The sequence below is a fragment of the Anabrus simplex genome, chromosome 4, assembly GCF_040414725.1.
Source record: "Anabrus simplex isolate iqAnaSimp1 chromosome 4, ASM4041472v1, whole genome shotgun sequence".
Lineage (NCBI taxonomy): Eukaryota > Metazoa > Arthropoda > Insecta > Orthoptera > Tettigoniidae > Anabrus > Anabrus simplex.
The window spans coordinates 222,283,910-222,428,088 of record NC_090268.1 but is presented as its reverse complement, the minus strand read 5'-3'; the positions used below and the strand labels follow the sequence as shown (position 1 = coordinate 222,428,088).

Sequence of the window (144,179 nt, the reverse complement as noted above, 5' to 3'; positions counted from 1 at the left end):
AGGTACAGCCCCAGCATTTGCTTGGTGTGAAAATAGTTGTTGATGTTGATGCTTGTTGTTTAAAGGGGCCTAACATCGAGGTCATCGGCCCCTAATGGCACGAAATGAAATAACGAAAAGTTCAAAAAATCCACTGACCAAAATAAAATAAAAATGCCATGAAGAATGAATGGATGGACATGAACCCAACAAAAAAAAACAGTGGATCAGACTCAAAAAAGGTCGTTAAATAGAGTGTTACTGACCAAGGGACCACTTATAAAGCACAATGATGCTTGATGTCTAAAGGGGTGCAAAATCCACGTCTAAGGCCCCACAGAATGGTACATGTCGCGAGTAAAGTAGAACCATGGTATTTGTCATTTTGGGGTACTAATCAAAAGTAGCGAAGACTCACGGTGTTCCACACAAGATGGTACTACTCACAAGTATTGCACTTCGTACAGGGAACGCAGACCTATGGTGTTTCTCACGCAATGGCGCCATTCATAGCCAACGCAAACCGGTAAGGTTCCTCACCTAGGTGTACTAGTCACGGGCGCCGGTATTCCCGTGGTGTTCCTCGCATAGTGGGTACCAATCACAGGCAACGCTGACCCAAGGTGCCGCTCATATAGCGGTACAACCACTGATCTCTATACCTGGATGGCTGGTAGCTTGGGTAGCAGTAAGCCGAATAGAAGATGACTGGCGCAGTAAGATGGCAGTGAGCGCACGGTGCAGTAGACCACGAGGAGCGCGCTTGCTTTGTTTACGCTTAGTTCGGTGACGCCAGGCCTCTTGATTGTAGTTCCACGAGTGGTCTGTGCTTTGTTATTGCAAAGTAAATAGTAGTGTGATGATGATGATGCTTGTTGTTTTAAGAGGCCTAACTTCGAAGGTCATCGGCCCCTAATGGTACGAAATGAAAGAACAAAAATTACAAAGGCATCCACTGACCAAAATAAAAATAAAAAATGTCATGAAGAATGAATGGATGGACAGGAACCCAACAAAACACAAAACAAACAAACAAAAACAAAAACCAGTGGATCGGATTCAACAGAGAACGAAAATAACATTATTACCGACCAAGGAACCACTCATAAAGCACAATGATGCTTGGTGTCTAAAGGGGGTGCAAAATCCACGTCTAAGGCCCCACAGAATGGTACATGTCGCGAGTAAAATAGAACCATGGTATGTGTCACGTTGGGGTATTAATCAGAAGTAGCGAGGACTCACGGTGTTCCACAAAAGATGGTACTACTCACAAGTATTGTACTTCGTACAGGTAACGCAGACCTATGGTGTTTCGCACACAATGGCGCCACTTACAGCCAACGCAAACCGATGAGTTTCCTCACCTAGGGTTCTAGTCACGGGTGCCGGTCCCAAGGGCCCCGTGGTGTTCCGCACATAGTGAGTACTAATCACAGGCAACGCAGACCCACGGTGTCGCTCATATAGTGGTACAACTCACAGGCTACGCCCAGACCCGCGGTGTTGCCCACATGGGTACAACGCACGGGTACTGGAATCCACCAGGCCAGGCTTTTTACTGCAACGAATCACAAACATATTTCGTACCATGTTAGTGATACTACTCGCAAGTACATGCAACCCATGGTGTTCCCCGCATGATGGTACGAATCAAGAGTAGTTTCATGGTTCTAATTCATTCATCCCTTGGTCGCCCCTTTTAGTCGCCTCGCACGACAGGCAGGGGATACCGTGGGTGTATTATTCGTCAGCCTCCCCCACCCACAGGGGGTGTGTGTTTGGTCCGCGAGAGGTATTTTATTTCCCTCAAGTCCGCCGGCAAGCCGGTTAGGACCCCCCTATCCGCCACCTGGGACGCGCCACGTGGGAGTATCACCTCTCCCCCTGCTACGCCTGCGTAGCAGGTTCGTGGTAAATAGTAGTGTATTTTACGAATTTAGGTTCGTTGCCTTGTAGTATACTTGTGGATTACAAGATTCAATTTAAATATGTATGTGTTTATCTGAGTCCGCCTCTGTGGTGTAGTGGTTAGCGTGATTAGCTGCCACCCCCGGAGGCCCGGGTTCGATTCCCGGCTCTGCCACGAAATTTGAAAAGTGGTATGAGGGCTGGAACGTGGTCCACTCAGCCTCGGGAGGTCAACTGAGTAGAGGTGGGTTCGATTCCCACCTCAGCCATCCTGGAAGTGGTTTTCCGTGGTTTCCCACTTCTCCTCCAGGAGAATGCCGGGATGGTACCTAACATAAGGCCACGGCCGCTTCCTTCCCTCTTCAGCATAGCAGGTGAGGCCGCCTGGGCGAGGTACTGGTCATTCTCCCCAGTTGTATCCCCGATCAAGAGTCTGAAGCTCCAGGACACTGCCCTTGAGGCGGTAGAGGTGGGATCCCTCGCTGTGTCCGAGGGAAAAAGCCGACAGATGATGATGATGATGATGATGTGTTTATCTGAAATATGAATGAAGAAATATTCTACGGGGTATTAACATACCGCAGTGTTCAGCTTATGGATGTACAAACAGAACCGATCAGTAGAAGGAGAAATCATTTCATCGGGGAGTTTTATACTGTACATAAGAATCTTCCTAGGGTAGATTTTTGAGTTTTAGGTTTATTGTATCTTATTTCGCATATTCCGGGAGCAAAATGCCAATTAATTTTTGCAGGTTTCCTTTCTCGAGACCCGAACATCTAAGATCATCGATTAGGAGTATCAGGCGGGAGAATTGGAAGCCTTCTAAAACAGCTGTTCTCTGCTCGGATCACTTAGAGGAAGACTGTTTTGATAGAAATGGACAAACTGTACACCTTAGAAGTGATGTACAGCCAACTGTTTTCAATTTTACTGAATATTAACTGCAAATAAAAATTTACTTATATTTTTTTTATTTCTCGTAATTAAACTGACGGTTTCGATGAAATAATTGACGTGACCTTATAACAATCTTAGAAAATGAAGTCTGGGGGAATTCTAGACCTTATTTACATCAGTAATAATTATGGGTGGGAGAAGGGAAAGTGTGGTGGGTGTTTGGGGCTATCCCATTATACAATTCGTGGTATTTGGGACTCTTTTAACTGGTGTTACATATATCTGATGATGACTATCAATATCGCTTTGCTAGCTGAATTTAATTAAAGAGGTCTGTAATAGTAAATTAAGCTGCAGGTAATGTGATATATTGACAAGTTTTGAATATTTGCTGGTTTTATACACTGACTGACGGAGCAAATGCAACACCAAGAAGGAGTGGTCAGAACTTTATGCCAATTGCAGGGTAGACTGACGTCACTGAGGTATGCTCATGATGTGAAATGCGCCGCTGTGCTGCGCACGTAGCGAACGATAAATGGGACACGGCGTTGGCGAATGGCCCACTTCGTACCGTGATTTCTCAGCCGACAGTCATTGTAGAACGTGTTGTCGTATGCCACAGGACACGTGTATAGCTAAGAATGCCAGGCCGCCGTCAACGGAGGCATTTCCAGCAGACAGACGACTTTACGAGGGGTATGGTGATCGGGCTGAGAAGGGCAGGTTGGTCGCTTCGTCAAATCGCAGCCGATACCCATAGGGATGTGTCCACGGTGCAGCGCCTGTGGCGAAGATGGTTGGCGCAGGGACATGTGGCACGTGCGAGTGGTCCAGGCGCAGCCCGAGTGACGTCAGCACGCGAGGATCGGCGCATCCGCCGCCAAGCGGTGGCAGCCCCGCACGCCACGTCAACCGCCATTCTTCAGCATGTGCAAGACACCCTGGCTGTTCCAATATCGACCAGAACAATTTCCCGTCGATTGGTTGAAGGAGGCCTGCACTCCCGGCGCCCGCTCAGAAGACTACCATTGACTCCACAGCATAGACGTGCACGCCTGGCATGGTGCCGGGCTAGAGCGACTTGGATGAGGGAATGGCGGAACGTCGTGTTCTCCGATGAGTCACGCTTCTGTTCTGTCAGTGATAGTCACCGCAGACGAGTGTGGCGTCGGCGTGGAGAAAGGTCAAATCCGGCAGTAACTGTGGAGCGCCCTACCGCTAGACAACGCGGCATCATGGTTTGGGGCGCTATTGCGTATGATTCCACGTCACCTCTAGTGCGTATTCAAGGCACGTTAAATGCCCACCGCTACGTGCAGCATGTGCTGCGGCCGGTGGCACTCCTGTACCTTCAGGGGCTGCCCAATGCTCTGTTTCAGCAGGATAATGCCCGCCCACACACTGCTCGCATCTCCCAACAGGCTCTACGAGGTGTACAGATGCTTCCGTGGCCAGCGTACTCTCCGGATCTCTCACCAGTCGAACACGTGTGGGATCTCATTGGACGCCGTTTGCAAACTCTGCCCCAGCCTCGTACGGACGACCAACTGTGGCAAATGGTTGACAGAGAATGGAGAACCATCCCTCAGGACACCATCCGCACTCTTATTGACTCTGTACCTCGACGTGTTTCTGCGTGCATCGCCGCTCGCAGTGGTCCTACATCCTACTGAGTCGATGCCGTGCGCATTGTGTAACCTGCATATCGGTTTGAAATAAACATCAATTATTCGTCCGTGCCGTCTCTGTTTTTTTCCCAACTTTCATCCCTTTCGAACCACTCCTTCTTGGTGTTGCATTTGCTCTGTCAGTCAGTGTAAATGTGTACATTTGCTTCACTGATATTTTAATTTGATAATATGCGCGTTATTTCATAGAAACAGGAATTCATTATCAAGCACCGATTATGGTATGTCGAATCTAGGCCTGTATAGTGAGCTACTTTTATAGGTACATCATTTTAAGAATGCATAATTTCGTGGCATACATGTATACAATTTACAGCAATGTTTCCAGAAACTGGTTTTCACTTGTATTGTGTTACCGATCGCTAATTGCATGTATTCAGCACCTAAGTTAATATTTGTCGGCCGTTATTATACACTCATGTTTATTGCTATCCCGGAGATTTAGTGACCTCGGAATGACGTGTCAGTGATCCCAATGTCCTTATGCTTTGAGTGAACATGTCTCTATATTATTAATTATTCCAATGCGCCATTAATTGCGACTTAAAATTGACTATATTATCATTGCTTCCCCATAAGGAGCGCTCCAGGTTGGGTACGCCAACATGGCGAACCGCGCACTCAACTTGGCGTACTTTCTCCTGCAGCGGAGACCTGCCCTCAGCGATCCATGTATAGAGATCAGTGGGTACAACTCACAGGCTACGCCCAGACCCGCGGTGTTGCTCACATGGGTACAACGCACGGGTACTGGAAACCACCAGGCCAGGCTTTTTACTGCTACTAATCACAAACCTATTTCGTACCTAACATAGTTGTACTACTCGCAAGTACAGGCAACCCATGGTGTTCCCCGCGCGATGGTACGAATCAAAAGTAGTTTCATGGTTCTAATTCAATCATCCCTTGGTCGCCCCTTTTAGTCGCCTCTCACGACAGGCAGGGGATACCGTGGGTGGATTATTCGTCTGCGTCCCCCACCCACAGGGGGTAAAGAGAGAGAGAAAAGAAGAAGAAAGAAGAGATCCGTCACTTCGAAAGATGAAGTAACGGACGAAGAAAGGCAAGGGCTACTAACGGCGTGAAAATGAAAGACTCCCTAGGAATCGAATGCTCTAATACCGTCGGGGTCGGAAAAGAACAAGAGTTGACCAAGGGAGGTCGGACAGGAGAGACGAAAGTGAGGGGCCTGGCACAAGTAAGTGGAAGCAACGCCAAGACTCAGCTAAGGGCCCGTGGTCGCCAATCCACACTCCCAAGTTGAGAGCCCCTTGGGCCCCTTTTAGTCGCCTCTTACGACAGGCAGGGGATACCGCGGGTGTATTCTACATGTGCGTCCCCCACCCGCAGGGGGTTGTGTGTTTGGTCCGCGAGAGGTATTTTATTTCCCTCAAGTCCGCCAGCAAGCCGGTTAGGACCCCCCTATCCGCCACCGGGGACGCGCCACGTGGGAGTATCACCTCTCCCCCTGCTACGCCAGCGTAGTAGGTTCGTGGATGTGAAAATGGGAAACCACGGAAAACCATCTTCAGGGCTGCCGACAGTGGGGTTCGAACCCCCCCCCATCTCCCGAATACTTGATACTGGCCGCACTTAAGCGACTGCAGGTATCGAGCTTGGTAGTTTCAATTTTACCACGGTAAAGAACTGAAAGAGGGTTCTAACACCATCACAAACCTTAAGGCCTCTACACACGACACAATCTGCTGGGCCCGATCTGCAGGCTAGTTGGCGCGGTAAATCGGGTGCTGCTCTACACACGACACAATCTGCTGGGCCCGATTTGGAGGCTAGTTGGCGCGGTAAATCGGGTGCTGCTCTACACACGACCCAATGTGCTGGGCCCAATCTGCAGGCAGTTGGCGTGGTAAAAATCGGGTGCTGTTCTCCACATGGCACAATCTGCTGGGCCCGATCTGCAGTAGGCTGGCTCGCTCTGGCCTGGAAACACGCATGATCATGGCTCCTTCATTTTCTAAATTTTAAAAAATAGGAAATGCATTGACTTTGTTGTCATTGAAGTCGATACGAAAGAGAAAATATTGGGCTAAAAGGAAGTTATTACAGAGAAAGAACTTTAGTCATACAAATATTATGAAAGAACCAGAATCATACGATTTTAGAAATTTTCTGCGAATGGATATCGACACTTTCAATGACCTGCTCTACCTGGTGGCGCCTTTAATAAAGAAACAAGACACTATAATGGGGGAAAGTGTGAGTGTTCAAGAAGGATTAATCGTGACTTTTAAGATTTTTAGCTACTTGAGCGAGTTACAGAGATTTGCAATTTAGTGCAGCCGTGTCACCCCAGCTTTTGCCCGGCTCCATGGCTAAATGGTTAGCGTGCTGGCCTTTCGTCACAGGGGTTCGATTTCCGGCAGGGACTGGAATTTTAACCATCATTGGTTAATTTCCCTGGCACGGGGGCTGGGTGTATGTGTTGTGTTCATCATCATTTCATCCTCATCACGACGCGCAGGTTGCCTGCGGGAGTCAAATTAAAAGACCTGCACCTGGCGAGCCGAACCCTTCCTGGGATCTCCCGGCACTAAAAGCCATACGCCATTTCATTTGATTTTACCACAGCTTTTGTGTAAAATCATTCCATAAACATGTTGCGCTATTTTCAATAGTCTGAAGGGATACATAAAAGTAAGTGATTAAAATACATATTTCTTTAATGTAAGAGTATTTATTTCTGAAATTACGTATGAGTAGAAAATACGAGAAGAAACTAACCTAAAATTATAAACTAAATTAATCTGAACTATATTATTGTCTATAGTGAACTACTAATCTAACTGAATCTGCTCACTCCCCTCTGAAACACGTCACACGTGCTAGGTGGAGACGAGGCAACTGATAGCTTATCGGCCGACTTCCGGAGTGTAAGTTGGGAGATTATGTGGTCGGCCCGACCAACCACCCGACAAGAGTTTTGTCGGCCAATCTGGTCCCAACAAACCTAAACACCACCCAATCTGCAGGGACCCTGCAGATCGGGCCCAGCAGATTGGGTCGTGTGTAGCGGCCTTTACGGATATCCTGAAGAAGAAATTCCCGAAATTCATGAGCTTGCAAGTTGCTTCATGAGAAGCCGTTCTTTTATTCGAATGGACGTTTTAAACAAAAGTAAGAGACCGGGTTTCAGTTAATACAATATCGATAAAGAAAGAATAAAGGCAAAGAAATTCCACTGATGCTAGGGATAACTGTGCTTGATATTCTTTTTTTTTTTAATATCAACATTATACTTTGTGTACAACATACCTGTTTTTTTATTAAATGATGATGATGATGATGCTTGGAGTTTAAAGGGGCCTAACATCGAGGTCATCGGCCCCTAATGGCACGAAATGAAATGGCAACAAAAAATCAAAATTATCCACTGACCAAAATAAGAAAAAGGCATGAAGAATGAATTAATGTACATGAAACCGAAAGGAAACCAAAAAACAATAAATACACAAACAAAAACAGTGGATCCAACGCAAAAAGGATAAAAGAAAATAGTATTACTGACCAAGGGACCACATATAAAGCATAATCCTGAATCGAGGATGCTTGATGTCTAAAGGGGTCCAAAATCCATGGCTCAGGCCCCACAGAATGGTACATGTCACAAGTAAAGTAGAACCATGGTATTTGTCATTTTGGGGTACTAATCAAAAGTAGCGAAGACTCACGGTGTTCCACACAAGATGGTACTACTCACAAGTATTGTACTTCGTACAGGTAACGCAGACCTATGTTGTTCCTAACACAATGGCGCCACTCATAGCCAACGCAAACTGATAAGAGTCCTCACCGAGTGTACTAACCACAGGGACTTGCACTATCCCGTGGTGTTCCTCAACATAGTGGGGACCAATCACAGGCAATGCTGACCCATGGCGCCGCTCAGAGCCAACGCAAGAGAAGGCTCCTCACCGAGTGTACTAACCACAGGGACGCGCCATATCCCGTGGTGTTCCTCAACATAGTGGGGATCAATCACAGGCAACGCTGACCCACGGCGCCGCTCATAGCCAACGCAAACCGAGAAGGCTCCTCACCGAGTGTACTAACCACAGGGACTCGCACTATCCCGTGCCGTTCCTCAACATAGTGGGTACCAATCACAGGCAACGCTGACCCACGGTGTCGCTCATACAGTGGTACAATGCACAGGCAACGCCCAGACCCGCGGTGTTGCTCACATGGGTACGACGCACGGGTACTGGGACACCCCCGACCAGGCCATTGATGCTACTAATCACAAACCTATTTCGTACTAACATAGTGGTACTACTCGCAAGTATAGGCAACCCATGGTGTTCCCCACGTGATGGTACGAATCCAAAGAAGTTACATGGTTCTAATTCAACCATCCCTTGGTCTCCCCTTTTAGTCGCCTCTCACGACAGGCAGGGGATACCGTGGGTGTATTATTCGTCTGGGTCCCCCACCCACAGGGGGTAGAGAGAGAGAAAAAAGGAGAAAAAAGAAGGGATCCGTCACTTCGAAAAATGAAGTAACGGACGAAGAAAGGCAAGGGCCACGAAGGGCGTGAAAATGAAAAACTCCCTAGGCCTCCAATGCTCTAATACCGTCGGGGTCGGAAAAGAACAAGAGTTGACCAAGGGAGGTCGGACAGGATAGACGAAAGTGAGGAGCCCGGCACAAGTAAGTGGAAGCAATGCCAGGACTCACCTAAGGGCCCCGTGGTCGGCAATCCACACTCCCAAGTTGAGAGCCCCTTGGGCCCCTGTTAGTCGCCTCTTACGACAGGCAGGGGATACCGCGGGTGTATTCTACATGTGCGTCCCCCACCCGCAGGGGGTAGTGTGTTTGGTCGTCGAGAGGTATTTTATTTCCCTCAAGTCCGCCGGCAAGCCGGTTAGGACCCCCCTATCCGCCACCTGGAACGCGCCACGTGGGTGTATCACCTCTCCCCCTGCTTCGCCAGCGTAGCAGGTTCTTGGCTGTAATAGTGAAGTGAAATGCCTTTTGTGAGATGATGTTAAAATATCAATGAAGTTCTCTTATCTCTAACTTGGCTAAAACAGAATAGCTTACAGCTGTGTATTAGCCTACCTCATACAGAAGACAAGGCGCTGAGGGTTCACGTTCACGTAATCGACGGCCAAGCTTGGTGAGGAGACCTGCGCGTGATCTCTACCTCTTACTCTAACTACCTTGAGTACAAATGCACTGATGTGTTGCGGGATAATTTGTCCAACAGTGTACACATGCTCGGTCTGGATGGGGTCTTCCATTTCCAACAGGATAACGACCCCAAATACACTGCTTTACAAACTCGAGAGTGGTTACTGTCTAATGTCCCCAGACGACTTATTACTCCACCACAGAGCCCCTATTTAAATCCCATCGAGCATTTGTGGGATCATTTTGGAAGAGAAAAGGCCAAGCGCCGCCCGTCTGGTAAAGAACTGAAGAGGGCTCTACAAGATGGATGGTCGGCAACTGCACCTGAAACGACGAGGAAGTTAGTGCATTCAATGCCGAAACGTCTCGAGGCTGTCATTCATGCTAATGGCTTGCATACATGACCCTGAAAGTGAAACGTACTCACGAACACCTACAGTGTTTAGTAGTATACTGTGCCAATACTTGTTTTGCAGTATTAAAGTGGATGTCCTTGTGTAACTACATACCTCCTTCCTGTTATTGTTGTGATGGCAGTGCATTATAGCTTGGTTGTAAATTATACTAAGGGCTACATGTTATTTTCTTTCACTCTTCCTCTATACACATAGGATTTTGGGGAAACATAGGGTGTGCGAATACTTTTTGTAGCAAGTGTACGTGCTGTGGAAAATTAACTAAATTGACTCTCACAATCAGCCTCGCAGATACAGGGCCTGTTAAAGATCAAATATTAACATTAGAAAAAAAAAGAAATATTAGCAATCAGAAAAAACAGAGGGTTTTAAAAATGTGCGAATTTGCTAAAGTATTGGGAGGAGTTCAGGTTGGTGAAATTGATGGCGTTGGTGTTAATGACATTTCCCTCTTTAACTATGCGCCTGACGTCCTGTGATGTGGAGCGATCGTTTTCGCAGTATACTGTGTTCTTTAGAGATAATCGGCATGCGTTTGTGATGGTCAATTTGGAGATGACCTTTGTTGTTCAGTGCAATTCTTACATGGGCTTTTTTAAATAAATACCATATCTACTCAGGAACGTCAAAAATCAATATACCATACTGTACTTTTCCATACATAGACATCGATTTGCCGTAAGGAGCACGTTTGGTAGCACCATATTTTTATTTATTTATTTATTTATTTATTTATTTATCTATTCGATGCGAATACTCCAAAAGAACATTCAAAGTTGCCTCGCCTTGCTATTGTAAATCTTATTTTTATAGATTCCAGTTACACTTGGTTCGGGATACGGCTTCATACAATTTTCAGACACTGGGAGGGCCTCATCACCATTAAAACATATGGCAATGGTTGCTCAAAATTAGGCACCAGAGCTAGTAACCGGATGATGATGATGATGCTTGTTGTTTTAAGGGGCCTAACATCGAAGGTCATCGGCCCCTAATGGTACGAAATGAAAGAACAAAAATTACAAAGGCATCCACTGACCAAAATAAAAATAAAAAATGTCATGAAGAATGAATAGATGGACAGGAACCCAACAAAACACAAAACAAACAAACAAAAACAAAAACCAGTGGATCGGATTCAATAGAGAACAAAAATAACATTATTACCGACCAAGGAACCACTTATAAAGCACAAAGATGCTTGGTGTCTAAAGGGGGTGCAAAATCCACGTCTAAGGCCCCACAGAATGGTACATGTCGCGAGTAAAATAGAACCATGGTATGTGTCATGTTGGGGTATTAATCAGAAGTAGCGAAGACTCACGGTGTTCCACAAAAGATGGTACTACTCACAAGTACTGTACTTCGTACAGGTAACGCAGACCTATGGTGTTTCGCACACAATGGCGCCACTTACAGCCAACGCAAACCGATGAGTTTCCTCACCTAGGGTACTAGTCACGGGTGCCGGTCCCAAGGGCCCCGTGGTGTTCCGCACATAGTGAGTACTAATCACAGGCAACGCAGACCCACGGTGTCGCTCATATAGTGGTACAACTCACAGGCTACGCCCAGACCCTCGGTGTTGCCCACATGGGTACAACGCACGGGTACTGGAATCCACCAGGCCAGGCTTTTACTGCAACGAATCACAAACATATTTCGTACCATGTTAGTGATACTACTCGCAAGTACATGCAACCCATGGTGTTCCCCGCATGATGGTACGAATCAAGAGTAGTTTCATGGTTCTAATTCATTCATCCCTTGGTCGCCCCTTTTAGTCGCCTCGCACGACAGGCAGGGGATACCGTGGGTGTATTATTCGTCAGCCTCCCCCACCCACAGGGGGTGTGTGTTTGGTCCGCGAGAGGTATTTTATTTCCCTCAAGTCCGCCGGCAAGCCGGTTAGGACCCCCCTATCCGCCACCTGGGACGCGCCACGTGGGAGTATCACCTCTCCCCCTGCTACGCCTGCGTAGCAGGTTCGTGGCTAGTAACCGGAATTGTTAAGTTTGTGCATTCAGGTTTTTGCCCAAATCACAATTTTAAAGAACTAATAAAAGAATTTTATCTGCACATTGCTCGGAATTTAAAAAAAAAAGGTGCTTCTCTGACAATCGTGGCCACTTTAAGAAGGAAATGCTTTTTTTTAAAATTTCCCCTCATTTCGTCTATCATGTAAGGTCTCCCATCGGATTGTACGCTACTTTGGACATATAATGCGCCGAGATGGTAGTCTTCAAAAGCTGATTGTTGAGGGCAAAGTCCAGGGAACCAGACAACGAGGACGAGTACCAACGCGATGGATTGACATGGTGAACGCCCCCCTACAGTCTTTTCTCGGAGCAACCACATTGAAAGCTTTGGGTAGGGAAGAATGGCGGAGTATGGTTCATCGGCTAGATGGCTGAATATTATGATAGTCACGACGTCTCAGTCATGAGGCAAAACGAAGAAGAAGAAGAAGTATGTATGTATGTATGTATGTATGTATGTATGTATGTATGTATGTATGTATGTATGTATGTATGTATGTATGCACATCACGAGAAAATGGCTTAACACAATTTAATGAAAATCGGTATTACAGTACAGTCTATACTGAACATAGTGGAACGGACCAGTGGAATACACATGACGACCTCTTTCATAAGCAACACCCAGACCCATAAAGTTCCGCACAGAATGGCACTGCTCCTATATAACGTAGAGCCTCGCAAGGTGGTACTAGTCGCAAGTAACGTCGACCCATGGTGTTCCGCACGTAATGGTACTAATAACTAGTCATCTCATGGTTCTAATGTCATCATCTCTTGGTCGCCCCTTTTAGTCGTCTCTTACGACAGGTAGGGGTTACCGTGGGTTTAGTCTACGTCTGCGTCCCCCACCCACAGGGGATAGAAAGAAAGAGAGAGAGAGAGAGAGAGAAGAAAAAGAAGGGATCCGACACTTCGAAAAATGAAGTAGCAGACAAAGAAAGACAAGGGTCCCGGGTTCGGTTCCCGACCGGGTCGGGGATTTAAATTGAATCTGATTAATTATTCTGGGTGTTTGTGTTTGTCCCACCATTCTCCTCTTCATACAACACACCACACCTGTCCTTTCGCATAGGTTAGCGTCAGGAAGGGCACCCGATCGTAAACGGTGTTAAATCCCATGTCACCCGCGACCCCACAGGTGTGATAAGCGGTAGAAGAAGAAGATCGACAGGAAATCTAGATCGTTAAATATTCACGAAATGAAACTACCAAGTTACACACACATTACAGGCTACATGTGCAGAATTATCTGTCACTCCTGTAATTGAATTGCAACAATTTTTTTAATGTGTAAAAACACAATGGCATACTGTATACCTGTTTTTGTCGCTAGTTTACAATTTTACAAATATGTCAGCTTTTTACCTGTCAATTTGAAAGGTTTATATGGCTGACATATCTACAAAATTGTCATGACTTGGGTTACCAACCCTGAGAAACAAAATTATCGGAAGCCCCCTATGCTAAAAGCGTCCTTAGTTCGGCCCATGGGTAATTTGGAGCACAATGTTTTAAATTCATGAAAAAGAAAGAGTACTGTAAATTCACTAAACAAGGTACTAGAGGGCGGTGAAAGAAATAGGAAACCTCTCTCTCTTTCCTAGCGTTTTTCCTATCAAATGGTTTCGCTATTTGGCTGCATTCTCGCTGTTTGGCCCTGTCTAGGAAACTACTTACGTAGTATTCAAAATGTTATTATTGGGACTACTTCCATTAACTGTTATTTTGTCCGGCATACTCTTTAAGATCCTCAAAACACATTAAGAATAATCGTAATTTAATCTATGAAATGATATGGAACGTGACAAAAAGTTAGGTTTCAGGCATTGCGTCCTTCTCAAGAAAAATATCAAATTCTATATAAGAAAATGTTTTCTTATATACAGTTTAGCTTTGACTGATTACACACTCAAACGATCTCGTTTAATCAGACCATACAATTTATGATACTAAAACCACGCTTAAGAAATGTATTACTGATTGGAATGGCAATATTTTGTCGAACTGTTGTTTATTTTTCTTGGAAATATTTGACCCACTTTTCAACACTTTTAAGCACTCGAACAAGAGACCCATTTATTTGTAAAGAGAAATCTCCTTCAATCTGAAATACAAAATTTATTGCAATTTGCCTTTACAAATACTTTTCTTTGTACATGAAGCAGCCATAAGTTTCCTTTGGCAGCTTATTGTAGAACAATTAAGATACTCGTCTAAGAAGTCTGTACCGGCTAGCGACCGGCCTTGGTTAAAATAGCAGTAATATTTCCGTCTCTCGTTAGAATACCGGCCAGTTGGCAAAAGTTATGACAATTTTGAAAACTTGTAAGCTTTTATGAAAGAGAATATTCAATGCGTAAACTTGTCCGACAACTTCCTGTTATCTGTCGCCTAGGTAATTGTAACTTTTATGAAATGGGACCTGGACTATTCCGTTTTTCACTGGACTGTTGAAAATTCACACTGAAACAGTTTTAATTTCAGCACTCAACGTAACTCCTGGTGGGTTTCAAGCAGCTTTTTAGTGAGTAGTCACATATCACTACTGCCAACATTCATGATTTGTTATTACAGTCGCTGTCGTGGATGGTCGTCCACTAATACAATCGAACAAACCGAAACTTGTGTTTAAATGGGAGATAGAGATGGTGATCAGCTGTGCATAGCAGGGTTACGCTTTCGGAGCAGAGATTAGATTGTACGTTGCAAAATGCTAAATCATAGCAGAACCTAAGACACGTTCAGTCTCCCTTCATTTCTTCACTTGTAGAAAGTAAAGAGTCCTTTTAGTCACAAGCAACAATTCAGTTATGGAGGAAAGGATCCTTACCGTACCTTTATTTATTGCCCGCAATAAAAGAGCAGCCCCTGCCCGTGCCTTATTGCTCTCGGGCGGAATTACAGCGGTCTATGAACAGTATTGCAACTACCGACTAAAACACATCACATCCAGGGTAACAGATGTTCAAATTCCTTCCTATCCACCATACCTGTGGAAAAGTTTGTGAAAAACCTAGATGTCGTCTTGAATGATACATAAAACTGGAATAATCACATAACAAGTGTCTGCCAGAAAGTATACGGATCCCTTCATACCCTAAAGTTCGCCTCCACAGCGTAACGGTGAGTGTTATAAGCTGTTGTCGTCGGGGGGTCTGCGTTCAATTCCCGGTACTGCCAGAAATTTAAGAATGGCGGAAGGGCTGGTATGTGGTTGAAATGAGACTCGCCTCCTTTGGGGTGCGCCTGAGAAGAATCGCACCATCTCGGAATGAGAATACCTGTTTACTTCTTATCCCCTAAAACTTAAAATCGACTATTACACATAGTATGAAAATAACACTTATTCAAACACTCATTTTTGCAATAATTAATTCCTGTGATGATGTACTAACCGACTAACTGACGCAACAATGAAGCTTCAGAAGGCAATTAACTCATGGATAAGACTGATATTTTCTTTGAACTTTGGGCCGCAATCTCCCCTTATTATAAGAAGGTATTCTGGCTGAAAATTTAAAAACTTGTATACTGCGACACTACTATTTCGACGGTTGAACGGATCCACACTTGAATACCTATTCATTTCCTCTTAAATACGTAAACAAAGTGAATGGGAGCAAGTATGGCGTAGAAGAGCTGTCGTTAGCTTAAAATGTAGATAAAAAATAAACACAATCGCTATCATAATACTATCCCATTACTTTGGACAGTTTGTAGATAGCGTATACAGTCTTAAGTAATAATATTCAAATTATGTCAGCATGCACTGTATATTGTGCTTGAGCGCAGTAAGCCCTAACTTCCCCGCATACAAAAGTCATAAAATAAATAAATAAATAAATAAATTAATTAATTAATTAATACATAGATGTATACATTCTGCCTCCTCATTCCAGAATATAAAGAATTGCGAGAGAAACCCATTTCCAAACGAGCCTAGAAACAGAGATCCCGTATGAACTATCCTGTATTATTAGGACATATGGTGATGATAAATTATAATTGCATGTCTATGATTGCCTCTACAACCTATGCATTGTTCATTCTTTCACAGAATGCAATCCCGTGGACCTCCTGCTCCTGAAATATTAGTAGCTGACCACAGTGAAGCAAAAGGAGTGTTGGAAAAAATTCTTGAATATCTCAGCGTTGATTTTTGGAAGAAGGTTGCATACGAAACTAACCTATATTCAATGCAAACCCGGCATTGTTCCGTCAACACAAACTACATTGAAATAATGAATTTTACAGGCATTCAGGTTTTAATGGGTACATTTCATTTTCCCCAGGTCCGTCAATATTGGTCTAAGGATCCTGAAGTGCCATTAATTGCTAACGCCATGCTACGTGATCGGTTTTTCGCACTGCGAAATCTCTTGCATTTTGCTGACAACCTGCAGGATCGAGTGAGGAAACTGATAAATTGTGGAAAGTTCGTGTGTTTCTCAATTAAATTAAGGTGAAGTGTCAGTCCCTACAACAGTCGAATCATATGGCCATTGACGAGCAAATGATTCCACCCTCTGGACGCTGTGCCTTCCGACAATTTGTTCCATCTAAATCGGATGATGATGATGATGCTTATTGTTTTAAGGGGCCTAACATCGAAGGTCATCGGCCCCTAATGGTACGAAATGAGACGAAATGAAATGACAATTTAAAATTCCAAAGTCCTCCACTGACCAGAATTCAAAGCATGAGGACGAAGAATGAATGGATGGACGGATATGAATTTAAAATGATCAGTGGATCTGACCCACAGTACCTCACATGTACAGAAGCTGGCACAAAACAATAGTAGTACTGACCAAGGGACTGCTTCTATAGTACGATGCTGAATCGATTATGCGTATAGTCGAAACGGGTCAAAAATCCAGGTCATCAGCACCTCATAATGGTATTTATCGCTAGGAAAGTAGAATCATGCTGCGTAATATTGCGGTACTAATCAAAAGTAGCGGAGACTCGCGGTATTCCACACAGTATGGTACTATCCACAGGTAGTGTAATGCGCATATGTAACAGAGACCTATAGTGTCTCGCACACTGCGGCGCCACTTACAGGGAACGCAAACCTAAGGCGTTCCTCACATAAGTGGACTAACCACAGGGACTCGTACTATCCCGTGGAAATACTTACATAGTGGGAACGGAGCATAGGTAAGGCAGAACCATGGTGTCGCTCATATAGGGGTACGAATCACAGGTACTGTAGGATCCCCATCCCGATTCACACACTGTCACTACAAATCACAAACCTATTGCGTACCTAACATAGTGGTACTACGCAAGTAAAGGCAACTCATGGTGTTCCCTGCGTGATGGTACTAATTACAAGTAGTTTCATGGTTCTAATTCGATCCTCCCTTGGTCACCCCTTTTAGTCGCCTCTTACAACAGGCAGGGGATACCGTGGGTTTATTCTTCGTCTGCCTCCCCCACCCACAGGGGGGGGGGGGTGTTTGGTCCGCGAGAGGTATTTTATTTCCCTCAAGTCCGCCGGCAAGCCGGTTAGGACCTCCCTATCCGCCACCTCGGACGCGCCACGTGGGAGTATCACCTCTCCCTCTGCTACGCCTGCATAGCAGGTTCGTGGCATCTAAATCTAACCCTCTTGGATTGAAAACGGTTGCTCTTAACGCAAGAGATGGCTTAGTGTTGAACTTTCAAATCTATCACGGAAAACGGACTGTTCCTGGGGAGGACTTGAGAATGTTTGGTCTAGGAGTTAGTATTGTGAGTTTACTAGTAAAATCTGTACCTAATGATGGCAATCATGTCATTTACACACACCGCTTCCTCACAAATGTGAAATGTGCTGAAAGTCTTCTCGAGCATCAGATATATCAGACAGCCACTGTAATGAAAAACAGAGTAGACACTGCTGTGAAGAAACTAAAAGGAGATAAAGTACTTCAAAGAGGTGAGTGGGATGAACTAGTACGAGATGATCGTGAGATGTGCTTAGTGAAATGGAAAGACAACGAGTGTTTTCCTATTGCCAACACGCATTGGTAGTGCGTCAGTTTCTCAGTGCAAACGCTGGTCCAAAGGGGAGAAGAAGAAGGTAAACGTTGACAAGCCGGCACTCGTAAACAGGTACAACACTTGGCCGGTTGCAGAAAGGTCCATCAAATCAGTCCTTGATGGGAGATCGGCTGATTGCCCATAAACTTTAATTTCAGAGCGCGTTGCAGGAAACCTAAATCCCGATCAGGTTTCTCCAATTTACTGATTGAAAATCTGAGGAAAAAATATATCTGGCAACAGCGCAACTAGTGACCACTGCCGTTTTGATTCGTTAAGGAAGGTGTGTAGCAGAGACATCAAAGTGGCAGTGAATCAGAGAACAGCTGATCCAGATCGTGTTTGGAAAAGTGAAAAAGAGCGGGTTTTGAAGCGATTGAATTAGTTTTCGGCTTAAAATGAGTGACATCTCCACTAAGAAAGTGAGAGGGCCGAATTTTTCATTAAATGATAGAGCCCTCTTACTTGCTGTGTGGGCAAAACAAAAAGACACGGCTTGGAAGGAAATTGCTTCTGATTTCAATGAAGCCAGTTGCGAATGTTTCAGGACACCACAGCAGCTGAAAATTGCCTATGAAAATTCTAAAAGAAGAGCAAAGAAATAGGCTGCAGATGATAAGGTAAGTTTTTAAGTTTTATCATGTTGTTGGTTAATTAATTCAAATTTTGAGTGTACAGAAGCTTAATATGCCACAGATAAGTACGTACCAATACTTATTTCAAGGAATTTCATTTGCGATAATTTGTTAAAATCTGAGTTGTTCTGAGTCCAAAACCGGTAGATGATGATGATGATGCTTGTTGTTTAAAGGGGCCTAACATCGAAGGTCATCGGCCCCCAATGGAACGAGTTAAACGATATGAGAGATGATGTTAAAGTTTTAAAAACTTATCCACTGACTAGAGTTTTTTTTAAACAAAAATGGTGATGGAGAAATATGAGGGTGAGATTAAAACAATCAGTGGATCTAATACGCAATGCCTTATTTTCTAATAAAATAAGAGAATATTCAGGAAAACTAAAGAATAAGGCATTGCCTGGTAGTACAGAATTTACGTGAGACGTTAAAATAACACATTAAAATACGCAACACAAACTAAAATGAGGTCAATGGGATAAAAGCGCAAGTGACACAAAACACACTAGGACAAAGGACAGCATCACACACGATAAAACAGTCCACTATCCCTCATAAAGCGGACGACGAGGTCTGCGGACTGCTCGTCATCACGCAAGATAAGGGAGATAGTACTCGGAAGGTTAAGACTACGGCGCAGATCGACCAGGTCCACAGACTCCGTAAGGAGGTGCACCACGGTAAGATGGTCGCCGCAGGTACACACCGGAGGGGGTTCTCCTTTCAAAAGATGCGAGTGAGTCAAGATACCGTGGCCAATCCGAAGACGACATAATACCACGGCTTCCCTCCGGGAAGTCCGAAGGGAAGTCCTCCATACCTTCTTTGTTCCTTTTATCCCTCTCAGCTTATTGGGAAGTGGAATGGCCTGCCACTCCATCTCCCAATGGGACATAACAAGATGTCGCAGCTGGGAGCGAATATCACTTGCTGGAACCTTGAAAGGCAACGGGGGCAGTGTAACTGCCTCCTTGGCAGCCTGATCTACTAACTCGTTTCCCTCTATGCCCATGTGGCTTGGGAGCCACAGAAACGGGATTCTGGTGCCAGCATCCCAACACCCGGCCAGCAGGTCCTGGATCCGCTGCACCAGAGGGTGCCGAGGGAAACAGGTATCTATAGACTGGAGCGAACTCAAGGAGTCAGTACACACAAGAAAGTGGCGGCGCTCATTGTACAGTGCGTACCGCAGAGCCTCACAGATAGCATAGAGCTCTGCTGTGTACACACTACAGGTTGCCGGAAGAGCAAAAAGGAACCTATCATTGTCAACAACGAACGCACAGCTCACCTTCGTATCTGTCCTTGAACCATCCGTGTAGACGACGACTGAACCTGGATAGCGGCCAACAACGGACCGAAAGAGCCTCCGATAAATCGAAGGGTCCGTGTTTTCCTTTGGGCCAGTGTGCAGATCCAGGATTATTTCAGGTCGTCGTACGACCCACGGAGGTACCCCACTCGGTTGTCTGATAAGACAAGGAACCGAAGGTACGTCAAACAATTCGGAACTGCTATCCAAGCGTATCCCAACCGGCCGCGTCACTCGAGGACGAGCAGCGTAGAGCAAACGGTTGCCATTGTTGAACACGCAAGGATAGCTTGGATGAAGTGGCATATGTCGCAAATTTGCAGCATACGTAAGTAGAAGTTGCTGGCGCCTCAGGTGTAAAGGCGGCACACCAGACTCAGCGAGGAGGCTAGCGATGGGGCTTGTTCGAAAAGCTCCCGTCGCCAACCTAACCCCGCTGTGGTGGATACTGTTCAGCTTCGCACGAACGCTTGGTCTTGCGGAGCCATATGCTGCACTGCCGTAGTCTAACCGGGATAAAATGTGTGCCCGATAAAATCGCAGGAGCACCGCGCGGTCAGCCCCCCAAGAAGTGCTGCTAAGAAACTTAAGGATATTAAGCTTCCTAGTGCATTGCACTTTTAACTGCCGCACGTGTGGTTCCCACGATAATTTACTGTCAAAAAGGAGCCCAAGAAATCGGTAGGTGTCAACAACTGGAAGGACGACATTTCCTAAATAAAGCTCCGGATGGGGATGAAGAGTACGTTGACGACAAAAGTGGACAACAGAGGTCTTTGCGGCAGAAAACCGAAAGCCATGTTCGAAGGTCCACTGCTCCACCCTCCTAATAGCTTGTTGTAATTGTCGCTCTGCGACTGCCATATTACGCGAGCTATAGTGCAGAACAAAATCATCCACATATAGCGACGGTATAACTGCTGGACCAGCAGCAGCAACAATACCGTTGATGGCAATCGCGAACAGAGTGACACTAAGGACCGATCCCTGTGGTACTCCATTTTCTTGAACATGGTATTGCGAATATGTCCTCCCTACTCGGACACGGAATAAACGGAAGGACAAGAAATTCGCAATAAACGCCGGCAAGTTACCTCGGAATCTCCACTGATGCAGGACTGAAAGGATACCTTATCGCCATGTGGTGTCATAGGCTTTCTCTAAGTCAAAGAAAACAGCTACCAAGTGCGGAGAAACGCATCCTGGATAGAACTCTCCAGGCGTACCAAGTAGTCAGTGGTAGATCGAGCGGCACGAAATCAACATTGGTACTCGGACATAGCATCGCATAGGAGGCGGGATGTACCATAGAGTTAGTATATTATACACTAGACGTAGCATTGGTGCTGCAGTCGCGTGCGAAGTTGAACGAGCGCGCTGTTTGGCAAAAGCTGTATTGTTTGGCACTGTCACTACTGGAGCTTCCCGATAAATTGAAGTATATACTTCTGTGAAGGAAAATGCCAGTCTCCTGTGCAACTTATGGCTGCATAGAGAGGTTCATAAAAGGCAGTGGCGTATCATTTCACAGGTATGTTTCCTTGAAATTCATTTCCGTGCGTATAAAATAATACTTTGGCCTACTTGGGCTGACTTCGCGACTGATTCCCCTGTCGGCGTGAATGAGTTTCTTTGGATCTTTCCTTGAAGACTGAAATTAAAGTTTTAGGAAATATAAGGGATGACATTTTCCTTTCACTGAATAGCCATGCTTTTGAAAGCAAATATGCAGAAAAATCATGTGCATGATACCGAGCGAGTGGCTGCAGGCCTTAGGTCACGTAGCTGTCAGCTTGAACCCCACTGTCGGCAGCACTGAAGATGGTTTCCAATTTTTACACCTTAATTAAGGCCACAGTCGTTTCCTTCCCACTCTTAGACCTATCTGTGTCGGTGCAACGAAAAGCAAATTGATACAAAAAAGAAAATAAGAAAAGTTGTGCATGATAGCCTGGAACTGTGCTCCGTTTTCAGTTTCGTGTGTATTTATAGTATTAAAAGCTAATGAATATATTTTCTGTATATACAGTTTGTTGCTTTCTCTTCGTATAGTACGTGTACTGTAGCAGTCTCCATTCATACCTTACCAGACTTTAAAATTTAGAGCCTAAATGTGCAATACCGTGTGAACATCTGAGTCCTTTACTTTCGTGAATATTATTCCCTTAAATTGCATATAGGACTACAGGCCTATACAAGCATAATACGTAAATTAATGACCGAGCGAGTTGACAATGCGGTTAGAGCACCGCAGCTGTAAGTTTGCTTTCGAGAAATAGTGGGTTAAAACCCCACTGTCTGCAGCACTGAAGATGGTTTTCCGTGGTTTCCCATTTTCACACCAGGCAAATGCTGGGGATGAACCTCATTTAAGCCCATGTGCGCTTCCTTCCCACTCCTAGTCCTTTCCTATCCGATCGTCGCCATAAGATCCATCTGTGTCGGTGCGATGTAAAGCAAATTGTAAACATTATTGTGTTTTTTCAGTTCTCTTCAATCATATAATTTACCACTTTCCCTTTCCATTAACAGAAATCATTTTACAAGTTAAAATATTAAAGCAAAACATACATTTCACGAAAAGCTAAATAAAAAATTTCCATAATAGACTAAAACCATAAGCGAGTGTCATATTTCCACTTGTAATCGCATTTAGAAAACATCGATAATAATAATAATAATAATAATAATAATAATAATAATAATAATAATAATAATAATAATAATAATAATAATAATAATAATAATAATTGTACCGGGCGGTACACATCCACGCCGCTAATTCAAACTTTGCGCCAGTTGAAACTCCCCTACTGGAGGAAGTCTGAACTTTATCTAATGTGCTAATTTTCAAGTTTCTCAGAAGATGTCACTACTTGGAAATTTTGAAGTTTCTGAACTGGGTCGTTTTCGATGTATTTTTGTTTTGCCTGTAGTAAGAAGTGTGAACATTCTCTTCTAGAGGACACTACTGAAGAACTACAATGGTGCACCCTAGTGCGAAGTGAAAGAACTGTTTTTTGGAGAAAATTTGAACTCATAAGTTTGTTCTTTGTTAAATTTCTTGCAGTCATGTTTTAAGTTGGCAATATTAACCCTTTCTTTCCCCTTGTTTTGAATTTAGCCAATCCCGAATTTCTTTAGTTAATTTATGACCAATCAGGTGTATCCTCCCCAAAGGGGATATGTTGCTTAACCCTAGCCAATAAAATGATTGTGGGCGGATGTTCGCATTCCTGAAACGCCTCGAACTTTCCGCGAGAGTATATAAACTGCTGATTTTCGGGTCTCCGGGCCACTCCAGTAATATCTTTTGGTGTGTAAAGTACATAGTAGGGGGCGAGAAGCGCCTCTTTCTTCGGGCAGCAGTTCAACAACAAGGTAATGGCCGTTTAATAACTTATTTTCTTGCTAGCTCAGCAGTTTAACTCTCGGGGCAGGTCCGATGCTTTTCCACCATGTAACCTTTCCTTAAAATGTAAAGACTCTTAGTATCTATTCTCTCTTAAGCTACATATTGGGATAGAGAGTGCTTAACCCTCTCGAGCTCCCACTCATATTGCATTGAGGTGAACTTATTTTTCACAACCGGTTCTTCCTTAACGTAATGTAAATTGTTTCATTCTAAAGTCACCTCTTTAGTATGGGATTAGCCCTTGCATTAGCGGCCTAGAGCCAGATTAGGTTTTAAACAAAATGTATTAGGAGTGCTGATCGCCTCCTCTCCAATTGGTATTTTAGAGGCCATGTAATTAACCTTTTCTCACTTAATAGGCCTCAGTAGGTTGGGTATTTTACCCCTGTATTTAGGTCCTTAGAGGACAGCTTGAAGGTGGAATTTGGTGGGGCCTTTGACAGGCTTAAATTTTGAGAGCGAGTTGCTCTTTCTTGAAAATTGTGTTTTCTGCGCGCCTCAAGGAGGCTTTACTGTGTAATTTGGAGCAAGTGCTCCTGGGCATGAATGGGGTTTTCTGCCCCTCTGTTGAAACTTGTTTTGGGGTAAAGCTGGGCTAATTGCTCAAGAATTGTGAGTTCGGGGCTCGAAGCCCAAATCCTGTAAATACTGTAATTGTACGTTTGTTGCCTTGCTACTCTGTACCTGCCATGCTTGTTATTTCTTGATTTTGAAAAGAAAATATAACCTTGTTAAATTTTATCTTAACTTTAATTTCGTATTTTGAGGCCCGTTCACCCCCGCACCTTCTTTCACCTCTGCTGTTCCACAGATACCTCGGAACAATAATAATAATAATAATAATAATAATAATAATAATAATAATAATAATAATAATAATAATAATAATAATAATAATAATGGATTTACGTCCCACTAACTACTTACTCGGTTTTCAGAGACGCTGAGGTGTCGGAATTTTTTCCTACGGGAGTTTTTTCATGTGCCGATAAATTTATCTACAAGAGGTTGACATATTTGAGCATCTTCAAGTATAACCGTACTGAGTTAGGCTCGAACCTGCCAACTTGGGTTTCGAAAGCCAGCGTCTAAACCGGCGATAACAATATTTTGTCTAGTTTACCCCAAAATCTCGCCAACGCTTTTAGGCCTAAAAACTATCGCATCTGCTTCGTACGAGAGAGGACATTTTCGGTCATTGGGCAGAATTACAGCAAATTCCTGGCCATTTACACAAAAGATAGCAAAATATACGTACCCTCCTTCTAAGCGTATTTTGTTAGAAGACTTAATATGAACAGCAAATTGATTTTGTGTTACTTAACTGCACCTGAACACCGTCCTCTTTTATCACGCATTTCTCCTGTATTTTTGCTTTTAGGGCTCTCGTTTTTTCTGGAGAGAATCATCGCAAGGATACTGTAGTATCTGAGAATGTTTGCATGTAAGAAATTTAAATCGTATCTACATCCACACAGCTGTAAAAGTCCTTAATTTACATTGATGAGTACGGCGGAGTGAGCTTTTTGCCAAACAGCTGCGATTTCAACATGCTCCGCTCGCTACAGTGATTCTCTCGTAGACGGTGGCGCCAATGCTACCCCTAGTGTGTTATTTACTAACTCTATGGGATGTACGGCCTCACATCGCAACGATAAGTTGTTACCTTGACTTTCGCTGGTAACACTGACAACTTGAAAGAGACAATGAAGGCACCAGTGGCAACGTCTTCACCGTTGACCTTGCGCGTAATGCGCCGGACGTGTGTCACGCCACGGTTCTTCATGTCTTCCATCAACTCGTCGTCAGTGTTCAGAATAAGGTCGCGGTGAAAGATGACTCCGCGAACCAGGTTCAAGGACTTATGCTCCTCCACTTTGACGGGGATTTCGCCAAAGTGGTCGCACTGAAGCAACTGATCAGTTTGCAGTGCTGTACGAGTCTTTAGAAGCAAACTACAGTTGCGCATTTTCTTGAGTTCCTCCAGTTCGCCGTAGACGCCTTCGATGTGCCTACTAAAAAGGATCGACTTCACCAGCTTAAAATCGTGCCCATCGGTTCTGGTAGCGACCTTAAACCTAGGGAAGCTGGATCCCATTCCTTCACGCTGCGCATGTTCCCAGGGAGTTGAACCTCTCAGGGAAGCAAAAGTTAAAGACTTAGGTGGGGGACCACCTTGAGAGAGCCGACTTCGTTTGGAAGCCATGCCCGAAAACTTCCTCCCCGAATGCCAGCCACTCCGATCGGGGTCTCTGTAGCCGAACCAAACAGCCAAGGCCATACCCACCTGGTCATAGCAGGTACTGCCCGGGGTCTGATGTTGGACGATGCCTAATACGGGATGACTGAGGCAATGAGCACTAGCACTCCCTTCCTCCAGTCACCCGCAATAGCGTGTACAGAGCACTAAATATAGAGAAAAAATAAAAATAATTTTTAATAATATGTCCTTCCGGCATTCGGCTGTGCGGGGACCTGCGTTGTCAGGCGGATACTACTGCCAAGGTACATGGCGCTCCCACCCGCAATGTTCCTGGGTGGGCAGTTGCGGGCTTTTGGGCGTAATCGCACACGTAAGAGGCCCATCTCCGGGCAGCACGCGCATCAAAATTTAGAATGGTCTACATCTGACCCTCGGAAAGATAATAAAAAATAAAGAGAGGACCATGGCCACATGACCCTTTAAGTCGCCTTCTACGACAGGCAGGGATTACCTGTGGATGTATTCAGCCTATCCCACCCACAGGAGGTCCAACCCATTATACCAAACTGCAATCCATGTCCGCGCCTAAGTCGCCCCTTTTTGTCGCCTCTTACGACAGGCACGGGATACCGCGGGTGTATTCTACATGTGCGTCCGCCACTCGCACGGGGTAGTGTGTTTGGGCCGCGAGAGGTATTTTATTTCCCTGAAATCCGCCGGCAAGCCGGTTAGGACCCCCCTATCCGTCGCCTGGGACGCACCACGTGGGAGTATCACCTCTGCCCCTGCTACGCCTGCGTAGCAGGTTCGTGGGTTGTAATTCAATTATCCCTTGGTCACCCATTTTAGTCGCCTCTCACGACAGACAGGGGATACCGTGGGTGTATTTTTCGTCTGCGTCCCCTCCCACAGGGGTAGAGAGAAAGGAACAAGAAGAAGAAGAAGAAGAAGAAGAAGAAGGGATCCGTCACTTCGAAAAATGAGTAAAATGAATACGTTCCCTAAGGAGAGCTTGTTCCGTCCTGTTATACATTCTGTGTGCCGAAGGGGTTGAAAAATGTATCTTCTGTCGTAGAAATTGTGGAATAACACAGGTGTCGCGGCAGCGGAGTAACAATGTAAGAGAGCACAGTAGATGGGATTTTACTTGTAAAGAACTGGCCCTTAATGATGAACGGCTTTTATCACTACATTTGACGACAGGCAACTCGATGCACTGGAGTGACTGGGACCAAATTGACAGGATTACTTACAACACCGTGGAACATCAGGAGAAGAAGGATACGTTGCGGCAGCAGAAAAAGTACGAACGTGTAAGTGGCAATATGATGACGAGGAATCCGATCGACAGAGTGGATCCTGTCCGGACAGTCGTTAATTTATCTAACCATTGTTTAACAGAAGATTAAACTACTGTTCTTGCAAAAGGAGGCAATTTTGCTGTTATACCGGCGGCCATCCCAACACAAGATATCATTTCCAAAATAGAATCAGGAATACGTCAGTTGCCACCATAGGTTTCCGAGGAAATACGTCACGACTGTTCCAAGATACTCTCCAAGGCCAAGTTACCAAAACGTAATCTTAGCAAGAAGGAGGGGTTTGCTCTAAAGAATTTAAAATCCGACGAACGTATTATCATATTAGCAGCTGACGAAGGTAATGCTACTGTTATTTTGAACACCGTGGATTATGAACGTAAGATCAAAGAACTTCTTGATCCGTCGATCTACAAGAAACTTCCCCGCGATCCGACTAAGAGTATCCTGCGCAAGACCAATACTCTGATTAAGAAAACTTCTATTTCAGCAGAAAAACAGAAGAAGCCTTATGTCCAAGACTATATGGTCTTCCTAAGATCCATAAGTCAGACGTTTCCCTTCGTCCCATCGTTAGTACCATTGGCTCTCCTACTTATGAAGTCGCACAATATTTAAGCAATTTACTGCAACCTTACATAGGGATTAAGGACTCACACACAGAGACTCGGCCCATTTCATAAACAAATTGCGACACTTGCGAGTACAACCGGGGGATATACTCGTTAGTTTTGACGTCGTCTCGCCGTTCACTATGGTACCAATCAAGGATACTCTTGAACATATTCAACATCACTTTTCAGAGGAGACAATAGTTTTATTTGAACATGTACTTACGACGACATTTTTCCAATGGAAACATGAATTTTATGAACAGACAGACGGCGTTGCCATGGGAAGCCCACTTAGACCTGTTATTGCTAATTTTTATATGGAGTTCTTTGATGAGGAAGCCCTGCAGACTGGTGTAAATAAACCCAGCTGTTGGTTCCGCTATGTGGATGACACTTTTGTGATATGGTGACATGGAGAGGAGGCACTTGCCGACTTTCTTACACATCTGAACAGTATTCATCCTCGTATACAATTCGCTGTGGAGAAGGAAAAGAATGGAGAATTAGCTTTCCTGTACTTGCTGGTGAAGAGGAAGAATGATGGATCCCTAGGGCATACAGTATACCGAAAACCAACACACACAGACCGATACTTAAACAAAAATTCCAATCATCATCCTGGCCAGAAGCGTGCCATGATGAAGACCTTGATGGATCGCGCCCTTCGTGTCTGTGAACCAGAGTACAGTATATCGAGAAGGAACTACGGCATCTTGATCTAGCCTTACAAACCAATGACTACACGGTACAAGAGGTCACGAGAGCACTCCACCCCAGAAGACAGCCCGCGAATAGTAACCGAGAAGAACCCAGGAAGAATGGTATCGCTTATTTGCCGTATATACGGAACGTGACGGATCGTATTGGAAGACTCCTTGAACGTCACGATGTTAAAATCATTTCTCAGCCGACCTGACAGCTACGCAATATGTTACGTTCCGCCAAAGATCCACGTGACCCTCTAACATCTACTGGGGTCTATAGGATAACGTGCAGCTGTGGAGCTGTTTATATTGGCACGACTGGCAGAAGTGTCAATACTCGCCTGACGGAGCACCAAAGGAACTGTCGCTTGCGGCAATACGACAAATCAGCAGTAGCGGAGCATGCACTGCTTGACGGAAAGCATGAGATAGTGATGATGATGCTTGGTATTTTACGGGGCCTAACATCGAAGGTCATCGGCCCCTAATGGAATGGGATGAATGACATGATATACGACAGTTAAAATTGTAAAGACTATCCACTGACTAGAGTTAAAAAATGGTGATAGAGAAAAATGTGGGTGAGATTAAAACAATCAGTGGATCTAATACGCAATGCCTTATTTCCTAATAAAATAAGAGAAAATACAGGAAAACTAAGGAATAAGGCATTGCCTAGTAGTACATAATTTACGTAAGACATTCATATAACACATTACAATACGCAACACAAACTAAAATGAAGTCACTGGGATAAAAGCGCAACTGACACAAAAAAAAACACTGGCACAAAGGACATCATCATACACGATAAAACAGACCGCTATCCCTCATAAAGCGGAAGACGAGGTCTGCTGACTGCTCGTCATCTCGCAAGATAAGGGAGATTGTACTCGGAAGGTTAAAACTACGGCGAAGATCGACCAGGTCCACACAACTCCGCAAGGATGTGTACGATGGTAAGATGGTCGCCGCAGGTACACACCGGAGGGGGTTCTCCTTTCAAAAGATGCGAATGAGTTACGATACCGTGGCCGATCCGAAGACGACAAAATACCACGGCTTACCCTCCGCGAAGTCCGAAGGGAGGTCCTCCATACCATCGTTGTTCCCTTAATCGCTCTAAGCTTATTGGGAAGTGCAATGGCCTGCCACTCCATCTCCCAATGAGACATAACCAAATGTCTTTGCTGAGAGCGAATATCACTTGCTGGAAACTTGACAGGCAACAGAGGCAGTGTAACTGCCTCCTTCGCAGCCTGGTCTCCTAACTCGTTTCCCTCTATGCCCATGTGGCTTGGGAGCCACAGAAATGTGATTCTGGTGATGGCATCCGAACACCCGGCCAGCAGGTCCTGGATCCGTTGCACCAGAGGGTGCCGAGGGAAACAGGTATCTTTTTTTTTGTTAGGGGCTTTACGTCGCACCGACACAGATAGGTCTTATGGCGACGAGAAACAGGTATCAATAGACTGGAGCGAACTCAAGGAGTCAGTACACACAAGAAAGTGTCGGCGCTCATCGTACAGTGCGTACCGCAAAGCTCTACAGATAGCATAGAGCTCTGCTGTGTACACACTACAGGTTTCCGGGAGAGCAAAAAGGAACCTATCATTATCGACAACGAACGCACAGCCCACCTTCGTATCTGTCCTTGAACCATCCGTGCAGACGACGACTGACCCTGGATAGTGGCCAACAACGGACCGGAAGAGCCTCCGATAAATCGAAGGGTCCGTGTTTTCCTCTGGGCCAGTGTGCAGATCCAGGATTATTTCAGGTCGTCGTACGACCCACGGAGGTACCCCACTTGGTTGTCTGACAAGGCAAGGAACCGAAGGTACGTCAAACAATTCGTAACTGCTATCCAACCATATTCCAACCGGCCCGTCGCTCGAGGGAAAGCAGCGTACAGCAAACGGTTGCCATTGTTGAACACGCAAGGATAGCTTGGATGAAGAGGTATCTGTCGCAAATTTGCAGCATATGAAAAAAGCATTTGCTGGCGCCTCAGGTGTAAAGGCGGCACACCAGACTCAGCGAGTAGGCTGGCAATGGGGCTTGTACGAAAAGCTCCCGTCGCCAACCTAACCCCGCCGTGATGGATGCTGTTAAGCTACGCAAGAATGCTTGGTCTTGCCGAGCCATATGCTGCACTGCCGTAGTCTAGCCGAGATAAAATATGTGCCCTATAGCATCGTAGGAGCACTGTGTGCTCAGCCCCCCAAGAAGTGCTGCTAAGAAACTTCATGATGTTAAGCTTCTTAGTGCATTTCACTCTTAACTGCCCCACGTGTGGCTCCCACGATAATTTACTGTCAAAAAGGCGCCCAAGAAGTCGGTAAGTGTCAACAACTGGAAGAACGACTTTTCCTAAGTAAAGCTCAGGATGTGGGTGAAGAGTACGTTGACGACAGAAATGGACAACAGAGGTCTTTGCGGCAGAAAACCGAAAGCCATGACTTAAAGTCCACTTCTCCACCCTCCTAATAGCTTGCTGTAATTGTCGCTCTGCGATTGCCATACTGCACGAGCTATAGTGCAGAGCAAAATCGTCCACATATAGGGACGGTATTACTGCTCGACCAGCAGCAGCGACAATACCGTTTATGGCAATCGCGAACAGAGTGACACTAAGGACCGATCCCTGAGGGACTCCATTTTCTTGAACGTGGTATTGCGAATATGTCCTCCCTACTCGGACACGGAATAGACGGAGGGACAAAAAATTCGCAATAAATACCGGCAAGCTACCTCGGAATCTCCATTGATGCAGGACAGAAAGGATGCCATATCGCCATGTGGTGTCGTAGGCCTTCTCCAGGCCAAAGAAAACAGCTACCAAGTGCTGTTTACGGACAAACGCATCCTGGATAATGCTCTCCAGGCGTACCAAGTGGTCAGTGGTTGATCGAGCGGCTCGAAAACCACATTGGTACTCGGACAAGAGTCCTTGTTTCTCTAGACACCATACGAGTCGGCGATTTACAATCCTCTCAAATAGCTTACACAGGCAGTTTGTAAGACAAATTGGTCTGTAACTTCCTGCATACTTAGGATCATTGTCAGGCTTGAGGACAGGAATGACTATGCCCTCTCGCCAATGAAACGGAAAATCACCCTCTATCCAGATCCGGTTGAACACACGAAGGTGATATAGTAAACTATCATCACTAAGGTGTTTCAACATCTGGTTATGGATGTTGTCCGGTCCAGGAGACGTGTCCTTGCAAAGCGCTAGGGCGCTGCGGAGTTCCCACTCTGTAAAGGGCACGTTGTAGTCCTCTGAAGTTTGGGTGGCAAAACTAAGGTGATGACGTTCTGCCTCACGCTTCACAGCGAGGAAATCAGGATGGTAATTCCTGGAGCCAGATACATCCGCGAAATGACTCGCTAGATGGTTAGCAATCGCGGGAGGGTTAGTGGCGAAACTGGCTGCAATGGAAATTCCCGGTAGAGGAGAAGATCCTTGGATACCCGAAATTCGTCGAAGCTTAGTCCACACTTGAGATGATGGAGTATGTGACGTCATGGACGACACATATCTCTCCCATGAAGCCTTCTTACTTTGTCGAATAAGAACTCGCGCCTTAGCGCGCAGTTTCTTAAATGTTAGCAAGTTGGCCACAGTAGGCTGTCTTCGGTAGCGCTTATGACCGCGACGGCGTTCTTTGATGGCTGCTGATATTTCCTCGTTCCACCAAGGAACGAGTTTTCGGCGAGGATTCCCCGAATAGAACGGAATGGACTCCTTAGCAGTCGCACGAATAACTTGGGTGACGTAAGTTATCTCCTCGCCGACGGTCCGCCTGATATCGTCAGTAAAGACAGCTAGTGACGTGTACTTTGGCCAATCAGCATGTTTAAGAATCCATCGAAGGGCAGCCTCGACGGATTTATGTTTCAACAAAGTAAAGATGATGGGAAAATGATCACTGTCACAGAGATCATCATGTGTATTCCACCGAAACAGTGGAACCAACGTTCGGCTGCATAAACTTACGTCTATGCGAGAATATGTGCCGTAACGTACACTAAAGTGAGTTGGTTCCCCTGTGTTCAAAAGACATAAGTCCAGCTCTGTCACTAATGTTTCCAGCTCTTGTCCCCGGGGGCAAGGCGTCTCAGAGCCCCATATGGGATGATGGGCGTTAATATCGCCCAATAAGGGGAAGGGAGGTGGAAGCTGATCTATAAGATCAGCGACATCGTTTATGTTAAGATGCTGCTCTGGTGGACAATACACATTACACACTGTTGCTATGACAGGCAGCGAGACGCGAACAGCTACAGCCTCAAGAGGGGTCCTTAATGTAACCTCTTCGCTGTAGCTATCAGAACGTACAAAAATGCCAACGCCACCGGAAGCCCGGTGAACATAGTATCGTTCTGTCGAGTATAGTTTGAAATTCTTCAAGACCGTATGATGACCACGTCTGAAGTTGGTCTCCTGAATACAGACTATACTCGCTGCGTACTCACTAATAAGCTGACGTAACTCAGCAAGATGCCCATCATAACCGTTACAGTTCCACTGTAACAGTGCCATAGTGTGGACTATAAAAGGAGTGTTAAGTTATGAGCAACAAAATGGTAGCAACCTAAACACTATCTACATCTACATCCGTAGATGTAGAGGACAGCGCGACATCCATCCCGTCATCAACAGCCGGCGGGGATGCTGCCCAGAACTTCGACGTTTTTCGGGGGCGAAGGTGTCCCCTACGAGGAGAGCGCGCCGGTTTGGGAGCAGGAGTACCTCCCGGCGCAGACTCATACCCCTCAGGAGGGGGCATGACTTCTCCTTCGCAGGGGAAGTCCGAGATCGCTCAGCACGGACGCTCTTCTTCTCCTTCTTCTTTTCGAGTTTAGACGGGCTGGGTGGTGGTTTCCCAGCCCTAGTCGACGATGCCGCCTCCGCCGTCTGGGGCACGACTTTCGTCGACCTCCTAGGGGGGGGGGAGACTTAGTCTTCCAAGTCTCCCCCCCTTGCTGTGCTGGCTGGGAGCTACCAGCCTGCACAGACTTCTGGTTGGTCGAAGGTGGGGTGGTCCCCCCTCGAGCTTTGACTCTTTGCGACGTTGCTGGGAGCAGCAACAGTCGCCTTGTTCGCGGGGTTCTGGACAGGTGTCGAGGTTGTAAATGACGAACCTGGAAGACTCTGAGCTATCAAGATATAGTCGAGTGTACGGGCAGGTGTATTCGTAGAATTAAACTTACGGCGCGCTTCCTGGTAGGAAAGACCATCCAGGGTCTTGATCTCCTGGATCATCTTCTCACTCAGATATGTCGGACAATTCCGATCCCGAGGAGAATGAAAACCGGAGCAGTTAGTGCACTTGTATGGAGTTGTGCACTCCGCGCCGTGAGCTACTCGTCCACATGTACCACATACAGCCAGATTCGAACAGCGAGATACCATATGTTCGAATCGCTGACATTGATAGCATCGCATAGGAGGCGGGATGTACTGCCTCACATCGCAACTAGCCTGCAAAATAAAACTTTCTTTGTGCGGTAAAAACGAAACTAGGTGGGTTTTATAAATTTCTTAACGAAGAATTCGAGAAAAAAATTAGTTTTGGCGAACCACGTCTGGTTTGGTGGCAATATTACAAAATATTATTTTGTTCTTACGTAAAATTGTTGATACTTAGTGTACCGGGCGGTACACCTCCACGTCGCTAATTCAAAGTTTGCGCCATTTGAAACTCCCCTACTGGAGGAAGTCTGAACTTTATCTAAGGTGTTAATTTTCAAGTTTCTCAGAAGATGTCACTACTTGGAAATTTTGAATTTTCTGAACTGGGTCGTTTTCGATGTATTTTTATTTTGCCTGTAGTAAGAAGTGTGAACATTCTCTTCTAGAGGACACTACTGAAGAACTACAATGGTGCACCCTAGTGCGAAGTGAAAGAACTGTTTTATGGAGAAATTTTTATTTCAAAAGTTTGTTCCTTGTTAAATTTCTTTCTGTTATTGTTTAAGTTGGCTGTATAACACTTTCTTTCCCCTTGTTTTGAATCTAGCCAATCCCGTATTTCTTTAATTAATTTATGACCAATCAGGTGTATCTTCTCCAAAGGGGATATGTTGCTTAACCCTAGCCAATAAAGTTTTTGTGGGAGGGTGTTCTCATTCCTGAAACGCCTCGAACTTTCCGCGAGAGTACATAAACTGCTGATTTTCGGGTCTCCGCGCCACTTCTGTAACATCTTTCAGTGTGTAAAGTACGTAGCAGGGGGCGAGAAGAGCCTCTTTCTTCGGGCAGCAGTTCAACCACAAGGTAATGGCCTTTTAATAACTTCTTTTCTTGCTAGCTCAGCAGTTTAACTCTCGGGGCAGGTCCGAAGCCTTTTCCATGTAACTTTCCTTTAATAACGTAAAGACACTCGGTGTCAATTCTTTCTGTTTTAACTACATATTGGGATAGAGAGTGCTTAACCCTCTCGAGCTCCCACTCATATTGCATTGAGGTGAACTTATTTTCACAACCTTTCTTCCTTAACGTAATGTAAATTGTTTCCTTCTATAAGTCACCTCTTTAGTATGGGATTAGCCCTTGCATTAGCGGCCTAGAGCCAGATTAGGTTTTAAACAAAATGTATTAGGAGTGCAGATCGCCTCCTCTCAAATTGGTATTTTAGAGGCCATGTAATTAACCTTTTCTCACTTAATAGGCCTCAGTAGGTTGGGTATTTTACCCCTGTGTTTATGTCCTTAGAGGACAGCTTGAAGGTGGAATTTGGTGTGGCCTTTGATAGGCTAGAACTTTGAGAGCTGGTTGCTCTTTCCAAAATAAAAATTGTGTTTTCTGCGCGCCTCGAGGAGGCTTTACTGTGTAATTGGGAGCAAGTGCTCCTGGGCATGATTGGGGTCTTCTGCCCCTTTGTTGAATTCTGTATATCGTAAAATTGGGCTAATTGCTCAAGAGTTGTGTGTCTGGCTCTCGGAGCCCAAATCCTGTAACTCTGTAATTGTACATTCTCGAATAGTGGCTTTGCTACTCTGTACCTGCCATTCTTGTTATTTCTTGATTTTGCAAAGAAAATATAACCTTGTTAAATTTTAAATTAACTTTAATTTCGTAGCCTGAGACCTGTTCACCCCCGCACCTTCTTTCACCTCTGCTGTTCCACAGATACCTCGGAACACATAGTATTGATTAAATTTGATGTATTAATGTAAATTTCGCTTTCAGAACGTAATCATATTTTTCATGCATTGAATACACATAAATGCTGCTTTGTAAGCAAGTAGATAGTATGTATTATATTTTTAATGTATATTGATATTCGTGAAACTGAAGCATAAAGCGCCTATTTAGTTTCGACTGTACAGTTGCTTTTAAATTAATATAACTGTACCTTGAATAAAAATTACATGGTTACACATACATAGTTTTGTTACTTACATTATGTGCAGGTTAGATTCACACCTCCGTCTTTTCCCGTTTTCCGTGGAATTTCCTGGTTTTTGAAGTTCTTAAATGGTCTCTAGAAGGGCGTCTGGTGCAATCGACCAACAGTAATCGGCCATCATATTCACATCCGAACGTCCCTGATAGCGTCGTTCTGCATCTTTGAGATCCTGGTGAAACCTTTCACCTTGTTCTTCACTGACAGCTCCTAAATTTTGTGGGAAATAATCCAGATGCGAAGATAAGAAATGAGGCTTAAGCCTCATATTACAACCGAATTCCTTAAACTTTACCAACATTTTCCTTACAATTTCCTTGTATTGAGGGTCCTTAATGTTGCCAAGGAATTTAGTCACTACATCTTTGAATGCGTTCCATGCCTATTTCTCAATTTTAGTCATCGTATCTGTGAAAATTTTATCCTTCATCTGTTTACGAATCTGTGGTCCATCAAATACGCCTTCTTTGATTTTTGCATCTAATAATGAGGGAAATTTAGTGGATAAATATTGTAAGCATAGGCTACTTTTATCTAATGCCTCGACATACAGTTTCATCAAATTTGATGTGCAAGGGTGGAAGTAGAATTTTTTCACGGTCAATAAGACTTACATTCAAGACATGTATTTGTTTCCTTTCTGGCCAATTCACTGTATCCCAATGGTTATCCCGTGCCCTGCTATCCCATTTGCATAGGAAACAGGGAGATTTTTTATAGCTTTTTTGTTGTCCCAGCAACAATCCAGTGATCTTCTAATCACCGCAAATTTGCCAGCCATGCTCATGATATTTATTTTTTTCAAGCACCAACATTAAGGTCTCGTATGTTTCAGACATTTTTGTGGAGTGTGCAAGTGGACGGATGCCAGAACATTTGTATTATGAAGCAAAACAGCCTTTAAACTTATTTTAGAAGAGTCAATAAAAACACGCCAGTTACTAGGATCATACTCTTTCTCTCCCAACCGATGTAGAAGATTTCAAACGTCCGTACAAAATACATGTTAATCTTCTTGAGTATAATATTTTGGACTGTTATCTTTTAAAGGAAACTGCTTTATCAGTCCATCATAAACATTGCATAAGGACTGGGGCTTTTAACACGTCTGATTGTTCAAGTGGTCTAAGATGACAAACTCTCAACTGTCTTATCTTCAATCCTACATACCTCGCGGTCTATTGCGTATCTGGCGGAGTTTGTTATGAATTTACCAGGAAATCCCCAACTACAAAATCAAAAATCACATAATTGTATTCTAAAAAAGTTGCGCGAGAACATCTCTGAACATTACATCTTACGAATTCATGCAGATACTAAAACACCGAATTGTGTCAAAACTAGACGTGATAGGAAACAAATAGCATCATTTTCAGAATCAGGGCAGCGATTTCGATAAGAATTACATGTTTTCTATTTTACCGCAAAATCATGTTGGCTACTGTAAGTTGTTACCTTGACTTTCTCTGGTAACACTGACAACTTGAACGAGACAATGAAGGCACCAGTGGCAACTTCGCTGGCATTGATAGCATCGCATAGGAGGCGGGATGTACGGCCTCACATCGCAACGATTAGTTGTTACCTTGACTTTCTCTGGAAACACTGACAACTTGAAAGAGACAATGAAGGCACCAGTGGCAACGTCTTCACCGTTGATCTTGCGCGTAATGCGCCGGACGTGTGTCACGCCACGGTTCTTAATGTCTTCCATCAACTCGTCGTCAGTGTTCAATATAAGGTCGCGGTGAAAGATGACTCCGCGAACCAGGTTCAAGGACTTATGCTCCTCCACTTTGACGGGGATTTCGCCAAAGTGCTCGCCCTTAAGCAACTGATCAGCTTGCAGTGCTGTACGAGTCTTTAGAAGCAAACTTCCGTTGCGCATTTTGTAAAGTTCCTCCAGTTCGCCATAGACCCCTTCGATGTGCCTACTAAAAAGGATCGACTTCACCAGCTTAAAATCGTGCCCATCGGTTCTGGTAGCGACCAGAAACCTAGGGAAGCTGGATCCCATTCCTTCACGCTGCGCATGTTCCCAGTTAGTTGAACCTCTCAGGGAAGCAAAAGTTAAAGACTTAGGTGGGGGACCACCTTGAGAGAGCTGACTTCGTTTGGAAGCCATGCCCGATAGCATCCTCCCCGAATGCCACCCACTCCGATCAGGGGTCTCTGTAGCCGAACCAAGCAGCCAAGGCCATACCCACCTGGTCATAGCAGGTACTGCCCGGGGTCCGATGTTGGACGATGCCTAATACGGGATGACTGAGGCAATGAGCACTAAGACTCCCTTCCTCCAGTCACCCGCAATAGCATGTACCCCATAGCGTGTACAGAGCACTAATTATAGAGAAAAAATGAAAAATAATTAATAATAATATGTCCTTCCGGCATTCGGCTGTGCGGGGACCTGTGTTGTCAGGCGGATACTACTGCCAAGGTACATGGCGCTCCCACCACGCAATGGTCCGGGGTGGACAGTTGCTGGCTTTTGGGCGTAATCGCACACGTAAGAGGCCCATCTCCGGGCAGCACGCACATCAAAATTTTGAAATGGTCTACATCTGACCCTCGGAAAAATAATAAAAAAAATAAAGAGTGGACCATGGCCACATGACCCTTTAAGTCTCCTTCTACGACAGGCAGGGATTACCTGTGAATGTACTCAACCCCTCCCATCCACAGGAGGTCCAACACATTATACCAAACCGCAATCCATGTCCGCGCCTAGGTCGCCCCTTTTAGTCGACTCATACGACAGGCAGGGGTTACCGCGGGTGTATTCTACATGTGCGTCCCCCACCCGCAGGGGGTAGTGTGTTTGGTCCGCGAGAGGTATTTTATTTCCATCAAGTCCGCCGGCAGGCCGGTTAGGACCCCCCTATCCGCCACCTGGGACGCGCCACGTAGGAGTATCACCACTCCCCCTGCTACGCCTTCGTAGCAGGTTCGTGGACATACGTGTACTAACCACAGGGACTCGTACTATCCCGTTGTGTTCCTTATATAGTGGGTAATAATCATAGGAAAGCCAGAACCCTGGTGTCGCTCATATAGTGCTACTAATCACAGGTACCGTAAAAGCCTGACCGCACGGTGCTCCTGAATGCTAATAATCACAAACCTATTTGGTACCGAACATAGTGGTACTACGCCCAAGTAATAACGACCCATGGTGTTCCCCGCGTGGTGGTACTAATTACAAGTAGTTTCATGGTTCTAATCCAATCATCCCTTGGTCGCCCCTTTTAGTCGCCTCTCACGACAGGCAGGGGATACCGTGGGTGTATTATTAGTCTGCCTCCCCCACCCACAGGGGGGTGTGTGTTTGGTCCGCGAGAGGTATTTTATTTCCCTCAAGTCCGCCGGCAAGCCGGTTAGGACCCCCCTATCCGCCACCTGGGACGCGCCACGTGGGAGTATCACCTCTCCCCCTGCTACGCCTGCGTAGCAGGTTCGTGGAGTCTCAGAAACTGACGGAAAACAATAGTAATACTGACCAACGGGCTGCTTCTATAGCTCAATACGTACTAAGTCGATGATGCTTGCAAGCTAAAGGGGTCCAAAATATAGGTCATCGCACTCTCATAATGGTACCTATCGCTTGGAAAGCAGAACTATGGTATTTGACATGGTGCGGTACTAATCAACAGTGTCGTAGACTCGCGGTATTCCACACATTATGGTACTACTCACAGATAATGAAATTTGCACAGGTAATACCGACCTATGATGTTTCACACATAGCGGCGCCATTTACAGGCAACGTGAACCTATGGTTTCCTCTACATACGTGTACTAACCACAGGGACTCGTACTATCCCTTTGCTTTCCTTATATAGTGGGCAATAATCATAGGAAAGCCAGAACCCTGGTGTCGCTCATATAGTGCTACTAGTCACAGGTGCCGTAAAAGCCGGACCGCACGGTGCTCCTGAATGCTAATAATCACAAACCTATTTGGTACCTAACATAGTGGTACTACGCGCAAGTAATAACGACCCATGGTGTTCCCCGCGTGGTGGTACTAATTACAAGTAGTTTCATGGTTCTAATCCAATCATCCCTTGGTCGCCCCTTTTAGTCGCCTCTCACGACAGGCAGGGGATACCGTGGGTGTATTATTCGTCTGCCTCCCCCACCCACAGGGGCTGTGTGTTTGGTCCGCGAGAGGTATTTTATTTCCCTCAAGTCCGCCGGAAAACCGGTTAGGACCCCCCTATCCGCCACTTGGGACGCGCCACGTGGGAGTATCACCTCTCCCCCTGCTACGCCGGCGTAGTAGGTTCGTAGAACTGGAAAATTAATGACTATGTAAATCAGTATTTCGATGAAGAATTTATAAAAATATGTGTGTAGTAGTACAAGGTATCTTGAAATCATAGGGAAGCCTGTGACACTGCAAGAATGAATATTTTCATAGGAGCTTCAGTCCCTATGTGTCTTCGTTACCATAGGAAACGCATGTATTGGACCAAAACCACTCGCGTTTCTGCTATTGCTGATAGAGTGGTGGTGATTATTGCTTTAAGGGGAAGTACAACTAGGTAACCATCCTCTATTTAACACGAATCAGATGGAAAAATGGAAGGGATCCGAAACTTCGGATGAAGATATCTTCGTAGGAAAGGCGTCAAGTTTGAGTGGGGCCTTCTCAACATGCCGCTTTCGAAGATCTCACATTAGCTCTGTGTAATGCCCCTGTTCTTGCCATGCCTGATTTCTCGAAGAAATTTATCGACCAAACCGACGCGTCTTCGTCGGCAGTGGCTGCAGTCCTTCTTCAAGAGACTGAACTAGGGAGGCGACCCATCGCCTATGCGTCTAGGACTTTATCGGCTCAAGAATCAAAGTATTCCATTTATGAACTTGAAGGTTTAGCAGTCTTATTCGCTCTAGAAAAGTTCCGCCTCTATTTGGAACATGTCAAGTTCGACTTGGAGACCGATAACCAAGCCTTAAGTTGGGTCTTAGGTAGGCCGCGTCGCACTGGTCGCATAGCCCGCTGGGCCATCAGAATTTCTGCCTTCCAATTTGATGTTAAGCATATTAGAGGAACTGAAAATGTGGCAGATGGACTAAGCTGTATGTTTGCCAATGATGTAGAGACCTCTGAACAGGAAGACAGTTCTTTGCTTCCCGAGTCCATACATCCGGGTGTAAATGCCATTCTAACGGATGCTCCCATGTTATTTAGGGATATTGAAAAATATCAACGTGAAGATCCGACGCTGGCCCCTATCTTGGAAACCCTTTCTTCTGGGGAACACGTCCACCCTTATGTATTGAGGAATGGTGTTTTATGTTGCCCGTCGAGGCATGATCAGAAAATGAAAGTTGTGGTTCCAGCTGTTCTTGTACCTATGATCTTCAAGTACTACCATGAGACCTCTTTAGGGGGCATTTAGGCATCTTCAAAACTCGAGAAAAGAGCAGAGAATTGTTCATTTGGATAGGTATGGACGGTGAAATCCGCGAGTTGGTAAGGTCTTGTCAATCTTGCTGGCTTAGTAAACCCACCATGTCCACTAAGCTAGGTCATCTGTCCTCCCATCGAGCGTCGCGTCCCATGAAACGCCTCTATATCGACTACGTAGGGCCCTTCCCCCAATCAAAGGGGAACGCCAATAAATTCATCCTTGTGTGTGTAGATGGTTTTACAAAATTTTCCTGGTTATTTCCGAACAAGCTGGCTACCGCTCAGTCCACTATTTCTTGTTTAAATTCCATCTTTGCTTCTTTTGGTCCGTCTCAATATATCGTTTCTGATAATGCTAAAGCCTTTACCTCCAATCTCTTCTGTAAATTTTGTTTTGATCTATCCAGCTCACATGTAACAACTTCTGCATAACTATCCTCAACCATCTCTGGCTGAACGGGTCAATCGTAATCTGAGGTCGGCTCTTATTGCCTACCATCATGATGATCATTCCAGGTGGGACACGTCCTTGCATTGGTTAGCTTTCGCTCTGAATTCGGCGGTTCATGAATCCCATAAGTTTACTCCAGCTTCTTTGATGTTTAAGTTTGTTCCCAACACGCCGTTCTCTAACCTTTGGTCTCTTAGTAATATTCTACTTGAGACAACAGATCCAGATAATATTAGAGATCTTTGGAAGAAGGCTAAGGCCAATCTTAAAATTTCTCATGAAAAGGTTAGGGAAAGATATGTTCGTGGACGGAGGCCCACCAATTTAAAGGTAGGAGACCAAGTTATGGTCAAAAACTTTGTTCCCGCGGGCAAGCTTGCCCCCAGATTTCATGGGCCGTGCACCGTTTTGGATTTCTTAACCCCTGTGACATTATTAGTAAGCAATCCAGCCACTGAGAGGACCTTTAGGGTTCACCTGTCGCAGGTGAAACCTGTGTAATGTAATTGTTAACTTGCCATCTGTGTCTTGCAATGGTGTAAAAGTTATATCTTCGATTAATGTTAGGCCTTCTGCCCTTTGTTTTATCATATGCTCTGTATAAAAATGTAAAACCTTCTCCTAGGGTCACTCTGCTGTCGCTTCCTTGCGGCCATTACCATGCTCCCGTCTCCTGCTAAACCATACCAGTGGCTGTAAAAAATAGTGAAAAAATAAAAAATAAATTTTCTACGCCGCTGGCCCCTCAGCCTTTCCTCCAAGATAGTACCATAAAGCACTAGTTCCAACAACAATTCTGCCGCCGAGATGTTATTGTTTCAGCGCCCCGCGGCCGTTCGGCGCCTTACCGCCACAGTGGTGGGGTAAGGGCCCACTCCACTAACGTGATGACCTTCTGTGTACGGCGCGCCGGAGTCTATCTCCCGGCTCAGGCTGAAGTGCGGCGCACCAACCGCAAGCTTATCTGGGATCTGTAAACAAACTTCACATCTGCGGCTACCCCTCTCATAGTGCGGGAGAGCGGTATCTCAGGGTAATTGTGGGGTCCGGGCGACCTCGACTGAACTTTGACAGCGGCGGCTGGTCTTGCCGTTAAAAGTAGCAACATGTACCTGGTATTCTATGGCAAACAAGACACTCTAAATCTGGAGTCTAACAAGTTATCAACGAAAAGACTTCAACATTTTTTTTTCTTTCTTCAAAAATTATTCTTCTTCAATATTAAGATACTTTTTCATCGATTAACGTTTCTTCCATGTACTTCAACAAATCTATCACCCGGGAAACAAAATTTTCTTCAAGTTGGGTTGAACAAAACTTGGGCTTTCGTTTTGGAAAATAATTGTATTCAACATTCTTCTGTGTCACCCCTTGGAAGGACTTTTGGGGGGGAGGGGGTCTGTACCGGTCGGTACACCCATACGCCGCACATTTGAATTTTCCGCCTTAAAGTACTCCTCCACTGCAGAAACTCTGAACCTTATAAACTGAGTTAATTCAACCATTTATCTGAAGATGTCACGGTGTTAATTTCGAATTGTTTTTGTTTACTAATTATCAAGAAGGGTGGACATTCTCTCACAGATGTCTCTACCAAAAACTATGATCATGCACCCTGGTGCGAAGTGAAGGAACTGCTCTTGAAGATATTTTGTATTCATAAGTTGTTGTCTTTACTAAATTTCGTTCTTTCGTTGGTGGGTTGGCAATATTAATCCTTTCTTTCCGCCTGTTTTGAATTTACCCTATCAGGAATTTCTGTAATTAATTTCCCTTCAATCACAGGTTTCTTCTTCATTTTTGACTTGTAACTTTTAGCCGACCAATAAACGTCTGTGGGTGTGTCTTAATTATTCATGAAAGGTCTCGAATCCTCCACGAGGGTATAAAAACTGCTGATTTTCTTGTCTCCCGGCCACTTCAACAACATCTTGTTTAGTGTATGGAAGTATAGCAGGGGGCGGGTAGCGCCTCTTTCTTCGGGCAGCAGCTCTTCAATAAGGTAATGGCCGTTTAACATATTTCTTTTTCCTTGCTAGCTCAGCAGTTTAACCCGCGGGGCAGGTCCGAAACCTTCAATATGTAACCTATAACTTAAAACATGTAAATCTTTTTCCATCTTTGTTAAACTTCATATATCTTTAAATGTAAATCGGGGATAGAGAGTGCTTTAAGCTCTCGAGCTCCCCTTCATTTTGACTTGAGGTGACTATGTTTTCGTAACTAATTTTCTAATCCTTCCTAATGTGTTAAAATTTTCTTATACAAGTCACCTATATAGTGTAGGAATAGCCCAAGTGTATCGGCTTAGCGCCACTTAGGTTTCAACAAGCTTTCATGTAGGAGTGCAAGTACTCGCCTCCATTCAATCTTGTATTTTGGGCCACTAATTTAACCCGTTTTTGTTTTCCTTCCTGAGAAGGTCCAATAGATTGGGTACGAGATACCCCTGTTTAATTCTTGTAAGTTGTGGCAAGCGATCGGAATGTATGGTATGGCCTTGAATAGGCTTGAACGATTGAGAGCGGATCAGATCTTTCTGGTATTTTGAAAGGTGCCTCGAGGAGGCCTGACATTTTGATTACTGGGAGCAAGTGCTCCATTGTATTGAAGGAATTTCTGCCCTTTTCTAAAATATGTGGGTGTGAGCTGAGAGCTCAGATTGTTAAACTTTGGGGCTCGTAGCCCAGGAGTTGTAAAGACCCCTTAACTTGTACTTTCGTTTGTAAAATTACATTGTACCTGATATTTTTGTTATTTCACCTAGTGAAAATTGTTAAACCTTGTTGTCTATTGAAAATATAACCTTTATTTAAATTTTAAATTCATCTTTCGGATTGTAGTTAGACCCATTCCAGCCCGCACCTTCTTTCACCTCTGCTGATCCACCAAAACACGGTAACAATTTTCATCAAACCAGTCCTGTCTTTTTTTCCTTACAAAACCAATTGTTTCCTCAGCTGACTCAGTGATGGCCTTCTGAAGCGTGGCCCATTCCTGATTTGTATTATCACTGCTCACTGGATGACTAGCCAGTTTGTTTGAGATTGCATTTCTCTAATCTGTAGCAATGGATTCAATTTGAAGTTTAGAAGTATCGATTTTCTTTCTGGGCATGTTGTGGATGGAACTTTTTTGTTTGCGACAGATTGAGATTCTCAACTGGCAAAAAAGGAGCTTATGATCTGTCTACGTTTCTTGCGGTCCTTGTAACAAGGACATCTTTTTTATTACATTGCCTGGTGATGATATAATCGAGGATGTGCCAGTGCTTTGAGCGAGGATGCATCTAAGTGGTCTTGTAGCTAACAGGCCGGCGGAACTGAGTATTAGTAATGAAGAATTCATATTCAGCGCATAAACCAAGGAGCAGTAGACCATTGGCATTACAGTTGCCAAGTCCATGTTTTTCCATCACATTGTCCCATAATTTATGATCTTTACCAACTCTGGCGTTGAAATCGCCAAATAGTAAGTGTTTGTCTCTTGGTGATACTTCGGTGATGGCAGTGCTCAGCAGGTTTTAGAAATGGTCTTTAGCTTCTACATCAGCATCCAAGGTGGGAGCATATGCAGAGATGAGTGTCATAGATTTGGCTCCAGAGAGTGGGATTCGGAGAGTCATAATTCTTTCACTGACTGCGGTTGGAGTTAGCTGATAATCATTCACCAATGTGATCTTCACAGTGAATCCCACACCATGAATGCAGTGTTCTCCCTCATCCTTTCACTTCCAGAAGATTGTGTAGCCTGAGCTGAACTCTGTAATTTTACCTTCACTGGACAGTCTGGTTTCACGTAAGGCAGCAATAGCAATGTTCATTCGTCCAAACTCGTGGGTGACAAGGGCTGTTCTTCTCTCAGGTATGTTATTGTCTTTCAAATCAAATAGGGTTCGAACATTCCAGTTTCTTATAAACAAAGTATTGGTAATCTCCGTTTTTCGGCCGCATAAAGGGTGACCCTCTGGGTGCGGCCTCCCAGCCGGCTGAGAGTGTAACTACCGATGCTTAGCCCACATTTTCTAGGGCCTTCCCCATTCAGGGTGGGCAGCGGTGATCCTACACAGGCCTGCCCAAACACAGATGCAGGACCGAATTCCTGAGTAGTCACGAGGTCCCAGAAAGACGACCATCATACATCTGCTGCCAAAGTTCAGGTCCGAACTAGAGGCTTCCAGTTTCACCCGAAAACCTGTCTCCACCGTCGTTATCCCATCGCCGTTGGACTTGAATTGAAGGGAGTGACAGCAGGAAAATTTACCACAAGCGGGATTTTGTTTAAGGTGGATCGCAGCTTGCAAGGAAATGACCCACACACTATGATCTCGGAACTATACCCTGCAGCACAACTGAAATGCGACATGCAGGCTCTAGCAGCACGACTGCAACGGACTGCCGCAGACTCGAAATACCATTGAGTTGCTCCTTCACAACCAGTCCGTCTGGCATGACCTCATCCGCCTCCACGACCGATGAGAACTACAAAAAGGAGGTTCCTCCGTCCGTCTTGCCGTTGGGCCAAAGACAAAGATGATGTGTTCCAGTGTCATTTCCTACACTGAGGGGACCATACCCCAACCAAAGGGGCTCATCCGCCCGAAGCCGTCGGTCCCTATGGGTGTCCAGTTATTTACTGCCGCTCGACACTCGGCGTTAGCTGTTTTTTACAGCTGGTTGCCAAGCCAGCTAACCCTCCTCCTTTCCCATTCCGGACTTGGGACCGGACAATGGTGGAGTTAAATGATAATAGTATCTCAAGAGCAAAGAAAGGCTGATAAACTCTGGAATAGTATCTCAAGAGCAAAGAAAGGCTGATGAACTGTGTAAAGTTAGGCCGATTACCGATAGAGTTCTGAAAGGCTGTTTGAATCTTCCACGAGAACCTGATGTCGCAATTGATAAACAGATTATCCCATTCACTGGACTTTGCCCAGTTAAACAATTAGTAAGGGGAAATCCAAACCCTGAAACGTTGAAAAATGTTGTAGTGGCTTCTCCTTCAGGCTTATTGTTGGATTTTGAAGTTTACCAGGGAAAGGTACTTTACCTGAATCATCTGGGCAGAAAGCTGGACTAGGTAATGGTGGTTCGGCTGTTCTACGATTGTGCGAAACGTTACCGCCAGGTACACATGTATTTTTTGACCGCTACTTCATATCACTGACACTATTGGAGATGTGCGAAAAACAGATTCACAGTAACGGAACCATAATGAAATCCAGAATTCCAGCATCCGCTCATTTGACCGATGATAAGGTGCTCAGCAGATTAGGTCGTGGAACATCCAATCAATCTGTTCGCCAGGACAACAAGTTGTGCATTATAAAGGGGTATGATCGGAAACCTGTGCTGATGGCCTCAAGCCAAGTGGGTATACACTCACAGGACAGTTGCAGAGCATAGTTGAAGAAAGAAAAGAAAGAAGTACCTTCAGGTTTCTCGTCCTAAAATTGTCAGCAAGTATAATTTCAGCATGGGTGGAATTGACTTAATTAACGGGATTTTCATTTACTACAGAATGAGTACAAGGAGCAGAAAATGGACAGCTAGGACAATTTTTCACTTCGACTTAGCCATCACAAACAGCTAGGTGCAATACCGCCTTGATCGAATGAGTCTACGTGAACAAAGGAAAAAATCATGCAGTTCCACGATTTCAAGATAGCGATAGCAGAGTATTTGCTAATCAAAGAAGATGAAAGATCATATGAAGATGTGGAGGAAGGCGCACCAAAAAGGAAAGGAAGGGAGAGTAAAGGATCCACACCATTAGGAACGAAGCAGAATCACTTGCCTGTTATGGCACATATGAAGTACAGCATGCACTGCAAGAATCCAGGGTGTTGCCAGAAGACCTGTGGGGCAAAGGTGTTTTTCACACGCTGTCCAAACACCTTTGCCCCACAGTGCAAAACAACTGCTTTGCAGACGAAAACTGTCTTAATTCATGTTTAAATTTCAAAGATGTTGAGTTGTGGTTTCGATGCGTTATATGTCATTCATGGGCCGATAATGACTGCAGGGGCCGAAACGTGTGATTACATCTGTGACTTTTGTCGCTGAATGAACAAATAGCTGCTGTACGTCCACCTGCAGTATAATTGAAATAAGATCTTGAAGTTGTATTTTATTTTACGTATCATTTAGCCTTATTCCTTATTACCTGCCAAGTGCAACTTTTTGAAAGAAACAATTTTGTCGTGAAGACATTATAAATTTATAGTTAAAACATATGGAGAATCATGGCTAATTATTTGAAGTTTCAAACGATATTTATTTATATTGCAAAACTGATTTCGGTATGAAGTTATACTGTCAAAAGTAATTGGTATTCGATATTATCCGATTCTCCTCGAAGTGGAAGCAATGCCAGGACTCAGCTAAGGGCCCCGTGGTTACAACACACTCTCGCAAGTTGAGAGTTCCTGGGGCCCCTTTTAGTCGCATCTTACGACAGGCAAGGGATACCGTGTATGTGTTCATCTGCGTCCCCCACCCACGGGAGGTTTAAATTATCTTAATTACTGGGACGATGCTTATTATCTAAAGGGGTCCAAAATCCGGGTCACTGGCCCCTCGCAACAGTACTAATCCCTATTAAAACAGAACCATTGTGTTCCTCCTACAGTGGTACTAATCACAAGTAAAGTAAACCCATGGTATGTCACACACAACAGCACCACTCGCAGGTACAAACCCATGGCATTTCGCCCATAAGAGCACCACTCGGGTGTTCCTCACCTAGGTATACTAATCACGGGCGCCGGTATTCCCGTGGTATTCCTCACTTGGCGGAACTAATCACACGCCACGTATAATCACGGGGTTGCTCACATAGTGGTACTAATCAAAGGCAATGCAAAGCCACGGTGAATCACTTATTATGGTAACGCCCACATGCAACACAATTCCATGGTGTTCCTCACAGGTGGTCGTGATTATTGTTTTAAGAGGAAGTTCACCTAGGCAGTCATCCTCTATATAAGACTACTCAGAGAGAGAAAAAATGCAAGGGATCCGACACTTCGAAAAATGAAGTACCGGTACCGGACACAGAAAGACAAGAGCCACGAAGGGCGTGAAAATGAATGACTCCCTAGGCCTCGAATGCTCTAATACCGTCGGGGTCGGAAAAGAACAACAGTTGACCAAGGGAGGTCGGACAGGAGAGATTAACGCGAGGAGCCTGGCACAAGTAAGTGGAAGCAATGCCAGGACTCAGCTAAGGGCCCTGTGGTGGCCAACCCATGCTCCTAAGTTGAGAGCCCCTGGGGCCCCTTTTAGTCACCTCTTACGACAGGTAGGGGATACCGTGGGTTTTATTCTACCGCCCCCACCCACACGGGGTATCGACTCATGGTGTTCCACATGTAATGGTACTAATCTCAAGTAATCTCATAGTTGTAATATTATCATCCCTTGATCACCCCTTTTAGTCGAATCTTACGACAGGCAGGGAATACCGTGCGTGTAGTCTACGTTTGCGTGTCCTACCCACATGAGGAAATTAAAACACAGCTTCTTGATGTAGTTCTAATTGGCAGTGAGGAGGGTACTGCAGTGGGTCTTTACAACTTATTCAAAGATTCCATTGCTAAATTTGACATGAACTTAGGCAATATAGTAGGCCTCTGTTCAGATAATGCCAATGTTATGCTAGGCAGCAAGGAATCATTAAAAATGCATCTACTTCAGGATAATCCACAAGTACTTGTTAATGGATGCGTGTATCATTCAGCACATTTAATGGCAGTAGCAGCATCACAGGGGATTCCAGATTTGGTGGAAGTCCTGCTGCAAAGTATTTCTAGTTATTTCTCTCGTTCTCCTAAACGACAGAGTATTCTAGAAGAATTCCGGACATTCATACATGCTTCTAGGTTGAAAATGACAAGCTCTAGTCAAACAAGATGGTTGACCTTATCCAGATGTGAGAACTGTGTTATTGTTCAGTGGAACGTGCATTATGAACTGTTCAGAGAGGCACCTTTTGAGGACAAAAATCCTGTAGCTAATATGAATTTTTCAGACCAAAAGAACCCCTATTTGAAGGGATATCTTCCCTTTTTGAATCTCGCCCTGCCATTATTTAATCAATTCAAATGCAATGTTTCAGTCTCTTGGTTCCGATACAAGATTTATATCAGGAAAGTAGAAGATACTATTGGCTGCGAATTTTGTGAAACCATCATGCTTCTGTGATGGTAAGAGTTTAGATAAGTTAAATGTTATAGATCCACATGTTCTTCTTCCCGTAGAGGGTGTGAATGTAGGAGAAAATACTTTGATTGAGTTGTCGCAGTATAGTAGTAGGGATAATGAGGAGTTCAAACTTATCTGTGTTAAGTTTTACCAGAAGTATGTCATTGAATCGTATAAGAGAATACCAGTGAATAATAGCTTATTTATGAGCATGTCGTTTGTGATCCCAGACAATACTTTGTTCCATAAATCTACCAAAACTTACAATTTAACTGAACTGGAGAAGAGATACGACAAATATGTAGATTTCCAAAAGGTTCAAAAAGAATACAACACACAAAATGTATATTTTTCTGACCAAAAAAAAGGAGCTGTTGAACTCATACGGTGGTGTTAGATTTTGATGCGCTGTAGGGAAAATCAGAATGTTTGAAGGCATTTATCCATTTCAAAATATAGCCAGGCAGGCGAAAATAATTCTTACTCTTCCACATGGAAATGGAGATGTGGAAAGGGTATTTTCCATGATGTGTGATATTAAGAGTGAAAAAAGAAATAGGCTAAAACCTCAGACCCTTTGCGACTGATTAAGGGTGAAAATCGACCTGCAGCAAAAAGGCAGCTATTTTCTCTCCTATCCGATAACAGACGATCACATCAATAAATTTGGTAAATGCATGTGCAATTTTTCAAACAATGAAAAGGAAAGTATTGCGAATTTACAAGGTGAAGAAAGTGATAACGAATAAGCACAATACACAAACGTTGGTGTTAGTGTTGTGTTCAGTACCTTAGTGTAAAGTTTTCAAATTCATGTTCATTGCGCTATCAAGAAACTACCACTGGTTGCTACAGAAACTGTAGATTCAGTACTGCAAAATTGGAAAACTAATGGGCTTCTCAAATTAAAAGGTACGCGTATGTCTTTTTAATAATTATATTAAATAGTTCAAGGTGTGGGTTACTGTAGTCACGTCCTAGGTGTGAAAGATGGGCAACGGCTGAGTGGCCCAGTAAGTGGTCCTGGGAGTCGGGATACCAGTTGCTACGGAATGGGAGTTGGCATCTTGGACATATTCCGAGTCATGGACCCTCCTTGTATTCAGGCGGCTAGGACTATACAATCCACCGGTGGTCCCTAAGCTTTCAGAGGAGAGATCCCCACTTGGACTATGTGTAAGCAGGGTAGTATCCTGCTTCACGAATTTACCGAGCTCGGAACATTTTAAGCAAACCTCCGACCCATGGAAGTAACGGAGTCCCACTCCCATTTGACAGGCAAGGAACTCTTTGGAAACAACTTGGCGAATGAAATGGAATTCGATGGGGAGCTATCAATATTAATGGGGCTTATGGAAGAAAAAATAGAACTGGCTGAGTCAGCAAAGAGGATGCATCTAGATTTGCTAGGAGTAAGTGATATTCGGGTAAGGGGAGATAACGAGGAAGAGACAGGAGATTATAGTGTATTTGACGAGTGTTAAAAAGGGAAGGGCAGTGTGGGGTAGGGCTGTTCATCGGGAATACTACTGTACACAACATAGTTTCTGTTAGACATGTAAATGAGCGAATGATGTGGGTAGATTTGGCAGTTGGAGGAATTAGGATGAGAATTGTCTCAGTGTGTTCACCACGTGAGGGTGCAGATGAGGATGAAATTGACAAGTTTTATGAAGCATTGAGTGACATCGTGCTCAAGGTCAACAGCAAGGATAGGATAGTGCTAACAGGCGATTTCAATGCGTGAGTTGGAAATGGAACTGAAGGATACAAAAGGGTGATTGATAAATGTGGCGAAGATATGAAAGCTAATAGGAACGGGAAGCATTTGCTGGACTTCTGTGCTAGTAAGGGTTAAGCAGTTACGAATAAATTCTTCAAGGATAAGGCTATTATCCGCTACACATGGGAGGGTAGGTGTACTAAATACATCCAGATCGAATTCAGGAAATCTGTTAGGAATGTAGGGTTTTTTTTTTTGGAGATTTTTCAATGATACAGACCACTATCTGATCTGTAGTGAACTAAGTATCTCTAGGCGTGGAATAGAGAAAGGGAAATCTGTCTGCAAACAAATAAGGGTAGAAAATCTCCAAGATGAGGAAATTAGAAGTACATGGATATGATTAGTAAGAAGTTCCGAATAGTAGACATTAAGCAGGTGGGAGAGAGAATGGGTGGCATAGAGGAATGCTGTAGCAGAAACAGCAAGGGAATGTCTAGGAACAACTGTGTGTAAAGATGCAGAAATGGCTCCAAACAAGGGCTGATTCGAACAGGGAATCGTACGTACGTGAAACAAATAGGGTTGAAACAAAAAAGAAGTCATGGGAAGATTTTGGTAATAACCTGGAAGGGCTACGTGAAGCAGCATGGAAACTTTTCTGGAGAGTAATAAAGAATCTTAGGAATGAGGAAAACGAACAGTGACCGGGCGAGTTGGCCGTGCGCGTAGAGGCGCGCGGCTGTGAAGCTTGCATCCGGGAGATAGTAGGTTCGAATCCCACTATCGGCAGCCCTGAAAATGGTTTTCCGTGGTTTCCCATTTTCACACCAGGCAAATGCTGGGGCTGTACCTTAATTAAGGCCACGGCCGCTTCCTTCCAACTCCTAGGCCTTTCCTATCCCATCGTCGCCATAAGACCTATCTGTGTCGGTGCGACGTAAAGCCCATAGCAAAAAAAAAAAAAAAAAAAAAAAGAACAGTGTGAACTCATAATAGATCCCAGGACAGATGGAGGGAATATTTTGAAAATCTTCTCACGGTAAAAGGAAGTCTTCCACGTGGTGTCCCAAACAACTGAGCTCATGGAGAGGAGGAAAATAATGTTGGTGAAATTATGGTTGGGGAAGTGGTAAGGATAGTAAATAAACTCCATTTTCATAATGCAGCAGGAATAGATGAAATTAGACCTGAAATGGTGAAGTATAGTGGGAAGGCAAGGATAAAATGGTTACATACAGTAAGATTAACATGGAGTGTTGGTAAGTTACCTATAGATTGGACAAAAGGAGCAACTACACCTATCTGCAACGGCCGTAGCCATGTTGAAACACCGGATCCCGTGAGATCTCCGAAGTTAAACAACATTGGGCGTGGTCAGGAGTTGGATGGGTTGCCACGCGCTGTTGGTGGGGGGTAAGGGAATGGAGGAGCGGAAAGGAACTGGCCACCCTACCGGACGTAAACTCCGGCTCAGGAACACCTCTGCGGAGGTTCGGACTTGCCTTCGGGCAGAATAACCCTTACCTTACCTACACCTATCTTTAAGCAAGGGAACAGGAGGGACTGCAAAAACTATCGAGGTATCTCGTAGATTAGTATACCAGGCAAAGGGAAAGGAGGTTGCGATCAGTGGTTGAGAGGAAGTTCGATGAAAACCAGTGTGGTTTCTGACCACAGAGAGGCTGTTAGGATCAGATTTTCAGTATGCGCCAGGTAATTGAAAAATGCTACGAGAGGAATAGACAGTTATGTTTATGTTTCGTAGATCTAGAGAAAGCATATGGCAGGGTACCAAGGGAAAAGATGTTCACCATACTGGGGTACTATGGGATTAAGGTAGATTATTAAAATCAATCAAAGGCATTTATGTTGACAATTGGGCTGCAGTGAGAATTGATGGTAGAATGAGTTCTTGGTTTAGGGTACTTACAGGGGTTAGACAAGGCTGTAATCCTTCACCTTTGTTATTCGTAGTTTTCATGGATATCTGCTGAAAGGTATAAAGTGGAGGAAATTCATCGACCAAACCGACGCGTCGGCGGCGGCGGTGGCTGCAGTCCTTCAAGAGACTGAACTAGGGAGGCGACCCATCGCCTATGCATCTAGGACATTATCGGCTCAAGAACCCAAGTATTCCATTTATGAACTTGAAGGTTTGGCAGTCTTATTTGCGTTAGAGAAGTTCCGCCTCTATCTGGAACACGTCAAGTTCGACTTGGAAACAGATAAACAAGCCTTAAGTTGGGTCTTAGCTAGACCGCGTCACACTGGCCGTATAGCCCGCTTGGCCATCAGGATTTCTGCCTTCCAATTTGATGTTAGGCATATAAGAGGGTCTGAAAATGTTGTGGCAGACGGGCTAAGCCGTATGTTTTCTAACGACGCAGAGAACTCTGAACAGGAAGACTATTCTTCACTTCCCGAGTCCATACCTCCGGGGGTTAATGCCATTCTAACTGATGCCCCCATGCTGTTTAGGGATATTGAAAAATATCAAAGTGAAGATCCAGTGCTGGCTCCTATTATGGAAACCCTTTCTTCTGGGGAACATGTCGTCCCTTATGTATTGAGGAATGGTGTTTTATGTTGCCCTTCGAGGCATGATCAGAAGATGAAAGTCGTGGTTCCAGCTATTCTTGTACCCATGATTTTCAAGTACTACCATGAGACCCCGTTAGGGGGACATTTAGGCATCTTCAAAACCCGGGAAAAGATCCGAGAAATGTTCATTTGGAAAGGTATGGACGGCGAAATTCGTGAATTGGTAAAAGCCTGTAAATCTTGTTGGCTTAGTAAACCTACCATGTCCACTAAGCAAGGGCTATTGTCTTCTCATCAAGCGTCGCGCCCCATGGAACGCCTCTATATCGACTACGTAGGACCCTTCCCCCAATCAAAGGGGAACGCCAACAAATTCATTCTTGTGTGTGTAGATGGCTTCACTAGATTTTCCTGGTTATTTCCGACTAAACTGGCTACCGCTCAATCCACTATTTCTTGTTTAAATTCCATCTTTGCTTCTTTTGGTCCGTGTCAGTATATTGTTTCTGATAATGCTAAAGCCTTTTCCTCCAATCTCTTCCGTAAATTCTGTTTTGATCTATCCATCTCACATGTAACAACATCAGCGTACTATCCTCAACCATCTCTGGCTGAAGGGGTCAATCGTAAGCTGAGGTCGGCTCTAATTGCCTATCATCATGATGATCATTCTAGGTGGGACACATCCCTGCATTGGTTAGCCTTCGCTCTGAATTCAGCGGTTCGTGAATCTCATAAATTCACTCCAGCTTCATTGATGTTTAAGTATGCACCCAACACGCCGCTCTCTAACCTTTGGTCTCTTAGTGATATTCTACTTGAGACAATAGATCCCGATAATATTAGGATCTTTGGAAGATGGCTAAGGCCAATCTTAAAATTTCTCATGAGAAAGTTAGGGAAAGATATGATCATGGACGGAGGCCCACCAATTTAAAGGTAGGAGATCAAGTAATGATTAAGAACTTTGTTCCCGCGGGCAAGCTTGCCCCCAGATTTTATGGGCCGTGCATCATTTTAGATTTCCTTACTCCTGTTACTTTATTAGTGAGCAATCCAGCCACCGAGAGGATCTTTAGGGTTCACCTGTCTCAGGCGAAACCTGTGTAATGTTATTGTTAACTTAGCCATCTACGTTGTGTAATAGTGGGAAGATTATATTTTTAAGGGGCCTTCTGCCCCAATTTATTTTAATGGTTATAGAAATTAGTATTTGATGTAAGATTTTCCCCTCTGATTACTCTGCTGTCCTTTCCCGTGAGGCCATTACCAAGCTCTCGTCTCCTGCTAAACCATACCAGTGGCTAACCAAATTTCCACGCCGCTGGCCCCTCTGCCTCACCAACAAGATCGTACCCTAAAATCATATATCAACAACAATTTTGCCGCCGAGATCTTACTGTTTCAGTGCCTCGCAGCCGTTCGGCGCCTTACCGCCACCGTGGTGGGGTAAGGGCCCACTCCACTCCCGTGATGTCCTTCTGTGTACAGCGCGCCGAAGGCTATCTCCCGGCACAGGCTGAAGTGCGGCGCACCAACCGCAAGCTTATCTGGGGACTGTAAACAAACTTCGCATCTGCGGCGTCCCTCACCACGACTACCCCTCTCATAGTGCGGGAGAGAGGTATCTCAGGGTACTTGAGGGGTCCGGGCGACCTCGACTGGATACCGGCAGCGACGGCAGGACTTGCAGTCAAAATGAACAGTATGTATTCCAAATGTATACAGAGACTAAGACACTCTCCAGATGGAGTTCAACTATCTCCTAACTGTCTACTTCAAAAACAATACTTGATAACTTATTTCGACATTCTGCAAAATTCTTCTACAGATCAACGTTAAAAGACTTGGGGAAATTCTTTATGTTTCTTCCATCCTCTTCCACAAATCTATTTGCAAGGAAGCAGGAATTCAACTAACTTCAAATTATCAACCATAAAAAAACTTGGATTTTTTTTGGAAAATAACTTTCTTCAGCATTCTTCTGTGTCACCCCTTGGAAGGACATTTGTGGGGGGGAGGTCTGTACCGGGAGGTACACCTCTACGCCGCAAGTTTAAATATTGCGCCAATAAGTAATCCTCTACAGGAGAAACCCTGAACTTTAAAAACTAGATCCATTCATAAGTTTTCTCAGATGTCACTACCGTAAATTTTGTGATCACAAAGTTGTCAGTACTGTGTGAATTTCAATTTGTTTTGTTTTCCATTGATCAAGAAGTGTGGACATTCTCTTATAAATGTCTCTACTAAAAAACTGTGACCATGCACCCTGGTGCGAAGTGGAAGAACTTTTGTATTCATAAGTTTGTTCTTTACTAAATTTCGTTCTTTCATTTGTGGGTTGGCAATACTAATCTTTTCTTTCCGCCAGTTTTGAACTTAGCCAATCCAGAATTTCTGTAATTAATTTTTGACCAATCATGTATTTCTTCTTCGACTTTGAGTGTATTTCCAAGACGGACCAATAAAGAAAGAGGGTGTGGCTTGATTACACAACCCAGCATTTTCAAACTTTTTCTTGCAGCAAGAGGTGTGATAGGTGATCTTAACTAATTTTGGGTCGCTGAACACGAATCTGTTGTCCGTTTCTACGTATCACGTCACGTTTTCTCGCAATAGGTATATCAAAACAAGAGATAGACCTGAATATTGCATTTAAAAAGTACTGAAAAATGTTGATAATTTTGGAAATATTTATATTTCTTTGTATGAAATAGTTTAATATTGTCTTGAATTATTATATACAATGAATAATTATTGAGTATAAAATTACAATGAAATATTTAGCATTTATTGTAATATAATACTGATCATCATCCATCAACCATCATAGGTTCATCCCACTTACCCTGGTATCTTCTTTCTGCCTCCTTGATGTCCTGATGGAACCTTTCCCATCTCTTGGTTAACAGCCCCAAGATTTTCCAGAAATTGATCGAGATGAGAATGAAGGAAGTGCAGTTTCAGACTCATTCTACGCAACTCTTTCATATCACCCAACATCCTTTTCACTATTGTTTCGTATTGTTCATCTTTTACATTTCCTAGGAACGTCATTACGACGTCTGTTATTGAATTCCATGCATCAAGTTCCACGACATTCATCGTCTGTTCAAAGTTTCTGTCTTTTACAAGCTTTCTAATTTGTGGTCCATTAAAAATGCCTTCCTTGACTTTTGCATCAAAAAAATGTGGAAATTTGCTTGCATTGTACTTGAAACAGGGGCTAATTTTGTCCAAGGCCTTAACTAACTGCTTCATGATTCCCCAGTTTGATGTGTAGCGGTAGCAAAATAATTTTTTGTGGGTCAACTAATGAAGCATTTGTAACATTTGTAACACTTTTCACACCAAGTGTCAAAACTTGTCTCTTGGTCCAGGAAGGTGTAGACATCTAGCTCTGCTGTCCCATTCACATAAATAACAAGGCAATTTAGTGTAGCCTGCTTGTTGTCCTAATACAATACCACACACCTTCAAGTCACTACACACATCCCACCGGTGCTCATGATACTTGATTTTGTCTAAACCAGTTTGCATTGTGACATATTGTAATGTTCTTTTAGTGAAACCGAATGTGCCACAGGAATCGAAGCTAGAATGTTACGGTTATGAAGTAATACAGCCTTTAAGCTCCTCTTGCAGGAATCCATAAACAGCAGATTCGCTGTTATCACAAAGCAGCACTGTGCCGCAATGACACGTTTTCAGACAGTAAATGGCAAATAACACAAAAACTAGATGTGATACAATAGAACCAATGACATTTCTGAAATAAGGAGACCTTATTTAGTTAAAATCACGTATCAGATGCTTTGCCGCAAAAAATCGTGCTGGGTAGTGTTATTCATTAAAGGTCTCGAATCTTGCACGAGGGTATAAAACTGCTGATTTTCTTGTCTCAGGGCCACTCGAACAACGTCTAGCATAGTGTATGGAAGTGTAGCAGGAGGTGGGAAGCGCCTCTTTCATCCGGCAGCAGCTCTTCAACAAGGAAATGGCCACTTAACATCTTTATTTCTTGCTAGCTCAGCAGTTTAATCCGCGGGGAAGGTCCGAAACCTTTGCTGTGTAATAAACATGTAGTTTCCCATTGTTTTGTAAAACTTCAAATATCTTTAACTGTAATTCAGGGAAAAAGAGTGCTTTACCCTCTCGAGCTCCCCTTCATACTAGTTTGAGGCGACTACGTTTTGTAACTGGTTTTCTTCCTTTCTGTAATGTCTTAAATTTTCTTATATGAGTCACCACCATAGTTTGGGAATAGCCCCTGTTTCATTGGCCTAGTGCCTCTTGGATTTTAAAAGGCTTCATGTAGGAGTGCAAGCAACGCCTCCATTCATCTTGGTATTTTGGGCCATTTACTTAATCTGTTTCTTTTTCCACTGTGGCCCAGTAGGTATGATTCACCGACTTGCCGCGCACGTTCGTCTGTCTAGCGGTCTCTTGACTGTCTATTAGTTTCTTAGTGTATAGGCCTAGTCAAATACTAAATGATTCTAATTCCATAATCACGCCCTACTTCTATTTAATTGTAATAGATGTACATATTGTTCCTTTGGTGAAATTTTTATTGTAGTCAGAATCTTAAATTATTGCCACACTTAAGTTGGTAAAAAATTCACCTCTCTGTGGAAATTACCTCAGCGCATACATAATTCCCACTTTGGAGGTTTTTTCAGTTTACATGCATACACCACGCTGTCTTCTTCCCTCCCCCCCCCCCATCCCCGCCCGCTATATCCCACTAACCCATGTACTTTTTGTTGTCTGTACATTTTTTGCCGCCCACTTTTAATTCCCAATCATCGCTACTGCCTTTGAGGGTAGGGTTTGTAAGTATGTGAAGAGGAATATTACTTGCAATGAATGCTTCATATCGATCCATGTTAAAGCGATTTTTGTTGTTTCCTCTGGAAGTTAAATCGCTGCTACTGTTACTTGCCGCTGTTAAAAGTTGTTGTCGTGGGCCTTTCTTTTGCATTCCTGCGAGATGATGCCTTGTCTTGACATGCTGGTCTATTTGAAACTTTTTTGTGCACAAAACATTTTTCTCGTAAATTTGACGGATAACTTATTTCCAAATGGAAATTGCTAGGCGGGCATTAATTGCATTATGGAGTTTTATCTCCCGTATGCAGTTCACCTGCATACACCCCAGCATCAGTGGGTAGGGTCTGACACATCCCACTCTGACGAGTCTAGTGTCAGACCTAAGACGAAATGCTGGTTAATAGAGCAAACGCCTGAAAAGCCATACATCTAATTTTGATCTGAGTAACTTATTTCCGTCGTAAATAAATGCTCCAGGATAGTTAGCTATCCACGAAATGGCATTTCTTTATTCGGGTACACACTACGCTTTGATCTTTGTACAAATAAACTTAAGAGCTAAACTGAAACAATAGACGTGCGTAAATTATTTGCACTGGCGATGAATCATCGCTGTGGCAGGCGAGGGGATCAAACGGGTGCGCGGGCGGCAGGCGCATTGACTCTGCGCAGTTATACGTCGCGGTCACTATAAAACATTAAAACAAGATAGAGCTTGAGCCAGCCCTTTTAGATTTCTAAGATATTGTAAATACACTCCGGCCTCAGATTTTGCAACTTTAGATTTTCCACATTTCTTAGGTTTTGCTCAATGCTTCTTTTAGATATTGCATAAGCGCTATATTTTTTTCCGATATGCCAGTTCGACGTGGAAAATTTAAAAGTTGATAGAATAAAATTATTACAAATTATACAAATCAATGACTAAAATACTAGTAATTTCAATTGAAAGTATTGTAGTAATTTATTTAGCGTATGATGAATACAATATTATTTACAATATATACAACTACCATCTCAAGCTCGTAACTAAAGTTCCATGTCAAAATTTAATAGCCAGAGAAGAGCTTCGTTTGAGACACAGTTTAAGTCCTCAATAGAGCCTCTGTAACTACGCAAAGGACACTCAAATGCAAGGTGTTCCACTGTCTGTTCCCCTTGTCCGCAGTCACATTGCGGTGATGTCTTCCATCCCCATTTGAAGAGAGTGGCTCCACATCTACCTTGGCCGGTCCTAATTCGATTTAGCATCCTCCACTGCCGTCTGGGAGGAGAAAAACCATCTGGGCACTTGCATGGGTTCTCAATGATGTGGTGATGTGGTAATGCGGATTGCTGTTGCCATTGTTCTTTCCAGGCGTCCGATACATTAAAGGAGGTGTCCTGTAAATTCATTGCAGTACGCCAAGAAGGGTGTCTGGATTTCAGTCGTTTAGCTGGGGAAGCTGCTATGTCAGAATGAATAGGAAGGTGAGGATTGTTTTCAATTTTCTTCCACAAGTTAAGCAGTGACTGTGATCTTCTTAGGGATGGAGGTGGTATGTGGCTTAGGGTGGGAAGCCAGTGTGTGTTAGTTGGTCGGATGCATCCTGTAATGATACGCATTGCTTGGTTCAGCTGGGTGTCTACTAATCCAGTGTGAGCACTGTTAAGCCAGGTAGAGCAGCAATATTCAGCGACGGAATAAGAGAGTGCAAGAGCAGTGGATCTCAGGACTTGGGCATTAGCACCCCAGGATGTACCTGCCAGCTTTTGGAGGATGTTATTTCTGGTCTTGATCTTGGCTGACACATTATAGAGGTGATTCTTGTAGGTCAAGGACCTGTCCAGGGTGACTCCCAGGTATTTTGGGTTACTACAATACTGTAGATTCTCTCCTTTGAATGGTATGGTTGGTTTGTACCCAGCACTTCTATTCCGCAAATGGAAGGTAGACACAACAGTTTTCTTGGGGTTTGGTCTAAGGTTGTTGATTGTAGTAATTGAAAGATTTCTTTAACATTCTCTCAGTTTATTGTTATATTTTGTTATGGATTCTATATTACATTAAACAATATAGCACTAACCTATGGAAATATCCAATCAGACTCAAGACAGAAATATCCAATCAGATACAAGAGCACATATGATCATGTGCGAGCAATATCTAAGAATTGATGATGATGATGATGATGCTTGTTTAAAGGGGCCTAACATTGAGGTCATCGGCCCCTAATGGTACGAAATGAAATAACCAAAAGTTCAAATTAATCTACCGAACAAAATAAAATAAAAAATGTCATGAAGAATGAATGGATGGACATGAACCCTACAAAAAAACAAAAAACAAACAAACAAAAACAGTGGATCAGACACAAAAAAAGGTCATGAATAATAGCGTTACTGACCAAAGGACCATTTATAAAGCACAATGATGCTTGATGTCTACAGGGGTGCAAAATCCACGACTAAGGGCCTACACAATGGTACATGTCGGGAGTAAAGTAGAACCACGGTATTTGTCATGTTGGGGTACTAATCAAAAGTAGCGAAGACTCACGGTGTTCCACAAAAGATGGTACTACTCACAAGTATTGTACTTAGTTCAGGTAACGCAGACCTATGGTGTTTCGCACACAATGGCGCCACTCATAGCCAACGCAAACCGGTGAGGCTCCTCACCTAGGTGTACTAGTCACGGGCGCCGGTATTCCCGTGGTGTTCCTCACACAGTGGGCACCAATCACAGGCAACGCTGACCCACGGTGCCACTCATATAGCGGTACAACTCACAGGCTACGCCCAGATCCGCGGTGTTGCTCACACGGGTACTGGAAACCACCAGGTAAGGCTTTTTACTGCAACTAATCACAAACCTATTTCGTACCTAATTTAGTGGTACTACTCGCAAGTACAGGCAACCCATGGTGTTCCCCGTATGATGGAACGAATCAAAAGTAGTTTCATGGCCCTAATTCAATCATCCCTTGGTCGCCCCTTACGACAGGCAGGGGATACCGTAGGTGTGTTCTACATGTGTGTCCCCCACCCGCAGGGGGTGTGTGTTTGGTCCACGAGAGGTATTTTACTTCCCTCAAGCCCACCGGCAAGCCGGTAGGACCCCCCTTATCCGCCACCTGGGACGTGCTACGTGGGAGTATCACCAATCGCCTTGTTACGTCTGCGTAGCAGGTTCGTGGAATATCTAAGAATTACCGGGTCCAGGAACACCACGGGAATACCGGCGCCCGTGACTAGTACACCTAGGTGAGGAACCTTACCGGTTTGCGTTGGCTATGGGTGGCGCCATTGTGTGAGGCTCGAGTGTATAGCCCTGAGTAAGCAAAAGTTCTCGGAAATATTAGGCATAGTGTGGAAGGCTGGAATGAAACCGGAAAATATAAAGGTTTTGAATCTACTGGTCTCTTTCCTCTAGACCATGGATTCCCAACCTGGGGGGCGTGGTGCTTTATCAGGTGGGGCATGAAGTGATTTCTGAATTAATTTTTTAACTCGAATATTACAGTTTTATGTAATAAACATTTTTGGAATCTCTCCAAGTGATTGTCGCGCCAAGTCAATCGTTCAAAAGCACTGGTAGTTACTAACTTACTGTCGGCACAAACCTCTGCAGAGCCGCGAGGTTGCGGGTGAAATATGGAATTTGCTGTGTTGTGAGGAGCAAAATGAAGCATGAGAGCAGCTGCGGGAACAAGACCACTTAACACACGTTTAATTGCACACTTTGTGGACCTACTTGCTTGAAAGTAAACTATGACCATATGCGACATGTTTCAACTCATCAACGATGTAGTAGTTGCTTTCATTTTCCAGTATTATTGTTACATACTGTACAAGGTTTTTCTCATAAAATATATTACATGAAGGAGGTACTCGTATAAGTGTCGGTATTATATCAAATTGATCTAGTAGCGAGAACAACAGGAGATAAGGCAATAATAGTAGGCTAAATTATAATAAATTTATTTAATACAACATGTTAGGCTTTCAAGGCTAGCGTGAAATTCTATGTAGGCCTAATGGTATTTTGGGCTACAACTAATTAATGTTTAACCACAACAATTAATGAAACAGTGACATTTTTTCACCAAAGATCTTAACTGACAATAAGTTACTACAGTCAGGAGTCGACATTAACTCTCAAGAACAAAGAATATTGGAGTTTCAGAAGCAACATATGAAGTGGAAGTTCCTCCTTCCCTCTCACTCTGCGGCATATAGACTCGTTCTGTGAGTAGCTCATTCTTGAATGCTCTGTTCCCACCCCTACACATTCTTATTCTTCCCTTGCAGTCAAATTTGCGGGAGCTACATAGTACAACTGTCATCAGAGATGGCGCAGTAATGCCCATGACAACACATCGCTGACAGACCATCAGTGGCCAGGCCCTTCGACTGCTAATTCTGTGCCTCGTATACTTTCACAGTGGACGTGTCTGTCAAGTTGTTTATTGTGGGTGTTGTGTATGCTTCGCTGTAACAGTGTGACTGTGTGAATTCTGTTATTTAATATTGTGACTTTAAAAAAACTTGATAACGATGTCCAAGAAGAGACTGTACAATGTTGACTACATTAAATATGGCTTCACAATCGTTGAACGGAACGGAGTACAACAACTTCAATGCGTAATCTACCACTGTATTCTGAGTAACGATGCGATGAGCCCTGTGCGTTTGGAGAGACATTTAAACATGAATCATTCAGGTTTAAAAGGCAAACCCACAGAATTTTTCGCAACTAAACTCAACTCACTAAAACGTATGAAATTAGATTCATCGGCTACTTTTAACCAAGAAAATGAGAAAGCAGTGGAAGCATCACATGAACTAGCTCTTCTGATTGTCAAAGACAAAAAAGCACACACAATTGGGGAAACATTAGTAAAGCCATGTATGCTATTAGCAGCATATATAGTTTTGGGTGACGGGAGTCGGCAGAAATTGTCTAAAATTCCTCTTTATGATAACACAGTGAAGTGCAGACTTCAAGAACTGTCAGAAGACATTAAAATGCAAATTTTGGAGAAGGTAAAAGCATCTCCAGTGTTTTCAATTGAGTGTGATGAAACAACCGATGTGGCCCATTGTTGTCAACTGATTGTAAATTGTCGATTTGTCGACAGTGGAATTTTAAGAGAAGAAATGTTATTCTCCCAATGTTTGAAAACAACTTCGAAAGCTTGTGATGTGTTTTCTGCCATCGATATTTTTTTCCAAGAACACGGACTTTCCTGGGAAAATGTAGTGCGTGTATGTACGGATGGTGCACCTGCTATGATTGGGCCACTTTCTGGGTTTCTCAAATTGGCCAAAGATAAAAATCCAAACATCATGGGAACCCACTGTATAATTCACAGGCAGGCTTTGGCAGCCAAAACCTTGCCCCAAGATTTTAATAACACTCTAAAAGTCGCTATAAGAATTGTGAACTCTGTAAAGACAAGCTCTTTACAGACAAGATTGTTTGAAGCTCTTGTGTTGACCTTCAAGCCGCTCAAAAAACTCTCCTTTTCCACACAGATGTTCGCTGGCTATCAAAAGGGAACATGTTCTCTCAGCTGTTTGAATTAAAGTCTGAAGTTGAATTTTTTCTTCTTGGTGAAGGTAAGAACGATCTGTATGAAGTGTTTATTGATGCGAATTTTATCGTCTCATTGGCATATCTTTGCGATTTTTTTTAAGCTTTGAACAATTTGAACTTAAAGCTCCAAGACAAAAACTCCAATATTTTGCTTGCTTATGATGCCATCAGAGTTTTCCTGGAAAAGATACAGTTATGGAAACGTCGGCTTCAGTTGAACAACTTCTCATCCTTTCACCACCTTAATGAAATTTTTCTGGAAAATGAACGTGATCGTAATAAACTTAAGGTGCAAATTCAGTCACATTTGGATTCCCTGGCCCAAGAATTCATTTTCTACTTTACTGATATCTCATCAGATGAATAGTCTTGGATGTTAACAAGAAATCCGTTTGCCATTGACATTGAAGCACTGCCAGCACAACTTCAAGAAGAAGCCATAGATTTGAAGTGTGATTCAAAGCTAAAAGATGATTACAAAATATTAGAACTGGGCAAATTTTGGGTAAACTGTCTTGCAGTGTATCCTGAAATAGCCAAAGTAGCATTGCGTGTCACTGACCCATTTTCAACGACATATTTATGCGAGTTGGGATTTTCAACGCTGAGTGTCATAAAAACAAAGCAGCGCTGTCGGCTTGATGTTGCAAGTGATCTCCGCGGTGCTCTGTCAAATATCAAACCAAACATACCGAATCCCACCAAGAGAAAACATTGTCAACCCTCTCGCTGACATTCGTTGACTAATTTAAGGATTTACTGTAAAAGTGTGTTCTTTGTATTGTGCTAAAATGAAGTTAGTACGTCATAGATATAAAGCGCGGACTTCATATTATTTTTTCATGAATAATTGAATAATGGAATAATTCATTATGTAGTGTCTTTAGGTTAGGTCTATATCCTCCACGTCAGTTTATCGGAGAAGTTATAGAAGTGACGGGGAAGGGGGGCGCGATGACCACCCGTATCAGCTGGTAAAGGTTGGGAACCACTGCTCTAGACCAATACAAATTTGACAGAGAACTTTTCTCTCCACATGATTTAAGGCGATATGAACAAAGTAAAAACGCCCAAAGTCAAAGGCCTGTAAAAGAATGCAATTCACGTGTTTCTGATTTAGGCCTACATGAGGAATCTACTACTGTGACTACAGGAGGACCTGCATCCATCTGACAGAATAATTACAGAGCAGGCAGTAAACACAACAGTTCTAGACTTGAGAACCAGAGTAAGACAAGAATCTCCCATTAAACCTACCAACATTGACATTTTTGCTAGTAAAATAGGAGGAAAGAATTTAGGTTGGTGTGAAGATGAGAGAAAAATTAGTGAAAAGATAGCTCCCACACCACGATTAAAACAGACAAGATATGGTGAAGTTCTCACTGTACAGAAAATAATGGAGACTAAATGAGGTTGAAGCTGCAAGATCTTCACTAAAAAAAAATGTGATAGATAAAAAGGGGTCAAAACATAGGCCTAATCATAAAAGGTGGTAAAAGAAAGCTCAGAATAAGAAAATGAGGAGGGGATGTTCTTGGCAGATGATAAAGAGTCCTATCGAAATGAGCAAAGAAGAGACAGATGCAGAAGAGGAAAATTTCTTCACATAAGAAGGATTTGCTCCAAAGTTAGAAGACTGGGTTCTAGTCAAATTCCAAAAGAAAAAATATTGTTTTTATGCAGGTCAGGTTGTTGAACTGGGTGAAACAGATGTTGCGGTCAATTTTCTTCGGAAAGGGACATCACAATTTTTCTTGCCATCAATCCCAGATAAATCGTCAGTTGACCTTTCTGATATAAAGAAATTGTTACCACAACCAGAAGTTCGGAGGGGTCATTACAATTTCCTGGTGCTATTGAAATTTTGTAAAATTCTTTATAAGGCTTAAACCTACATATTTTTTAATATTTCATGAAGCAAATGAAATTTTGTAATTTTTTATAGGCCTATGTCCTGTTACAACTGATTTTTTCTCACAGTGTTGAACAATCAAAGACTTAATTATGCTTCTGTATTACCTCATTCAGTTCCAATTTTGTTAGTGTTTTATAATTAAAAGGTTAACCATATTCTTCAATTTTCTTTGTCTTCTTGCCCAACAAAAATGAACATTGGGGTAACTGTAAACACATATCATAATTAATGAAAAAATAATTTAAATAACTATAGACCTGTAGTGTTTCATAATATACGTTTAATTTCTACAGCTACACTTTAGCACTAAATTTGATGTTTACATTTACCCCTCCTCTCAGAGGGGTAAATGTAAACAGGTGGGATAAATGTAAACAAGTGTGGGTGAATGTAAACTCCCAATTACATTATGAAATAGTTAAGATGTGAACCCTAAACTCCATTTATAGATAAAAGAAAGGTGCAGAAATAAGATGAATTTTTTATAATTGATGTTAATTAGTACTGGGGACTATGTGGAGTAAAATATATCCAAGATAAGTAGAAAGTGTTTACAGTTACCCTGGTCTACCCTATATATTACCATATTTACCATTTAACATCTACTGCTGAGCATTTTAAGCTCCCTTAAATGAAAAAAATTGACGATTTTAGTTGGCTCTAGCATAAAATGAAAATATTTATTGTATCGTAAGTACAAGAAAACATACAGGAACTTTTCTTCAGTAAATTTTAAGTACATACAATTAAGTACAGGTAACAATATTAAAGCATTCCCATATCTCCATCAAATGGTAATAAATGATGTACAATCTGTGAACCTTCAGGGTTGAGGAGTCACACGCAAGTACTTCTTCCCAGATGGCACGGTCAAAACAGAAAAGCCTTTGGGGAAGGCACTGGCAACTTCCGACTCCTTCACTGTCGGCAGAACCATGCAGTCTCCTCCACTCTATAACAAACAGGTTAGAAGAAAATAAAAATGGCATACTCAACAACAACAACTCGCAATTTGGTCTCAAGATAAGCAAGTCCAAAATGGTAACATTGCTGGTTCATCGACAGAACATCTGTACTAACATCATTCTGGATGGATCAAAGTTGGAACAAGTTTACCAGTTCCACTATCTTGGCAGTGTAGTAACAACAGATCTTCAGAAATCATTAGCAGAATACGGAATGGAGCACAGTTTTATCATCGTGTGAGAACATTTCTTAGGGATAAGCAAGTTCCATTAAGTTCAAAATGAATACTCTACAGAAGCTTCTTTGTATGAGTCTACAAATCTGCATCCAAACCAACAGAAATATCACCCAACTACAAGCAGTGGAAACAAAGTTCTTAAGAACCGTGATTCAGAAATCAAGGAGGGACAAAATAAAAGATGACGAGAAACACTATCTTCTCCAAGTGAAACACCCCTTAGTCAGATCTGTATTAAAGCCAGGCTGAAATGATTTGGTCATCTCAAAAGAATGGACCCACAAAGAACAGCCACAGTGTGGTTTGAGAAGGAACTCAAAGGAAAAAAATCAAATGCTGGCCAAGGAAGAGGGGATTAATACTATTAGAAATGACCTAGCTGGGTGACAACGTCTGGATTTGCAGCAGGTTATGGAAGAAGACATCTACATGGATAGAAACAAGTGGAGAGCATTCACTCACCACATCTGAGAAAATGGAGCTGGCTCAAGAAGGTGATGTGATGAATGGATTGACTCCCTTGCCAAACACAATGTGAAGAAAAATAACCATACTGTATGCCTGAGAACTAATTACGTTATTCATTATACAGGTTATTACTGCGAGAGGACTAACTGTACAACAAAATCCATCCAAAAGATCTGGTGTAAACGCGGGTCCTCAGGTAATGGTTCTTAGTGGAAACACAGGAGTTGTAATCAAACCAGGTGAACGAACATATAGTGCAGAGTGTGTGACGAGTGCGTACGCAGAAGAATGGTAGTGTCGACTGAACAATACAGGTGTGCTATGGAGAGATGGCATTGTAGGATAAGAGTGATATCTATTCACAATGTCAACAGTCCCTGTAATTTTATACAATTTGTGTTAACATTATTTGTTGTGATGGTACTATTGGTGATTGATGGTGTGGAGTTGAATTTGGGCTCTGGGCTGTCTTGGGAGGATACTGAGAAGCTGAAGGAAGTTATGAGGGATCTATTGATGGACCAGAACAGGGACCTGCAAGACATGATGACTGATTTAAAAACTGAATTAAGTGAGATCAAGGAGTGTTTGGTGCAAAATAACTTTGAGTTGGAGGAAATTAAAGTTCTGGACTTAGAGGTAAGGGTAAGTAAGCTTGAGATGAAGGAATTGACGCGAGAAAGGGAGGAGAAATATAATTATATATGGACTGGCTGATACGGAAAAGGAAAATTTTAACGAGACGTTGGACAATGTAGCCTTTGGTTGTGGCACCATACACAACCATTAACTCAGCTCAAGGGAGATAGGGTCACCTTCTCTATTCCTCCACTTGAGTAATTCCTGTCTGGCGCGTCCGCGTCGCGGGGGTGGGCACCCTACACTTCAGTAGGCCGGAGTGATAAGATGGCCGAGTTCAGTCGGGGACCCAGTCCTGTGGGGTATAACACAGAACCCATGCCCAGGGATACGGGTGAAGACCTCAAAGGCAGTGAAGGCGGAAGTGAAAATCACTGGTACGGCGGATCCGGTGGAAGAGGCAATATCTGATCCCTGAGATCTGACTCAGAGCTTTCTGCCTTGCAGGTTGATAGGGGACTATTAAAGGCTAAGGGAGATAACCCCGACAGAAAAATCTTTGGAAGTGATAGGCCCAGCAAGCCAGCTTCTGAATAATTTGGAATTGCTTTCAAAACTAAACGAGGCCTCGGATGGAAATATTGTAATCACCAGAATAATGACTCTAGTTCCCTCATTGGCAATGATATTAATGACGGTTCAATACCCGATGCTCCATCACAACCAAAGAGGAGAACACACAAAACTCGATATGAGACTGAAATCAAAATTGCCACACTAAACAGTCTGACATTAACTGACAAAATAGAGGAATGTGTAGACTTAATGAAAACAAGGAACATAAACATACTGGGACTCAGTGAAACCAAGTGGAAGGGAAAAGGATCAAAGGAACTCAGAGAGGGATACCATCTATTTTGGTCACGTGGAGATCAAGCAAAAAATGGAGTTGGTGTTGTTATGGATCATCAAATGAAAGATCATGTAGTAGAAGTAAAATATGTTTCTGATCGGATTCTTCACATAATGCTGAAATTGGATTCTTCCCAGAACATCAACATCATTCAGTGCTATGCACCACAGACTGGTTGTGAAGATGAAGAAAAAGAACATTTTGAAGAAGACATAGAGGAAAGAATAAGAGGAGATGGAACAAATATCATAGGGGATATGAATGCTCAAGTAGGAACTGTGAGAGATGGATATGAAAGTATTCTAGGAGCACATGGATGGATTCCACGAAACCCAGAAGGAACTAGACTACTTGACCTCTGCCTGAGGAACAACCTTATAATAGGGAAATCATGGTATCAAAAACAAAAAAGCCATAAGGTCACAAGATATGGATGGGATGGAAAAAGTGAATCTCTTATAGATTACTTTTTGATTGAGAAACAACTACAAAATAGACTGTTAGATGTAAAAGTGATTCCTAGTGTCTCCCTGGAAAGTGATCATACTCTTCATTGGATACTTGAAGTTTAACAAGTTAAAAGAAGTAAGAACCACACAGGTAAAGAAACTCAACACCTGGAAGCTGAAGGACAATGATAGAATAATAGAGTTCCAAGAAAACATCAAAACAGTGATACCAAAGACAGATGAAAGAACAGCTGAGGAAGAATGGAAGGATCTGAAAGAAAATCTAGTAATGATAACTGTACCGGGCGGTACACATCCACGCCGCTAATTCAAACTTTGCGCCAGTTGAAACTCCCCTACTGGAGGAAGTCTGAACTTTATCTAATGTGCTAATTTTCAAGTTTCTCAGAAGATGTCACTACTTGGAAATTTTGAAGTTTCTGAACTGGGTCGTTTTCGATGTATTTTTGTTTTGCCTGTAGTAAGAAGTGTGAACATTCTCTTCTAGAGGACACTACTGAAGAACTACAATGGTGCACCCTAGTGCGAAGTGAAAGAACTGTTTTTTGGAGAAAATTTGAACTCATAAGTTTGTTCTTTGTTAAATTTCTTGCAGTCATGGTTTAAGTTGGCAATATTAACCCTTTCTTTCCCCTTGTTTTGAATTTAGCCAATCCCGAATTTCTTTAGTTAATTTATGACCAATCAGGTGTATCCTCCCCAAAGGGGATATGTTGCTTAACCCTAGCCAATAAAATGATTGTGGGCGGGTGTTCGCATTCCTGAAACGCCTCGAACTTTCCGCGAGAGTATATAAACTGCTGATTTTCGGGTCTCCGGGCCACTCCAGTAACATCTTTTTGTGTGTAAAGTACATAGCAGGGGGCGGGAAGCGCCTCTTTCTTCGGGCAGCAGTTCAACAACAAGGTAATGGCCGTTTAATAACTTATTTTCTTGCTAGCTCAGCAGTTTAACTCTCGGGGCAGGTCCGATGCTTTTCCACCATGTAACCTTTCCTTAAAATGTAAAGACTCTTAGTATCTATTCTCTCTTAAGCTACATATTGGGATAGAAAGTGCTTAACCCTCTCGAGCTCCCACTCATATTGCATTGAGGTGAACTTATTTTTCACAACCGGTTCTTCCTTAACGTAATGTAAATTGCTTCATTCTAAAGTCACCTCTTTAGTATGGGATTAGCCCTTGCATTAGCGGCCTAGAGCCAGATTAGGTTTTAAACAAAATGTATTAGGAGTGCTGATCGCCTCCTCTCAAATTGGTATTTTAGAGGCCATGTAATTAACCTTTTCTCACTTAATAGGCCTCAGTAGGTTGGGTATTTTACCCCTGTATTTAGGTCCTTAGAGGACAGCTTGAAGGTGGAATTTGGTGGGGACTTTGACAGGCTTAAATTTTGAGAGCGAGTTGCTCTTTCTTGAAAATTGTGTTTTCTGCGCGCCTCAAGGAGGCTTTACTGTGTAATTTGGAGCAAGTGCTCCTGGGCATGAATGGGGTTTTCTGCCCCTCTGTTGAAACTTGTTTGGGGTAAAGCTGGGCTAATTGCTCAAGAATTGTGAGTTCGGGGCTCGAAGCCTAAATCCTGTAAATACTGTAATTGTACTTTTGTTGCCTTGCTACTCTGTACCTGCCATGCTTGTTATTTCTTGATTTTGAAAAGAAAATATAACCTTGTTAAATTTTATCTTAACTTTAATTTCGTATTTTGAGGCCCGTTCACCCCCGCACCTTCTTTCACCTCTGCTGTTCCACAGATACCTCGGAACAATAACTGAGAAGGTTTGGGGAAGAACCAGTGGCACAAGAAGATGGAAGGAAACTCCATGGTGGAATGACAGAACAAGAACTGCTGTCCTGAACAAGAACAACATGTTCAGAAAATATTTCAAGAACCGGACTGATCATATTAAGGAACTATACAGGGTTGCTAAAAAACAAGCAAACAAAGTCATTACAGAAGAACGAGAGAAGTGGTTGAACAAGTGGAGTGATAAATTGAAAGAGGATGTTAATGGTAATAAGAAAATGTTATATGGGATGATGAAAAATAGATACAGAACACTTCAAATACCTAAGAGATGATAATGAAAATCTGATCACTGAAGATGAGAAGATCAAAGAGACTTGGAGGACTTACTTTTTTTTTTTTTTTTTTGCAAGGGGCTTTACGTCGCACCGACACAGATAGGTCTTATGGCGACGATGGGATAGGAAAGGCTTAGGAGTTGGAAGGAGGCGGCCGTGGCCTTAATTAAGGTACAGCCCCAGCATTTGCCTGGTTTGAAAATGGGAAACCACGGAAAACCATTTTCAGGGCTGCCGATAGTGGGATTCGAACCTACTATCTCCCGGATGCAAGCTCACAGCCGCGCGCCTCTACGCGCACGGCCAACTCGCCCGGTTGGACTTACTTTGATGAATTACTAAATGTGAATTGCATGCAGCCTACACAAAAAGACAGTACAGGTACTACCTCCTGCAAGTCTGCCTCTGACAACACGTTAGAATTAACATGGAATGATGTAGAATATGCCTGGAAATACAGTACATCAAAACTGGAAAATCAACAGGGGCTGATGAAATTAATGGAGAAATTATCAAGGCAATGGGCATTTCTGGAAAACATTGGATCTAAAGACTCTTTCGTAAGATCTGGAAAGAAGGGGACATACCAGTCGATTGGAAAACAGGCATCATAATTCCAATCTTCAAGAAAGGAGACAGAAAGAAATGTTCCAACTATAGAGGCATCACTTTAACATCTCAAGTTGGTAAACTTTATGAAAGAATTATAGAGTGTAAAATCAGACCCCTTATTGAAGAGAACCTCTTCGAAGAACAGTATGGATTCAGGAAGGGGAGATCAACAATTGATTTAATCTTTACAGTCCGTCAGTTAATGGAAAAATACTATGAGCACAACCGAGATTTGTGGTTAGCCTTTCTGGATATCAAGAAAGCATTTGATGCAGTGAATAGAGAGAAGGTGTGGGAAGCACTGAAGAAAATTGGAATACAGGGTGACATGATACACCGGATCAAGAATTTGTATGAAGATACCCGAAGTAAAGTCAAAACACCTGTAGGAAAACTTTGATATAAAATCTGGGTTAAGACAGGGTGGTGTTCTGTCTCCTCTTCTTTTCATCACTGTGATGAATGAGATTCAGAGAAAAGTTCACCAAACCATTGGAGGTAAGAAAATGAAAGTTATATTGTTCGCGGATGATATATGCTTGTGGGGAGACTCTAAAGAAGATCTTCAAGGACAAATAAACTCCTGGGCAGAATCTGCTAAAGAATATGGACTCATCTTCAGCCCAGAGAAAAGTGAGCTTATGGTCATGAAGAGATATGGGCAACCAATGGGACACATTGAAATGGAGGGGAAACAGCTACAGATGAACCATCAATTCAAATATCTTGGAAGTGTTATCTCTGATACTGGTTCTATAGATAAGGATATTTCCCACAGAATTCGGGCAGGTAGCAACTTTTACAAAATAGTTAAAGACATAATATGGAACAAGAAAATACCAACAAAATGTAAGAGAGTCATATATGAAACTTATTACGTACTAATCCTGACCTATGGTTGCGAAACATGGACCATGAGAAACAAAGATGTAAGGAGAATCAATCCAGGCAGCAGAAATTAAATTTGTCCGTAGTATGATCGGCAAAACACGGAGGGACAGAGTCCGTAATGAAGAAACCCGCAAGCAGGCTCAAGTTGTAAGACTGCAGGACAAAATAACAGTGCAGCGACTGAGATGGTATGGACATATGGCGACGCATGGGTGATAACAGATTACCAAAAAAAATGTACGATCTAAAACTTGAAGACAAAAGACCAAGAGGGCGACTAAGACTCAAGTACAAGGACATGGTGAAGATTGACATTCAACAGAGAGGAGATACTTTGGAAAGCATTGAAGGAGGAGAGAAGTTCAGGGACCGCAACTGGTGGAGAAGCCTCGTTTGCCGACCCATCACTTAAGATGGAACGACATGGGATATGTATGTATATATGGACAATGTAACAGCCTCAATACGCGAAAAAATCAAAGTGGAGTGTAGTGAGAGTGACATTTATAATGTTTTTTTTTTTTGCTAGTTGCTTTACAAAGTCGACAAACTTGACCATATCGGTCCTTAATTGGTCCGTATTGACTCGTAATAACAATATTGTACAACAGGTGATTGTTTGGTCCGCCCTGTCAATATATTTTCATATTTGAATAATTTATACGTACATGTTTCGGGAGCCTTAACTCCCTTCATCAGCGTATTTACATCAAAATCTACCTTACCTAAGTCTCAAGCTGTAACATCTTATCACATTAACATTAAGCATTGTCCTTTCTAACCTCAACTCTAGATACTATTTTTGTATTTGTATTTTTGCATTTTTGTATAATAATGCCTGTTGTCCAGGGTGATGATACACGTTGTACGAGTGCAAAGGACAGGAGGAATGAGTGGACGATTCAGGAGTGTTATTAAAATGTTTGCATGCCTTACATGTCGGGTTACAACAGGCATTATTATACAAAAATGCAAAGTGTACATATAGTATCTAGAGTTGAGGTTAGAAAGGACAATACTTAATGTTAATGTGATAAGATGTTACAGCTTGAGACTTAGGTAAGGTAGATTTTGATGTAAATACGCTGACGAAGGGAGTTAAGGCTCCCGAAACATGTACGTATAAATTATTAAAATATTAAAATATATTGACAGGGCAGACCAAACAATCACCCGTTGTACGATATAGTTGCTTTACGTCGCACCAACACAGATAGGTCTTATGGCGACGATGGGACAGGAAAAGGCTGGGTGTGGGAAGGAGGCGGCCGTGGCCTTGATTAAGGTACAGCCCCAGCATTTGCCTGGTGTGAAAATGGGAAACCATGGAAAACCATCTTCAGGGCTGCCGACAGTGGGGTTTGAACCTACTATCTCCAGAATACTGGATACTGGCCACACTTAAGCGACTGCAGCTATCGAGCTCAGTGGTGATGTTTCTGACCTATGAATGATTGGTAGTTTTATCTCAGACTGCACTAAATTGTAATTTTTATTGCAGAAGGTGCATGAGGTCTTGCCAATTGAAGTATGTATGGTGTAAAGCCTAAAAACCTGAAAATTTTTGAATAATGCGAAACACCTGAAAAGATAAAAAATTTGAATTAGGAAAGAACTTGATGCAGAAGAAATGAAAAATATGAAAGTATTACACTTCCATTTATCTCAAGTAAGAAAGGACTAAAAGCATTTATCACTAGTAACAGGTTTGTGGTGGTAGGCAATTCTTGGCCGAGAAAGTGGTGTGCTGAGCAATTATAGGAGATGACTGGTGCATGCGAGACAGCTGAGGCAACAGTAGCAGCTGAAGTAGAAGTATCATATGAGCAACAGGTTCAGCGCACTGCAAGGTCGGAGAAAAGAAGCGAACAAACAGCTGTCCCTGCGGAAGTCGCAGGCGTTGGACAAGTGCACTGCCGGTTCGAGTCACGTGCAGGGTCCAGCGGAGGGACAGAAGAGAGGAGGAGAGAAAGAATGGCCAAAGGGAAAATTTTAAGTTTAAAGAACTTATGGTCCAAAAAGAGCAAGTCACATTACGACACTATGGACAAGGAAATTATTTCCTCACTAGAAGACAGCATTTTAGAAGTAGAGAAACTGAGGATAACAAGAAGCAAGGCTAACGACCTGTTAGAGGGTAAAAATAATAACTAGAATGGAGACTAAGATGTGTAAATATAGAGGAATTTTTGAACAAGATAGGAAAGTAAGAGGTAAAACAATGACCGAAATGGACATTATTACCTTTGGTGACAGTTGGATTGCACCAGGATACAAAGTTCATGTGGACAGTTTTAAAATACATAGCAGGACAAGAGATAGAGTTTGAATGGGCAGGTATCCTAGTGAAATACTAACCCTATTACGGGATGATATACAGGAGAAAATTATACTTGTAGAAACAGAAATGGAAGTTTTTTGGATAAAAGTAAAGACGAATGGGAAGGGTGAAATAAGCTTTGTCTTGGTTTTGTCTAGAGGCCTCCGGGAGGTTCCCCATTTGCAGACAAAGATTTCTTCCTTGAGTTGGGAATGGAAATAAACAGATTAAGGAATATGTATGAAGATGTAGGTATTATGCTTATGGGAGCACTTCACTGCGAGGATTGCACATCGAAAACCAGTGTAGAGGTAGGGGTAAAAGTAGGGGTAAAAGTAATTAATAAGAGAACAAGTGAAGATGAAGGGTACAATAGGTACGGCAAACAATTACTAGAACTATGTGGTAGCCTACAGAAGCACTGTATATTCTGAATGGCCAGGAGATAAAAGTGGCTAACTTGACATATATAACAGAAACGGGAGGAAGTGTTACAGACCTAGCATTATGTTCAAAGGAGGCTTTACCACTCGTCGAAAGGGTAACAGTTAAAGACTGGGCAGAATCCAACCACTTACCAATAATCATTAACTTGATAAGAAGGGAAGAGCATAGTGCAGCTTGTTATCAAGGAAATATTAAAAAGAGATTAGTGCCAAAGTACAGATGGATGGAAGACCTTGGGAAATATTTTGAGGATTATTTTGAAGGGAGAAGTTTCAAAATTATGAAGATAGGACTTACGATTGAAAATAATCAAATAGATGCGTCAATTCAGCTTATATAAAATACTATATTGATAGCAGGACAGAAGATGCGAGTGAAGGGAACAGAGCTGCCAAGACATACTGGGTGGTACAACGAAGAATGTAGAAAGAAAAGGGCGGAAGAAGCGAAAGCAGCAAAATCATACAGGAAGGTACGGGGTCTTGAAACAAGAATTGCATTCTGTAGCAAATGAAAAGAGTACAAGAAATTATTAGTAAACACAAAGTATTCATGGCAGAAGAAACAAGCTGAAAATCTACACAGAGATTCCAAAAGAAAGGACAGTAAGAAAGTGCGGAATAGAATTAACCAAGTCCATAGAGATAGAACAAGTACATCACAAGCAAATATAAGTAGTGGGGAATGGATCAAGCATTTCAGACAGCTATTAGATGGGGAGGATAGCTGGAAACCCAACATAGAAAAAGACTAGGATTTTGAGAGGATTAGAGTGCACCCTACCTACCTTAGACCAGGAAATTTCAATTAGTGAAGTAAAAGATTTAATGGAAAAAGGCAAAAAGGTAAACCTGGAGCAATTTCAGATATTAATAATGAATTATGGAAATAAAAACAATTTTAACCTCGAAAGCATAGTAAAAATTCAATAAGATATTTGAAAGAGTGAGAGTACCAAAATCATGGCCCTATATACAAGAAACAGGGTGAAAGATCAAATTGGCAAAAAGACTAATGAATTGGGCAGAGGGATGCGCAGTCCTGTCAAGACTCCAATCAGGATTAAGGAAGGGAATGAGGACAAGTGACAACATAATGGTTGTTAAAACAATGGATAAATACATGAAGAAGAAAAGAGGCAAACTGTACATCACAGCAATCATTTAGAGAAAGCTTTTCACTCACTGAGTAGGCAGGCTGTTGTTTATACGCTGAGCCATCTCGGAATATCAAGGAAGATGATAAAAGCAATTGAAAACATGTACGAGGAATTTAAGTGTTCTATCAAAGTGAAAGATGGGGTAGTAGGGGGAGAGATTTTCAAAATTGGGTCTCAAACAAGGTTTCAAATTATCACCAATATTGTTTTTATTATTTATTAATGACATTTTCCATTCCGGAGGCTTTGAGAAAGGATCATCTCCATGTCTCGAGAACCAAGATATTCCGAGTCTTATCTTTGCAGACGATAATCCTGCCGCTCACATTAACCGCTGTCAAAATGCAAAATTAGTATTAATGGGATAGTAAATTAGTGTAGTCGAATCTAAAAATCAATCCACAGAAAACAAGAGTTATGGTGTGTAAAAGGGGTGACAAATCTCAAAAAGTGAATAGTGGTGGATAGGTAAGACAAAATTAGAACTCGTTAAAAAAAAGTGAATACCTAGGGATGATCATAAGCAGCAATGGCAGATGGCCAGAACACACAAAAAGAGCAAAAATGAAGGGACTGAGTGCTCTGGCTAGTGTAAAAATATTGGACAAAAAGATGCCAAACATTGAACATGAAGTTCAGAAAAATGTATTTAATTCAGTAGTTAATACCAAGTTACTGTATGGAGCAGATATATGGGGAGTAGAGGATGGAATTGTAACATTAGATATAGTTGTAAGTAAATTTGCCAAAATAATAATGGGACTGTCAAGCTGTACTGTAAATAGTGGAGTGAGAAAGATGTGTGAAGAGATGAGTATACGGGCGAATATTGTTAAACGAATAAATATTGGTAGAGGCTAAAAATGGGGGCAGGGGGTGAAATTCCAAGGATAGCATACCAGTACCAAATAAAACATCAAAATGAGGGTTACTGGGTGGATGGCGTGAAGAAACTATTGGATGACATAGGAATGGGGTACTTTTGGGAAATAAATTTATCAAGGAATATGGGATTGTGTAAAATGATGGTTCAAACAGTGAAAGACATTGAAAGATGAACAATAAGTGCAGAATGTAATAGCAAGAAAACACTGATTAAATTTTGTAAAATAAGTGAAAATATGACAGTAAGGACTAAAATGTTAACAAAAAGGAAAATGAAAGGGATGATTTGGTGGCTGATGGGAGTACAGTAGAAGTCCATTATAGTGAGTACGGATAAAATGAGAAACCCATTGTAACGACAGGTTTTTATGTCCCTTCAAAATTCCTATATTAAACTGTACAATAGCCTTCGGTTACGAGAAAACTTTCACTGAGTCATCAGTTATTATGAGAGATTTTAACGTTTTATTTTCCGTTATCGGTAATTATACTCTTCAATGTGAAAAGCTAGCAAAAAATTTTTTTTTTTTTCAGCATAACTCTCGATATTCCACAAACTAAAGTATGGTAAATATTTGTATATTACTGTGATCGTTTTACACAATTAGATTATAAAACCTTCCACGAAAAGATCAACAAACATTGCAGCAGCGTATCTCTTGCAAACGATTTTATTGGCACCATTATACTCTCGTTCGTATTAAGAATTCACACAAAGCGGCAGTTCTTTCGGATGTCACAAATTCGTTGGCTTGGTCAACCAGTTATGGCTATGTATTGTCGCAATGAAGAGCTCTTTATCGAGCTGCTATTATTGCTGTCAAAACTTGTCGTTCCTCAGGGTGTGACGTAAGCTGGTGCTTTTATTTATTGCTGTCGTACGCAAAGTACACTTCTTGTGTTGCTCAAGTCGTGATTTCCTTAGTGCGCATGTCTAAAATTGCTTTCTGTGTGAGATGTTAACAGACTGTGCTACTGTTTATTTAAAAGATCAAGTTTCTTTCCATAACGTTCAAAGAAGTTGCGTAGGCCCTATTAGTAGGGACCTGCATTTTTTGCGTTTGCGATAACACCGACGTTTTACAAATATTCCCTGAAATGCTTGGAAATCAGTTACCTATTCATAACGTTAACAATTCGAAAATGACAGATTTATTTTGCAAAATAAAACGAAACGAGACAATAAGGCAAATATGTCAACTTTATCAACTATATATGCATAAAAATGTGAATTCACGGGGTTTGCCTTCTTATAAAGGTTCTTCCTCCGCCAGAATAGACCATCGTGACCATCACATTTTTACAAGGTCAACTTGTTCTCCCACTACATCAGCTCGACTCATGCGCGTGCGTCATTCTACTTAAGAAGCAGGTTAGTAAGAGTCTTATTGTTTTCTCTCTCTGTCTTATTATAGCTAGTATTATACCCAACGTGAGTGTTCGTACAAAGGAAATGGCTCTTGAATTAAAACACGTCGGATTATATGTATCCGATTCAAAAATCTTAATGTGTTAATACTGTAACAGTACGATATCTTGGGATAGAAAACATATGAGTACCAAGCATGTGCAAACTGAGAAAACCCAATAAATGAAGAGATCATCTACAGCCAGTACATCCTCTTGTCACAAGAGGCAACAGAGTATTGTACAGTGTAATTTTGCTGCAAACGAAAGAGTTATTGCAAGGGATAATTTTGCCAAGAGGGTTACAGAATCTTTTCTTAACGCGAATATACCACTAGAGAAATTGGATCACCCTGCTATTGAATAATAGATGAATGAATTCACTGAAGGTATGTTGAAGAGTTTACTGCCAAAATTATATTATTATTATTATTATTATTATTATTATTATTATTATTATTATTTGTCGCTTCAGAAACGGAATTTTATAACATTCATTCTTAAAGTTTTTCAAGAGGTGCTGGAAATGTGCCGCAAGTTAGATTGTAAAGAGAGAAGTATGTTCCACTTCTGAGAGATGAAAGATCAACAGGTGAAAAAAGCAGCCTGTGACCAGAAGGTTATGTTACTATGTGACGAAACGACAGATAGGTTGGGTCGATGTGTATTAGTCATGTTAATTCACCCTCTTGAACCAAAAATAGAGCAGGAGTTGTATGTTGCTGATGTACATATTCTGGAAGCAGCTGATGCAAAATCATGCAGCAGGGCAATACCAGTACAGAAGTATTCTATTAACTACAATAGTATCTTGGGACTGGTAAGCGACAGTGCAAGATACATGTCAAAGTGCTTCAGTTCCCTGAGAGGATGAAATTTACATTCAGTGTTTGGCACACCAGGTGGGATGCATATTCAAGAAAGAAATGACAAAACTTAATGCAGCGGTGGCTGAGGTTAAAGCTGTGTTTCTCAATGCGAGAAAGAGGAAACACCTGTATGTTCGATTTCTCAAAGTATCCTCTGAGAATCCATAACTGTTTCAGTACCAGTGCTGACAAGGTGGAATACTTGGTTCGAAGCCGTTTTCTATTTTGAGAAGCAACTTTGTGTTATAATTGAGTTTGTGCAGTTATTAGAGCTGGACTTCATGAAATCACTGACAAATAGTGAAGTAAGTATAATTTCAACAGAGGCAACATTCGTCAAGGGACAGGCCGATGATTTAGTGGAATACATGACTGAACTAGAAGAATCTTCATATCCAACAAGTTCTACACTTTATAGAGAACTCAGTATAATATTGCTTAATTTTGAAGTAGGAAAAAAAAAAAAAAAAAAAAAAAAAAAAATTATATATATATAGTGAAAAGGAGAAGAGCTAAGTTGCATCACAAGCTCAGATGTTCAAGGAAATGTTAGGTCAGCTGTGAAAAACACTGCAGCATTAGCATTTACAAAATTGCAGTTACTGGTATTTGAAGACACTGCTAGTAAGTTGTATTCAGCATATGAAGTGTTTAGTCCAGTATTGATCCTTAACAGTAATGTCGATCCAGCCTTATTGAAAAAGTTAAGTCTATTCCATTCTTTATTCAGTGACCACAAAAAGGTACAGTGCACTTCAAGAGCAAACCAATCAAATTATGTTGTAAGATGGAGAAATAAATATTGTGAAAGTTCTGATTAGTTTGCTTGACTCATCCTGAGTTTAGTGGCAGAGCTCTCCAGTCAGTGTGGTATCCATGTGCTAATGTTGACTGTGCAAATTTCTTTTCTTGCTACTCAGGAGTTTTCAGCAACGTTGCAACAGGAAAGTCTCCTTTGACAGTTAGAAAAAAGAATATTATGCATTTTTCATTCAAACTATGCCTTCTTCAGTGATAACTGAATGATAAAAATGTGGGCATTTTAAAAATAAAACTCCATATTGTTCTTCAGTAAGTTATTTACTTGAACAGTACCTTTAAAATCCCAAAATATCATAAGTAAGTTATTAAAAATAACCCATGAAATTCTAACAAAATAACGCAAAATTCTTTTAAAAAAAACCTGATTTCCACAAAAAAAAAAAAAAAAAAAAAAAAAAAAAAAAAAAAAAAAAAAAAAAATGCAGGTCCCTACCTATTAGTGATATTAAAAGCAAACAAACTGTATTGTGTAGTGTTAATTTAAATTTCAGTTTGTCTTCAATTTTTGGTTCTGTGAACAGCATGGTTTAAGCTGTCGGCTGTTTCTAAGTTGTGTTTGGGAGTATTCATTCCTTTTGAAAACAGTATCGGTAATAAAACAAACTCACTTCATTCTGTTGTGATACATTACAACGTTGAGTGGGAAATGAAAATCGTTAGATTTAGTTACAAAATATGAAATTGTGCAGGCTTGTGAAAAAGGCCATGTGAGCAAAAGTGAAATAGACAGGCGGGGTAATTTAACATCTTCAACTCTATTAACTATCCTTAAAAAAATAGGAAAAATTCAAAGACGCTGTTTTAAAGGGTAGAATTCTAAGCGGGAGTAAAAAAAAACTGCAAAGTGCGGACCATGCTGACCTTGAAGCTGCCCTTTTTTTAGTGGTTTACCCTGAAACGAGATGCAGGAGTTCCTATTTCAGGGCTCATGTTAAAATCTAAGGCTCTCAGGCGAAATATTTCAGACTTCCAGTGCAGCGATAGATGGTTAACCGCTTTGAAGCCATGCGTGGCATTTCGCTTCACACAATAAAGGACGAATCGGGAAATGTAGACGAAAAAGCCGTCAATGATTGGCTTCCAATCTCCGTGAAATTCTTAAAAGGTACGAGCCCAAAGATGTCTATAACGCTGATGAATTTTCACTTTTCTTTAATTTATTACCCCAAAGGACTCTTGTGGTGAAGGGCGACCCATGCAAAGGTGGAAAACGCCGCAAAGAACAACTAACCGTTGCTCTGTGCTGCAACATGGACGGTAGTGATAAACTCAAACCGTTTTATTATCGGCAAGTCAGCCAACCAGCGAGCATTTAAAGCCGTGCGTAACATTCCATGCACGTATGAAGCGAACACAAAAGCATGGATGACATCGGCGCTTTTTAAGCAGTGGCTTCAAGCATTTGATTCGAGAATGGGATTGAAAAACAGAAAAGTCATTCTTTTTTATAGACCATTGCTCTGCTCATCCAAATGTTGAGCTATGTAATATTGAATTGGTATTCCTACCACCAAACTATACCAGTGTCCTACAAACACTTGATCAGGGCATTCGCAGCATACAGGTCAACTCATTGATGCATAGGCTTGAGGTAAAACGAATACTGAAATGGAATGTACTGAAAGCTATCTGAGCTATCGCAGTGTCGTGGGAAACCATATCTCCCGCTGAATATCTGAATGTTTCAGACACGCAGGCTTCCGATGAAGTGAAACAGAAAGAGAAACTATTGAGGAGGAACTTCCTCATCACGAAGTGCCAGATAGCTGGAATCGTGTCTCTTCTCAGCTGAAAGTCACCTGTCAATCTGACGGTTATATAAAAGCTGACGAAGGTGTGCCTGTATGCGGGAATCTGAATGAGAGTGAAATTCGTGAACTCATTAAGCCTACTAACTCCTGTGATGAATCAGACAAGTGAGGACGGGGACATCACAAACATACCAACACAGTCTCCAGTCATGAGTGCTTTAGATGTTTTAAAAACATTTTATGCAGTAAATGACACATCACTAGACGATTTGGTGGCTATCCAGCGAGTGGAGAATTTTGTTATAAGGAACATCATTGCCGGCACAAGACTGAAGCAAGCGACTTTGGACTCCTTTCTGAAGCCTCTGTAAGGTAACTACTGCATTCAAATTTAGCGCTGTGAATGGAAACTTTAAATGCAAATGTAATATAGCCTAGAATAGTTTTAACTTTCATTTTCCATGGTGAAACATTTTTAAATGCTGCATTTTTTGCAGTTTTGGTAACTGATCGCTTGTTTGAATTATGCTGGGTGTTTTATTCTGTATTATAAAAAGCTGTGTGTTGAAACTCAATTCATGTCCTGTCGATCAAAAACTTCGACAACTGACCATTGCAATGCATGGTTGATATATCGTCGAGTGTAAAGGAAGGAAAAAGAAATCCCTGAAGAAATTCAGGATATATATTGCCAATGCTTTCATGAGTGCAGGAAAAAGGAAGGCTGGTAGGCCATCTTTAGACTCACCTGAACAACCAAAGAAGAAGGCTACTGTACCAGTTCCAGTGGGAGATTCCCGCTGTTATGGCTATGATCACTGGCCACAACATGGACCGAAAGGACGATGCCGATACTACCCTACTGGATACTCTACAGTGAAGTGCTCAAAATGCGATCTGGTTCTGTGTTTTGTACCTGGTAGGAACTGTTTCCAAGCATTTCATGTACGAACCTAAAATGTAACTTCTCCTACAACAGCAATGATGCTCTCACGCAACATGCACTAATTTCTGTATATAATGTAAATAAATATTTGTCAACACATCAGAGCATTCAAAGTGTCCATTTGGTGAAAGAAATATCCTTTAAAATGTTTTCCCTTGAAAATTTGGGTGTCTGCCAATTAAAGGGCTAAGGCCCCAAGACTAAAACTTCCTTTTATTTTCCTGAAATTTTGAACACGTTTACATATTTAATATCTGGAGAATAAAACTCCTAAATATTTATGAAAATTATTGTAATATGCAAATACATGAATCATTATTGCATATCCTTCTTACTGAATTTGGTTTACATCGGAAACTTGTTAACCTTATTGCGGTCACTCTTAGAAATACAAAATCTAGAGTTAGGTTCAGAAATGAAATCTCTGAGCCATTTGAAATTCATCCTGGTCTTCGACAGGGAGATGGATTATCCCCATAGTTGTTTAATTGTGTGCTGGAAAAAATTATGCATGAATGGAATAAGGTATGCCCACCGACTGTTAAGATTGGAAGAAATATTTTACTAAATTGTCTCACATTTGCTGATGATCTAGCATTATAAGCAAATAGTACTGAAAAAGATAAATTTCAAGTAAAGAAATTGGAATGATTACCAGCGAAGGTTGGGTTGAAAATTTCTTTAGGGAAAACAGAAATGATGCCATCACTTCAAGTTGACACTACACGTATTATGTTAAATAATACTCAGAAAATAAAGGTTGTAGACAAATTTAGATATCTTGGTGAGATTATAACTTAGGAATGCTAACAAAAAAGCATCCACAGATAGTAGCACTCAAAAATTGAGATGAGCACAACAAATTACCTAGTCGAGTTACGAGAAACAGTCTCTTTCGATTAATGCTAAATTTCAACATTATTACTCCGTCGTTAAACCAGAAGCAACATATGTGAGTGAAACATTATTTAAACTGAATACCCAATCAACAACAAACTGCAGAAAGTTGATAGAAGAATTCTTTGGACGATTATTAATAAAAAAAAACCCCCACCAGACTGATGGCCAGTGGAGAGTTGCCAAATTCAGTACTTTACAAGGAAAGTGAATCGATCATTGACACGATACGAAAACGGAGGATTGCATTCTTTGGACACATATCGCTTACCAAATGCTAGACTCCTGAAACAACTTTTTGATTTCTTTTGGAATAGAAAAACAAAAAGACATGGTTAAAGAAAATACAAATGGATTTAGATGAATTGAAAATTACTAAATATCAAATTGAAAATAGAGAAGAGAAACGGATTCTAAATAGCAAGTACACAAAACAATCAATAAAAATATCGCAGCACAAGCAGTATGTTATATCTGCAGAATGGGCCGCAAGATCATCTAGATTGAAGAAGTTGTGGGAAAGGAAAAAGTTGCCAAGTGTTAAAAGCTGAACTTATTCTTTGAAGACTTTGTTGTATAAGGTCTGATTCTGGTGCTCTGATGTAGGCGTAAACAGTGGGAAAAAAATAAAATAAATACGCAAAGGTCATATACCATTACACTCAGATTTGTTTAAATCCTTAATACAGTATATTATCAGAGCACTATACCACATTTTCCAATCAATTTTTCTTGAAATTCAATCAATTCTGTCTTACAACTTCGAAGTTACATAAGTGATCAGTTTTTAAGCCGGAGACTTTCGCTTTTCACGAAAATGATAGCAAATGTATCTACTATCAAAATATAAAATAAACCATAAATTCAATTTTCTGACTTAATGTATTGTTTCCTGGAAAGCGTTACATATAATAATAATTAAAAAATGTGACACTTTTGAGCAATACCAACAGTTCTTCCATTCCTAACAAACAAGGCAGTAGAAATACCACTCAACCAACACAATTTTACCTTCCAATCAGCAGGAGTGGCCACTTTCTTGTTATCTGTTAGCTGCAAGGAGTCCACTGCACGCAAGATCTCACTGAAAAGACACATAATACTCTCGTCAGAAATGTTGAACTGACGGCTTTCAATAACAATAAATAAGGGGAAAAATAAAGTGAAGCCACTCTCCTTTAACATGTAGTGAGGGAAACATGCCACCAATTTCTGAATCACCAATACTCTAATCTCCTTTAACGTACGACATAGAACACTGCTCTGAGAAGTACACCGATACTCTAGTCTCAGGATATCACCTCTCTGTTAACCTGTCAACATGGAAGACTTTCACTACCTAACTACCCTATGCTGCAGGAGGAGTAAAACACCGTGCACGCGGTAAGTGCAGGCATTTAATTAATCAGGCATAACAGACAAATGTTTCAATGGATTTTATCAAAATGTTCATAGTCTGTTAACAATACATGAACAGACAAACAGCGTAAGGTACTGGAGTTATCTAAGGATATTTACAATCTGCTTCCAATCTCTCCACACAAACCCACCATTCATAACATTGTTAAAAGTTTACTTGCACATCACGAGCAACATCATTGCTACTTTCACTCTCAGATTTTATATCAGAGTCCTCGTTCATCAAAGCCAAGTTTTCCGTATCATCATCCTCTAAAACATCATTAATTCTCAACCGCAATCACAAGAACATGTTTAACTGCCCTGATGTCAACAACAAAACTCTGTTAGCATTTGAATTGCAGTTGATAAATCTCATATTCGCTGTACTGTACCGACACCAATATCATAGAGTAACCTCGAAAGAAAATAATTCTCATTCCACCTTATTCAAGACTCGCGTATTCAAAAGGCAAACTTTCAACATAGTGTTTAGAGCTAACAACACAAATGCTAAGACTTTTTATAATATACACACTGTTAACAATAATAAATTTTCTAGTTCAGGTGTCTGTAAGTTGAAGTGTAACTATTGTGATTCAAATTATATTGGTCAAACAGGGAGGAATTTTCAAATAAGATATCAAGAGCATGTTAATGCAAAAGAGCACCGAGTGAGGATTTCGTGACCCAATAAAGACTATTCTGACTGTTCACATAACCAGTCAGATGAAACCATAAAAGGAAGTGTGGGATCCACAATTCTGTCGTGTAAATATTGTAAAATCCATATGCAAAACCTGAAAGCATGTATCTGGATCAGTAGTACAATTTACGAACCACAGATATTTTAGATACTTTGTATGTGAGAAACTTAATCACTGGACTTAAATTTTCCAGCTAACTCATTCCTGTTGCCAGTGTTTCACCCCAGTGTGCCAATTTGGGCTCATCAGTTGGTAACTAGCATACTTACCAAGACACATGGCTAATGCATACCGGAGGCTACTGCGCAGGCTACTTAGAGCCAACGGAAGTGCCAATGCACTTTGAGAAACTATCTCTTTTTCAAAAATTGATGCTTGCTAGGCAATTAGATGTTACAGAAATCAATTCCCATAGGAAATATGAAAATTTGTCCCGAATGCGTAAATTTATAATGAAAGAGTTAACTGGAAAATTTATAATGTCCTATAATGGACTAATTATATTGGTATTATAAATTTACTCATTCGGAACAAATATTTCAGGTTCCCTATGGGAATCAATTTCTGTAACAAACCTAATCATTTTAAGTCTTTTACAGGCAGAACCAGTTCTTGGGAGAACTGCCAGATCACCTCTTTGGACTCAGTTCCGTCCTTGTTCTGATATCTCGATGCTGTTCTCCAGTGAGAGCTTCTTTAGGAAACCACTTCTTCCTATCAGAAACAGAGCCTATTCCTCTCCACTTCTTATACAACTGCATTACAGTACTTTCCAATCCCTCCAGATAATGGCAAAATTTACGTAAGGATTTCTCATACGACTTCTCCTTTAAAAGATAAGTCTTAACAAGAAATATCCGCTGCTCTCTAGTGTATTGCAACATTGCTATTACACGCCTGACATGTACATATATCCCCACTCAATTGCAACTAACAGACTGTGTGATACAGCTTGGCCATGAGACCGCCTGCATTATCGTTCAACCTCTAGATGACAGTCCCAACCCAGTTTGGCGTTATCTGCCAGGTGGTGGAGGCAGGGCCCGGTGAGCTAAAGTGGCACTAGGTTCTGAACACTGAACATGGACAAGGTGTGCAGAAGGAAAATAATAGAAAACCATGTTCGGGTTCAAATTCACAATCTTCTGAATGAAATCTTTGTAACATAGCTGGTAAAATGAAATGTCGTATGGCTTTTAGTGCCGGGATATCCCAGGACGGGTTCGGCTCGCCAGGTGCAGGTCTTTCTATTTGACACCCGTAGGTGACCTGCGCGTCATGATGAGGATGAAATGATGATGAAGACAACACATACACCCAGCCCCCGTGCCATTGGAATTAACTAATTAAGGTTAAAATCCCCGACCCTGCCGGGAATCGAACCCGGGACCCTCTGAACCGAAGGCCAGTATGCTGACCGTTCAGCCAACGAGTCGGACAACATAGCTGGTGCCTTACTTCTAATTTGCTCTGTTCAAAACATGGTAACCTTACGCCAAATCAATGCTACAGCAATGAAGAGGCAGTCTACTTCATGGCATTTCTAGTAGAGTAGAAACTACAGCTTGCTGCCTTTCGCATACTGAATAATATTGCTGTTGCTGTTACATACTAGTCCTCTTGTAGCTCCCTTCGAAATTTCCTGGAAGGGATGACTAAGCCAGGCCGGGTTTCTCCTAGCTGGCCCGAGGACATGTTGCGATCTCGCCTCTAGTGTTCTCTTCCTTCTGGTTTCACTCTGCACCTTCTGGAATACGAAATGGAAATGTTCCGCCTCTAGCTAAGCTCTGAATATTCTAGTAACCCATCATGAAGACATAAATACAAGGCTGCCACCAAAGAGGCGTGGTTGCTGTGTCGGAGTGTTGGAGTTCAGTAGTTGGACAGAGGTGACAGCAGTGTCGGCTGTTGCCAGTGTCCCACTGGTGTCAGAGTATCTGAGCGGAGTATGGTGTGTGCAATGCCTTGGAGTACTGTACGGGTACGAACGTGGAGTGAACAATTGGAGCTTTACGGCAGTAACGCTGGTTGTCGTCCCTGCCCTGCCGGATTCAGAGTATTGTCCTGTACTGAGCAGAGTACTGCCTAGGACTACTGTGTGTGTACTACCGTGGAGTGAAGACCATTGTGGAATCGGTGTGTGGAGCAGCTGTTTCATACATGCTAACTTTTAGAAATAAAAAATACGAAGATTTCTAATTCTTGGATTTCATCATGCATATTGCGTCATGGTCTCAGTGGGAAAAAAAAGACAAGATAAAAAGGACAGAACCAAAAGAAAAAGCACGTGGCCTATAACTCCAATGAAACTACACACAGAAACTATGTTAATAGTGTGCGAACCACAAAATAAGAAATTCATTCTTTCGTTCTGATTAACAGAGTCGCTAGTGCACGCTAGAAGGATGATTGCCATCCCGAATTCCCAGCTGTAAAGCACACACGCTGCTGTAGTGAGTGGGATACACAAAGGTGATAAACGATACACTCGCCAAATAAAGCATCAAATAAATATGCTTGAAAATGAGGTTGCGTAAATAATGCAAGCACGCAAGAATTTATCCTAGGGTAAGAATATTGACCGTACCGCAAGTTATATTGGTCAAAAATAGGAAGAAAAATAAATAAAATATCGGAAGACGAATAAAAAATACGGTAAGTTTCTGGGTAAATCGGAAGGGTTGACAGGTATGCTGTCACCAGCATAATTAGCACAGTGTTATTGGTCATTTGTTGTGAGGAGTATTTTTCTGCTCTTTAGTACTGTTGAGCTCATCTGATCTTTTAAAAACTTTCCTTCGTCTATCAATATAATTTATGAAGTGTAATTGCTGAAGAAGCCCTGTAAACAAGGACAAAACATGTACCAAAAAATGTGATTTGTATATGTTAATAATAAGTTAAAGATTTTAAGAATCTGATTGGTACTGAATAAGGTGGAACCAGAACCATTTCCTTTTGAGGTTACTGTATGATATTGGTGTCAATACTGAACCTGGAAATATATGCCCGAACTTGGCTAGCTTGAAGAGTAGGGTTTACGCAGGGCGTGTACGGCACATCAGATTGAAATGTGTGCAGAGGGAGGTCCTGCTTTTAAATGAATTTTTAGTTTGAACTTTTTGTTTATTCAGGAAAGACAAGTTCATATCTCCTTTAAGTACAGCTAATGTTGGAAAAGGTACCTTGTTCCCTGGTCTTGCGGCTGTGATGTGCCACACTGTTGCTGCTCCTTCCATCCACACCAGAACAGCTCTCGGCACCACGGAACCATGTATTACTCCACCGGGGGCTGCTCCAGACATTTTCAAATTTCTAGATGATCTTGACGGTCTGAGAGGTCGAGCTCCAGGATTTACTCACTCAGTAATATTATTATGAACACTCGACTTATTCAAGGTGAAATTTAAAGTGAAGTTTGAATAGTTTTACTGTCCCCATAAAGGGATTAACGAAATGTAAAAGCACCGCGTTGAATGTCAGTAAGATCAAACGCGAACATTTCTTTAAGATAACTGAAATTGATACAGATTTAAGAGGGATTAAAAAGACTATTCTGCAGTCGAAGGTTGATGAAATCGAACATGCACTCTTTAACATAAATTTCACTTGGCACAGTTTTAAAGATTGCACTTGGCACAGTTTTAAAGATTGTAAAATAAGTAATTTTCTTATGTATTTCACTGTTCACTGTTTGATGATAAAGGACAAATGCTTATAGAGATCTACTACAACCTACTATTGCTCTGGATCAGTGGCAGTTCGTTACATTTCACTCTGGCAGGGCTGTGCAAATATCCAGGGTAGATTATAAAGAATGATAATATTTGTTCTGGTATATTTTATAATTTTTCCAGTTTATGGTTCAAAATTCCAGTACATTTCCAGTACCTATATTAAATTCTAGTATAATTCCATTACTACCAGTATTTCCAGTATCAGTAGACACCCTGTAAAATTCCGGCGTGAGATTTTTTCCGAAAAGTCAAGCCTACATCAGGTAAGTTAGACATGTGGGATGAAGTACCAACACTGGAGAATATTCTTCCCATTACGAGCTGACAATACGACCTGAAGTGAAATAAACATGAGCCAATAAAAGTACAATTCATGTTATGTCATAACAATGACATACCAGCAAACAAAAAAAAAAAAAAAAAAAAAAAAAAAACCTGTTGAATACGAGAAGTGCCAGGCTTCGAAGAAGGGACTCTGCTAGATTTCCCCAAACTGTCTGTATCCAATCTTGTGCAAGTGACGAGTCCATCCACCCTTTTTCTTTTTACGAGCTCCACGCTTGCGGTGACAATATCTGACGTACCCACTCTTGCCCACAGATGTGTGACAAATATGTGATGTGGCGGGTCACCTTAATTTTAATATAAATAAATAATATCTCATTGTTTCTCCATAAACAATATACCATGGGCGCCAGCCTTCAAGCTTATGGTTTGAAAACGATAGTTGATAATTAATAATGATAATAATAATAATAATAATACGTAATGAGACTCTAAACACTCCCAGGGGTGGGGTGATGGGACACTAACCATTAAATGCACAAACTTGGAAGTTAAGGATCATTAATAAGAATTTCCGAAAATACAAATTAAAATAACTATTTTTAATTTTTTTTTCTATTTTGCTTTACGTCGCACCGACACAGATATGTCTTATGGCGACGATGGGACAGGAAAGGCCAGGAATTGGAAGGAAGCGGCCGTGGCCTTAATTAAGGTACAGCCCCGGCATTTGCCTGGTGTGAAAATGGGAAACCACTTAAAACCATCTTCAGGGCTGCCGACAGTGGGGCTCGAACCCACTATCTCCCGATTACTGGATACTGGCCACACTTAAGCGACTGCAGCTATCGAGCTCCGTAAACTATTTATTAGGATGAAAAACGTGATGCAACGGCGTGTTGACGAAATCTGAACTTATGGAAGCAAAATAAAAATTGAATGAAATAAACTCTAAGAACATAAATTGTTACGCGTTGGCTTGCAGTAATTTATGCCATTAGCTCACCATTTGTAGACTCTTATTTAGATACGATCGATATAGCAGCTGATGTTTGATGGACCTCTCGTACAGGTGGCGTCATCTTTTGTTGTGGATTCCAGTCCTCCTCCTGCTTTGTGCATAGTACACTAGCTGTACTACGACTTTCCTGCCTTTAACACTTCCTACTGTACTCCTTACATAAAGTTGTAAAGAGTCCTAATTTTAATAGCAAAACCACCATGGGTTATGTTCATGGAGAGAATACACTTCTATTCTTCCATAATATGGAACAGTAGCGTAACTAAATTCATAACAAAATCTCTCGTGCCCTATACCAGTCCAAACTGGTCTCCCGTTGACTTAACTCTTGTCATTGAGATAACAGGTCCCAATGAGAGTAACTTTTGAGTAGTACACTACTCAGATGTGAAGTGAACTAAGTTAAGATTTTCTCCGATGTCAAGACATACAGTCCTCCTCCGATGATAAGATTAGAATCATCCTTCTAAATAGTTGGAAGAGTGTCCTTCCAAGTGCCTGTCATCGAAGTATATAGGTTCCAAAGTCTCCCTTCATCAACCATATCACACGGTCCCGTAACATTTGATGTCTTATCCCTTCTCTTATCCATTGCTGTGAATCTATCATGATGCTTCACTACGCCCATTCACATAGGTTGTACTTCCCCGCAAAAACAAAGTGCCAGGTAGCAAACTTCGAAAAGTAGGCATTAACAATATTTTAACTCTCTCTTCAGAGTGTGGAGGGAGTAAGGTCTCTCGTAAGCTTGAAGACTTATATTTCCTGGTAATGGGCTGAAAATAGCCTGTTGACTCCGGTCCCCTGACTTCGGCTATTGGAAAATTTACCGCAAGCTATTAATATGAATGATGTTGAAATACATTACTCAATAAGTCGTTCGTTCAGAATACGTTATAGCTGCGATACAAAGAAACGAAATGATACGAAATGGATGATTAAAACCCTATATACACACATACATATATATAATAATTTAAAAATGACCTAGCAGTGATTAAATATATACAGTGAAACCTCGATTCTCCATTTTTCGAGGGACCATGAAAATAAAACGTACACCGGGCGAGTTGGCCGTGCGCGTAGAGGTGCGCGGCTGTGAGCTTGCATCCGGGAGATAGTAGGTTCGAATCCCACTATCGGCAGTCCTGAAGATGGTTTTCCGTGGTTTCCCATTTTCACACTAGGCAAATGCTGGGGCTGTACCTTAATTAAGGCCACGGCCGCTTCCTTCCAACTCCTAGGCCTTTCCTATCGAATCGTCGCCATAAGACATCTGTGTCAGTGCGACGTAAAGCCCCTAGCAAAAAATAAAACGTACAACAAGGGAAAACGGAAAATCCGGGAATGAATGAAAACCATCAACAATTTGGCTAAACATCACAAAAATGAAATATGTAGAATTATAATCTTACAAAAACTCCTAAACCAAACCAAACTACCGCCCCAATGTGCCTTTGCCTGCTAAGCGACCGCTGCTCAGCCCGAAGGCCTGCAGATTATGAGGTGACGCATGGTCAGTGCTACGAATCCTCTAGGCCGATATTCCTGGCTCTCTAGATCGGGGTCGCCATCTCACCATTAGATAGTTCCACAATTAAAGGTAATCACTCAGGCTGAGTGGACCTGGAACCAGACTTATATCCAGGTAAAATTGCCTGACCTGGTCGCAATCGAACCTGGGCCCTCGGGATGAGAGGCAGGCATGTTAGACCGCGAAACCGCATTAATTACCGGTACGAGAGTTCAAAATCTCGATACTTTATATTCAATTTTACAGGGGAATCTCCGACAGTTTCCCGTGAAAACTTCTTTCAGTTCAGCAACTTTGATTAGGCTAGCCAAACTCTTCGAAAAATCTAATAACGCCAAGCCAAACGACAATCGACCACAAGTAGTTTTTAATTCTCGCATCTAATAAAATTAAGCACATTAGATAAAAAAAGCACCCAACATGATGGCGAAATCCCTTCATTTCTTAATCTTTCATTATAATTTGGTCTCCGGTATACTGTTCGCAGTCAGTTTCTGGAAATTTCGTACCACGTAAATTAGGCCCACGTCAACTTTTAAAGGTTATGTTGAACTCGAAAACATGGTTTCGAATGTATCGATTCTTAAAAGTTCTTGAATGCATTATATTCAATTCTGCCCGTCACAAATCCAATAAAATTGGAAAGATAAAAGAAATATCATCAAAACTTCAGAAATTACGGTTATTCGTAACCTTGAGGTCATCTGGAAAGCGCGCTCGCTGCACATGTCAGTACGAGTTGGAAATGATACCAACAATTTAAATGTAACGTGCGCAAATAAAACGACTGCGGTTTTTGGTATTTAAACACAATAACGTAAAATTCCCAGTCTTATATTAGGACCTAAACAGTAATAGACAATCCCAAGACCTCCCATGGCTTTCTTTTTTAATGTAAGGTACAACATCTGTTCTGGTTTCGCTAACATAATCTTGTACGATAATATAAAAAATACTGAATTTGTGTTAAGAAAGAGCAGTTTCGATTCCTGCCTGAAAGCCCAGTTACTCTACAGTGCCAAAAACCTGTTCGGCAGTACGATCGAAAAAAATGTAAAAATATAAACCTCTAACCCTGGACATAATATGGATGTTTTATAAGAGCGAACATTTGACGAAACTAGTTCCGTCTTCAAGCAGAGCTGTCGAAATGCACCTTGTCTCCTTACAATTGTTGTGGCCACTCTCTGCTTTATGATTTTCTGAGATTCTCTAAACAATACCACCCGAATGCGTTGCTAAGATGGTCTCTTATGCAAGTTCACCGCCGATCGCTTTTCCATTACCGGTATAGTACTTGTTCTAATTATCGCAATGACGGGGCGTTAACGCCAAGATCCATCAGTATGCCATAGCCGTCCTTTTGTGAGATGTGTCTGTTAGGTCATCAGCCCAGAGGCTGGTTGGATCCTCAAATAGCACCACCAAAGGTTATGCGGTTATAAGGAAACTGCAAAAACCAATGGCAGCACCAAAACGAGGCGTACTAGGCAAGACGAGGAGTGAGGTAGTTTGCCATTGCTTTCCTCACTGGGTCAGCAAGTGCTATTGCAGCACGACTGACCCTATGAGCAACACCTTTCATAGCACTCAGATGCACTAGTCGTGCTCTGAATGTCATTACTCAGCACCACCCATACCCCAGCAGCTTCCATATTGTCACAGCCATGGATGAGACTGGGACTTCGGTGGAAGCTACATTTTACTCTGGACAGTTTATTAAAAAACGATTCATCGAGGACTTAGCGTTGATGGGACTGGAATTTCTGGACGGTTGTTCCGGGAAATCGTTTCTCTGAGGAACGGATAACGCGGGCCTTTTACAACGTGATTTAATTACGATGCTCGCGGGACCACGTAATTTGAATGCATATTCCGGGAAAACGTATTTTCCGGGAACGGATAATCGAGGTTCCACTGTGTATCTTTTCAATTAATTACACAGTTCAATAATTTAGTACATGCTGTGATGTTCCAAACATCACACGTTGTATAACAAAATCATATATTTAAGCGGATCCTCCCCTACTTGCGGAAACTTGCCGCTTTTTGGTCCGCGAAACGCTTTGCGAGACTTGCTGGTCACTTGAAGTGCACTTCCCTATGACCGTGGTAGCGCACGTTGCATTAACAAACTGAATACCTGTGGCCCGCTGCCCTATTCCCGAATGTTTCGGCATAACTGACCACCGCGATTTTATATGATGCAGTATTACTCGAATACTTGCTCACTAACAAACAATTCTGACATCACAGAATGTCCCATACACAAAACACTCATAAAATATGTTTGTACCAGACTGGAATAGAGCGTCACTATACTGCTAATAATAAGAGTTGGCGTCTGACATTTCTTGGAGGGAGGTCCGTTTACTGCCTGCCGGGACGGGATAAAAGGAGTGGCTGTGTGGTTGCCATGGAAACGAGGGTGGGGCGACTGCGGTTGCCATGGAGATAAAACTTCAAGGCAGTTCGTCTTGCTGGGAGTTGCCAAACCTGTCACTGTCACTGATAAGAACCTGATTGTTTATATAAGAGTGATCGCAAAGGGGACGGCACCGCCTGGCCAGGTAGTCTACAACAGATCACAGCGGTCAGAATGAAGGAGGGAACAAGTGAGCCGGAAGCGAGGGGTAAGAGCATGTAGAAAGGAATGCTGGAATGTGGCAACATCGTGAAATGGCACGTGCAGTGCTCCTCCCTCCAACCTTACCTGTCAGACGCCAACTTTAGGTAAGTCTAGTATAGTCACTTCTGGGCTGATTCTCTCACTGAACTAGAGTAGAGGGATTTCCTAACGGCTAATAACAGTAAGGTGCCCTTTATTTGGAATGCCCGCTTTCACAATAGGAAGGCTGCTACTTGAGTAGTTGACATCTTTATTTTGAAATCCACCAAGAGCTGCGTGATGGGTGTTCGAAGAAGTGGGTGCGTCAAACATGTGAACATTTCTTTTTCTCCACTGTGTATATTATGCAAGGGTGTTAACTATGCGAGAAAATACGGTAATTGTTGAATTCAAGAAGTCATGGGAAGATTTTAGTATTAACATGGAAAGGCTATATCTTGCAGCATTGAAACCTTTGTGTGCTTAATTGAACCTTTGTAGAGGCTAAATTCAATTGATATTTCTCAATAGTTTTAGGAATTCCTGTTTATTATGATGAAAAGTTATAAGAATAATTATAGTAAATGTTGATTCTAATGGTCTTTCTCTTCGCAGTAAAGTACTTATTTAGGTTATAAACAGTTTATGTAAGGAGTAATAAAGCAACGAATGTATTGCTGCAGGCCGTGTAAACTCGCGACGAAAAACGTATAAAAGTCTCTGTAGATGATAAGTGTGTAGCTCAATTCGAATAAAACTTAGTATAGAAAGTCAATACTGCACACCCTTTCAAGCTGCTATATCATTCGTTTAAAATTTCAAATGGATTCATACGAAGCTGATAGTAAAGTGCGTCGCGTGTTTACGGCATTCTTGCGATCAGACGACTATGAAGTTCCCTGCTGCCGAAACACGCTGCCCACAGGATTAAGTTTCTGTGTCACACTCACTTGTGAAGGACATATTTTACAATAGGAATCGGTGTTCACAATGAGGTGATATTTAATAATGCTGCTTACTCACAGGGAACGTTGTAAACGGTATTGCAAGAAGAAAGATGATATCAGTCCACTTACGCGTACGCCGCCACCAACAGGTGCGAGAATCAGTGAAGAAATACAGAGCTCAGAAAAGACTTCAGGGCTTATCAACAGTTAGTTCCTGTTCTTCAAGTCCAACAACACAACCATCAACATCAACTGCAGAGCTGAGTACGCCAACATCTGGTTATAAATGCAAACAAACATTGGGGAAAGCTGTAAAGCGTTCGGGGCACGCTTTACCAGCGACTCCGCAGAAGAAACGGCAAGTTGTTTCTGTGCAGGAAGTCTTCACTTCCAAATCAAGAAGTTCTTATATTTCTCAATACGGATGAAAACAGTTGGCCATCTCCTTGAGCAAGAGATTTTATCTCCGTAAAGGATAGTCCTGGACAAAAATAAAAACCAACAACAACAAACGATTCATGTGCGTCACAATGGAAGACACATACAAAGTTTTAAGAGAAGAATACCCACAACACGCAATTGGTCGGTCTTCTTTTCGAGGACTTCGACCAAAGTACATTTCTGTGCACTACCAGGAACACACATATAGTTCAGGCAAGAAAATATTATTCTGAAACATCCAGATTACAAAATCGAAGTAGATGACAAAAATCCACCCCGTGATACGACTTTTGAAGTGGGTGACTTCTGTACTTGGAAAATACAGCGGGAAGAAACATTAAAAATATTATGTTTGTACCATAACTGAAGGTAATGGTAATATTTATTTTGTAACCAATTTTTGCAAGTGCAACAATGGAGCTGAACTGTTTTGTGAACCACCAACTAAAGAAGAGGGCTTTTTAAATGTAAATGAAACCAAAAGAAAATTACCGGTGACACGTTTTAATCGTGGGAGATGGTATTTTGATGAGTCTATACCGGAAGCAGAATGAACAAAAATTGTTTTTCATTTTATCATACTTTTTTATGACCGAGCTTTCATTCAAATCTAGGCTACTTAAGTGTTGAATGTTCAGTTATTTTAAAATATTTTAGTGTATTTTACATTCACTGTTATTACTGTTAAATAAATGAGTGACAATTCATGTAAACACTTTACTTTATTAAGTAGGCCATATGTCAGTACCAGAATCTGCAGTTATATACATTATTATTATTATTATTATTATTATTATTATTAGGAGGAATGATACTTGCAATTTTATGTGACCGATAAACTCAGTATCATAAGCCACAAAACCTCATTTTTACGTGAAATCTGAACCATCGGACGAGACTTTCACCTCGAAAATCACACATGCATTAATCGGGACTCAAACCCAGTCCATCTTGATGGTTCCAAGCAGCTTGACCGCTGCGACATCACACTCCTTTATTATTACTTACTGCGATATTAAATATACATTTTATCATTGAGTGATCGTATTTGATGCGGAGTTTAAGATTTATTAGCCCCTCATGCCATGTCGCCATAGCACTGATTTGCATGTGTAATCCCGCGACGCTGTCAAGTAAACACTCGACGATCACCTTTAATTATATTATGCAGACAATACGCAACTTACACATTTGGTTTTTTCGCATAATGTAACTTTGTCCTTCTTAAACAATATCTTGACATTACCAATGAAAGTTGCCACAATTTGCAGAATTCAGAAAAAACGTAAATGTATGTAAAGTCAAAAGTCTGTTCCATGTAAAGAACGATCGCTATGTTTAAAATTTTATAAAATGGCATACATCAGGTTTACAACAATGAAATTTGTGGAGGTTGTTAAGTATCATCTAGAGTTATTATGCATAAATATCAATTTGTTTAGACTGTAAGTTTCATATATATGTTCAAAAGAAATGTACAAATGTAAACACGTGACGCCGGGAATTGGCCATATGCAATTCTTCTATGCTATTCTCAGAACCTTGTGGAGGACATGCACTTGGTCTCTGTACTAATTATTTTTTATGTATATCTGCAAGTGAATAGTGGATAATGAAGGGTAAGACAGACGGGCATTACACAACACAGTTTAAATTAATGGTGATAGTATTCGCAGGAAATAATGGTAACAGTAATATAGGAAGCGTGCACGGTGCTAGTAACAAAGCGCTCTGGCGGAGTTCCGTGAATTAATACGGTGAGAGTGCATTCCGCTGGAAGACTTGCTTCATAGTTACGGCAAAAAATATCATTGCATCTTGTTAAGATAAAGATGAAGTAATGCTATGGAAGTTGTAATGCTGTACATATAAAAATACATTTAACCTTGACATTGTTGTCACAGGGCGAAATGAATAACAATATTGTAACTACCTCATATGTATGAATCTGTGAAAACTCAAATTTTGCGAGTGAGATTTCCGGTGAAATTGACTGTGCTTTTGATAAGCTATTGACAGGTAGCATCCAGTAAGCAAATAAACAGAAATTCAGTTGGAAGAAGTAGATAACACGTCATGTTGCTAAGCAAAGTTCTGATAAGATAGATTTATACGAATGGATTATGTACAGGGGTTCTTTATCACTGGTGGCAAGAATTTTTTTTTTTCTAGCACACAAGCTACGTAAACAATGTCGCTGATATACGGAAACAGATCTTTAGGAATGTTTTTCAAGATTTCGAACATTTTCACCCTCTGTACGCATCTTTCAACATGAAGTCGCACACTTGCTACACTCTGAGTTTGTAACACTTCATTTTCTGTAAATCTCCCATTGTGAAGAAAAGGCGGCATAACAAGTAAAGAATGAGGTGACTGTGTCTTAAAACCTGGGAATCCCTTGTCGGCTAATATAACGTCCCTTTCACTCAAAAGATTTAGGAAGCCTGAATTGTTAACAATAAAAGTTTCATCGGCTTTTCCACCATAACAAGCGGAAACAAAAACAATAGTTCCGTTTGGGACCACAGCTAATAAAAATTCAAATGTATAACATGACTTGTCATAATTTATAAGTTTCATTTCCGTATTGATTGTAGCTACACATAGCTGCCAACTTTTAGAAATCAAAAATAGGAAGATTTTTTAATTCTTGTATTTCATCATATATATTGCGCCATGGTCTAAGTGAAAAAAAAAGACAGGATGAAAGGCATGCATACCTACAGTTACAATGTGATTTGATCATTAAAGTTAAAATTTTAAACTAAAAAACATTAAAATGGTTACAAGAAAATGTACCCCAAAACCAAACCAAACCAAACCCCATGGCACTACAGCCCTTGAAAGGCCTTGGCCTACCAAGCGATCGCTGCTCAGCCCGAAGGCGCGCAGATTACGAGGTGTCATGTGGTCAGCACGACGTATCCTCTCGGCCGTTATGCCTGGCTTTCTAGACCGGGAGCGCTATCTCACCGTCAGATAGCTCCTCAATTCTAATCACGTAGGCTGAGTGGACCTCGAACCAGCCCTCAGGTCCAGGTAAAAATCCCTGAGCTGGCCGGGAATCGAACCCGGGGCCTCCGTGTAAGATGCAGGCACGCTACCCCTACACCACGGGGCCGGCGAAAATGTACCTCAATCACTCTAATTTATGATACATTCATAATAATAATAATAATAATAGGCCTAATAATAATAATACAGTCGAACCTCGATATCTCGAAACTCTACTCGAATTTTCAGTATCTCGAACTTACTTAGATTTTCCGGCCATTTGTCCTATTCTTCCGTGTATTTATTTCACTATTCTAGAAATTAGGTTAAACGAATTTCTCGATTTCTCGAAGCAAAAAATACTATGTAACTCGAATTTTGTGCAACATCAACTGCGCAATACAGCATTTGCGGTTTGTGAGAAACAGTTGACAAGTAAAGAAAGGGTTCCGGTGAAGCTGGAAACTAATATGACGGGAACCGAAAAACTCGAACTTCTAGTGATCGCCAAATCGGCAAAGCCTTGCCGTTTCTCGGGTGTCAATTACCGGTCACATACGAAATCAAGCCCAGAAGTCGTGGATGACAAGCTCCATTTACGAAACTCGGCTGCGTGGTATTGACGACGTTTCAATGTGTAGGGAGGAAAGGTTAACCGCAATAAACAGAAGAGACTAACGGATATTTTCCAAACGTGTTAACGGAGCATTCACACTGTATGTACTGTATCCTGTCTTCTAAAAACTTACTATAATAAGGGTTATAATTAAAGTGATGCTGTAAAAGAGTTTCTTTGTATATTTTTAAGTACCTGCACCGTTAAACATAACATATTCAATAAAAGCCCGTAGATACATTTGATTGAATTATGTGCTATACATGCTCAAAAACGGTATTCTCTATATTTCGAAATTTCGATAAATCGAAATGAAATGTATCTCCCAAGGTGATTCGCATAATAGTTTCTTTTATTAGACTGTAAAATGAACGATAATGTAATTTTATAGGTATCTCCGAACACTTTGTGATAACGTTTGTTATGTTTTGTAGCCATAACGTGAAGAGAAAATACCAGAAACTGTCACAGACACAACTCCCTGAAATACATTCAACTCATTAAAATTATTAAGTAAGAATAAACAAAAATGCAGTGAAGTACCGATACGCGAAACTAGCACGCACAAGGCAGATCGCTCATATATTATTAACATACAACTTTGACACGGAGAAAAGCATATAACCGCTAGAAAAAACACGCGGCATACAATTCCAACGAAATTACGCACAGAAACGATGTTAATAGTGTGCGAACCACACGATAAGAAACTCATTCTTTCGTCCCGATTAACTGAGTCGCTAGCGCTCGCTAGCCTCTCTTGCTTGTAGGACGATTGCCGTCCCGAATCCCCAGCTGTAAGGGACACATGCTGCTGTAGAGAGCTGGAAACACGATACACGAACGCGACGGACTCACGAAATAAAGCATCAAATAAAAATGCTTGAAAATTACGTTGGGTAAATTACACCAGCATATAAGAATGTATCCTTTATCCTAGGGAAAGAGTATTGACTGTACTGGAGGTTTTATTGGTCAAAAATAGGAAGAATTAAAAATAAATCGGAAAATCGGAAGACGAGTTAAAAAACAGAAAGTTTCCGGGTAAATCGGAAGGGTTGGCAGCAGGGGTAGAAAAAAGTAGAAATAATTCAGTAGCCAGCACCTTTTTATCAGGAGCCAGCACATTTTTTCAAATAACCATTATAAAAACCACAGGTTAAACTAGGATTAAGCTACGTATTGTTTTTGAAATGTGTCCCTAAGTAGTCTAGTCTATCAATTCATATAAGAATGGAATAGAAACAATTTAAATTTAAGAAATACTAACCCAAATAGTCACCAGTCACCTTCAAGGTCAGCGTCTTTTGAAATTATACTACATGTGCCTGTTTGATTTCCCACCAAAATACCAACGATCAATACGTTTTGTTGCATCAAAGTCCTTTATAGATGGTCCATTCAAATATATCATGAGATCACTTAAGTTCTTCACAGCAAGCTTGGTTCGCAGTTTGTGTTTAATTATATTCATTGTACTGAACCCACGCTCACATGATGAGGTCGATACAGGAATTGTTGCCACTATACTGAGGAGCTTTCCTAAAATCGGAAATCGTCCTTTCATAGTCCGCGATTTTTCAAGTAGGTCACTCAGTGGAAGATCTTTCCGGACTATTTTGAACTCGTACCACTCGCTCAGTATGTCTTCTACGTTGTTCTCCTCAATTTGAAGGGGTTTTGAAAAATGAGTGGCAAGAAGCTGTATTTCACTGTTGTCATAATTTTCCAATTGTTTTCCTGAAGGCCAGGAATATGTATCAAAAACACCAGTGGCACTTTGAATATCTTCATTTTGAAGAAATGTGTTTTTCAGAAAGTTAATCCCACTTGCCAAAATATGGTCCTTGTCGGTCGTGAAATTCTTATCCGACACACCTGATAACTGTATTCCATTGAAAACTCCTGAAAGTGTTGTACCAGAAACAAATTTTTCTTCCATTTGGCCCTTGGTGTTCTGAAGTTGCTGCAATGAATTAATTGCATTATTTACATGCACTCTTATCTGACTTAAAATCAGATCATGCCTCTGAAATACAAGTGAAAGTCTTTTGAATATACTCAGATAATCATACAAGAAGTGAGTTGTGATGACAAATTTGAAGTCCTTGATCTTCTTTAGAAGACCTTTAGCCATGATTCCTTCTTCACCTTTCCTTTCAGAAATATTCTCTAAATGCACCACTAGGCATTCCCAGGCTTTGACAACTGCATGCAAAGCATTTAATTAGCTTGCTACCCATCTAACTTGGTGTAAGTACTGCAATTTAGATATTTCACATTCCAGTAACTCCAAAATTTTCTTCGGTTCGCGAAGTTGTTTCGGCGAATGTCGATAAAACTTATATAGTTTCCTGAGTATAGAATCAATTTCATCAATGATTTTTAGTTTCACATTTTTCAGTGAGTGAAGAACGGTGAGTTGGAGTTGATGTGCAACACAATGAACGTTTACCAAGTTCTCAAGTTTTTCAGATATTTTTGTTACCAAACCATTATGAACACCAATCGTATATGGTGCTCCATCAGTTCCTATACCAATTAGTTTTGTACTTGTGGAGAGTTCTCCAAGCCCTAACTGAAGCAATTCTGTTTCCAGAGCTTCCATATAGCCATCACTTGTTGTATCCTCCAATGATACAATAGAAAAAAATGTCTCCTTCACCTTATTTTCTTTTAAAAAAACGAACGTAAAGTATGAGCTCCTGATCATCAGATTGATCTGTTGATCCATCGAGTAAGATACTGACATATGAAATTTCCTTAATTTCACATACCAAATCTTCACGAAGATCTGAGACAATGTATGAAATAAATTCTCTGCATTGTTTATCATTCACATACTTCTCAGAATCAGTAACATTCAACTTGCTCAACAATGCAACCAAACTTTCAAAATCAGTGTAGGGTCTGTTATTTTTTGCAATATGGTAAGATGCCATGAACAATGCGTTCATATGCTGTAACATATTAGCATCCATTTTCTTTATGCACTTAGCTAAAGGTGCACATTCGGGATTTTTCTTGAAACTTTGAGCCTCCTGACACTTTGAGTGAGGATAGGATTTTTCGTGTTTTTTAAAAGTTTCCAGTTTAAATGGTCCTGAAAATCTGGATACAACTTTAGAATTTTGGTCGGCGATACTAGGAAATTTACTGCACAATTCACACTTCGCAATTCCTTCATAGCGCAGCCACGGCAGTAATTCAAGCCACGATTGCTGAAATTTCCGTTTGCCTGACTGAAATTTCGACGTAATTTGAATGTTTAACTTGTCATTGTTTTGAACGCCATAAAATTCACTCTGGTCACTGTCGTCCTGAACACTACAATTGGCACTTACATCAAGTGTTTTCTCACATTTACTCGCACTTTGTGTTACATTTACTTACGAAGAAATCTGAAAGAGTACACTGTCAATTTGTGCGGCTTTGTTCGTTTCATTTTGCCAATTTTCTAAAGTATAACACAGAAACGTAAAACACGTAATAGACTACAATAAATCACCAGAGTTAAATGGCTTACGAGTTCGCGGGCTTCAATGTCTAATGCAACGCTGCCAATTTTCCACCACCGCACAGGAATGAAAACAACCGTATTATTTTCTAAAGTTCAAACCGTTCAATACAAATATGCTGTAATTAAATTAAAAGTGAAAATAATGTGCAGTGAAAATACAAGAATTGATAAACCGTCATTCCGTATGTTTTAAATGCAAAGAACGAATTCCACGGGAATTTATCAGCACTGCTTTGGCAGCAATAGTTTAGGAACGGCTAGGTTGGCTATTCTAGTCACTTTTGTTCTAGCGCCTGACATTCAGGTAGTGGTGGGCAAAACTCTCGTTCGAGATACTCGAGACTGACGTCACCACTCTCGATATCTACGTAGAGATGGGCATAACTCTCGTTTGAGATACTCGAGCCTGACGTCACTTTCTCGATGCATCTCGAGGCACGCTCCAATTGAACCTCAGCCAGGACGAATATAGCAGAAACAGAAATGATTAGTAAACACTGAACTCGAGCTGTTAGTGTGGCTCAGTTGGCTATATATCATCGTTAGGCATTATCCTCCGCTACGTTTTGTAGTGGTTCGATCTTATCTTCAAATATTTTTGTTTGTTCTTGTTTTGCAATCGGAGTTTCGGGTACCAAACACACACCTGTTCATGCAGAAACAACCAGATCGCTAACAGAAGTAATTGTAACGTTACTGAATATACAAAATAACCAATAGATAATAAAATCTCTTCCACTTGAACACAAGCAATATAAACCAATCATAATGTAAACAAACCTGATTACCTCGTGGCCATGTCATCAGATCAGTTAGCTTTGTATCTGTATTGCACTGAAAATAGTACTCATAATAATGTTATTTGTGTTACGTCCGTCCTAAATGCTAGTTCTTGACAGACGCCTGGGTGTGGGAATTATGTCCCGCAGGAGCTCTTTAACGTGCTGGAAGCCAACGACATGGAATTGTTTACTTTAAAACAGTAGGTACACTGACAGAACATATTGAACACACTGGGATAAAGATGTACGTGTTTCGACAGAGGGTTATCGCACTACTCAGTGTTTTGTATTGTATGTTTTGGTTAGTACATATTACAGGCTTTGCTTCTCTCGGTTTTTTGTTGTACGTTTTGGTTACTGAATATTGCAGGCCTTTTCTCTGTTGTGAAGGTATTTTAACATAAATAAGTTTGCGGTAATAAAACCGAATAAATCATCATTTAATTACCAGCTCTACTCTATAACGAGCCACCGGAGACCATGGGTACCTTATACCAATATACACCGAAGGTTTCCCTGAACAATGTTCCTTTTCAAAGAAACGATATATTTGTTACCATACTTACATGAAAGTATCGATAGTCCAGAAGGAGACTTAACCCGAGAACGAGTCCCTCTTCGGATACATGCACACATATAGCAGTATATGCCATTACCGGTATATTTTACTTTCCGTTCAAATTATTACACAGCTCGATGCGTCGTAAAAGAAATCGTTTCAATAAAATGTTAAAAATATATCACACTCTTCATTACTATTTATTTCACATACCCAGTCCCCGAACCATAGGAACTAATCAATGAAGGATAAAATACCTTACCTAGCCGAGAATCGAACCCAGAGACCCTTGGACGAAACGCCAGTACGTTAACCATTTCGCCACGGAAGCGGACAGTAGTTAAGAAAAATGTTAGAAGTACAGGTAGGTAAGTTGACTGTGAGTAGATTATAAAATAGTTGGCATATCGTCATTAGTTGATCAACAGGCGAAGTAGGCTATAATCGAGGGATAACATACCGCATGCGCACGATGTCTCGATTTAAACTTTGAGATAGGATTACGAGTCATGGACTGCATCAGTTGCTCGAAATGCATCGAGAGCTCTCGATACGTTTCCCAGCACTGCCTCGAGACAAAGAGCTCATGCGCCTGACGTCACTATACGACATCGAGATAGCATTATGAGGCACGTACTGCATCGCTTGCTCAGAATGCATCGGGAGCTTTGCATCACGCGACCCACCACTACATTCAGGAGCCGTCATCGACTAAAATCGCGCATTATCGTCGTGGCAGGATATTTACACACACCCTCCCTTTGCTTGACCTTTTCGAAATAAGGTTTTTAACTTTCCTCGAGCTCGGAGTATTAAGGAGTATTGTGAACATAATTATAGGCTCACGCTCACAATGCTACTGCGTGCCCAGTTTATTATCAGTTCTAATGCTACTTCGTACACATGCATCATTTCTAACATCCTAAACAGAAAATAAGTGGCTAATATTATTAGAAAAGGCATACATCTACTTACAAATATTCACATTATCATATCGATATGATGGAAGCCGATATAATATTGTAGATGCAGAAGTTACATGTAAATATCACTGCTTCACTTGAAGGTTTCATCCTAAAGTGACAGTTCAATTTTCTATAATTAAAGCATGTACAACACATGTTGAGCACACGAAGTTATTCACGACTACTTTAGAATGAAATAATACACTAGCTTCATTAATAATTTCACTCAAGAATTCTCAAAAATGAAATAAAGTCTTCGTTTTAACAAACTTCATCTGACTACCGCAACCTGAGAGAAAGCATATTTTTGGGCGGGATCTTCGGGAAAGCATACACTAAAAGAAAGGAAAGAAAGTCTGGGCAGAACATACTGGGCACACGAAGTTATTCATGACTCTTTTATTTAATAATACAGTTTCTCAAATAATCAAAGGTGAGCGGAACTAGTGACGACACGATGCGTTCGGCTCAACGAGCCGAGTAACAACGAATATAGCCGAGACGGCTCCTGAGTGTCAGTCGCTAGACGGAAATCGGCTAGTCAAGGAAATGAAGGCGGTAATGTGATGTTCGTGGAATTATTTAACGTAGTAGTTATCTGCATTTCTCCATATGTCCACATGAAAAGCTACTTGTTTGACGGGTTACAACGATGTCTCATGATCACGAGGCAGCTCTAGCGCAGAACTGAAACGTCAAGTTCCAAAGTACGAAGCGCCAATTACAGAATTTCAAGACTGCCAAAAGCAGTGAAAATGTTTACTGCAGATATTAGAATATATGAGCTACAGTAAACACGAGAAACACCATAAGTTACGACTTGTTACTTTAAAAAAGTGGTGGGGACGTACATGTAAGGGAACTCCGGATTTCGGAAAATAAATTTTCAAAACCGAATTTCAAAATTCAGGCGCCAGATAAAAAATTTCAGGCGCCATGGCCTCTGGGCGCCCGGTATTTTTCGACCCCTGGTTGGCAGGTATGCTACAACATAAGATTTATTCTGAAGCCTCCACCTTATCAATACATTTGTTTACATACTATCATTCACAGTACCGGTTTCGACACTTCAAGGGTCATCCTCAGCTGACAATTACAAATATAGTTCTTAAAAAAGCATCACAATGGGAAATATTGTACAGTCGTGACAATTGTCCAATTCAACAGACCATATAAAACAAATGATACAATTAAAATAATAAAATAAGTCCTCTTTTCTTGGATTATAAAAGTATTGCATAGTATAAAAAGACCTGTCATTTGCAAATGTTTTTGTTATTTTGATCAGTGTAAAAATTGGAACATGCAATGTTATGTATGCACTGATAGTAGTAATCTTGAAGTGTCCACTATTTTTGCGTTAAAACTTATGGCTAATTGATTAAAACATTTCGGATGTTTATTCTTGCGATAATTATATTGTTTATTTCACCGTGTTCCTCTGTTGGTAGTATGAGCGTCTTGGAATGACTTGGACACTCTTATTGAGGAATTGGGTAGTTGTCTAGTGTTCAGTTCGAGGCATTGTCAATATATATGTACAAGATTCATAATATATACTAATGCTGAGTTGATAGCAAAATGCGTTTTTAAGAATAAAAATTTTTGTTTTTAGTGACGTGCTTCTTAATTTGATGTATAATTTTGTCAAGTGTCAATTTGTTTACAATACTTGATGTCTTGAATTTTGAAAGATAGCGTGAAGGCTTCTTTCTTTTATGTTGTAGGCTGTACTTATCTGTAAGTAGAAACGAAGTGTGTAAGAAGTTGCGTCTACTAGGTTTTAAGTTAGAGGTAAAAGAGTGTGCGTTGTACTTACTATGGATATTGACACTGTTGTGCATTACACGGCAGCACGTCGAGTACTGTTGCGTGTTTGTCTAGAGCTACTGCTTGTGGCTGCGGAGGGGAAGTTTGAAGGGGTAGAAGAAGCGGCTGCTGGGAGAGTGACACTGGAGTGGGGGGTATCTCTTGGCGGTTCTTTTATGTGTATCGGGTGTTGCTTCTTAACTCTTTAGGTAATTATTTTTTAAGAGGGGGATGACTGCATCAAAAAGAATGTTGGTTTTTTCTGTGATTTCGTTCAAATTAAAATTTGGGTTGACATATTGATCAAGGTTTATATAAAATTCTTCCATTATATTGAGTAAGGGGCTCTCGGGGTTAGTACTTAGAATTTGCATGTCATTTTCAATATTAGTAAATTTGTGTTTGTAATCTTCGATATGTTGTCCTATGGCTGAAAAATGACTGTATTATTGCACTGATATGCTCATTGTATCGTATCTGGAAGTTCCTCCCAGTACGTCCAATGTAACTGGCTTCACAGTCGTTGCACTTCATGCGATAGACTCCTGAGTGGCTGTATTGATTTTTATTGTTAATAGATTTAGAATTGTGTAGGATGCTGATATTACTGTGTGTAGTTTTATAGGCTATTTTTAGGCCCCGTTTCTTGAAGATGTTCGTTATGGGACATATATGGGTGTTGTTGTAGGTGAATAGTACGTAATCTATCTTGGTTTTTTCAGTTCTGATTAAATGGATTTGGATTGATTTTTTCTTTTGTATGTGATTTTTTTGATCATTTCTTTTTTATATCCGTTTTGTCTGGCTATTTCATGGATCAAGTTGAGTTCTTTATTTAGTTCTTCTTTTGTTAGTGGTATATTAAAGGCTCTATATATCATACTATAGTATGCTGCTTTCTTGTGTGCGTTGGGGTGGGTGGAGTCTATTTTTATTGTATTGGATGTACGTGTGGGCTTTGTGTATATTTTGTATGATAAATGATTATTGTGCCTAGTTATAGATATGTCTAAGTAGTTTATGGTGTGATTGTTTTCTGTTTTCGTGGTGAATTTTATACGCGGGTCTATTGCATTTAATTGTTCTAAAATTTTGGTTTCATTAGTGTATCTATTGTCTATTATGACAAATATATCATCCACAAATCTACACCAGAAAAGAATATTGTCTATTTTTTGGATTTCTTGATGTTCTATATAATCTATATAGATTTCAGCTAATATGCCTGATGTTGGAGATACCATTGGTAAACCTTGCTGGTGATATATGGTGTCATGAAATTTAAAATAGTTGTTGTTGATAGCAAAATGAAGTAATTTAATGAACTCTTCTATTTCTAGGGTACTGAGTTTGCTGTGGTTTTTGAGATTAGATTCTATTATTTTTATGGTTTTTTGCGTGGGTATGTTAGTTTAGTTTATTGCCTTTCTTATATGGCGGGGCTCAGGCTACGAAGCCTGCTATTATGCCAAACCATATTATACAACAGCTTTATAAAATCATTTTTACATATATTTCTAAAAATCACTAAAAGTAATTTACTTAACCTCTATAATTTTCTATCCTCATTGATTAAGAGCTAATTATTAAATTTTTACGTTGGTGAAATATACTTTTTACATATTTGAGTACCACATTAAACATTTCCTTTTAAATAGCCTCGGATTGCCTATGCCTCTAATTTCAGCTGGGATTGAGTTCCAGGAATGTATGGTAGCAGGTATGAATGAGTTGTTGTACGAGTTACTGTGGTGAGTGGGAATGGACAAGAGGGAACGTGTGGATGACCTTGAGGGAGCTCGATCAGAAGGGGAGAGGTATTTAAAGTCTGTTCTAAGATAGTCTGGTTTGCTCGTTTGCAGAATACTGTGGAGAAGCGAAACAGCGTGGTATTTATGTCGTTCAGTCAATCTTAGCCACGACAGCTGAGAGAGGAAATGGCTAATATGAGTATGTATTGGGATATTTAATACGAATCGAGCACAAGCATTGTAGGCTCGCTGTAGTCGACATGCAAGTGTTTTGCTCATACTACATCTCCGTAGTCAAATATTGGAAATATTAGACTCTGTACTAATAATTTTCTTGTGTTTCTTGGAAGGAAGTCCCTCATCCTCTTTGCAGAATGTAATGAGTAGAATACTCTTTGACAAATTTTTGTGACGTGTTCCGACCAACTTAAATATTTATCGAATACTACTCCAAGGTTCTTTACATGATCGCTAAATGTTACTGGTATTCCACTGAGCATAACACTGGGTATATACGTGTTTTGTATTTTAGCATGAGATTTATACATGCCAATTATGATGGCCTGTGATTTTGATGGGTTCACTTTCAGGCCATGTCTGCTAGTCCAGTCATTAACATTTGCTAGGTCTTCGTTTAACTTAGTGATTGAATTGTTTAAGTCATTAGGCTTTGTGTGAATATATAACTGAATATCATCTGCATACAGGTGATATTTACAATTGGTCAGCGTCTCAGATAAGTCGTTCATGTACAATGAGAACAAAAGTGGTGACAATACTCCTCCCTAAGCCACGCCCATCTTAGTGGTTTGCCACGAAGATGTATCGTTTTCCACTGATACGCGCTGCTGACGATCACTAAGATAGGAGTGTACCCAGGTTAAAGTGCTGTAAGAAAATTTCAGCGCCTTAAGTTTAGCGAGTAATATGTCTCTATCTACACAATCGAAGGCTTTGCTTAAGTCCAAGAGAACAAGTATAGTCATTTGTCCTTTATCTATCGCTAGTTGCATGTCATTTGTCACTTTAACTAATGCAGTGGCAGTACTGTGGTTTTGTCTGAATGCCGATTGATATTTGTCAAGTAAGTTGTACTGTATAAGATATTCAGTCATTTGTTTATGTACTATTTTCTCCAACAATTTTCCTAATATAGGAAGGATACTTACAGGACGATAATCTTCGGGACTGTTGGGGTTGTTGTTTTTAGGGAAAGGTCGGATGATTGCATGTTTCCAATTCGAAGGAAATACTCCAGTCATGAGTGAGTTATTAATGATATACGTAACCGCTGGAAGTATGATGTCTATGATTCTTTTTAAAAGAGACAGGTTAATTCCATCATGACCAGTGGACCCTGACTTTATTTCACTGAAGACTTCCCTAACGTCACTGGGGGTCACATGAGAAAAGTAGAACTGCTCGCCATTATGTCTTGTTTTTGAGGATTTTCTGTTAATTACTGCTGCTTTGGTCTGTTCGTCAATCTGAGAGGATCGTGAGCTAAAGTATGAGTTTAGGTCAGCTAGTGGTACATTACAGTTGTCATTTGTCTTGTTTTTGCATAATCCCATTTCGTGAAGAGATTTCCAAATCTGACTAGAATTTTGAGTGTTCAAAATATCATAAGAGTGACGTATTTTAGCATTTCTAATTAACTGTGTTGTTCTGTTTCGGAGTTTTTTATACTTTCCGAAATTGTCAGATGTAGGATATTTCACGTAATAATTATAGGCTGCGTCTCTTATTTTCATCTGGTCGCGTATTTCTTGGGACAGCCATGGGTTTGAAGGTCTCTTTACCCTAACAGTGCGTAGTGGTGCATGTCTGTCATATAGAGTCAGAAGTAGTTTGTTAAAATGATTTACTTTTCTGTCAATGTCATTTATGAATTGAATGTTGTGCCATGGTGTGTTAAGAGCATCTTCAAAAAATGCGTCTTCATTAAAGTGTTTAAAATCTCTATATGTAATTAAGTACGGCTTGAATTTAGGGCACTTCAAGGAATATGCAGTGTAAACCATGTCATGTCGGGAGAGACCGGGAACGGGCATTTGTCCATGAGTTAGGATTAGGTTGGTATTATTAGTAATTATTAGATCGAGGAACGTGCGTGAGTTGGCAACATGGTGCGTAGGGTTTAGGGATAGTATTGTCATATTAATGGATGAAAACATCTCAGTCAATCGTTTTGTTTCAGTAGATTTGTTCGTCAAATCTGTATTAAAATCTCCCATTAAAATCAAATGCTCATACCTGGGTGTTAGATCATGTAGGGCTTCCTCTAGATTTGTGATGTTACCAGTCTTCGGTGGACGATACACCACACCAAGCAAGCACTTCGTACCGCGAACTATGAGCTCAACGAACAAGAATTCGGGGCTACTGGAGAACTCACTGGGGGATTTTAATATCACCTTATACTTCACATCATCCCATATGTACATACCGACTCCTCCACCGAGCTTACCGCTCCTGTCATTCCTAACTAATGAATAACCATTCATACTAACAAGAGATGAAGGGATAGACTGACGCAACCACGACTCGGAGAATAGTATGGCATGCAGGTTGCGAATATTTCAGAGAATTCCGGGAAATGCGGGAGAATGCTCTGAGTGTTTACATGAGCTATTTGTAAGGAGGTAGGGTAAGGCGAAATAATGTCTTGAAGGTGATTAGCAGTACTTAGGGTAAGCTGCCTCTGTGGATCCGTGGTAGAGTGTCGGCCTCCGGATCCCAAGATAGCGGGTTCAAACCCGGCAGAGGTAGTCGGATTTTTGAAGGGCGGAAAAAAGTCCATTCGACACTCCATGTCGTACGATGTCGGCATGTAAAAGATCTCTGGTGATACATTTGGTATTTACCCGACAAAATTAATTAAATCTCAGCCATAGACGCCCAAGAGAGATCCGGTTTACTCTAGGTCCGCTAGATGGCAGACAGAGTAAACCGGAACGTCGAAATTGACGAGCAGACAGCCAGATGGCGTCAATTCGAAATGTCTGCAAACGGTAGCTGAGGCCATACGATTATTATTATTATTATTATTTAGTACTTAGGGTGGGGGCTGGGAGATACAGGTAGTGACCTGCTTGGGACTGTGGGTTGGAGAGGCTGAAACTAGAGGCATTGGTTTCCTGGTTACTTGTTGCTGCCAACTTAAAATTTAACTGTGGTTATAAAAGGAAAAACTACACTAGATAAAATTAAGAAACTAAAAATTGAAATTAATGATAAAAATGTAGGCTATAGCTAAGAGTTGAAATTATGATTAAAATTCTATACAGCGGTATTTAGTTTACAGAATGTCGGCTCATGGTTAGCAAATACGATCGAGATCTTCGCGGTTTGACACAGGTATTTTACGAGTTCCCTGCTTAACATAGATTATGCCATCCTTCGACCACACGTTCCGCACACTGAACTTACTTATAGCGTCCCGTAGAAGCCGCAGTCTCACTGGGGTTAGGTCCTCTCTAATTGTTTTATTTGTACCCTTGAGTTTCTTTTTGTTTATAAACATCGCATTTCTTTTCCGGTACGAAACAAACTTTTCCCAACCCTGTGCGATCTGTCTATTTCGTCCACTGAGAGTTCCACCCCAATTTCACGAGCAATATCAATGAAAATATTGTCCGTGTCTTCTCCTGCAGTTTCTTCCACACCAAACACACGCAAGCACTGTCTTCTTTGGTACTGCTCTAAACTGTCTTTTTTAATTTGCAGCTCCCTTTTTAATTCCCTTATGGTCGTGTCTCTTTCTTCCAGCGTACGCTTTAGTTCCTCGATCACGCTCGTATTGAAATTTATGGTTTCTTTCAGTTGCTCTACAACTGTCTTAGTCACCTGATCTTGGATGAGGTTGGCAAGCGTTTTGAGAGTCTCCTTACTGCTCAGTGCTTCCTGCACTGCTTGCTTCACAATGGCTTCCATTGGCACCTCTTTAACTTTGGGTGGGATGGTTGTTTTTGTAGATATTTCGCTTCAGGTTTCACTGAATACTTCACGAACACTCTGACGTGAATAACTGTAAAAGTTAGAGTAATGTATCACACTTGTGACTCTCAAACTGCTAAAATTCACCTCCTAATGCCGCACAAACCACGAGCCTCGTATTTTGTGACTATACACTATCCGCCATAGTGTCGAATAGGGTACAGGTTTATTATATCATATGACGCTAGTCTATGGTGTTGTTCTATTTTTATTTCTTTTGTGGTGTTGCAGAATTCTATTGAATTTTCTATTGTTTTTTTAGCTAAAAATACGTTGTGTTTTTTAAGGAATGTTTGGATAAATTGTGACAGTTTGTAAGTTGGACTCGGTCTGTAGTTTATTATAGGCCTCATTGGAACGTTGTTTTTGTGAATTTTCGGGTATGCTTAGCGGTTGGTAGTCCTGGGTTCATTGTAATGAGTTTTGCAGTTTCTTGTTTGTTTAGAAGAAAATGGGTGTTTTTTAGTAATGTTTTTAGGTTTCTTTGGATGCTGTTAGTAGGGTCTTTGCTTTTGATTTGAAAAGTTTCATCTTGAAAACAGATTTTGGTTTTGGCTATGTATTCGTTTTTGTCCATGATGACAGTTGTGTTGCCTTTATCTGCTTTAGTTAGGGAAACAATTATTATTATTATTATTATTATTATTCGGCATAGTCAAGACACGTGCACATGGGAGGACATGAATGTAAACATACGAACCTGCTGCAATGCATCATTGAAATGAAATGTTCTGTTTAATTTTGTTTTTGAGTTTTTAATCTGTATATTGTTCTTGGTACCTTTGTTGCTGTTCTCCTTACTGATTTTGTTAATATACTGTGGTAATCTTTTCCTAATTTCGTATCTAATTTCATCGCGTTGTTCATGAGGTATTTTATTTACGGCATTCTCAGTTTCTGTAATGATTGTAGTGATATTTTGGAAAACTGAATTGTTTCCCCAATTATGTTTGGGTCCCTTACTCAGCATTATGGATTCTATTTCATCGAATGTCATATATGTTAGATTTTTCATTGGTGGATGAAATGTATGTTGGTTGCTATCGTTAGGTCTAGTCAAATGGTGTCTATTGGGGGCATTACTCTGCATATCCTGCAGGGAAACAATTATTATTATTATTATTATTATTTTTATTCGGCGTAGTCAAGACACGTGCACATGGAAGGACATGAATGTAAACATACGAACCTGCTGCAATGCATCATTGAAATGAAATGTACTTTTTCAAAGTGTACTTAAATAAAAGTGTTCTGGACTTGGCATACCTGGTATGTTTGAAATGTATGATATGAAATATGTGTTTTACATCAAAAATGAAATAAGGTAGCCTACTGTACTTACTTGATCCTTTCGACAGCCGAAATCCACTTCCTGCATCTGTCCGATTCCTATGGACGACCAGGAAATGTGTGAAATGTAATTCCTTTTCCATGCGTGTTTCTTTGTGTGTTGTGGCAGTTCACTGCACAACAGTTTCTATTTGATTTAGGCATTTTGATACACTACTACTACCACCACAATTTCACATCCACAATTGCACAGCCTGGACTAACCGCTCAAGACAAGATCACCAAAATATTACCGATTTCTTCCGCTAGAGGCACTAAGAGCGGCCGTGCACGCTCCCTATAGAGCCACCACATGTATGTTACTGGCATTAAATATAAACTGCAGTGCTCCAAGAACACAGCTTAATAATTTCAAGGGTCAAAATCAGGTGCAGAAATTGAAAAAAAACCCTCTTAAAATAAGAAAATGGATAAAGAAAAAAAAGCTATTCAGTTTTGCAAGAAATGCTACTGGTAGAGTTAAAGACACTGGAGAACGTAAAGAAGAGCAATATAGGAATCTCACAGTTTAAAGCATAGAGATTTGTGAAGAGGAAACTTGCTCTGCAAAGGCGGCCATCTCTATGCCAGCAACTGTTGAAGGACCATACTGAAACTTTTCAGTAACATCTTGACCAGTAGATAGTGTTAGAGAAGTTTGCCTTACTCAAAATTTCGCCCTGTAGTAGCAGGGTAGAGCATGGAGAGACGCAGTCTCTTGTCTGGTCCCAAAATGAATACAGCTCGACACGTGAGGGGAAGACCATCCTTATCCTTCTCGCTGGGATCCAACATTCCCAACTGAACAGCCAGCGTTCTTCCTTCGTCCGCAATTATAGGGAACGGGAAATCTTCACAGGTGTGCTTCCCATAGCTTTTGATATCCTAAAAGAAACACCAAATTTCTCAATCACTTGTACAGTAATCAACAAATGTGATCATTTACTTAAAACCACATGTGCCAACAATGACCATTTTACAGATGGTGGTAGCAATCCACCAACAATCTCATATTTAGAATACTGAAAAGATTGCATATTTTACAGAAGAATGTGCCTTATTTACACCCAGAAAAGATTGTTCCTTGTAACTCGATTACAAATCAAGAAAGGGGTTCGCAAATATAACCATTATGCTAATAGTAGAGATTTCTGAGCAGTGCTAAGAGAGCACTAACATTATCCTTGTGATCTCCTGCATTTCATATGAATATGCTAACAGCTCTTCTCAGAAGCAACCCACAGCTGAATGCAAGTAAATCCTAATGCCACTGTCTGACACAAAAATGTTGTGAAGACAACAAAACCAGCTGGCTGTCATTCAGGAAATAAAAACAGCTATGATCAAGAGGGCAAAGTGGAGAGCAGAACTACAGTATTTGCTCTGGGTGATTTCCGACAAAAGAGTAGTGTTATGAAAATAATGATCTGGGAAGACTTGGGAGTAAGCAGACAAGCTGCTCAACTAAGCAGTATGCTCTGAGCAGTCAGTGGAGAGATAACGTGGAATGACAGAAGAATAAGCCTGAAGGGAGTCTTTAAAGGTAGGAAAGATAATATGAAGATAAAGTTGGAATTCATGAGGACAACCCTTTTCTTCTTCTACCGCTTTTCCCACATCTGTGGGATCGTGGGTGTGAACTGTGTCGGACATGTGGATTTGGCAGTTTTATGGCTGGATGCCCTTCCTGACGTCAATCCTATATGGAGGGATGTAATCAGTAGGGAGCGGATTTTTATGTGCTAAAAATGTGAAAAATATTTATTTCTTATGTGTTGAAAAACTTTAAAATGTGTGATAAAAAATTGAAATTATTTTCATTTAAATAGCACATAACTACTCGCGCTCAAGAAGTAAATAAGTATAATGTTTTGTATTAGAATATGCTGCTACCAAACATGCTCCTTAAGGCAAAATTATGTCTGTGTATGAAAACGTGCTGTATGGTATATTAATTTTTGATATTCCAGAGTAGATATTATGAATGGTTATTTTTTAAAGGTAATGATTTGCTTAAATATGGCAAAAGCAACCTATCATCTTTGAAAAAATAGTACCAGTTCGTACTCACTAATCACACGCTGGAATATTAGTTGCTAGAAGTAGTCTCAGAATTGCAGTGAACAACAAAGGTCATCTCCAAGTTATTCATCACAAATGCATGCCGATTATCTCTAAAGAACGCCTTATACTGCGAAAACGATCGCTCCACATCACAGGAAGTCAGACGAGCATAGTTAAAGAGAGGAATGTCACCTACAATAACGCCATCAATTTCGCCAACATGAGCACCCTCTAATACATTAGAAATTTCGCACATTGTTTGAAATCCTCTGTTTTTCCTGAACAAATTTTGATATTTGACCTTTAACAGTCCCTGTACCTGCGAAGCCGGGAGTGAATCTTAATTCATTTTCAACAGCGCGCACTTCCTTCACTGTTTCGGACAACAGGTTAGTGGATTTTTCAAGTATGTCCATAGTTTTACACAAGAAGCTTAGATTGGCAGATATAAACGCCAAATCATTTTTCAAAGAGCTGTCTTTTAGTATCTCTTGAAGAATCTCAATTGACGACGCGTCGTTTTTATCTAGCACATTCACAACGGATGCAAAACTTTCGAAATTGTCTGCGTAGTATACCACAGCGCTAAGCCAGGTACCCCACCGTGTAACAATAGGCAGAGGAGGAAGCGCAAGATCCGGGTTTTTCTCTTTAAAGAGATCGATTCTTGAGGGTGCTTTTACGAAGACTTTTTTGCCATTAGACAATAATTTATCCACTTGAGGATATTGAGCCCACACAGTTTCACATAACCTGTGTAGAGCATGAACAACGCAAGTTACGTGTATCATTTTCGGAAAGCTCACAGAAAGGCCTTCGGCTGTCTTTTTCATGTAAGCTGCACTGTCAGTAAGGAAAAGAAATACATGGTCGTATTTTATACCTTTTGACCAAAGTAAGTGCATGGCTTCATTGAATAACCTAGCTACAGTGACGTGGTTTGCAGCAAGCATTTCTTTACACGCTAGCAAATAAGAATGTTCGCAAGCAGTTTTGTCATTCTTCAACACACCAACTACAACATTTCCTACTTTTCTGCCACTTGAATCAGTGGTTTCGTCAATGCTCACCCACAGTTTTTCGCTATCACATACTGCCCGAATTCTCTGTAAAGTTTTTTCGTAACATTCTGGGAGATAGTTTTTCCTTAATGTGAATTCGTCTGGAGGCTCAAAATTAATGTACTTTGTTAGGAAATTTCTCAGTCCCGGATTATTTATTTTACCAAGAGGAATGTCGGCGCAAACAAATGCTCTGCACACATCTAAATAATACTGGGAATATTTACATGGGCCTGCATTTGAAGTAGCTGGTTCAGCTATTATTAATTGACGCGAACGCACACGCGAAGCGGCCGCAGTATGCCTATTTCCAGATAAATGCTGGATTACTTGAGAACGTTTATCTGCATGTACTGTTTTACCACACGGTTGGCAAAATAATACTTTTCCATCGGTAGTGAAAATGCTTTTAAATTCCACTACATATTGTTGAAGACGCGACCTTGTACTCGACTTCCCTTTTGGCATTATTTTGCAGGTTATGACACACGCATTTACGGTGAATCACTGTTTCAATAAAAAGAATAGCAGCGGACACTGAAGGAAATATTTCTTATAAATCCATACAAAATCACACGACCACGGGAATGATATATGGACCCGAACAGCTAACCTTACTCTTAGAAGTGATGAAATTCCACTACCTAATGGTGGGGCAATATTCTTCCGAGTCTCCCATGTCGTAACGGAATTACGTCACCTTATCTCTCCGTGATTGCCTTTCGCTGATATTCTATAAACAAAACTCGAGAGGGCTGACTCATAAAGAGTTGGAAAGACATCATGCAAGGAAACATCTTGTGCCGCAAATCAAATCGCTGTCTAAATGTAACGACGTAGCCAGTGACCAGCAAGTTTTAGAACTTATGGAGGGAAGTCCATAAATAGCCGAAACATTCAGATACATTATGTTAAATACACTGTTAAAAACAATACCATAATCGTAAAATGAAAATATGAGCATTGTTTTATAACACAGAAGCATTTTAAATTTTATTGATCAACAAATATTAGCGATTTATGTGATTATTATAGATTTTCTTAAAATATGTATTTACATTAAAAAATTGTGAAAATATGTGTTTTTATGTGAAATAAGATTCCGTTTTTACACTTGGGGATGCACAATAGGAATAATGAACTTCGTAACATGCGTTAAAACTTACGCAAAAAAAATATGTAATTACATAAAAATCCGCTCTCTAGTAATCAGTATTGCGTTTTTCTGTGGTGATTGGTAGCGTAGTGTGTTGACTGAATATTAAGAGGAAAGTGTTGGAACAAACACAAACACTCGGTACCCAGGCCAGAAGAATTAATCAGAGGTGATTAAAATCCCTGACCCAGCCAAGAATCGAACCCGGGACCCTCTGAACCGAAGGCCTCAACGCTGACCATTCAGCCAATGAGTCGGACGGAATTCATGAGAACAATCTGGGGCAAATAATCATTTACAGAAAGAGGAATTAGGGGTTGGTATTATTTATCAACAGGTTTCTGTGGCTCAGATGGCAGCACGCCGGCCTCTCACCCCTGGGTTTCGTAGCTGGGACGTATGGGTTAGAGGTGGTGAGGGGGAAAAAGTGTGCGGACATTCTAGTCCATAGACAGTATTTTAAATTTATTTTAAGTTTAACGTCCTAGTAACAAACGCCCCCCTCCGCACACTACTCCCCCCCCTCCAACCCATACGTCCCTTACTAACACCAGTTTTTTAATGTCAACTATGTGATTGTTGTATGCTATTTTTATCTAAGCTTTTATGTAAGCAGTTGATGATGATCGCAAAGCGATCGAAACATGTCCTGATATAATTAATGTATTTATAAGTAGCCAAAGGCTAAATAAAAAGAGAGGTAACGATTAGGAGGAAACATTTTTCATATATTGATAAGATAAGCATTATCATTCAGCTTTAGTTGAAAGAAAGACTATACAAAAGTCAAGCAGTCTAAGCGCAGAAATATATGACAAACCAACCTCTATAAGTCCACCAATAGATTTTACAATACTCTTCAGCTTATAAGTAAAACAGGTTGCACTATGTCCCGGAGAAACTCCCACTCCATCCACCCAGCTGGTACCATGCACAAATTTTACTTAACCGTAAGTTGTTGTGTCTGGTGTGAAGTGTAAGGGTCTCGCTGGAGAGAGAGAGAGAGAGAGAGAGACACACACACATGACGACGTGATGTGCCAGCGTACATCACACCCAACTGCTTGAACGTCACCTGGAGGTTACGTCCTGCACTGCTCGAACAGGAACTACCACACATTTATGGTTAAATAGGGGGGTAAGAAATGGCTGTCATTAACCACGGTTTGCAAAAATTGTATGGTGACATCACTACGACAAATGCACACGTGGCAGAACCCAATACAATCTATACCAGCAAGTCCCGTTGACCACAGGAAATTGATGTATAAAAGGTTATTTTCTCGCTTTGCAGAAACAAGAAGGTTGAAGCAAAATGTTTGCGATGAAGACCTGTGACTGTGGGCCTTGGCCATTTCAAGATAGATTTCTATGGGATAAAGTAATTTCAGCACATACACTGGTTGGTTAAGTTCCTTCAAGAAAAAGTACAGAATCAAAAGTAGAAAAATCATGAAATTTGTATCACGTGCATATCTGCAAGCAGAAGAAGAAGAAGAAGAAAGATAAAGTTAGAGAAATTTGTAGAAGCAGCTACAGAGCAATTTTTAGATTACACATATTCTTCAATATACAATACAGATCAGAGTGGTTTTATGCACGAACTGAAAGCGAAAAGAATTATATCGTTTGATGGTGAGAAACATACAGAAGCAGTTGCTCAGTCAGTTAGTGCATTAGGCTGTTTGTACACAATTATGCCTACTGTTAGTATGGCCGGTACTCTTTTCCCGAAAGGATTCACTGTACCACAGGAGACAACTGGAACTTTTGGTCCGAGAGTTTTCAAAGAAATAGTTCATATTGAAAATATACGGTGATTGTAACAGCCACAAAATCGGTAAAAAAAAAAAAAAAAAAAAGACTTGAAGTATTTGTTTAAAGAAGACTTCTTCCCATTCGCAGAAGACAAGTGTTTGTTACTGTTATATTCCTGGACTACTTAGTCATAAATGCTGTCTTGAAGACATTCGTCCTGGCAAAAGTACAGAAATTCTCCAGATTCCTCCTAACACTACAGGGAAAATACAGCCCCGTGAAATTTTTTTTGCCATTTAACAGTCATGATTAAAAATTCCAGAGTACGAAGTGACTTCAAACAAGTAAGGAAAACTGTGAAGAACAATGTGGCCTTATAGTGCATATTCGTTGTGTGTGGTGTCAGAAAAATATTTGTTTTTATCATGCGATTAACACACCTGATTTAGGTTTCACATTTGTTCCCTAACATTAAAACAACCTTGGCACGTAGTAACCTGCCAGTTCGTTCTCTCTCTCTCCAACACAACTGCAACTCCATTCCGCTATGCGGTGCACCGCGCCAGCAAGATGCAAGGGTTGTCCAGTAGGTCCGTTGTCACACGAATTTTGAATCAAGATTTCGACACCTTCCAGTTCGAAATGGCAGCTAAAATTTTTGTACATACCTATTTTATGGTCCTTCATCCTTTCAGTGAAATTGCATTGCCGGTTTTAATATGACCTTATCAATAGTTCAACTGTAAGTTGAATATGTACATAGATTTTAAATATTCAGTTGATGTAATTCACAATGCATTATTTTCCATAGATTAATTAAAAATTCAGTACAACCTCGTTAATTCAAAGTCGTCGGGATGCAAAAATCGGGCTTCGAATTACATGATTTTGAATTAACCACCAACTCGTAATTCAGTAATGCCAACCCTTGCCGTGTCACAAAATATTCTAAGACCTATTACTGCGTGCCAATGTCTTGTTGAGATGGCTCTGAACGTTGCCATAGTAATGCGGAGGGGCACCATCGAGTTGAAGGATGAAATCTGCACTATCCTCTTAGAGCTGCAGCAGGAGCCATTGTTGCAGCATATCAAGAAAAATATTTTCTGTCACAGTAGGTTCAATGAAGAAAAAGGGTCCATAAACCTCATGGGAAATGGCACAAAACACATTCACCTTGGGAGAATCGCGTCGGTGTTCCAAAACTTGATGGGGATTAGAAGTTCCCCAGATCCTTACGTTGTGTTTATTCACAGTCCCGGAAAAGTGAAAAGTCACTTCATCACTGAAAATTACCCTTGCGGAGAACCCATCCTCTTCCATTAATGCTAGAAACTCAGCGCAGAAGGACGCTCGAGTAGCATAATCAGTGTCTTTTAAGGCCTGCACCAGTTGCAAGCGATTGATGTTAAAATAGATGAATCCTGAGGCCTACGATGTTATATGCCGATTCCGGTATTATGAGTGGCAGAAGAGTCCACGTACCGAGGTTTAGTAAATAAAACGTTTGAAGAGTTCCAGTGGAATAAATGAACTTCAAATGAGAAGGATACAATAATTTAGCACTCGCAGGGACTAGATGGAGATTCCCAGCCGCGAGGTGCCATGGGATGTGAATTTGTCTTGGGAGAACATGGAGTCACTATAAATTAATAACAGTACGACATGAAGTAAGGTTGGAATAATAACAGAAAGTTATTTATTAAATAGACCACCTAATCAATACAAAGTCTAGTCTGGGATTTTTTATATAGATTTGTTAACTAATAGTGGTACATGTTTCGCCTTGTATGAAGGTATCATCAGCCATTGTCTTAACCTTAGATTGAAAATAGGTGTCTAATTAACACATGTAATAATGAAGTGAATTTTAAAAATCTTGAAGAGATTTGAAGTAAAATAACATTAAAAATAACAATGATGGTTTAAAAATATACAATGTGATGAGTTACAAAGGTGGAAGTATTAACAAAATTAACATTAGGAGGCTGTTATAATAAGTAAAATGGATAAAACAACAGACTGTTATATAACAAGTAGAAAGATTGCTATAAAAGTTGATTGTCTGGCGGTTACAATTAGACGATGGCGAAAAATCGTATATATTCAAAATAAAGAAGAGAGAATAAAAGTCGAAGGTTGGTTGAGAGATCCGAAGTTAATCATAATCTTGAAGATAAAAGACGAAAGTCAGAGGCATATGGTGAAGTTGTAGAACACATTGAGGATATGAAGTTGTAGAACAGAAGTTGAAGAACAGTAATAAATTGGATCTCTTTGGACCATCTCAAATTTGAAGCGATGCTCAAATGTTGCAAAAATGTGAGTTTGTTGATTTTCGAGTTGAAAAGGCATATAATAGTGGAATCATTTGACGATGACGAAGATAACTGTAACGTTATGAGTTAGAAGTATTTGCAACATACTGTTACTTACAATATTATTTCTGATAATAATAATAATAATGGTGAAAAATTATCCATGTGCATTATGGCCAGGAGATCAACAACTGTTGATAGTTTGGCCGCCAGTGAGTTAATGTTGCTCGCTTAGCACCACCCAGGGGACATGTGTACGGTATTGAGGAGGTAATTCCTACGGACGTGAGCAACGAAAAAAATGAAAAATGAAATTAAAATATTAAATAGATGATAATTACGTGATACGATAATGATGATCTCCATTGATGATGATAATAATAATAATAATAATAATAATTGTACCGGCTGGTACACCTCTACGCCGCACATTTGAATTTTCTGCCTTAAAGTACTCCTCTATAGGAGAAACTGAACTTAAAACTGGATCTACTTAAACCTTTCCTCTGAAGATGTCACTGTGTGAATTTCGACGTGTTTTTGTTTACTATTTATCAAGAAGTTTGGACATTCTCTCATAGATGTCACTGCCTAAGAACTGTGATCATGCACCCTGATGCGAAGTGAATGAACTTTCTTGAAGAAATTTTGTACTCATTAGTTTCGTCCTTGCTAAATTTTGTTCTTTCATTTGTTGGTTGGCAAGATTAATCTTTCTTTCCGCCAGTTTTGAACTTAGCCAATCCAGAATTTCTGTAATTAATTTCCCACCAATCATAGGTGTCTTCTTCGATTTTGTGTGTAACCGTATACTGTAGCCAATAAAAGCCTGCGGGTGTGTGTTAATTATTCATGAAAGGTCTCGAATCTTTCCCGAGGGTATAAAAACTGCTGATTTTTTTGTCTCTCGGCCACTTCATCAACTTCTAACTCGTGTATGGACGTGTAGCAGGAGGCGGGAAGCGCCTCTTTCTTCAGGCAGCAGTTCTTCAGTAAGGTAATGGCTGCTTAACATCTTTATTTCTTGCTAGCTCAGCAGTTTAACCCGCGGGGAAGGTCCGAAACTTTTACCATGTAACCTATCTCTATAAACATGTAAATTTCTTCCAGTTTATGTAAAAATATCATATATCTTTAACTGTAAATCGGGGATAGAGAGTGCTTTACCCTCTCGAGCTCCCCTTCATTTTGATTTGAGGTGACTAGGTTTTCGTAACCGATTTTAGACTCTTCCTTAATGTGTTAAATTTATTCAGTATACAAGTCACCTCCATAGTTTGGGAATAGCCCGTTTCATCGTCCTAGTGCCTCTTAGTTTTTAAAATGTGTGTTTACGAGTGAAAATTCACGCCTCCATTCATTTTTGCATTTTGGGCCATTTACTTAACCGATTATTTTTTTTACTAAGCCCCAGTAGGCTGGGTACACGATACCCCCGTTTCATTTTGTGTAAGTTGTGCCTTGATGGCAATTTAGTGTAAAGCCTGGTATTGCCTTTAATAGGCTTGGAAAACTGAGAGCGGGTCAGCTCTTTTAAGTATTTGGATATATGCCTCTAGGAAGCTTGACATTGCTAGGTGGGAGTAAGTGCTCCATGTTATTAGGGATTTTCTGCCCTTTGGTAAATATGTGTTTGTGAGCTGAGAGCTCAGAAATTGTAAAACTTGGGGCTTGAAGCCCATATTGTTAAATTGTCTCTAAATCTTGGCTTTTCCTGGTCTTGTACCTGATTGTCGGTTATTTGTTGACTTGTTGTTATTTGTTAAATTTTTAAATTCTATGTGAAAATTGTTAAGTTTTGCTATTTTTGAAAATATAACCTTTAATGAAATTTTAATTCATATCTCGGCCTTGTAGTTAGACCCATTCACCCCGGCACCTTCTTTCACCTCTGCTGTTCCACAGATACCTCGGAACAATAATAATAATAATAATAATAATAATAATAATAATAATAATAATAATAAACTGAAGGAGCATAAGAAGAACTTATGCCTTTGCTGGCAGGACCTAGTGTTTACAGTGCACTATGTCTTCTGGTATGGGCTAGAGCAATTTTGTTACTTTCATTGATCTGTCTCTGTCTTATCCTTGACTTTGACAATGTGAAAGTGACTGAGGTATGCGCGATGCTAGTAATGCCATTCCTTATGCAGCCAGTCCCTGCTATAAATGGTGTGAAAATGTTGCTCATAGGGTCGGATGGTGCATGCATTTCAGTGGGCTTGGCAGACTGATTGTTATAGCAACTTCTGGCTTGGTGAGGAAAGCAATGGGAAACTACCTCACTCCTCACTTCCCTAGTACGCCTCTTTAGTGATGCCTAGCTCATCTATGACAGCTGATGGCAGAGCTGTTGAGGATCCAACCAGCCTTAGGGCTGAAGACTGAACATACATACATACAAGAAGAACTAACAATATTATTTCTGAAAATAATAATAATGGTGCAAAATGAAATTATAATATTAACTAGAGGATGATTAAGTGTTACGATAATGAAGATCTCCATTAATAATATTCATAATAGTAATAATAGGAGGATACCGGTAATAATAGAGACTGTCGTAGGGCGTCGGGTTGTTTCTCACCCATAACGTGTACTCCAATTGGGAGAGTTTACTTGCAATATGTGCGGATATTCCCATGGATGATACCTGTCATAATTAGGCAAACATAGTGTTCAACCTTCCCATACATTCTTGTCGTATTGACAAATGTAAATACCGATTTATGGTTGGAGTTGACAAGCTAGTCCTGGCATGTTCATGAATCTGGATATGTACACTAGGGTCCATCCGTCCAATTAGTTCGCGTTTTAGATACGATAACATTTCCACAGTGGGAATGCGGCCTACCTGAATGTAAATACCCGGAGGTGACTCATCACAGGGAACACGGAGGTGACGGTAATTCAAGTTTACCCTTACGCTCGTGTCTCCTAAAAGGATTGTCAGTGGTGTCATAACCACTCATAAGGATTTTGGTTCGATCCCCATGGATCAGCTGGCCAAACCCACACAATGATATCCACACCATCAGAGGTGTAACAAAGCAACCATGTATTCTTTTCAGGATTGTAAATGTAAAGGTGAACGTGTCATGAATTCAAATTTACCAGATGATATCAATAAATTGCTCCTTATTGCAATTTCAAAAGGAATCAATTACCATATCTTTTTATCGTAGTTAGTCAAGTATGCCCATGGAGTTTAAGTTGTCACTTCCCAGTCCTATTGCGGAGTCCTTTGTGTCTATGATTGAGCCTTCCCCTACCTTAATTTGCATGCCCCGTTCATCCCTGTGTTTATTTTTGCGCCTATATTTATATTGTGATTTATACTGAACCGGTCACCCCTGAGATTAATGTTAGCCTGGGACTCAGAGGGTGAGCGGGTGCAATAGAGGGTTATTCAAAATGATTGTAGGGGTTTCATGATTTTGTTTTAGAAACAATGGAAAACATACTATCGTCACTGTTGCAGCAATGCTTAGACAAACTCTCAAAGTTTTGTTCTGCATTGACTATAGTGACATCAGTTACCACCAGATGGCAGCTACAGTAGTGTTTACAAAATGCGGTCAGCAGTAAAGTGAAAGCGTTTTGTACTCTTGAATATCATCGATACTGGTCCATTACCACAGTCCAGCGCCATTTTCAAACGAAATACGAAAAGGACCCTCCCTCTGACAACTCTATTCGCAGATGGTAAGGTCAATTTGTGGACAGATTGTTTGTGTAAAGGGAAAAGCAGTGGACGTCCCACTGTGTCAATAACAAGAGTGAATCGGATCAGGAGCATTTATCTCCGTAGACCTAAAAAATCTACAAGAGGCAGCAGGGAACTGAATGCACCTCAGAATACATTATGGCGTTACGAAGGCGCCTGAAGACAAAGCCATATCTTTACAGTTGCATCAAGTTTGAACAGGTAATGACAAAGTCGTATGTTTTTTTACATCGCACTGCGCGAACGTTAAGATGATGATGGTTTTCGTGACAGACTAGTTTTCAGAGACGAAGCAACCTTCCATGTCAGTGGAAAGGTGAATAAAAAAAATGTTTGAATTTGGGGAGCAATAAACCCCCACTGTTATGTGGAACACGTGCGAGACTCCCCAAATGTGAATGTGTTCTGTGCTGTTTCGAAGACGAAGGCCTACAGCCCGTTTTTCAATGAACAAACAAAGTCAGGGCTGACTTACCTGGACATGCTTACAGAATGGCTGTTACCCCAGATGAGTGACAACAAATAGCTTAATATGATAATAGTGGAAACTCTCCTTACTTAGCACGCAGAGCAGCGGCGACAGCACGTAGTGCTGCCATCTAGCGGCTCGCAGGGAACACTAACATAACGCGCCATTTAAACACTATACACTTCGACTTCCGACCCAACGAAATACAGATGTTAAGACATTTGCGTCGTTCTTGTAACATAATATAGGGAAGGTAAAATGTGGATGTTGATCTGAATGAACCAGTAATAAGAATAAAACAAATGTTATTATCAAATTAAAACATTAGATCGTCATGTTATGACTAGGGCCTACAGTCTTCAAGAGCAAATCACACATGCAATATCTTTTTTAACTTCGTATTTTTACAGGGAATATTTTTCACTGTTGAGTCATTGGTTCTATTCACATATGCCTTCATAAGAACTTTGAAATACTTGTCAGTCAGTAATTTTACACAGCTGTTACATAAGCCTACACTACATTCATTCAATGACAAAAACCTGCCATTTAATTTTCTTCTAATTCCATCTTTGCTTTCTAACAAAAACTTAAAAAAAACTATCTTCAAATGTTCTTGATATTTTAGCATATAACTTTCCCCCACAAATATTCGGAAACATAATTTTAGAATTGTCATACTTTTTCATTTCTATGTTCAAGTTTCCCATACTATAATCATTATCATAAGATGACAATACATCCCTACACCCAGCATGGAGAAATTTGCTACATGCCCAGCCCATGACATAATTGTCTGCATTTTCCTGTATTATATCATGGTCATAATCAGTTACCTGATCACTTAACTCACACTGTAGAGAGATATTAGCATCAAAATTGCACTTTATCACATCATTATGAGTCAGTAGAAAGTCTGCAACATCATATTCACAATTGCTGTCATCAGAAGCACAGAGCAATTGATTTATCATAACACTCCTTATGGCACTGCGAAATTTTGTTGCATCTGGGGTTACATTGTTACCTCCTCTTGCTCTGATGATGGAAAAAATGTTTTCAATGCAGTCCTGTGTGAGCCTCCTTGTTAGCAAATAATGAAAACCATAATCACTATATAATTCAGACCACAATAGTTTCAGTGCAGAAATATTGTCTATCCAACCCTGAATATAGAGAGGGTTGCCTTTGCGGTTATTCAAAACTTTGAGTTGTTTTACACAATCACAAATTTCATCCAGCTTTTTCATATGCCCTGAGTCATTGCTTAAGGGTCTCCTGTATTCTTTGGGGCTACTGAGACTTGAAGAATTAAAAATATCAGACAATTATCACACATTTCTATAAACTCTGCAGTGTTTGCAGCACTTGATTGCAAAGAATTGAATGACACATGAACTAGCATTCCAGAAGCTACAGAATGGCTGAGGACCCTGGTGGCTGAACATACCCTCATACCTTTCATCTAAATCTCCCCTTCTCCTCTTCACCCACTGAGTACACCTAAAAATCGATTAAATGCATAGGTTTAATCATAACAATATTTTAAAGAAAGTATGTTCTCATAAATAGAAAAAAATATCGGCACGTAAACATTAACAGGTAGGCCTATACTCACAGCACTTTGTTGTTAGGAAATCTGTAAAATGGCTTGCGATCACTTTGTCTTCTGTAATGAAAACACCCATACATAGCACAAATAACTCCTCTTCCTGCCATTTTCAAAATCGTGATACATAACAAGCACAAAACTATCTGAAGTACAAATAAGACACTTCTGGCATACACAGCTGACAGCAGTAGCAAGAGTAGTTAGCCTCTCGAACCGCTAGATGGCACGCAGGAGCGGTGTCGCCAGTTTCTCGCAGGAGTTTCCACTATTATCATATTAAGCTATTTGGTGACAACAGAGACGATATGAGCTGCAACAGGATGGTGCACCACCATCCACAAGGAAGTCAGAGGATTTTTAAACAAGGAACTACCACGATGGATCGGATACAGAACGGATTGTGATCATATGCTCTTACCCTGTCTGCCATGTTCACCAGACTTAATACCGTGTAATTTCTTCCTGTGGGGATACGTTAAAGATCTAGCATTTGTTCCTCCTCTGCCGGTGAATATTCTGGAAATAAAGCAGTGCATCCGAGCTGTCTTCCTAAACATCACTGCTGATATGTTGGGGCATGTGTTGGAGATGGAATATCGAGTAGATGTGTGTAGAGTGATAGTTACAGTACACAATAAAACAAATTTCGTATTGCTACATCAATTGCATTGTGTATTATGATTTTTTGAAACCCCGACAAACATTTTGAATAACCATGTATACCGCAGGCTACGATGTGGTGCTCACCTATTGGTCCAACATGGTGAGGGGGCAGTCGCTGATTCACACTAAATTTTATTTTTTTAAACCAAACAAACAAAAACCAGATTCCATGCATAGTCCAACGAGTAGGTAGGGAAATATTTGGTCAACACTGAGCAGAGCGCCGTATGCCCAAACAAGTCTTTGTACTTCAGAAGGCACCCAGCATCTGGGAGTGGGCCACTAGCAACAATTTGCCCAGTAGCCACGCATCACCTCGCCATGACCCAAAGCTTATGATTGGGGATGAAACCACCGCACAAATGCACTTACTCGAAGACAAACGTTCTACCTGAGGCAGAGAAGTTGGCTAGACAGTCAGGAAAAATAAAAATGAAGGTTGGAATAGTAAAGGTAGAAATATAAATTTAAGAAGAAAGAGCATGGACACCTCTCAGGCAAGTCAGTGGACACCTTGTTAGTGTGGCTCTACACCAAGATCAATTTAGCATGGGTAACCCTGAGCTGACATAGCCCTCAGGATCACCAAGCACACAAGCCCCCAGACCGGTGTCAAGGTCATGGCATCTCTAGAAGGTGGAACACAGCAGTAGAAATAATTTACAGTTCTATGAAAACTCACATCAATCCACTTCTGATGGGATTCCACCGAATCACACGATAAAGCAATAACCTTAACACCACGTTCTTCAAACTGTGGGACTAAGGAAGCAACCCTGCTTAACTCTGTAGTGCAAACTGGAGTGAAGTCCGCTGGATGAGAAAACAAAATGGCCCACCTGAAACATGTTGAACACACCTCTAAATTAAGTTGTGCTTTATTCCAAGCAAAGCTATTCAAAACTTAAAACCTAATTCACATGGGGACAGTTTACTGGAGTCAAGTACTAGAAGCAAGTAGATTTTCCTTCAACTTTCCACGTATGATAAAGTCAGGACAGTCAAGTTATAAATTTCTTTGGAAGTAAATTTGAGTTGTTGAACCGTCAACTTTTGCGTCCACTTTTCCATCACGTGACCGGCTTGACTCCAGTAGTTGCCCCGTCTGAACCCCACCTTGTAGGAAAATCAACTTGAAAACAGAACACGTGCATTTTTCTCCAGAGTTTAAGTATTTTTGTTGGTATATGACAACACAACTCAACAAGGTTTTGGGAACTGGGAAGGGAAGTAATGGATTTTATTATAAATAACATACTGATTACGTTGCCGAAAACAGAACGTTTCTATCAAGTCAGGGAAAAAAGTTATCGCTATTTATGTTTATTGCTGCATGGCATCTTGCCCCGTCTGCATCTGCGCACATACGTACTTGCGTAAGCTTGTCTGACTAGAAGTGGTGACTTTATGTGAAATGGAAATTTCAGCTGTGTTTAAAGAACTTACCGGAGTGATGTTCGATTTCTATCACCTAATATCCAGGTTGAAACCATGGTGGTAGGTTCTACATCTTTCATACAGTGTTAAATTTTAAACTTTGCGGTGTTGTTGTGCTTAAAGAATGAAGAAGTAGAGACACGTATGTATCAATTCCCCGGATCGTTTTCGTTACATCTGTGGAGAATTCACAACTAGTAAACAAAGGAAACCAATTACAAGACTATTGAAAACTGCTTATCACCTGCATTTCGGCTCTCCTGATTTTAGTGGGAGACTCCCAATTTTTTCATCGTTCTTCCCGATCTCCCGATTGCCGGGACCGATCCCCCGATTTTCAGAGCAGTTTCAGTAATTTTTGTATTATTTTAAATCCCCACATGTTTTCTCGTTCTATCGATATATGGCTGAATATGGCTGGTCAATAGTAGTTCTAATAATCACAACCGGATGGCAGTACGGGGCACGGTGGCCAGCCATGTGCTCCTCCTTGATTTATAATAGAGTCAAGTACTCAAATAGCTTAATAATAGGAAGTGAAAGTCGCAAGTGAGTAACCTAACCTCAGAAGGAGCACGCCATAGATGTCTACCCGGGGTAGGACCTGCATAAGGGCACGCTGTCCGCTCGGTGACCAAGATAAACGTTTCCCACTACATATAAGTTGCATCAGATGCTATGTAAAACTAACTCAGTGGCTAAAAGGGGAGAAATAGCACATGCCATTTGGAGCTCCAATGAAATGGCGTGAACAAAAAAAAAATCATACCAATGACTTATTCTTGCATAACCAAAAGAACAGGGTTTTCATAAAAAAATAAACAAAAAATCTCATATGCTGATTCGCGTTCAGCCATCAGACCAATACCTCATGGGAATGACTTACCAATACCAACAGCTCCTTCAAATTAGCATAAAAATTCAGAAATAGAGGATAACGAATCAGACAACGGTATAATAGCATCAGCATCTAACGAGTCATCTTACAGAGCCATGGAAGAAAGATGTCCACATTTTCCTTCACAAAACGAACTTAATGAATTACGTCTGTCAAAGCAAGATGCTAAAGTCCTGGCTTCGAGACTTCAGGAGTGGAATTTACTGGGAAAGGATGACATGGTAAAAAAAAAAAAAAAAAAAATCTATCTTGAGTGTCTATGGCTAAGTTTAAAAACAATCAAATTTTTCCAGGGAACCACCAAATGTGTCACCAGAGTGCTTTTACATGCCTCTAGATCCCAAGATAGCAGGTTCAAACCCGGGAGAGGTAGTCTGATTTTTGAAGGGCGGACAAAATTCCATTTGATACCCCATCTCGTAAAAAGTAGACATGTAAAGGCCAAAAATACAACAGAGCAAAGCAAAAACTGAGTATGTGTGTGTATGTATGAGTAACAGAAAAGGTTTCTTTTTTTGAAAATTTTGAGCATATATTGATGCCTGATATCTTCAGTTGTTTCAGTAAACCACACTTTTGTTGATGGAAAGTTCTCCAAATGGAATACAAATTGTGGGTTCGTTTCACAGGCATATGAGTTAATGGCCAAAAGTAATCTATTTACCACTGTCAGACTATTATGTCTCATCAGTGCCCAGTTTGTAACATTTCCCATCCTTGACAAAACCAAGTAAAAGGATGGCAAAACATTGGCAACTCTCTACGAAAAAGGCAGGAAACCATTTCAAAGAACCACGGCACAGAAAATATTGCCATTTGAAATATCTGCCACATGGCATTAGGCAGACAGTAATATTGAGATTAGAAATGCCTGCTGGACAACGTCATGCAGGTATTTCAGTACCTGACTGTGTTGGTGGTTATTTCTCGAAGAGGAAGAAACAACTGGACAATCCCATTTTCTTAACTCACAACAGGAAAAATAAGAGAGGTCCAACTTTTGAAAGAAGTAAGGTACCTGCAAAAGAAAGAGAACAGCCACAAGGTTTCTAATTCTACCGCTTCTCAGATAGATGAAAATGAGTGAATGAACAAGCTACCTCTGTGATGATGCTTGTTGTTTAATGGGGTCTAACATCGAGGTCATCGGCCCCTTATGGTACGAAATGAAATGACAACAAAAAAGTTCAAAATCATCCACTGACCAAAATAAAAAAGATGTCATGAAGAATGAATTGATGGACATGAAACAAAAAAAAACACAAAAAAAAACCAAGCAAACAAATAAACAGTGGATTTGACTCAATAAAAGATCATAAATAACAGTATTACTGACCAAGGGACCACTTATAAAGCACAATCCTGAATCGAGGATGCTTGATGTCTAAAGGGGTCCAAAATCCAGGTCTAAGATCCCTCAGAATGGTACATGTCGCGGGTAAAGTAGAACCATGTTGGGGTACTAATCAAAAGTAGCGAAGGCTCACGGTGTTCCACACAAGATAGTACTACTCACAAGTATTGCACTTCGTACAGGTAACTCAGACCTATGGTGTTTCTCACACAATGGCGCCACTCATAGCAAACGCAAACTGATAAGGTTCCTCACCTAGGTGTACTAGTCACGGGTGCCGGTATTCCCGTGGTGTTCCTCACATAGTGGGTACTAATCACGGGCAACGCAGACCCACGGTGTCGCTCATATAGTGGTACAACTCACAGGCAATGCCCAGACCCGCAATGTTGCTCACATGGGTACGACGCACGGGTACTGGAAACCCACAGGAGACCCAACTCTTTGCTGCTAATCACAAACCTATTTCGTATCTAATATAGTGGTACTACTCGCAACCAGGCAACCCATAGTGTTCCCCTCGTGATGGTACGAATCAAAAGTAGATTCATGGTTTTAATTCAATCATCCCTTGGTCGCCTCTCACAACAGGCAGGGGATACCGTGGGTGTATTATTCGTCTGCGTCAACCATCCAGAGGGGGTAATGCGAGAAGGAAAAGAAGAAAAAAGAAGGGATCCGTCACTTTGAAAGATGAAGTAATGGACGAAGAAAGGCAAGGGCCACGAAAGGGTGTGAAAATGAAAGACTCCCTAGGCCTCGAATGCTCTAATAACGTCGGTGTCAGAAAAGAACAAGAGTTGACCAAGAGAGTTCGGACAGGATAGACGAAAGTTAGGAGCCTGGCACAAGTAAGTGGAAGCAATGCCAAGACTCAGCTAAGGGCCCCGTGGTCGCCAATCCACACTCCCAAGTTGAGAGCCCCTCGGGCCCCTTTTAGTCGCCTCTTACGACAGGCAGTGGATACCGCCGGTGTATTCTATATGTGCGCCCCCCCACCCGCAGGGGTTAGTGTGTTTGGTCCGCGAGAGGTATTTTATTTCCCTCAAGTCCGCCGGCAAGCCGGTTAGGACCCCCCTATCCGCCACCTGGGACGCGGCACGTGGGAGTATCACCTCTCCCCCTGCTACGTCAGCGTAGTAGGTTCGTGGCTACCTCTGTGAATCAGTGGTAAAGTGTCGGTCATTCAAAATCCTGCAGAGGTAACCTGGTTCTTAAAGGGCAGGAAAAATAAATCAATCATCAATGATCTGCATTTAGGGCTGTTGGCCAGGTGGCAAATTCCCTATCAATTGTTTTTCCTAAATATTTTCGAAGAACTTGGAAACTTATCAAACACTTCCTTTGATCATTTATTCCAATCCCTTAATCCCTGTCCCATAAATGAATATTTGCCCCAGCCTGTCCTCTTGAATTCCAACTTTATCTTCAAATTATGGTCGTGGCTACCTTTAAAAGCTTCACTCAAGCTTATTCTTCTACTTAAGTTCCATGCCAAATCCCCACTGACAGCTCGAAACATACCACATAACACTAAGCTTATACAAGGAGTATTTTATTATACCACCTGTTCAATACAATCCATTGTTGCGTGGTTAAATGAACACAGAAACTACCAAATTTAAAGGTACATGTTTTGCCCTTCTTTTACAGGGCATCATCAGCCTTATTCAATCCTATAACAAACATTGGCCTGTGGACCTTATCCATTTTATGTAAACTATGCTGTTAAATGCTTAATAATATTGACACTGTGGTTCCTCAGAGTACAAGGATACCTAAAAACATATGTACACACATTAAAATCAATTTAAAAAATACTGAAATGTTCGACTAAAAGAATTTTGTATCACATTAAACTTAGTGTTAATACTGTTTTCAATACGGAACAATGACGAGAATAATGACTTGTAACATACCACATAGTCGAACATCTTGTCTCTCTACACCCAACCCCCTCAGCAGAATAACCCCACGGTATACCCTGCCTGTTGTAAGAAACGACTAAAAGGGGCCCCAGGGGCTCTAAACTTGGTACCGTGGGTTGGCAAATATGGGGCCCTCAGCTCAGTATTGGCATTTAGTGTCTGATGCTGAGTGTATGATTCGAAGCAGCGTATCAATTCATTCAAGTGTCCGAGTGAGTCGATTCACAGGAACGGCAAGCTTACCGCCCACAATTCAGCTGACTCGCAGCAGACAGTGCTGAGTGGCTCACTCACGGATGAGTGAGAACACACACACGGTTCATTAGCACACTGGACATTGGCATGTAAAATAACGGACCAACTATATTGGCATCACAAATTTACTCATTCGGGACAAATATTTCAGGTTCCCTACGGGAATCAACATCTATATAATCCGATGGCCAGGCAGGCATCAATTTTTGGTAAGGAGACAAAGTCTCTCATAGTGCATTGGCACTGCCAGTGGCTCTAAGTGGACTAAGCAGTGGCCTCCATGGTATGCGCTAGCCATGCGTTTTGGAAGGTGTGCTATTTACCAACTGATGAGCCCAACTTAGCACACTGGGGCAAAACGCCAGCAACCAGGAATGAGTTAGCTGGAAAATTTATAATGTCCAATAACGGACCAACTATATTGGTAGGCCTATTCCAAATTTTCTTGTTCGGGACAAATATTTCAGGTTCCTACGGGAATCAACATCTGTATCAGCCAAGAGCAATGCGCGTAGCCATTTCAGCAATGGATGACTGTGTGCACTACCCTTCCTTAGGTTATAAAAGTAAATGTACTTGTTGGGGTGGTTAGTTGGGTCCCTTGGCAAGGCAATGGACACATCTCTTCTCTAAAAAGAATTCCACGTACGTTTCGCAAGCTTTCTTGTAAATCACCTTCTTATAAAACTTGCGTGAATAGATCTGGAGTTTTACCGTCACCTCTTTGGCTGTGCACAGCTTTCATCTCAAAAAGGGCACGAGAAAATTATACAACGTTCCAAACTCTACTTGTATCTGTGAGCTGTGTAACAGAATCAGTGAACATTACTATGTTCTTAAGTATATGAATCGAGGTAAAGCTATCATAGACTACTGCATGAACTGAAGTGCGTATTATCTGTAGCACATTATGTATTTAATAGAGATGTGTACTTGTCATTTTATTTTGCATAATTGAGAGCACATTAATAAATAAATTGAATAGAGGCTTGTGTATAAATAATTCCCATAATACTGAGCCTTTTGTCCCATCTGCAACATGCTACTCATACACTGCATATTTAATTTTATTGTTACCATTGATGCTTTCACGGCCCGTAAGGCTATAGACATGATATAAGCTTTTTGGGCTTATGCTGTGTGAGGAAAATAAGGTGAAATTCTTTACATTTCGCAGAGAACTTTGCTCTGGGTCTCCAGAAGAATGTTTTTTTTCAATTTGCTTTAAGTCGCAAAGACACAGATAGGAAAGGGCTAGGAGTGGGAAGGAATCGGCCGTGATCTTAAGGTACAATCCCAGCATTTGCCTAGTGTGAAAATGGGAAAACACGGACTTCATGTTGTTTCAAGGTGTCCAGATCATCAAAACAAACGTACCGGTACGGTACTATTTTCGATGACTAACCAGGGTTTTACGTCCTTTCTTCTGGAATTACTCGCTCTCAATAACTAGAACTATCTACCGGTACTACTCCAATTGAGAACATCATAAACTTCCAATAACGTAGGGCCTAATCACGTTAAGATCCAAAATACTTTTCCCCAACATACAAAACCTATAGATCTACTCCATTCTCGGGTAATATGAAACGAAGGATTTACAAACAAACGACATGTCTTATCCAACAATAATGAACCTCACTCTTTCCTAGCATACAAGTACATGACATTTAAAAACTTACGAATCCCCCATCCATTCGTGAAACTGGATTGGACCTATAGTCGTATCAGCTTTGAAGTTTGGAAATTCATCTCCCAAATTGACCATTTTTCGATTTGATGCACACAGCACAACAGTTAAACAACGAATCTAAATTTGACGTTCAAACTACGCCTCGCAAGAAAACGAAGACATTCTTTATCACAGAGATAAAAGCTCATAATCTCGGGAGTTGCCTATAGTTGGCGCCCAAGAGAGTTTAAGACTGACATTTGAGCGGCGAAAGCTGGAACTACGAAGTGCGCTGCGCTGTCATCATCGCCCTCTAGTATACCCAACGAGCTAGTTGAGTATACCTCTCAGCCTTCCCACTTCGCTCGGCTTTGCGAACATCACGTAGGGACTACTTTGGCCGCTGTGGCGCTAGAAGCGTAGTCGAGACCCGCGCTGAAGCAAAGCCTACTAGATACTAGAAGGCCTGGACAGAAAGCCAATTTCTTGCATTAAAAGCGGGTTAATAGTTTTTCTCTTTTCCACCGCTAGGTCCGCGTTTATGTTCTATTGTTTGGCGTGAATTCTATGATGATGTGTGTTACTGCAACATGTTTTATAAGAAGAAATAATATATTAAACTTTATTTTATACGGTAAGGCCTTATCTAACGTGAAATATGAAGAGTTTTGTCGTTTTTAATTTTGTACCGGGCGGTACACCTCTACTCTGTTTATTTAAAAGTTGCGCCAGTTGAAACTCCTCTTCTGGAGGAAGGTTGAACTTTATCTATTCTATTAATTCTCTACTTTCTCAGAAGATGTCACCACGTGGAAAATTTTGAGTTTTTGAACTGTGTCACTTTTGATGTGTTTTTGTTTCGCTTGAAGTAAGAAGTGTGAACTTTCTCTTCTAGAGGACACTACTGAAGAATTACAATAGTGCAACCTAGTGCGAAATCAAAGAACTATTTTGTTGGAGAAATTTTTATTTCAAAAGTTTGTTTCTTGTTAAATTCCTTTCTGTTATTGTTTAAGTTGGCTGTATACCCCTCTTTTTCCCCTTAGTTTGGATCTAGCCAATCCCGAATTTCTTTAATTAATTTTCCACCAATAATGTGTTTCTTTTTCCTCTATGTAGGGGTTTCTTTTCCCGAACCAATAAAGATTTTGTGGGAGGGTGTTTTATTTCCCCTAACGCCTAGAATCTTCCGCGAGAGGATATAAACTGCTGATTTTGGGGTCTCCGGGCCACTTCTGTTCCATCTTTCAGTGTATTAAGTACATAGCAGGAGGCGGGAAGCGCCTCTTTCCTCGGCAGCGATCTACTACCAGGTAATGGCCTATTAATATCTTCTTTTCTTGCTAGGTCGGCAGTTTTACTCTCGCGGCGGGTTCGAAGCGTTTTCCATCATGTAACCTTTTCCTAAAATGTAACTACTCTTTTCTTCTTTTTCTTGTAGAGCTACATATTGGGATAGAGAGTGCTAACCCTCTCGAGCTCCCACTCACATTTGTTTTGAGGTGAACTTATTTTCTCAAACTTTTCTTCGTTTATGTAATGTAAAGTGTTCTTCTCTAAGTCACCTCTGTAGTATGGGATTAGCCCTTGCGTTAGTGGCCCAGAGCCAGATTAGGTTTTAAAAGCAAAGTGTATTAGGAGTGCAAGTTCGCCTCCTCTCAAGTTGTATTTTAGAGGTTATGTATTAATCTTTTCTCACCTAATAGACCTTAGTAGGTTGGGTATTTTACCCCTGTGTATATGTCCTTTGAGGACAACTTGAAAGTTGAGTTTGGTGTGGCCTGGGAGAGGCTTAACTTTAAGAGCGAGTGGCTCTTGTCTAAAACTGAGAGTTGTATGCCTCGAGGAGGCTTTGCTGTGTAATTTGGAGCAAGGGCTCCAGGGTTTGAGTGGGGTCTTCTGCCCCTTTTGTTGAAATTGGTATATCGTAAAGTTGAGCTAGTTGCTCAAGAATTGTGTTTTCAGGGCTCGAAGCCCAAATTCTTTAATCCCTGTAATTGTACATTTCAAGTTGTATTTCGGCTTCTAAGTACCTGTTCTATTTGTTGTTACCTAATTTTGAAAAGAAAATATAACCTTGTTAAATTTTAAAATTTAATTTCTCTTTAGTAGCTTGAGACCTATTCACCACCCAGCACCTTCTTTCATGCTTAACTACCACAAAAACTCGGTAACAAGTGGTAGCAGAGCGTGGTTGAATGGGTCTCAATTTAGCCCCTTTTGACGGCTAAACATTGCTTTGATTCGAATTCTAACAATTTTCTCAGTTGCTGGAATTTTTTGAGTTTTTCAAAATTGTTCTGTCATCATGCCCGGCCCTCGCGATGTTCTCCTCCTTAACTACTTGCGCAAAGAGGAGTTGATATATGAGTTAACTATCAGAAACGTTCAATCTGGAGGCACGGTTGCAATAGACACTAACAAGCTTAGAGAGTCCCTTGATTTGCCCATTTCCATCCCCAATTTGGGAGAGAAAGAAATTGACGACTCTCTTTCCACGATTGTCGAGAATATTACTGGGCTAGCATCGGTAGTCAGCTTTTTTGATGAAAACGATCCATCTCCTAATCAAATTAAGCGTGTGCAAGGCAGGCTGTATCACTTTGCAAATAGAGTTAATGATCTATTGTCTCTAAAGGTGAATGACGTTCAGAGGAAGCAAGCTAATACGCTCCTTGAAACTATTTCTGAATTGTCTAATAAGGTCACTCAATTGCTAACCGGCGAAGCTCCTCCCAAAACTGATCAACCCGCCACGGTGAATGTAGGTAACGAGGAAGAGCCTCCTCAGGGAGAAGTCAATAGGATAACCGTTGCTGCTCAAACTATCTCTGCCCCATCGAACAACGAATCTGAACGCCGTGCGTCATTGAGTAACATCCGCTCTGAATTAACTTCCTTGCCCTTGAAACCTTTAACGACTATGTCACCTGGGTTCAGCAGCTTGCCTCATCCATTGGCAATGTTGCTTAGAGGTATCTCTAAGTTTTCCGTTAACACCACCAGTGACGTAATTTCATTTTTAAGATTTCTAGTGGAATTTCAGGATCATGCCCTTGTGTTTTCTCTTTCCCCATGTCAAATTTTGCAAATTATCTATCCTTATGCTATTGGTGTTCTATCTGACAAAATAGTTAGAGCCATTGCCGAGCAATCTTCTATTGAGGATTTCCACGCCCATTTGCTAGCTAACTTCATCCCGGCTAGGGCCAGGTCCTCCCTTATTCAGAAATACTATTATCGGGTACAGCGCTTGGATGAAAACCTGGCAGACTTCATCCAAGATATTAAGTTTTATACTAGGGTGTTTGCTCTCCACTTCCCTGAGGATCAGATCGTGCAAGCTATTGTTGAAGGGATTTCACCACCCTACAGGTCATATTTGTGTTTCGCGGCGTGCCCGCAAACCTTCTCTGAACTGGAAGCATTAGCCGTCTCTGCGGAAGGAGTTAGGTATGCCGATTCCTTGCGTGTGGCGAAAGAACCCCCGCCTTCCTTTAGTAACACTCGGCCTCCACCTCGCCGACCAGTCAATCCCCGTAAATGTTATGCTTGTGGGTCGCCTGACCATCTGCGGAATAAGTGTCCTCTGATCAAGTCAAGTGGGACAAGGAATGGAGTAGGGTCATCACAAGGCTGTTTTAAGTGTGGGGCCTTCTCACATATCGCCAAGAATTGCCCAAACTCAAATAGCACCCCCTCCTGCTCAACTTCTGGTGCAAATTCCAGCTATTCCAATAATAAAAAGTGACTAGTGGCGTCGGCTGAGCCGACTAATCCATCTTCCCGAGACTTAGCCCCTAGTAAACAGGTTGTAAATGCAGAGAACGACCAGCCTTCAAATTCATCTTTTGAATGCCCTAAAGAGTGTCTTAGGATTGCGGCGGATACCCCCGCACCTGTTCCTTTTCTTAAGATTGAGTTAAATAACGAGCCTATAACAGCTCTCTTAGATTCAGGCAGTGTTTGTTCCATTATTTCGGCTGATTGGTATTCTAAATTGAAATCTGTTTGTAAACTCCCTGACTATGTCTCTTCTCCTGTTCAATATGTTTCGGCTAATTCATCTCCATTAGAAATTCTAGGTTCCATACATGTCAAAATTCGGGTTTTTAAGTTTACATGGAAGATCAAATTGTTTGTGGCCAAGCGTTTGTCTTGCCCCATCATATTGGGAGCGGACTTCATTTCTCACACTGGTCTTGTGCTCGATCTCCAGTGTAGGTCGTGCATATTCAAATTTGCGTCCAATTGTAGAATTCCCTTGTTAAAGTGTAATTCTGTATCATGTTCATCTATTTCGCCTACCCAGGATGAGATGTTGTTAGACCTTAGACATCTACCTGAGGAGCAGGCTGATAGTATTCGGAAACTGTGTCAGTCGTTTCCCGAGGTGTTCTCTGATACTCTTGGTGTTACTGACCTTATTGAATACAAAATTGAGGTCACGGATTCAATTCCTGTCCGTTTTCCACCGTATAGGCTATCTCCACCTAAAATGAAGGCTCTGAAAGAAATCATCGATCAGATGTTGAAGGATGGTATTATTAGGCCCTCTAAGTCAGCGTATTCTTCGCCTATTTTTCTAGTCCCGAAACCCCAAGGAGGCTTCAGGCCTGTCATTGATTACAGGGCTCTCAATCGGAAGGTGGTGTTGCAATCTGTGCCCCTTCCCGACCTTCATTCTTGCTTTTCATGGTTTCGTAAGGCCAAGTTCTTCACCATCTTGGACTTGAATCAGGCCTATAATCAAATTCCCCTTGCCGAAGAGTCTAAACATCTTACAGCGTTTGCCACGGACTGGAATTTATATGAATACAACCGCGTGCCTTTCGGGCTCCCCACGGGGGCAGCTGTGCTCACTAGGCTACTAGATAGGGTCTTTTCCGACATCAAATTTGAGTACTTATATCACTACTTGGATGATGTCGTCGTATTTTCCGAAACCTTTGAAGAACATCTAGATCATTTGCGAGAAGTTCTCAATCGCCTTCGTAAGGCTGGGTTAACTGTTAAGTTGTCCAAGGTTGCCTTTGCTAAGCCCTCTATGTCATTCCTAGGGCATATTGTGTCACCTGATGGTGTAGCAGTCGATCATTCTAGAACACAGGCCATCCGTGATTTTAAACCTCCTAAGGACATCAAAGGTATCGCTAGATTCATTGGTATGGTGAATTTCTTCAGGAAGTTTATTCCTAACTTCGCTAATAGAGCGGCGCCCTTAAACCTTCTTCGTAGGAAAGGCATCAAATTCGAGGGGGGACCTTCTCAACAAGCCGCTTTCGAAGATCTTAAATTAGCTCTCTGTAATGCCCCTGTACTTGCTATGCCTGATTTCTCGAAGAAATTCATCGTCCAAACGGACGCGTCGTCGTCAGCTGTAGCTGCAGTCCTTCTTCAAGAGACTGAACTAGGGAGGCGTCCCATCGCCTATGCATCTAGGACTCTATCGGTTCAAGAAGCCAAGTATTCCATCTATGAGCTCGAAGGGTTGGCAGTCTTATTCGCCTTAGAAAAGTTCCGTCTCTATCTGGAACATGTCAAATTCGACCTGGAGACAGATAATCAAGCCTTAAGCTGGGTCTTAGGTAGGCCGCGTCGTACTGGTCGTATAGCCCGTTGGGCCATCCGTATTTCTGCCTTCCAATTTGATGTACGA

At 41.3% G+C, this 144,179-nt stretch overlaps 1 protein-coding gene across 1 annotated transcript; it reads right to left on the bottom strand.

Moving 5' to 3' along the window:
* Positions 1 to 67,067: 67,067 nt before the first annotated feature.
* On the bottom strand, positions 67,068 to 138,780 carry Prx6a (Peroxiredoxin 6a). Its single transcript, XM_067145387.2, has 5 exons — positions 138,531 to 138,780; positions 131,659 to 131,815; positions 116,813 to 117,030; positions 86,152 to 86,224; positions 67,068 to 67,371 (listed from the first exon to the last, which is right to left on the bottom strand). Exons 1-5 carry the CDS (start codon positions 138,614 to 138,616, stop codon positions 67,243 to 67,245), a joined length of 663 nt encoding a protein of 220 aa, XP_067001488.1. The 5' UTR covers positions 138,617 to 138,780; the 3' UTR covers positions 67,068 to 67,242.
* Between the last annotated feature and the right edge of the window lie 5,399 nt (positions 138,781 to 144,179).

What these genes read in the sequence shown, in the direction of transcription:
- Prx6a (XM_067145387.2), bottom strand. Translation starts at nt 138,616, where the DNA reads ATGGTCAATTTGGGAGATGAATTTCCAAACTTCAAAGCTGATACGACT. An exon ending in CCCATCAGAAGTGGATTGAT is followed by an intron (nt 117,031 to 131,658) that starts GTGAGTTTTCAT and finishes TGTTTCTTTTAG; the next exon opens with GATATCAAAAGCTATGGGAA. An exon ending in ACTACAGGGCGAAATTTTGA is followed by an intron (nt 86,225 to 116,812) that starts GTAAGGCAAACT and finishes GTGTCTTTTCAG; the next exon opens with TGAGATCTTGCGTGCAGTGG.